Here is a 137,604-nt window from a genome sequence, read left to right on the forward strand (position 1 = left end):
GAGATAAACCCAAAACTAATTGGAAAATAAATAATCTCATTTTAAAGAATGAATGGATCAAACAACAAATTATAGAAAGAATTAGTGATTTCATCCAAAACAATGACAATGAAACGACATATCAAAACTAATGGGATACAGCCAAAGCAGTTATCTATTATATATCCCCAAATGCTTACATGAATAAAATAGAGAAAGAGGAAATCAATGAACAGATCATGCAAGTAAAAATGTTAAAGAAAGAACAAATTAAATACCAAATTAGAAATTCTAAAAATTAAAGGAGAAATTAATAAAATCAAAAACAAGAAAATTACTGAATTACTAAATAAAGGGTTGGCTTTGTGAAAAAAACCCAATAAAATAGATAAAATTTTGGTTAATGTGATTTAAAAAAAAGAAAAAACCAAATTATTAGCATCAAAAATGAGAAAGGTGAACTCACCACAATGAGGAGGAAATTAATAATATGGATAAGTGAAATGGATAAATATTTACAAAAACATAAATTGCCCAAGTTAAGTGAAGAGGAAATTAAATTCTCAAATAAATGGATTCACAAGTAAATTCTATTAAACATTCAAGGAACAATTGGTTCCAATTCTATATAAACTATTTGGAAAAATTGATGAAGATGGAATTTTGCCTAATTCCTTCTATGACACCAACATGGTGATGATACCTAAACCAGGAAGAATCAGAACAGAGAAAGAAAATTATAGACCAATTTCCCAATTGAATATAGATGCAAAAATTCAGGGATGCAGGGTTCATTCAATATTAGGAAAACTGTCAGGATAATTGACTATTAATAACAAATCTAATAGAAATCATATTATCTTCTCAATAGATGCTGGAAAAGCCTTTGACAAGTATCCATTCCTACTAAAAACACTAGAGAGCATAGGAATAAATGGATTGTTCCTTAAAATGATAAGCAATATCTATTTGAAACCCTCAACAAGCATTTTTATGCAATGGAGATAAGCTAAAAGTATTCCCAATAAGATCAGGGATGAAACAAGAATACCAGTTATTACCACTACTATTCAATATTGTATTAAAAATGTTAGTTTCAGCAATAAGAGAAGAGAAAGAAATTAAGGGAACTAGAATTGGGGAAAAAAGAAAAAAGAAAAAACTCTCACTTTTCAGATAACATGATAGGCTACCTAGAGAAGCCTAAAAAAGTCATCTAAAAAAACTACTACTGGAAATAATTAGCAAGTTTAGCAAACTCACAGGATATAAAATAAACCCACATAAATCCTCAGCATTTCTATATATTACCAACAAATATGCATACCCTTTGATCCAGTTAGAAAGAGAAATCTCATTTAAAATAAAATCAAACAACATAAAATACTTGGGAGTTTACCTGCCAAGGCAGACTCAGAAACTCTATGAAAACAATTATAAAACACTTCACACAAATAAAATCATATCTAAATCACTGGGCAAATATCAACTTCTTGTGGATAAGCTGAGCTAATATAATAAAAATTATAATTCTACCTAAATTAAACTACTTATTTAGTGCCTGCCAATTAAACTTCCAAAAAATTACTTTAGTGAACTAGAAAAAATTGTAACTAAATTCATATGGAGAAACAAAAAGTCAGGAATATCAAAGGATTTAATAAAAAAAATGCAAAAGAAGGTAATTAACCTTACCAAATCTAAAAATTATATTATAAAGCAAGAGTCATCAAAACTGTCAAGTACTGGCTAAGAAATAGAGTGGTGGATCAGTCAGCATCTGGGATAAGAACTCACTCTTCAATAAAAACTGCTGGGAAAACTGGAAGATAGTATGGCAGAAACTTGGTTTACACCAACATCTCACACCCTATACCAAGATAAGATCAAAATGGGTACAGGATTTACACATAAAAGACAATATTATAAGCAAATTTGGAGAACAAGGAATAAATAGTTTACTAGTCAGTTCTATGGAAAGGAGAGCAGTTTATGACCAAGGGAGAGATAAAGAGCATTATAAAAAACATACTAGATAATTTTGATTACATTAAAAAGCTTTTGCACAAACAAAATCATTCTAACCAAGATCAAAAAAAAAGGAAGTAAATTAGGAAACAATTTTTACAACTAGCTTCTCTGACAAAGGACTCATTTCTAAAATATATAGAGAACTGAGTCAAATTTATATTTTAAAAAACCATTCCCCAATTGACAAATGGACAGAGGATATGCAAAGGCAATTTTCAGATGAGGAAATCAAAGCTATCTGTGGTCATATGAAAAACTGTTCTAAATCATTACTTATTAGAGAAATGCAAATTAAAGCATCCCTGGGATACCACCTCAGGCCTTTCCAATTGGCCATGACCAAAAAGGATAATGATCAAGTGCTGCAAGGGATGTGAGAAATCTGGGTCATTAATGCATTGTTGGTGGAATTGTAAACTGATCCAACCTTGCTAGAGAGCAATTTGGAATTATGCCCAAAGGGCAATAAAAATGTGCATACCCTTCGATCCAGCAATACCACTACTGGGTCTGTATCCTGAAGAGAACATGAAAAGGGATAAAAACCCCACATGTTCAAAAATATTCATAGTAGCTCTCTTTGTGGAGGCAAAGAAATTGAAATCAAGGGGATGCCCATCAATTGGGGAATGACTGAACAAATTATGGTATATGTATATGATGGAACACTATTGTTCTATAAGAAATCAGGAGGGGGGGTGGCTAGGTGGCGTAGTGGATAAATCACCAGCTCTGGAGTCAGGAATACCTGGGTTCAAATCCAGTCTCAGACACTTAATAATTCCCTAGCTGTGTGGCCTTGGGCAAGCCACTTAACCCCATTTGCCTTACAAAAAAACCTAAAAAAAAATCAGGAGGGATGAGATTTCAGAGAAGCCTAGAAAAATTTTCATGAGTTGATGCTGAATGAGATGAACAGAACCAGAAAGTTGTATTCTTTAACAACAACATGGAGGACTTGCTCATTTATTGCAATAATCAGGGACAATTTTAGGGTACCTGTGATGGAGAATGTCATCTGTATCCAGAGAAAGAACTATGGAGTTAAAACAAAGACCAAAGACTACTACCTTCAATTTAAAAAAAAAAAAGTTATCTTATGTTCCTACATAATTTTGCTATCTCTAATATTTTATTTTTTTCCTCAAGGATATGATTTTTCTCCCAATAAAGGATGACAATCCTATGAAGTAGGTAATTCCATTCTACAATTGAGGAAATTGAGAATGACAGAAGGTAACTGACTTGACCAGGGTGAACAGGCTGATTTGAACTCAGGTCTTCCTGACTCCAGATGAAGGCATATTGCTATTGCATCCATCTAAAGGGAGAGATTAGTCAGGAAATAAATTCTTTGAAAAGAGAGTAGAAGACAAAGAAAAGAAAAAATATAAGAGAATGAGATGAAGAAAAATACACAATTAACAATCATAATTGTTACCCAATCATAAAATAGAAGATAAAAACAGAAAGGAATAGAAATGAGAATCCAATAAAAATGTTGATTACAAGAAACACATGTGAAACAAAAAACTAGATACAGAGTTAAAATAAGGTACTGGAAAGTTGCAGCTGAAGATAAAAAAAAGCAAGGATAGCAATCATGATTTCAATCAAAGTAAGAGCAAAAATAGACCTAATTTATAGAGATAAACAGAGAAATTATATTTTGCTGAAAGGAACCATAGGCATTGAATTTATCTCTCACACATAATAATCTCACATCATATAAATTACATATGGCAAAAGCATCTAAAATCTTAAAGGAAAAGTTAAATGACATAGAAGGAAATAGTAAAATTATTATAGGGAGGCACTTCAACTTCCTCACTCAGATAAATCTAGATAAATCTAACCAAAACACAAATTAAAAAAAAACATAAATAAAAAAGAATGAAGTACATTGAAGTGTAGAACAGCGGGAAAAAATAACTTCTGGAGAATGACAAATGAGAATAGAAAGGAGTATAATGTATAATCCATCTTTACAAAAATTGATAGTATATTAGAAAAGAAAAATCTCACAAGTGCAAAAAAAGTAGAGATGTTACATGCATATTTTACTGACTCTGATTCAATAAAAATACATTTAATATTCTCTGAAGAAAAGATTAAAAATTAAGTGCAAACTACATAATTTCATCATAAATTTTAAAAATATTTTAGACAAAAAAATTAAGGCCATTCACTAAGAACTCTCTTATCTTCTCCCTTCATCTCATATCATTCAGATGCCTTGTACCACTGAACTCCTCCACTTTTGTCTTAAATGAAGAAGAGATGCTACTCTTCACCAAGGTAAATGCTTCCATTTGCACAAATGATTTCATTCCTTGCTTTCTCCCCTAAAAGATTGTCCTTTCTGTCTCCCCACTCTGATTTGTCCTTGATATCTCTCTGTCTACTGGCTCTTTGCTACTGCCTACTTCTCCCCATATTCAAAAAATTTTGATTTGATCCTTATATTTCCATTAGTTACTTGATATTTCTTTTGCCTTTCAAGGCAAAACTTGAAAATACCACCCACAACAAACTTCTACTTTTCTCCTTATTCTCTCATTTTTAACCCTTGAAAATAAGATTTTTGGCTTCACTGTTTTTTGACTACAACTGCTCTCTCCAAAACGACCAAAGATCTCCTAATCATGTATCCCAATTTTTCTCAGTCCTCATTCTTTTTAGTTTCTCTCCAATCTTTCTCACTGCTAATCATCTTTCTCTACTTAATACTATCATCTCTTGAGGTTTTCAGGACATCATTCTTTCCTCATTCTCTTATTTAACCCTTTATATTCAGTCTCCTTCACTGGATCTTCATCCAGGTTGCTTCCACTAACTATATGTGTCCCAAAGGGCTCTGTTAATTACATCTGCATGCAGATGATTCTCAAAGTTACTGATCCAAGTCCAAACTTCTCTCCTGATATCCAATCTTAGATATCCAACTGCCTTTTAGACATCACCATCTGAATATCTAGTAGACATTTTTAAACCCAGCAAAAACAAACCTAAAGCCCCTAAGCCTTCCACCATTCCCAACTTTCCTGTTACTGATGAAGCTACCAGGACCCTCCTAATAACCCAGGCTTGCAACCTAGATGTCATCCTCAAAGCTTCACTATCTCTCACACATAACCTACCCTCATTTCCAATCGATTGCCAAAATCTGGCAATATGACCTTTGCAGTATCTCTCAAATACCCTCCCTTCTCTCCTCTGATACTGTCACAAGCCCAACACAGGCTCTCATCATTTCACACTTACACTATTGAAATAGTTTACTGATTGGTTTACCTGCCACAAGTCTATCCCCACTCCAATCCATCCTCAGCTGCCAAAGTGATTTTCTTAAAGCCTATGTACAATCATATCTCTCTATTTAAAAAAAAAAAATACCAATAGTTCCCTATCACCTATCTCCAGGACCAAATAAAACATCCTAAATTCACCACTTAAAGCCCTTTATAACCTAGACCCCTATTACCTTTCCAGTTTTCTTATACTTTATGCCCCCCATATGTCAATATATTAGTCAACGAAATGACACTGGCTTCTTGGCTACTCCACAAATAAGACACTCTGTCTCTTGGCTCCCATGTATTTTTCCTGACTGTCTCCCATGTCTGGAATATTCTCTCTCATCATCTCCACCTCCTACCTTTCCTGGTTTCCTTCAGGTTCCAAATAAAATTCCCTCTACTACAGGAAATCTTTCCCAATTTTAGTGCTTTCCCTCTGTAACTTCCTATTTATCCAATATACAGCTGATTTGTACACATCTGTTCACTTATTAAATTCCCCCATTAAGCTCCTTAAGGACAAAGACTATCTTTTACCTTTCTTTGTTTTCCTAGCATTTAAATCAGGGTCTTATACTTAGTAGGACTTTAAAAAATGCTTATTGACTGACAGGCTTATTTAATCCTAAGGAATGAGTAGGACAAAGAATAAATTATAGGAGCAATATCATTGGAGATAATGACAAAATAAGACAACAGATCAAATTTGGTAGATATGTTCATGTTTGTAAACTCTTTCAGGAATAAAATATAGACAATATATTGTGCATACAACTTAAAAAATAGAAAACCTACAAATGAAAAATCCTAAATTAAACAGCAAAATAAAAATTCTGCAAAGCAGAGATTAAGAAAAATTTGAAAGTGATAATCAAAATTAAGATAGGACATAAAACAAGGAGCTATTTAAATAATCTAATAAAATAGATAAGCCATTAGTTGATTTTTTAATAAAAATTAAAACTATTAGTATTAAAAATTAAAAAAGACAAATTCACAATCAGCTCATTCAGAGCTATTCACTCAATTATATGCCACGAAAATAACAATCTAAATGAAATGGGTGAATATTTGCTAAATAGGAGATGAAAAAGAAATAGAATACTTAAATAGCATGATCTTAGAAAAGAAACTGAACAAGTCATAAATGAACTCTCTAAGAATAAAATGACAAGACCAATTTAGATTCACAAGCAAGTTCTATCAAACTTTTAAAGTAATATGAAATTAAATGATTTAAGTGATATTAGTTCTGAAAAAGGAGCCTTAGCAAAATTCCTTCTACAATACAAGTTTTGTTTTGCTACCTAAACCAAAGAGAGAGAAAGGAAAGAAAAAGAAAACTATAAACAAACATCCTAAGAAACAGTGAATCAAAAATGCTAAATAAAATATCAGCAAAGATACAACAATGGTATATCACCAAGATTATACACTATGACCAGATTGAATTTTTACCAGGAACAGAAGCCTGGTTCATTATCAATAAAGCTAGAAACATAATTGACTATATTATGACAAAAATAAAGGAAATCATATGATTATATCAAGAGATACCAAAAAAAGGGCTTTTGACATGATACAAAAAACTATTCCTGTTAAATTGCTGTCCTTTGTGCTTAAAGAGGATCAAAATAATATAATAAAAGGTACAGGGTGTTCAACTGTGTTTGATCAGACCAGAAAATTCCTTCATAGGCCAAGCATAAATAGTCTATATTCACATTTGGAGTAGAGATGTCTCTAAATTTATATATCTCATGATTCTTTTAAACTACTGCAATTCTGTTTTGCTCATAGAGCCCAGTGCCTTCCTTCAAGTAGACACATCATGCTGAGTAGCCCCATGCCAGTATCTTTAATGTCTCACAATCAATTTCTGAAAATCTTCAGAGAGTCCTTGAGAGTATCCTTGCATTGCTTTTTCTGACTCCATGAGAGCATTTTCCTTGTATGACCTCTAGTAGAAAACACAAGAATAAATGGAGCTTTCCTCAAAATGATAAGTAGTATCTAACTAGAATTAACTAATGGGGACAAGATAGAGGTCTTTACAATAAAATTAAGGGTAAAGCAAAAATGTCCATTATCAGAATTACTACTTGGTAGTTGCTGACTAGTTACTGCTAACTAGTAATAAAACAAGAAAAAGAAATTGAAGAAATAATCAAGGGAAAAAAATATTATCACTCTTTATAGAGGACATGATAACTTACTTAGAAAACCTTAGAAACAAATAAAAACTTCAGATTCAGAATATAAAATTATACCATCAAATTATTGGCTCTTTTGTATACTTCAAAATCTATGAAAAAGTATGAAAGAGAAAATGAAATTGCATTTAAAATAACTAGAGTATGGCGGCTAGATGGCGCAGTGGATAGAGCAGCAGCCTTGGAGTCAGGATGAATCCAAGCTTCAGACATTTAATTACCTAGCTGTGTGACTTTGGGCAAGTCACTTAACCCCTTTGCCTTGAAAATAAAATAAAATAAAATAACTATTTTATATAAATAGTTTAGAAAAAATTCATATAAATATTAATACAGATAGTAGATAAACATGTTATATAATAGTATATAAAATACTTGGAAGAATATTTGCCAAGATATACACAAAAACTAGATGAACACAATCACAAAATGTTTTTTTGGATAAAAAAGACATAAGACGTTTGAAAAATATCTATTGCTCATGGATAAATATTAAGTCATCATAATAAAAGGAATATTATCCAATTATTCAATACCAATCAAACTAAAAACATTTTATGGAGATAGAAAATAAAAATTCATCTGGAGGAATAAAAGGTTAGGAATAAGAGAAGTAATGATAAAATTGAGAGGGAAGGAGATCTAGCAATACCAGTTCTAAAACTATTACAAAGCAATAATTATCAAAACTGGCACTGAGTAAGTAATATAAAGATTGATCAGTGAAACAAAAATGACAAACAATATATAAAGAAAAATGAACATAGTAACCAGGGTTTTATAAAATAAAAAATCTCAAGATCTCCTTATTTGACCAAAACTGCTGAGAAAACTGGAAGAGACTGATACAACTCTCACAACAATATCCCACAATAAATACCGACATAAACTCAAAAGACATAAAGATATAAGAGAAGCATGGAAAAAAGCACTTGTCACATCCACAGATACAAAAAGTTCTTGACTAAATGAGAAGTAAAGATGTTCACAGCAGATAAAATGAACAGTTTCAATTATAAATTAGAGGGGTTTTTTTCCCCTCTAACAAGAGTAATTCAAATAAAATTAGGGAAAGAACAGGAAATTGGGGGGGTGTCTTTAGAATAAGTTTCTCTAACAAATGTTTCATTTCTTTTTTGTTTATTTGTTGTTGGGTTTTTTGCAGACACTTGGGATCAATTCACTTGTCCAAGGTCATACAGCTAGTAAGTACCTGAGGTCACATTTGAACACTGGTCCCCTTGACTTGGAGTTATATTCACTGTGTCACCTAAGTGCCTCTAAAAGTCCTATTTCTAAGATACATAGGGAACTGAGTTAAAGAGTCATTCATAAATGATAAAGTCTTCATAGGAAGAAAAACAAGTTATAAAAGGCCATATGAAAAAATGTTTTAAATCAATAGTTAGAGAAATAAAAATTAAAACTATTGTGAAGTAATACTTCACACCCATCAGACTGGCAAAGTTGACAGAAAAAAATGACAAGAGCTAGATGATCTGTGAAAAATCAATACATTAATGCACTATTGATGGAACTGAGAACTTGTCCAATAATTCTGGAAAGCAATTTGAAACTATATGCCAAAACTTAATAACTGTACATATCCTTTGATCTAGCAATATCAATATCACTGGAGTTAAAGAAAAAATAAACTCATATATTAAAAAAATTAATAATATAATTTTTGTAGATTTGAATTGGTGTACATCAATTGGGAAAAGCTGAACAAAATTATGACATATGAATATGATAGGATATTACTTTTTTATAAGAAATAATGATGGAAGGAGATTCTAGGAAGATGGTAGAATAAGACAGGAAATTATCTGAGTCTCCAAAATTCCCCCACAAATAATTTAAAATAATGCCTCAAAATGAACTTCAGAATGGTAGAAATAAATAAATGAGTCATCCAGCCTAAGACAACTCTTAGATTGTGCAGATAAAGAAAAAGGAGGTTAAGTAGAGATGATAAGGGAAAAGATAGAAGGGAGGTAGATTAAGCAATAGGAGGTCAAGGACAAACAATAAGGAAGAGATTCTTAGAAGAGGTATCTATTAAGGAGGCAGTGGTTAGAAGGTGGAAATAGATAGCAAAACTGTAATTGTGAGGAATTTCAACCTCCCCCCCTCAAAACCTAATAAATCTAACCAAAATAAAAATATAAGAAAGAAGTCAAGGAAATGAATATAATCTTATATAAGCTAAGTATGATAGATATCTGGATAGCATTGAATGGAAATAGAATGGAATATGCCTTTTTTCTCAGTGGTACATGGTACCTTTACCAAAAAAAAAAAAGACCATATATATGAGGATATAAACTTAATAGTCAAATGCAGAAAAGCAGAAATATTAAATGCATCCTTTTCAGATCATAATGCAATAAAAGTGTATTTTAAAAGGGTTCATGGAAACACACATGAAAAATTAATTAGAAATTAAATAATCTAATCTTAAATGGGTGGGTTAAAGAACTAGTAATAGAAACAATAAACAATTTTATCAAAGAAAATGAAAACAATGAGACAACATACCCAAACCCATTGGTAAATGTCAATATCAATCAAATAAAAAGCAAATCAATGAATTAGGGATGCAATTTGAAAACCTAGAAAAATTAAAAATTAAAAATCTTCAATTAAGTCAGAAATCCTTAAAATTAAAAGTAAGATTAATAAAACTGAATGCAGGGGTGGCTAGGTGGCACAGTGGATAGAGCACCGGCCCTGGAGTCAGGAGTACCTGAGTCCAAATCCGAACTCAGACACTTAATTACCTAGCTGTGTGGTCTTGGGCAAGCCACTTAACCCCACTGCCTTGCAAAAACTATAAATAATAATAATAAAATTAAATTAAATGCAAAGAAACCATTGAATTAATAAATTAACTAGTTCTTTTATGAAAAAAAACAACAAAACTGATAAACCATGGGTTAATATGATTTTTAAAAGCAAAGAAGAAAACTGAATAACTTGTATCAAAAAAAAGAAAAGGGTGAATATGATAAAGATAAAATCAAAGGGCAACTGGGTGGTGCAGTGGATAAGAGCACCTGCCCTGGAGTCAGGAGTACCTGAGTTCAAATCTGGTCTCAGACTCTTAATAATTACCTAGTTGTGTGGCCTTGGGCAAGCCACTTGACCCCATTGTCTTGGAAAAAAAAAAAGATAAAATCAAAGTAATTTTAGAAGTTATTCTGCCCAATTATGTGACATCAAATTTAAAAATTTAAATGAAACAATATTCACAAAAATATAAACTGCCTAGATTAACAGAAAGGAGAATATAAAATCTAACTAAACCTATTTTAGAAGAAGAAATGAAACAGACCATAAATAAGCTTCCAAAGAAAAAGGCATTAGGACTAGAAGAATTCACAAATTAATTCCACCAAACATTTAAAGATCAACTGATTCTAATTAATTAATATTAAATAAAGTATCTGAAATAATAGGCAAAGGAGTCCCACCAAACTCCTTTCATGAAACAAATATAGTACTGAGAGCAAAGTGAGGAAAAGCAAAAGTGGAGAAAGAAAATTAAAAAACAATTTCACCAATGAATATGGATGCAAAAATCCTAAATAAAATACAATATATCACAAAACTTATACATTGTGGTTTTATACCAGGAATGCAGGGATGGCTGAATATAAGGAAAACTATTAATATAAATGGTTATTTAAAAAACAAAAGTAACAAAAAATAATATGATATCAATAGGTGCAGAAAAATATACTGACACTTAAAAGCACAAGTATAATAATCCTTAAAATAATAAGAATCATGTACCTAAAACCATCAGCAAGCATTATTTGTAATGTAAATGACCTAGAAACCTTCCCAGTAAGATCAGACTTGAAGCAAGGATGCCCATTAACACCAAAATTATAAAATATTGTGTTAGAAATGCTAAGAATGGAAATAAGAGAGGAAAAATAATTTGAAGAAACAGAATAAGCAATGAAGTTATAAAATAATTTCTCTTTACAAACAATATGAAGATAAACTTGGAAAATTCTAGAGACTGTACTAAAAAGTTAGTTAAAATAATTCATAATTTTAGTAAGTGGGAGGATACAAAATAAGCCCACATAAATCACCAATATTTTTATATATTATAACTAAAAAAACTTAAGAGAACATGAGATTCCCCATTTAAATAATCATAGTCAGAATAAACTACCTGGGGAGGGGGGTCTACCTGACAAAACAAATCCAGGAACTACATGAAAATAATTATAAAACATCTATTATAAAAATAATTTCAATTTAAATAATTAGAGAAATATTCATTGTTCATGGAAGGGCAGAGTCAATATATTTGAAATGACTATTCTACCTAAATTAAACCACTAATTAAATTATCAAAAAAAATTATTGAGCTAGAAAAAAAAATTCATTTGGAAGAACAAAAGGTCAAGAAAATAAAAGGAATTAATGAACAAAAGGTTAAGAAAGTCTAGCATTACCAGATTTTAAATAATATTATAAGGTAGTAACTATCAAATCTGTCTGGTACTAGTTAAGAAATAGAAAAGTTGATCAGAGGAACGGAGCAGACATACAGTATGTAGTAGCAAATCATTCTAGCAACCTTGTGTTTGACAAAAATAAATATTTAAGCTTTTAAGCAAAGAATATACTATCTGGTTAAAAAAAAGATGTTTTGGGGAAATGGGAAAGCAATCTGACAGAAACTGCGTATAGAAAAATATCTTGGGGGCATCTAGGTGGCACAGTGGATAGAGCACCGGCCTTGGAGTCAGGAGAGTTCAAATCTGCCCTCAGACATTTAATAATTACCTAGTTGTGTGGCCTTGGGCAAGCCACTTAACCCCATTGCCTTGAAAAATCTAATATATATATATATATATATATATATATATATATATATATGTATGTATGTATGTATATATATATATCGTACTATTTACCAAGATAAAGGCAAAATGAATTTATGACCTAAGTATAAAAAATACAAGAAAACTAGAAGAACAAAATTTATGAATAAACAAGAGAGAGCATTGCAAGATATAAAACAGATAATTTTACTTATATTAAATTATAATGGTTTTATACAAATAAAATCAATGTGGTCAAGATTAGAAGAAAAGGACAAGGCTGGTCAGGAGAGAAATTTTATACACAGTTTCTCAGAAAAAGGTTTCATATCCCAAAAAAAAAGGGGTACTTTGTCAAATTTATAAGAATATGAGTCATTCCCCAGGTGATAAATGGTCAAAGGCTATGAACAGGTAGTTTGGGGGAAAAGAAATAAAAATTTAATATCCTCATAAAAATGTTCTAAATTATTATTGACTAGAGAAAAATGCAAATTAAAACAACTTGGAGATATGATCTCATACCTATCAGATTAGCTAACATGATAGAAGGAGAATTCAACAAATGTTGGAAGGAAAAAGAAAAATTGGAATATTAACACAATATTGGTGGAATTGTGAACTTATACTACCATTTAGCATATCGATCTGGAATTATGCCCAAAGAGTTACAAAATTGTGTAGACCCTTTCACCCAGCAATCCCATTATTAGGTCTGTTTTCCAAGGTCATCAGGAAAAAGGGAAAAGAACCCATATATTCTAAAATATTTATAGCAGCTCTCTTTGTGATGGCAAAGAATTGGAAATTGAAGGGATGTCCATCAAAATAACTGGAATAACTGAAGAAGGAGTGGTATATGATTGTGATGGAATATTGGTGTACTATAAGAAATTGATTTTAAGTTGATTTTATACATATAAAGAAATATATACTTACATGAAATAATGAAAAGTGAAGTGAGCAGAACTAGGAGAATGTTATATATAATAATAATAATAAACTCATTAGAAGAATAACTGTAAAAGATGAAGTTATTCTGATGATAAATATCTCCAGAAAAAAGAACTGATAAACAGAACTACATGGTATATCTTTGTCAAATGATGGCCTTCTTTTCTGCCTGGGAGGAGGGAAGAGGAAAATGGTTCAGAGTTTAAAATGTAAGCAAAAAAAAAAAAAAATAGAAAAAATAAATTATTCAAGGGAAAAAGATCAATACAAATAATTATACATAAATGTGTGTTTTCATAATTTAATGCCCATAAGTCATATATTTTATTATATAATTGTGCTTATTATTTCTTCAGTTTGGTTTTTTATTAGTTTGCTTTGGGGTTTTTTTTTTATTAATACCATGAATAGGGTGTATGTGTGTTATATGTTGACCTTGCAGGCTATGTGTGTTTACATGTATCTTTCCAGATGTGTATCAAAGGAAGACATGACCAGTTATTTCTAGTTTCTCTTGTAGTTATTATTCTCCAATGTAGGCTGATTTCTGCTGGGAAGAGAAGCCGAAGGTTGTAGCCATGAAGTTGACCTCTCTACCCTCCTCAAAGAGAAAAAGTAAACAGAATGGATTTATGTATCTATTTTCCCTCCTAAAAATTATTAGTCTATGAGAAATAAATTTTGGTTCAAACCTATCTTCTGATCCCTAACCTTTAAGAAGGACGGTGTACCCCAAAACTATATATCCAGGGATTAACCAAATACCAGTTCTGTTAAGAACATAAAGAGCAAATAAATTCATTTATTCAAGTCAACAAATGGAAATTAGAAATATAATAAAGATGAGACTATATCAGACAACATAAGAGAGTGAATGAGCTTTCCCACTAGGAACATAACAACTTAGCTAAAGTAAGAGAGACAGCTTAGTATTTTTCCCAAAGAAGAATTTACTGTCTCAAATAGTGTAAGCTGGAGCTTGGAATATGATCAAAGTAACCCATTATCACATCATCTTTTCCTTAAGATTCTTTCAGAGAGGCAGAGCCAGGATGGTGGGGGAAAAAGTAGGGATTCAACTAAGTTCTCCCAAATTTCCCTGCAAACAACTTTAAATAGAACATCAAAACAAATTCTGGGGTAGCAGAAATCACAAAAAAAAGAAAATGGTACAATAATTTTCTGGTCCAAGACAGTTTAGAAGATAAGCAGGAAAGGTTTATCAGGGCAGGGTGCAGTCTGTGTCCCAGCAAACTAGCAGCAGCCTTGGAAGCTACTGAATCAAAAAAGGTAGTGGTTCCTTCCAGAACTTTCCAAATGGTAGAGGAAATCAGACAATTAGTCAGAAGGAGATTACAGGGTTTTGCCAGCACTGTTGCATAGACAGTATTTGCATCTGGGTAACAGTCCTGAGTCACAGTCCCTGGGTAAGAAGAAGCACTAGTACAAGTATACCAAAGATTGAAATTCCAGGGAAGTGGGGATCCTGATCACAGTTCCAGCATGAAAAAGATTACTTGTGGTCACTCATAAACCAGAGCACAGATGAGGAGAAAAACAAAAACATCTCTCCTTAGATCATATTACCCTGGAAGAATTGAGAGTTTATAGATTCCCAGAAATAGCTTCACAAAAAAACTTGATGCTCAGAACAGTGTCCCCTAACCCTGGGAACAGAGACCAAGTTTAATATCATTCCTGGAACAGTTAAAAAAATTTTTTTAATCAAATAAGAGAGGTGGGGGGGGAAACTGAAAAAAAAATATAGTAATGCAAGAAAATCAGGGAAAAAAGAGTCATAACTTGAGCACAAAAAATACTGAAGGAAAATAGCACCCTATAAAACAGAATAAGTCAAATGGTAAAAGAGGTACAAAAATCCAATGAAGAGATTAATTACTTAAAAGCAGAATTGATCAATTGTAAAAAGAGATACAAAAATTCACTGAAAAGAAGTACTCAAAATGGAACTGGTCAAATGGAAAAGCAGATACAAAAGCTCACTGAAGAAAATCTATAAAAATTAGAATTGAGTGAGTAGAAGCCTAATGACTCCATGAGATATCAAGAAGCAATAAACAAAATCAAAGAATGGAAAAATAAAAGAACATGTGAAATACCTCATAGGAAAAACAACTGAAATTAGATCCAAGAGAGAGAGGTGACTTAAGAATTATTATACTACTTGAAAGCCTCAATCAAAAAAAGAGCCTCCACATCATCTTTCAAGAAATTATCAAGGGAAACTGCCCTGATGCTCTAGAGGACAAAATAGTCATTGAAAAAAAAATCTACCAATCACCTCCTAAAAGAGACTCAAAAATGAAAACTCCTTAGAATATTATAGTCAAATTCCAAAGTTCCCAGGTCAAGGAGAAAATATTACAAAGAGTCAGGAAGAAACAAGTCATGGAACTACAAGTCAACACAAGATTTTTAAAAAAAAATTTATTTAGTATTTTATTTTTTGTCAATTACATGTAAAAACAGTTTTCAACATTTATTTTTAAAACGCAGTTTCAAATTCTTTCCCTTCCTCCAGGCCTACCTCCCCCCAATTAAGAAGGCAAGCAAGTTTATATAGTTTATATATGTACAGTCCTGAAAACATTTCCATATTAATCATGTTGTAAAAGAAAACGCAAGAAAAATAAAGTAAAAAGAAGTAAGGTTTCACTTTATATGCAGACACCATCAGTTTTTCTCTGGGGATAGATAGTATTTTTCCTAAGTCCTTCAGAGTTCTCTTTAATCCCTGTATTGCTAACTAATTCATAGAGGATCCGTTTATAATATTGCTGCTATTGTGTAAAATGTTCTCTTGGTTTTACTCATTTCACTTTGCATCAGGTCATGTAAGTCTTTCCAGATTTTTCTGAGAGCATCTAGTTCATCATTTCTTCCAAGTCATTCCCCAGCTGAAAGGCATTCCCTCAATTCCCAGTTCCTTGCCACTAGAAAAGAGTTGCTATAAATATCCTTATACATATAGGTTCTCTTCCTTCCTGTTTTTCATCTCTTCTATAATATAGACCTGGTAGTACTAAGTGTAGGTAATTCCTGACTGTAATCCTATTTCCTTTGCCCTTTCAAGTCCTCTGATCCTTTAATGTAGAGGATAACACAAAATTTAAAAGATTAGAGGGCAAAGGAATTAGGACTGCAACCAAGAATCACCTGTCTTGCAAAACTGAATATAATCCTTTGGGGATATTCAATAAAATGGAGGACTTTCAAGCAATTCTGATGAAAAAAAGCAGAGCTGAATAGAAAAATCTACTTTAAAAATTCAAGATTCATGAGAAACAAAAAAGGTATCCCTTTGCTCTTTGGAATATTTCATTGTAAATTTTTTTCTTTTGCTGATCAATTGCTCAAAGTCTATTTGTTACTCGATGCACCATGCCTGTAAGAGGAGTGAGTTGATGAAAGCTTGGAAGAAAACAAAGTGTTAGTCTTCTGGTTTCCAACCTCAAGAGGGAAAAAATGTAGCACTTTGTCCTATATTCTATATTTCCCCCTAAAACTCCTTGTAGTATTTTCTGTGCTTTAATTACCCTCTATTACATATTTTAAAAACTCATAACAAATATGCATCATTAGGCAAAACAAATTCTCATATTGGCCATGTACAAAAATGTATGTCTTATCCTACATTTTCAATTCATCACCACTGAACTCATGGTCTACATTTGATCACAGTTCTAAAGTCTTTCAAAGATTTTTTTAGGTTGTTATCATCATTGTATAAATTGTTCTCTTAGTTCTGCTCACATCTCTCTGCATTAGTTCATGATGGTCTTCCCCATATCTCCTGAAACTTATGGTATTTCTTATGACATAATATTCCATTACATTTAGATAGCATTATTTATTTGGTCATTCCTGAATAAGTGGATACCTCAGTTTCCAGTTTAAAGCTCCTCTAAAGAGAGCTACTATCAAATATCTTGTTTTTTAATACATAGATGCTTTTCCTCTCTATTTGTTCTCTCCCTGGTAAAGACCTAGATAGGATTTCAGGTTATATGCAGTTTTACTAACTTCGGAGGCACAATTCTATTGATCTCTTAGTTGTCAATATCTTTTCTCATACTAATCCATCTCAACCAATTTGCTGCCACTGACTCTTGTATATTCATTCTCCTCTCTGAGTTATCATGACACCACTCTCTGCTGGCTTCCTCTTATTTGAGCATTCCTTCTGTCTCCTCATCATGTCATATCACAATCTTTGACTAGCCCTATATACAAGAAAATTAACATTTCACATTACTAACTGAAAATATTTAACTTCCATTTTTGATGAGTCTGGGTATTGACTATCCCACTTAACTTCTGGATTCTTTTGAGGGAATGAATAGAACTTTTCCCTTTATCTGAGCATCACAAATGTTTTATTTATATAGTATTTAGGCTTAGTCACCTGAATCATTTTGCTCTTTGAAATATTTTATTGTAATTTTTTTCTTTCCCTTCATGTATTCAATGGAATAATCCTAAACTATTATAATTAGTTCTTCAAATTTGAAAAAAAAATTTATTTGCTGATTATAAAATTTGTTCTTTGAAGTTATAGTTCTGAAATTTGACTTAAGAATTTTTGATGAATTAAAGTCAAGATTCCTTTTTGGTGATTTTCTGTGGATTCTCTATATCGGTACAATAGTATCTACTTCCAATCTTTATAGATGATTTTTAAATTATTGTAATCATTGTCTTTATTAGGTATTTAGGCTGAGCCAACAGAACCCTTTTGTTCTTTGGAATGTTTTAATGCAGATTTTTTCCTTAGCTGATCCACTGCTCAAAGCCCATTTGCATACTTTTCATTATTTTTCCTGATAGTTTCATTATTGTTTTTTTCTGGCAGATCTATAATCTTTAGATTGTTTTTCACATTCTCTCAGTAAGTATTTTAACTTTGATGTGTTCTTCCAATCTTGTTATTTATTTTGTTTCCTTATTTTTCTTCCTGATTCTGTGACATTGCATTTGAATTCCATTTGTCTTTTATACTAAACTAACTCTCAATAGACGAGCTAATTTCTTAATTCAAAACTTAAATTTTACCTTATTTTTTGATAATTTTACTTAGCTTTTTTGTTGGTTCTTCTGAACCATTTGATAGGTTTCTGGCATGGCTCCATTGTCTCTTTGGGGAGAAATGCAGAATTTATGATATCTTTATATCCCTCATGGGATTCTAAGTCATTTTTTCCTTTTATTTCCTTGCAAAGGACTCATCTAGCTGCTTTTCTGAATTTTTTTAAAAAATATTCTTTTCTGGGGTAGCTAGGTGGCACAGTAGATAGAAGAGTACCTGAGTTCAAATCTGTCCTCAGATACTTAATAAGTACCTAGCTGTGTGGCCTTGGGCAAGCCACTTAACTCCACTGCCTTGCAAAAAAGCAAAAAACAAAAAACCTTAAAAAGATATTCTTTTTTGCTGGGTTTTGCCTATCTTTATGATTCTGTTGATTTTTCTATAGGATTCTTGATGAAAACATTCAATCATTTCCCTTCCAAAGGTCTAGAATCACTACATTCCTTTCCTAAGCCCTTGTTACTATCTCTTTTCTTAGACAACTAACTTTTTTTTGTTTTAGCTCTTTTTTGGTGAGTTTAGGCAATGGAATTAAGTGACTTGCTCAAGGTCACACAGCTAGTAAATATTCACTGTCTGAGGACAAATTTGAACTCAGGTCCTCCTGACTCTAGGGCTGATGTTCTATTCACTGTACCACCTAACTATCCCTCAGACATCTAGTGTTGACCAAGATCTGTTTTCCTCAAAGAATGAGGGTTTCAAATTGGGACTCAGCTGCAGGGAGATTCTGATTGCTACTGAAGTAGGGCATATTATCCATTTTAACCAATCCTACTCTTTTAAGCATAAAGTATTATTTATCTCACACCTCCAACTACCTTTCAAACATTCCAAACTGGATGTACAGCAGATATATTAAACTAAACATATCCAAAACAGAACTCTTTCTCCCTAAACTCCCCTGCCTCCTAACCTATTACTATAGAGGGTAACACCATCCTCCCAGTTTCTCAGGTTCCTAATTTAGGAGTCATCCTGTACTCCTTATTATCTTTCAACCCTTACAGCTTGGATGTAAGGCCTGTCAATCACACCTCTGCAATATCTCCACTGACACTGCCACAATTCTAGGACAGGCCCTCATCACCTCAGACCTGGATTAATGCAATAGCCCACTGGTGAGTTGGCCTGCCATTCTAATCATCTCTCTCACTCTCTCTCTTTCTCTCTCTCTCTCTCTCAGTCACACACACACACACACACACACACAAACACACCATTCAATAAAGCCAATGCTTCCTATTGCCTCTAAGAACAAATACAAAATGTTCAGTTTGACATTCCAAGACTTCAAAACTAGCCCCTTGCTTCCTTTCCATTTTCCTTATACCTAACTCTCAGTCTCTTGGCTATTCCACATTTTATCTCTCTGCTAAGCCATTTGTACAGCTGTCCCCAAGCTGTCCCTCAACCATGTCTCATGATTTCCTTGGCTTTCATTAAGTACTAACTAAAATTTCATTTTTTTACATTAATCCTTTCCCAGCAGTTCTTAATTCTAGTGCCTTCCTTTTATTTATTTCCTATTTATATTTTTCCTATTTATATTATATTTATACATATATGTTGTATTATACATATATTATGTATTTTCTATTTATATCATTTCCTAATTATATCCTGTATATAGTTTGCTTTATATTTATTCATATATCCCCTACTGATGAAGGCAGGAACTGTCTTTTGTATCCCTAGTATTGAGTATATGCCTGGCATATTGTAGGCACTTAATAAATGTTTGCTGATTGATTGATTGGTAAAATGCAAAAACCCTAACCTCAGACACTTAATACTTAGCTGGGTGACTCTGAGCAAGTCACCTAACCCCATTGCCTTGCAAAAAAACCCCAAAAATTGTAAAAACCATTCTTAGTTCAGGGGCATACAAAAATAGACAAAGGGTAGATTTGGTCAAAAGGTCACAAAGAAATCTAACAAGATAACAATCCAATGAACTAACACCAGAGCAGTCTAATCCATAATCCTTAAAGTACTCACTCAGCACTCCTATACCTACCCAGTCATAATGCTCTGGCAAGGATGTATGTTAATCCATAGAACTCATCAATTCCTGTTCCCTGTGCCTCCACCTCAGATAGACATTTTTGCTGATGTATTGGTTTCAAATTCACATCTCTCCATCTTGCTCCCAAGAATATCACTGGAGAGTTTTATTAAATGCTTTGCTAAAGTATGGAAAAACAAGATATATATGAAGTTGACAAAAATATATTAGATCAAGAACCATTTCTCAATAGATTCATGACCAAAGGATATGAAAAAATAGTTTTAAAAGCAAGAAATGCAAACTATGAATAACCATAAGAAAAAGTATGCAAAATCATTAATATTATGGAAAATGCAATTTAAAACAAATTTGAAGTTTCATCTCACACATAGCAAATTGTAAAAAAAAATCAACTAGGAGGAGGCAGAGTATTGGGAAACAATTTGCAATTATGATTAAAAAACTATTAAACTATTCATACTCTTTGACCTACCCACTATTACTACCTTTCCCAATATTGGGCATATTTCCTAAAAGAAATCAAAGACAGAAATAAAAGCCTGATGTATATCTAAATATTATTTTTATGATATCAAAGAACTGAAAACATAGTTGATATCTACTACTTGGAGAATGGCTGAATATTAGGAATGATGGACAATAAGGAATGCAGAAAAATATGTGAAGACTTATAGAACTGATAAAGAGTAAAGAAAACAGGACCAAGAAAGAAAGTAGACAAACTAAAAAAAAATAACAAAATAACAAAATAACAAAAAAGAAATCAAACTCTAGGTAATTGCAATGACCAACCTTGGTCTCAGAGAACAGGTAACAAAACCTCCCACTTCAGAAGAGAGGTAAAAGCCTACAGAAGCAGATATTACATATGTCATCACTATCACTTGTTTTAATTTGTTACAAAGGAGGGTTCAATACTGGGGAGAGGAGGTGGGAGGAATGGAAAAGTAGAAGAAGGAGGTAAAATCCAGAAATGATTATGATTTAAAATTAAAAATATCAATAAACCCTATTTTTAAAAAATAAAATGTAGATAAACTAACATCTACAGTATTCACCTATGTCTTCTTGTCAAGTAACCCTGAATAAAAGAGAAAGATTATTCTGGCATGATCAGTTCTTAATGAAGCTATGCTAAATCTGTAATAACCACTCCTTTGTATATATGCTTGTTTACTTTACTAACATGTTCTAGAAATTTGTCAAAAATCCAAGTAGAGTGTATTGACCTATCTTCTTACTTCAAATGCTTCCTATCTTCTCAATATTTTTTAAAAAGTAGGACAAGATTTGGCCTTTTCTGAACTCAAAATACCTTCACATGATCTCCTAAGAATTGCTAATAGTGGGTCAATACCGGCCAGTTTTTTAAGTATTTATGAATGAAAACCTTGAATTTACTGATAGGTGCATGTCAGAAATTTCCTTTTTTTTATATTCTGTATCAAGTTCCTTTCAAATTATTTTTAGTCTTTTTTCTTAAATTCAAAGATAATTCTCCTTGGCAGAGAAAAATAGAAATGACAGTTGAGCCATGGTGCTTTTTTCCATCATCTAGGTATCATTTACTCATCCACCTCAAGAAACAGTCTAACCCTTTTTTGATCCTTCCTTTGTTCCAAAAAATATCTTTTAAAAACAAACTTTTTGTTCCTTGGCCTGTCCATGTTGAGAATGAAGACCATTCTAGCAATCAGACTGTTGACATCCCAGAAAATGCTGACATCTCTCTCAAGGGCAGGACAGTTATTGTGAAGGGCCCCATATCAATGTTGAGCTCAGTTTCCTTGGAAAGAAGAAAACAAAAAATGAGTTGTTGTTGTTTTTTAATGGACACAGGCTGCCATTTAGGAGTTATGACTAAGATACAAACTGAGGAGGCAATAACCCCAAAACTTCTAAAATCAAAACTTCAAAGAAAAAACAGCTTTCCCCCAAGAACAATTAGAATTCTATGAAAGAAATGATGCAAGTATTTTTAAAAAGAAATTAAGGAGAGACATGGATTAACAGCTAAAGAAGAGTTTAAAGAAAACTTTAATAACAAACTGCATAAAAAATGATCATGGTAATCATGAAAATTAATGATTCCAGATGAAAACAAGAATCTACAAAACAATTCAGTCAAAGAACTGAGAAAATAGAGGAAAATGTAAGATACTTCATATTTAAAAAAAAAACTGACCTGAAAAATTGATCAAGGAAAAATATCTCAAGAATCATAAAATTATCTGAAATTCAGAATCATAAAGAGAACCTGAATATGATATTTCAAGAAATGATTACAGAAAATTGTTGAGAAATGAAAATAGAAAGAATCCACTATTCATCTCCTGAAACCTCAAAACAAAAATTTCCAAGAAAATCACTGCCAAAATATAGAGCTTCGATTTAAAAATAAAAAATATCGTCAGCAATCATAAAGAATTTAAATATCAAGAGAACACAATCAAGATGATACAACACTTAGTAACATCATTATAAAGAACAAGAAATATGATATTCCAGAAGGCAAAGGCTATAGGTTTAAAGCCAAGAAAAACTTACCCAATAAAATTGATTATAATACTAAAAGGGGAAGGAGGGACTGGAGGGGGAAGGGACCTTCAATGAAATAAAGGTCTTTCAAACATTTCTAATAAATATAGGAATCAAGAGAAAAATAAAAAGATAAATACAAGGACTTTATAAAGATGAACTGTTCACATTCTAATTAGGGGAAGGGAAATGTTAAAAGAATTCTCTTAGAACCAGAATGTCACCCAGAGTCAAAGAAACAATCAATTAAGACAGAAAACAATTTTGTTATGGTTTGAAAATTCTATAAGAAAAAAAGGAAAAGGTTAGGGAGAGAAAAGTTAGAAAAGGGGGAAATAAGAGAAAAGGTGGGGGAACTCTAGACAAACATGGAAGGAACTGGGAGAGCAGGCATCATTTGAACTTCACTTTTATCTAAACTGGTCAAAAGAGGGAAGAATTCATAACTCTTTGATACTCAAAGAAAAATATATTTTTGTACATTCTTAGAATTTTAGTTAACACTGATCCTTCTCTTAATCAACCCTCTCTCTGGTCCCTTTTCTTCTCTTCTTTCCCTACTATTTCCTTGCTTAGTATTTCTATACCAATTTTGTATGTATATGCTTCCTTCTTTTAACCAGTTCAGATGAGAGTGAGGTTTAAATGTCAATAATTCCCTTAACCATTTCCTTGTTTGTCTAGACGTGTAACTCTGTACCCTGATTATAATGAGATAATTTTCCCTAACTTTCATTCCCTTCTCCTCTTTCCCATTGTGGATTACTCTGCCCCTCTACTTACATTCTTTTCTTTAGTTCAAGACATAACAGAATCACAGCCAGATCTTGTGTAATTAGACACTCTCTATGATCACTGATGAGAGGATTCAGAGAGCATGCATGCATCATCTCTCCATATTTGAATGTAAATAGTTTATGCCTATTGTGTTCTTTCACATTTACTTTTTTTTGTTTCCCTTAATTACTATGTTTGAACTTGAAACTTGAAGTTTCTACACAGTTCTGTTCTTTTCATCAGGAATGTCAAGAAGTCTTCTATTTCATTAAAGAGCCATGTATTCTCCTGTACTATTGTACTCAGCTTTGTTGTGTAAAGTTAGTTTTGGCTATAGTCCTATACACTTTGCTTTCTATGGTTCCTCCACAGCTGAATTCTTTCTGGATTCTATTACTTTTTTTTTTAGCTGAAATTTTAGTAGACTAAAATATTCCTGGGCAGAATTCTGAAATACAAAAAAAATTAGTCAAATTTGTAAGAATACGAGTCATTCCCCAATTAATAAATAGTTAAAAGACAGGAACAGGTAGTTTTCAGGAGAAGAATTTATAATTATATAAAAATGCTCTAAAACACTATTGATTAGAGAAATGCAAATTTACAAAACTCTGAGGTATCACCCCTCCCCCACCCATCAGATTGTCTAATATAACAGAAAAGGAAAATGACAAATGCTGAAGGGAATGTGAGAAAATTGAGACATTAATGCATTGTCAGTGGAATTATCACCTGATTCAACCATTCTGGAGAGCAATTTGGATCTATGACTAACTAGGCATATATCCCAAAGAAATCAAAGAAAAAGGGAAAGATTATATAAATACAAAAACATTTATAACAGCTCTTTTTTGTGGTGGCAAAGAATTGAAAAATTGAAGGAATGTCCATCAATTGAGAAATGGCTGAACAAGTTATGGCATATGATTGTGAGGGAATACAATTGTATTAAAAAATTATGAGCAAGATAGTTTCAGAAAAACCTGGAAAGATTAATATGAACTGATGCAAAGTGAAGTGAACAGAGCCAAATCATTGTACACAGTAATAGCAATATTGTAGGATAATCAACTGTAGCTATTTTAGTTCTCAGCAATACAGTGAACTAAGATAATTCTGAAGGACTTGTGATGAAAAGTGATTTTTCAGAGAAAGAACTGGCAGATTTTGAATTAAGATTGAAGTATACTTTTTAAACTTTACTTTTTGCTTTTTTCTTGCATTTTATCTGTTTTTTTATTTTGCAACATGGTTAATATGGAAATATTTGTATGATTGACTATATATATATATATATATATAGCATATCTAATTGTTTTATCAATGAAGGGGGAGAGAAGGAAGGAAGGAAGGAAAGGTTGTAGAACTCAAAATTTTAAAAAATTGATATTAAAAATTGTTTTGCATGTCTTTGGGAAAAATAAAATATTAAACATATATGTAACAAAATAAATTAAATTTTCAAAAGAAATAATGAAAAACTTAAATAGCTGGAGAACATTCGATGCTCATAGGTTTTGCCAGTGCAATAAAAATGACAATGCTACCAATATTAATTAACAATTTTAATGCTAGACCAAATTATCAAAGTTATAATTCAAAGAATTCAAAACTAAAACTAATTCATAGGAAAATCTACATTCATCTTACTTCTATTCCTCAGAGGAAAAATGATTTCCCATGAGGGAGCAATGGGTTCAAGAGCCCTCTCTATATGAATCACTAGACTAATATCTCCTGAGGACATGGTCTAATGGATTCAATACTGAGATGCTCTCCACAGCTGAGTACCAAAGGCTTGGGGAACTATCTGAGGATTTATTGTTACGGAGTCAGCTAAAGCTATTAAGGGCTCCAGACAGGGAGGCAGTCATTCCCACTTAATCTCATAAAGATGAATTTGCATTGCAGCTAACTCCCCCTGGGGATCTGCTAGGGAAGGGATGAAGTTCCAAAGGAAATGGTTCTAACAGATTGAATTTACCCCTCCATTACTTCCCTCCCTCCCCTGCTCCCTCCTTCCCCCCCCCCCACATACACAGCCTGCCACTCCCCATAGCCAGCCTGTTCCAGGGACAATTAGATCCCTTCTAGAGGATGAACCCTAAACAGAATGACTTCAGACTTTGGCTATCTCCTCCTCCACACAAATATACAAGTGTGTGCTAATCAACTGCTGAAATCTGAGCAAGAGGTCAGGGACAGTTGTGGCTTCTGGGTCTTACACTGTCAGTGGAAATGGGTATTCTGAGAATAGGAGTATCAGAGCTAGCTGCATTGCTAGGTAGGAAGAGGCCAGTGATACCTCCTGGAGGCACCTATTTCTTTTCAAAATATCATCACTCCCTAGCAAAATAGGGGAGTGACATGCCTAAAGAGAATCATTTAGCAGCTATTTGGAGGAAAGTTTAGAAAAGTTAAAGTATGGATAAATGAAAATCAATTTGAAGACTATTGTAATAGTTCAGAGAGAGAGGATGAAAGCCTGAACTTAATAGGTAGCTTTAAGAACAGAACAAAGGGAACTGATATCAAGAATGTGGAGGTAGAAATCACACCATATGGCAACTGATTGAATATATAGGCTGTAGCAAGTGAAGAATCAAGATGAAACAGGTTGTCAAAACCTGGGTGAATGCAAGAATGGTCATACCTTTAAGAGTAATAGGGGCAGGGGCAGCTAAGTGGCTCTGTGGGGGGGATTAGAGCACTGGCCCTGGAGTCAGGAGGATCTGAGTTCAAATCCAGTCTCAGATACTAAATAATTACCTAGCTAAATAACAATGGATAGCCTTGCAAAAAAAAAAAAAAAGTATAATTCTTTCATGGCTGCTCATTCTATGTAACTCATGGTGTCCCAGATAAAATGAAAAAGGAAGAGGCAAAAATCTTAATCCAAGGTTACTACCTCTACAGAATTTTTCCAAAGCCACTTCTACAACAGTTTCTAGGGTAATCTTGCTGCCCTGAGAGGCCCACATGAGGCATGGAAGTATTGAGTTCTTGTTGAGAGAGGTTGAGTATTTCCAAAGTAAAGAAAGAAGTGAAATCAGGAAGGTTAGGGAATAAAAGCAGAAATGTATGTGTAGGAGATAAACTATGATATAGATAATCTATGATATAGATTTTCCCATCTTCTGATTGATTTATTACATTTCCCTTGGAGTTTGTTCATATCTCCTGAGGTAAGCAGTTCTAGACCCATTTTTGGAGACCACTGTTCTACTTAGTTTATAGAGCTTGCTTCTTTTGTTTCATCTTTCTCACTCTGGAAATTAATTGAATTTTCAGGAGATAGAAATAGGTGTTTTTCAATATTTGTAGTTAAGAATCACATACACAAAGCAAGCAGTTTGTTTAGCCAATGTCATCACTGACTGTTGAGCAGAGTTGCAATCTGAGATCATCAAGGCAATGGATATAAAAAGAAACAACCTCCTCTCAGCCCTGAAATCCTCTGAACTTGCAACCCCGTTTTATATTCACAGCACTCCTAACTTCTTTTGGAAGGCTGGTTTTAAGATGAAAACCAAAATTCTAAATTTCCTTTTAAACTAAAGGAAATGAAAAATTTTTACTAGGACTCTATAATTCAAGTCTTTCTGCAAGTACATTAAGCAAAATGATTACAACAGTGTTTTGATCTGAATTATTCAATTATCTGAAATTATGAAAACCGGGCATAAGATTTTTGTTCCTTGCTATGACATAGAAAGAATTATATGACACAATAGTGGCATATTTTCAATTTCTATAAACTATGAAGAAGAAATAATAACCAGGATTCATTGTCTGCTTCAAATATTTTTATAACAGGTGTGATTTAATTGCAATTTGAACATGTTTAATCTATGAAAAATCAATGACAGAAATATTACAGAAAAAAACAATAAGTTAATCACATTAAATACAGGAAATTCTTCATCAGCAAATCTATTCTCTACATTTCCTTTCATATAGTGTTACCTGAGAATATATACATCTCTCCACCAAGATTGAGCAAAATAAAACAGAAATAAGCTCAAAATAAAAAGCCCCAGAATCCCTTTTCCTTACATACCTCTGAGGCATGTGCCTAAAGCCTCTATCCAGTCTCTTCATACCCCCCACCTCTTAACTTCAAACTCCCTTCTGTGAGTAAAAAAATAAAAAATAAAAAATAAGAAAGTCTCATAAATGCCATCAAACACTCACCGCTATGGACCCAGAAGATGTGGCAACAAAAACTTTGATAACCATTTTGACAGTCGGAAAAGAAGAATCTCCCCCTAAACTACTCAGTGAAATAAAAGTAACTAAAAAAATTCTAAGTGAGTTGGTAGAAGCAGCAGCTGCTCCCTCCCGCTTCACCGTAAGAAAATCTTGTCTCTTACAAGTAGAGGCATTTAGAGCTTTTCTGTTCATTGGCTAATGAGTCTTTGGGGACTCCTTTGAGCAAATATATGATTGGTTGGTATATGTAGACATTGCAGTAGATCCCATGCAAATCATTGCAAACTGACCAAGAATACTCCCTAAAAGGCAAGGGAAAGTTATACACCAATCAGAAAAGTATGCAAATATGGGGGGAGGAGGAGTACTTGACAAGGAGGGTTATTTTAGTGTTGAAAAAGCCCAGGGAGCTCTGTCCTGAGGAAAGTTATGCTTACTGTTAGGATTTAGTTATTAGTATTACTACTAGATTTAAATGAAAGAATATGGATTATTATATTTATCTTAAGATAAATAACTACTATTTTTAAATATAATTTTAAATAATACAATTTTTAATTCCCTGGCATGTAAAAAAGTTTATTTCATTATCATATTAAAAAAATTCTTTTGAATGACTCCATTTTTTGCCAGTTTGCAGTCCTATAATTTTCCCCCTTTGCATGTTTCACCTAAAAGTTAAAAACTAACAAGCTTTAAATTCTATACCATTTCACTGTTTTCAAAAGTAAAATTTCTTTAAAAAGATCATTTCAAGAAAGACTATTATTGTTCTTATATGGTCACTTAAAAGTACATTCAATCTCTATAACTTTTCAAACTTTTGAGCATTTTATCTAAACACATTTAAAAGTTAATAGAAGTTCATAATATAGTCTCCTCTCTACCATTATTTTTATATAAATTTACCTTTAATCAAAAGGCAGACTGTCTGCTCTAGAAAGTCAAACTTTCAACTATTCACATTTTTAGTCAAGTCCCAGAAAATGCAATCATGGACATTAGAACACAGGCTCTTACTCTTTCAGAAACACTGCAGGAGGATCTTTAATATATATTGACAACATACAGGATCTCATTATTTAAGTCTCATGCTATTCCCCAAAATGATAAATACAATGCTTAGGAATGATGTTTTAACTGGTGGTATCTTGAAATTTCCCCACACCCAGGTCACCAGTGGTATAATACTAGAAGGCTTCCAAGAAAGAGTGGAGGCTGTGAGAGAGATAACAATAAAATAGTTCATAGTGTTGAGGAAGTTTTATACCCATTGGTATAGAAGCTATTGGTAAGAGGAAAAAAAAAGTCTTCATATATTCCAAAATATTTACAGCAGCACTTTTTATGATAGTTAAATTGGAAAGAAAGTAACTGCCCATTAATTGAAGAATGGTTAAACAAATTGTGATACATAAAAGGTACCAGGTACCATAAGCTGAAAAATGTTACACTTCAGCCATCCAGATGAAGAGCCTCTCTTGGCTGTACTTTGGAAAGTACAAACACCCAGTACATTATCAGGTAACTTCCAAGCCCTTCCAAGAGCTTATGCTCTAAAGATGGCAGAGTAGAGGCACAGTTGTCCTTTCCCTCAACTACTTCAAAAAGACTGAGCAAAACAATTTTCCAGCTCAAGACAACTTGTAAGATGAGCAAGAAGGTCTATCACACCAGGGCGAGAGGAATGGGGCTGCACCCCAGCATTCTAGAAACAAACATCAGGGCAACTGGGTCAGTGGCAAAGGAGAATGTTGATTTCCAGACTTCTTAGCCCAAAGATTGCCAAGGACAATTAGGAAGGTCAGCAGGAAAAGTCTGTCGCACTGGGGTGAAAACAGTATACAGTGCAATAAAGACCTCAGCAGCAGGGACTGGACCCCAGCTACATAGGAGCAGTCCCTGGAAGGCTCTGAATCAATAGGCAACTACTTCTGGAACTTTCAGTCACAGAGTATGGGGGTCAAAAGGAGATTACAGGAGTTCTTTGATATCACTGAGGCAGAACGCCATTGCTTTGCCCATACTCTGATATGGGTCTCAGTCCAAGGGAAAGAAGGAGCATTAGCACAACAGCTATTACTGCCACAAGGGAGTTGGGGACCCTCCTCATAGTTCCAGAGCAGAAAGGAGAGCTTGTGGTCACCCACAGACTAGAGCACAAGTCAAGAGAGTAGTAAAAAACCTCTTTTTAGACCAACTTGGAAGAACTGAGAACTTCTAATTCCATGAAATATTTCTGAAAACAGCTGCAAGAAAACTCAAAAACTTGGGACAGTGTGCCCTACATCATGAAAGCAGAGCCCTCCTTTAACAATCAAGTCTTAGGCTGGAGAAATGAGCAAACAACAGAAAAAAGAAAATCTGACCATAGAAAGTTATTCTGGTGACAAGGTTGATCAAAACACACACACACTCAGATGATAAGAGAGTCAAAATACCTACACCCAAAGACTCCAAGAAAACTATGAATTTATCTTAGGCTATGGAAGAACTCAAAAAGGATTTTGAAAACCAAGTGATGAAGTAGAGACAAAATTGGGAAGAAAAATGAGTGATGTGGGAAATCATGAAAACCAAGTCAGCAATTCAGTGGAGACACCAAAAAATACTGAAAAAAATTAACACTTTAAAAACCAGAATGGCCCAAATGGAAAAAGAGATCCAAAAAGTCAATGATCAGAAGAATGCCTTAAAAAAGCAGAACTGGCCAAATGGAAAAAGGAGATACAAAAGATCACTGAAGAAAAAAAAATTCTTGAATTGAGCTTTGGGAGACTGATGGCTGTGAGAACTCAAGAAACTAAAATAAAATTTAAAAAATAAAATAAAAAAACAAAAGAAAATGTGAAATATCAAATTTTAAAAACAACAGACCTGTAAAATAGATTCAGGAGAGATAATTTTAAAATTATTGAACCTGAAAGTCATGATTTAAAAAAAAAGAGTCTAGACACACATCATCTTTCAAGGAAATTATCAATGAAAACTGCCTTGATATTCTAGAACAGAAGGTAAAATAGAAACTGAAAGAATCCATCAATTACCTCCTGAAAGAAATCCCACGTGCTCACTTCGGCAGCACATATACTAAAATTGGAACGATACAGAGAAGATTAGCATGACCCCTGCACAAGGATGATACGCAAATTCGTGAAGCGTTCCATATTTTTTGAAACAAAGTAAAGACTGACAGAGTGCTCTCTGTGGGGGGGAGGGGGGAGGGAAGCAAGATTGGGGAAAAATGTAAAACTCAAACAATATCTTTAATAAAAATAAACTTAAATGATAAAAAAAAAGAAAGAAATCCCACAATGAAAATTTTCAGGAATATCACAACCAAACTTTACCTTTCCAGGTCAAGAAGAAAATATTGCAAGGAGCCAAAAAAGAAATAATTCAGTTATCATGGAACCATAATCAGGACAGTGCAAGATTTAGCAACTTCTACAATAAGGAATCATAGAGCTCTAGAAGGCAAAAGAGCTTGAATTTCAACCAAGAATCAACTACCCAGCAAAACTGAGCAGACTCCTTCAAGGAAAAAGGTAAGACATTCAATGAAAAAAAGGGACTTTTCAACTTCCCTGTTGAACAGACCAGAACTGAACAGAAAATTTGATCTTCAAATATGAGACTCAAGTGAAACATAAAAAGATAAACAGGAAAGTCAAATTATAAGGGGCTTAATGAAGTTGAACTGCTTATATTCCTGCATGGGAAAATGATACTGATAATTCATGTAAACTTTCTCATTAGGGCAGTCAAAAGCAGTATAGGAGTTAAGGGGTGAGAGAGAAATGTACTGGGAGAAAGGAAAAGGGGAAGGTAGAATGAGGTTATTTCACATAAAAGAGGCAATAAAATGCTTTTACAGTGGAGTGGGGGGGGAGTTGAAGGTGAGTGAGTCTTACTGTCATCAAAACTGGTTCAGAGAAGAAATAATGTACACAGTCAATTAGGTTTCAAAATCTAACTTACTCTAGAGGAAAATAGGAGAAGTGGAAGAGAAAATGGGGGGGAGGTGAAAGAAGGGAGGGAAGATTATAGAAGGGAGTAGTCAGATGCTAAACATATTTGAGGAAGAACTGGGTGAAAGGAGAGAGTGAATAGAATAAATGGGGGTAGGTGAATGGGATGGGAGAAATACAGATAATAGAAACTGTAGGAAAAAATATTGAAAGTTTATCTGATAAAGATCTCATTTCTCAAACATAAAGAACTGAGGCAAATTTATAAAAAAAATCATTCTCCAATTGATAAATGACCAAAAGATATAAACAATTTTCAGATGAGGTTATCAGTGCTATCTATGACCATATTAAAAAAAAATGTCCTAACATACTGGTGATTGAAGAAATGAAAATTAAAACAATTCTGATGTTTTGAATGACTACACATTTTAACCTTTATCAAATAGGTTTCTCAATGAGGGGGCATGGGGTGGAAAGGAGAAGATTCAAAACTCAAAGTTTTAAAAATCAATGTTAAAATTGTTTTTATATGTAACCGGGTAATGATAAAATAAAATTTTATTTAAAAAAAAAGAACTTATGCTCCACTAGTTTAATATTAAAAATACAGGGTTGGAGAAAAGACAGTGATCAATGTGGGAAGTGATGTGGGAAATCTGGGACACTAATGCATTGTTAGTGGAGCTGTGAACTCATCCAACCTCTCTGGAGAGCAATTTGGAATTATGCCCAAAGGGCAATAAAAATGTGCATACCCTTTTGACCCACTCCTGGGTCTATACCCTGAAGAGATCATGAAAAAGGGTAAAAATGTCACTTGTACAAAAATATTCATAGCAGCCCTGTTTGTGGTGGCAAAGTAAATGTCCTTCAATTGGGGAATGGCTTAACAAACTGTGGTATATGTATGTGATGGAACACTATTGTGCTATTAGAAACCAGGAGGGATGGGAATTCAGGGAAGCCTGGAGGAATTTGCATGAACTGATGGTGAGATGAGCAGAACCAGAAGAACATTGCACATCATAACAACAACATGGGGCTGATGATCACTCTTAATGGACTTGCTCATTTCATAAGTGCAACAATTAAGGACACTTGTGAGGTATCTGCCATGAAGAAAACCGTCTGCATCCAGAGAAAGAATTGTGGAGCTTGAATAAAGACCAAAGATTATTGCCTTTAATTTTTAAAAAATGTTACCTTATTATATAATTTTGCTATCTCTTATAATTTATTTTATTTTTCCTTAAGGATATGATTTCTCTCTCAACACATTCAATTTAGATCAGTGTGGAAACAACGTAAAGACTAATAGACTGCCTTCTGGGGGAGGAGTGAGATTAGGGGGGAAATTGTAAAATTCGAAAAATAAATTAATTTAAAAAAAAAGAATACAGGGTTGGGGGTAGCTAGGTGGCACAGTGAATAGAGCACAGAGCCTGGAGTCAGGAAGACCTGAATTTAAATCCAGCCTCAGACACTTAATAATTACCTAGTTGTGTGAACCTGGGCAAGTCACTTAACCACATTGCCTTGAAAAAACCAAAACAATAAAAATAATAATAAAAAAAGAATACAGGGTCACCTTCATACCTGTTGAGGAATAAAAGGAAGACTTTAGTGAAAGAAAATATTTAAATGAATCTTAAATTATGTCTAGGAACACTCATTCAGCTCAGTTACAGGAAATGGAGATGTTTTGTTTAATATTTATTCTCATTTTGTACAATTTTCTATACATTAATAAAATATTCTTTGTTTAAGAGTAAACAAAACACCCCCCAAAAAAAGATATAGACTCACTTGAGAGATAAAGTAAAGGGAAGAGAAAACAAATTTTAATTTAAATTTAAAAAAAAATAATAGTAATAATTGTAGGTATGGCCAGGTGGTGCAGTGGACGGAGCATCAGCCCTGGAGCCAGGAGGACCCAAGCCCATATCCAGCCCCGTACACCCAACAATCACCCAGCTGTGTGACATGCAAGCCACCCCAACCCCACTGCCCTGCATAAACCAAAAAAAAAGGGGGGAATAAAAGGCCTAAAATAAAATAAAATAGTAATAATAGTAGGGGCAGCTGGGTGGTGGACAGAACACTGGCCCTTGAGCCCGGAGCACCTGGGTCCAAATCCGGCCTCAGACACCCAAAAATCACCCTGATATGTGGCCCCAGGCAGGCCACCCAGCCCCATTTACCCTGCACACCCCCAAAAAATAATAATAATAAAAAATGTGCTCCAGTCTGTGTTCCAACACTACCAACTCTATCACGGGTGGATCATATTCTTTATGATAAGTCCATCACAAAAGTTACTTTCATATTTTTCCACAATTGCCATTGCTGATCGCAACTCCCTCCTTTCTTATTTCTCCACTACCATGTACTATATTTTCTCTCTCCTTTCACTGACTCTGCTGTAGGGTAGCTGAATGGCACAGCAGACAGATCCCTGGCTCTGGGGCCAAGAAGCCCTGAGTGGACCACCCCTTAAGCCTAGCATCCAGCTGGCCCTATGGTCCTAGCGAGGCCATCCAATCCCAGCCCCTTGCATGAAGTAAAAAGGCAAATGCGTTATATCTGACCATTCTATCCCCGTGGACCATCCTCAACTCCATCACTCACATCCCACCCCTTCCCCCTGTCCCCCCTCTTCTTACTCCAGATGTCCCCATTGAGTATATATGCTGTTTACTCTCCTAGCCACCTCTGATGAGAGCGAAGATTCCCTCACCCCCCCTTGCCTTCCCCCCTTCCATATCATTGCAATAGCTCATTGTAATAAAGAAAAATCTTATTATATGAAATATCTTGGCCTATTCCCCCCTCTCCTTTTTCTTTCTCCCATTACCTTTCCCTTTTTTCTATTGACTCCATTTTTACAATATATCTTCAAATTCAGCTTTTTCCTGTGCTTCACCTATAAAAGCTCCTTCTACCTGCCCTGTTAGTTGAGAAGGCTCATGAGTATTATCAGTGTCATTTTTCTATACAGTAATATATGCAGTTCATCATCATTAAGTCCCTCATATTTTCCCCTTCTCCTCCAATCTCTATGCTTCACCTGAGTCCTGTATTTGAAGATCAACCTTCTGTTCAGCTCTGGCCATTCCAACAAGAACATTTGAAATTCCCCTGGCTCATTGAAAGTCCATCTTCTTCCCCTGGAAGAAGACATTCAGTTTTGCTGGGTAGTTGATTCTCATTTGCATTCTAAGCTCTTTTGCCTTCCAGTATACTATATTCCAAGCCCTATGAGTTTCTAATGTAGTTGCTGCTAAGTCCTGTGAGATCCTGATTGCAGCTCCATGGTATTTGAATTGTGTCTTTCTGGCTGCTTATAATATTTTCTCTTTGACTTGGGAGTTCTGGAACTTGGCTATAATATTCCTGGGGGTTGGTTTTTGGTGATCTCTTTCTCAGGGGGGAATCTGTGGATATTCTCCATTTCTATTTTGCCCTCTGCTTCTAGGATATCAGGGCAATTTTCCTGTAGTAATTCTTTGAAAATGATGTCAAGGCTCTTTTCCTGATCATGACTTTCAGGTATTACAATAATCTTTAAATTATCTTCCCTAAATCTGTTTTCCATATCAGTTGTTTTTTCAATGAGATGTTTCACATTTTCTTCTAATTTTTCATTCTTTTGGTTTTGAAGTATTGAGTCCTGATTTCTCATAAAATCAGCAATCTCTCTGAGGTCTATTCTTTGTCTGAAGGATTTGTTTTCCTCAGAGAGCTTTCTTATCTCTTTTTCCATCTGGCCAATTCTGCTTTTTAAAGCATTCTTCTCCTCAATAACTTTTTGAACTGTTTTATCCACTTGAGCTAAGCTGGTTTTTAGCATGCTATTTTCTTCAGCATTTTTTTGGATTTCCTTGACTAGGCTGACTTCATTTTCATGTTTTTCCTGCACCTCTCTCATTTCTTTTCCCAGTTTTTCTTCTAACTCCCTCATTTGATTTTCAAAGTCTTTTTTGAGCTCTGTCATAGCCTGAGCTCAATTTCTGTTTTTCTTGGAGTCTTTAGATGCAGAAGCTTGTGCTTCCTCATCTTCAGACTGAGTGTTTTGATCCTTCTTGGGCTCACAGGAAAAGTATTTCTCAATGGTGTTCTTCTTGTTTCTCTGCTTGCTCATTTTACCAGCCTTAGCCTGTTTTGGGGGTGCTTCCTGAGCTTTTGGGACACTCCCACAAGGGTCTCAATGTGTGAGGCTCTGTCTTCCCTCCTGGTCTGTGAATGACCATATGCGCCCTCTTTGCCACGGGGCTGAGGTGAGAGGGGGCCCTGCTGTTCTATGGGGGTAGCCTAGACTGCTATCAAAATCTGAATGTGGTCAGAACCCCAGAGTCCTGTTCCAGGGGTAGAGGACAGAGCTGGGCAGTCTCTCTTCACTCCCCTCCCTAGGTTCAATGGGCTCATGCCCTGGGGGCTCCTGCTTACTGGCTCTGCCTGCTTGTTTCCTGGATCTGGACTGCCTTGGCCATGCTGCTAGCTGCGTGCCCTGAGGGCTGGGTTTCACATGCTTGCTCTAGCAGAGGTCCCCCCACTGTTCCCCCAATTTGTGCCCGGTGATCCCTGGGGCGTAGGTCAGGAAACTCCCCCACTGCTGTGAGCTGTGGCTCCCAGCACCCTGGGGCTGCCTCTGGGAGGCTGAAGTTCTTTTGCTTTGGCAGGCCACCCCTCTGGCAGGCCGCCCCTCCAACCCCGGGGAACAGAGCCTTTCTGCTCTTTTCCAGGTTACCTTGAGTAGGAGAACTGCCTCATTGGGTCCCTCTGTGGGTTCTGTCTCTCAAAAATTTAGTTGGAGTCCTTAGTTTAGAGGTTTTATGAGAGAGAGCCTAAGATGTTTTGGAGACGTTTTGAATACTGTGGATAAGTTCACTTACCTTGGCAGTATACTTTCCAGAGATGTAAGCATTAATAATGAGATTGACACATGTATTGCTAGAGCTAGCTCCGTGATTAAGAGGCTCTCAATGCAAAGTGTAGGAGAAAATCAATATTAGATTGCCTACCAAACTGAAGGTCTAGCGAGATCTCACTGCTGTATATGCCTGTGAAACCTGGACGATCTATAAGCATCATGCCGATCGCTTCCATTTAAATTGACTTAAGATTCTGAAGATCACCTGGCAGGAGAAGATACCAGACACTGAGGTCCTTTTTCAAGTTAAACCGCCAAGCATTCAAACTATGCCACACAGAGCTCAATTCCATTGGCCATAGCGTTCAAATGCCAAACATGTGCTTGCCAAAAACAATATTTTATGTATAACTCACAGAGCAAACACTCACAGAGGGGTCAGAAAAAGTACAGAGTGTACAAGTACACTCTCAAGGTCTCTCAAAGGAACTCTGGAATTGATTGGGCAGCATGGGAGACACTGGCACCTCTATGAGAAAAGCAGAATTGAAGTAGCTCAAGGGAAACATGAGATGCACAAGTTTAGAAAACCACCCCAGGTGCTCACATGGACTATTTGCACCTGACCTGTGGTAGAGCATTTTGAATTTTGATTGGTCATATCAACCACAGTCAGACACACAGTGTCTGACATTACAGTGATGTCACTTTGGTCCTCTTTAAGAAGGAAGGATAATCTTAATAATAATTAATATAATTAGTATACCACCACCATAAAAGAATTTTGTTGGACAAATCATCATTTGTGTGTGATAAATCTTCATTTGTGTCATGCTTGCTGTTAACATTCTCAATTTTGGATTTTTGGTTTAAAAATATATATATATATGTATATATACATATATATATATATTTCACTTATCCCATGATTATCTGTTGATATCAATTAGCCAGACTTAACTAGATTTTAGAAACAAATCTTCACTAGGGTTTTGTAGGAGAAACTGTTGTAACAAAACATCTCCTTGAAGTCCATGATATTATCCTGAATAAGAATATACAAAATCAGCCAGTCAACTACCATTTATTAAATAACTGCTGAAGACACAAAGAAAGGTAAAAAAAAAAAAAATTCCTATTCTCAAGGTGCTCACAATCTAACAAGAGTAATAACATACCAAATATATACAGGAGAAATTGGTAGTAGTCTCACAGGAGAGAAAATATTTAGGAACCCTTAAACTGACTTCTTACAGAATGTTGTACTTCAACAAAAAAAAATTGAGAGAAACCAGGGAAGCAAGAAAGCAGAGATAAGAGGGACAGTCAGTAAAAATCCCAGAAATCAGAAGATGGAGTGTTATTAGAAAAAGGGAGGAAGCCCAGATTGCAGAGTAAGTATGTGGGAGGTAAGTAAAGTCTAAGAAGACTGGAAAGGCAGAAGAGTCCAAATTATGAAGGGTTTTAAAATTCAATCAAAGGATGTTATATTTGATTTTGGAGGTATTTTTTTTTATCAAGAATCCAAAGCTGAGAATGTTAACAGTAAGCTGTTGCTATAAGTCATTTATTTCCCTTTTGTGTTGAACTCAAGAGGTTCCCCTTAAACATGTTATAGCTTTTTTTGCCAAGTTCCTTTGAGGCAGTCTTACATTAGTATATCTAGTTTGTCTTCAGCCTCTAAAGTAAACACTGCCGCCCTTTGTTGCTGTCTGGGACTTATGCTAGGATTACATAAATGTCCAAATTGAAGTTTATAATGCCCTTCTCTGAACAAAGAACAAGATCTGGACTAAGGCTGGGGCTCTTCTCCAATTTCTCTCCACCCCTCCTCCATCCTCATTTCCCTGAGACACACACACACACACACACACACACACACACACACACACACACACACCACTTGAATTAAAGCAGGATGTTCCAAAATTGTTTTATTTCATCCAGGATTTCTAAATCAATTAAGGATTTCTAAATCAAGTAAGGACTTTTCTCAGCTAGTCCAAAGTTTTTAATTCAGTTGAGGTATTGTCATCACATCAAGGTATTAGGGTATAATATTTTTGTTAGCTAGATTTGATTTGATTGAGTTACTCAAAGAAATTTTCCGTTTGAGAAAATTTTAGCTTTAAGAATTGATTCCATAGCTTTATAAAAACTAAGTACAGAAAGTTACAGATTTTATGGTTGATGTTTATATGATTTATAAGTACTTCCCAATAAGTATTTTTAAATCTATTCTTTGTGTCTACAGCTAATTGGAAAGTCTTTGAAAGTTGCTAAAAAATTCATGAGTAAATGCTTAACAAGTCACTGTTTAAAAAAAATTAAATCTGAGGGGTTAATTACTATCTCAATGTTAATGATTCTCTAATCTACACTGCCCTGATTTCCAATCCCACACCTCCAAAAGCCTTTCAGACATCTCGAACTGAATGTCCAGTAAATATCTTAAATTCAATTATTTTTATAACAAAACTCTTTCTCCCTAAACCCTCTTGGTTTCTTCACCATCTTCTATCTCCCGTATCCAAGCTGTTAACAATGCTTGCCTATTTCACCTTTGCAGAATTTCTTGTATAAACACTCTTCTCTAAGGGTCCAACATTGCCATCATTTTATTACACCCCTCATCATTTCAGATCTGGATTACTACAATGACTTGCTGGTGAGTTTGCCTGCCTCTTGTCTCACTCTAATTTATCTTCTATTAAGCCGTTGAAGTTATTTTCCTGATACACTAGTCACCCATCACCCCATTAATAAAGTCCATTATCTCTAGGAACAAGTTAAAAAAATGCCATATTTGACAATGAAAGTGCTTTATTTATTTTTTTTTTTTTGCAAGGCAATGGGGTTCAGTGGTTTGCTCAAAGCCACACGCTTGGGTAATTATTAAGTGGGCTGCATTCGAACCCACGTCCTCCTGACTCCAAGGCCGGTGCTCTATCCACTGCACCACCTAGCCACCCCTCAAGGTGCGTTATAACCTAATCCCCTTCGAGCGTCCCAGGCCCCCAGCACATACTCTTCAGTGTAGTGACTGGCAGCTCCATTAGCAAGACACCGCATTTCCCTAATCTGGTCCTTTTCTAGGGCCATCCCCCACACGTGGAACGACCTCCCTCCTTGGTTCCCTTTAAGTGTCAGCTAAAATCCCAGCTCCTACAAGAAACCGACCCCAAATTCTCTTAATTTCGGTGCCGTCCCCATTCTGTATTTTGTATGTAGTTTGCTCCATTAGCTATGGAATTCCTTGAGGGCAGGGGCTGTCTCACCATCCCCGGGGTCACAAAGTGTTTATGGACTGAGTCTGGGGGCTGGCCGGCCTTGGGGAGCCGTCGGGAGTGGGCGGATCCAGTCTCTGCTCTCTTGGGCTAGTTTCTGTTTGGGGGCTTCCACCCCACTGGCTTGCTGAAAGGAGGCCAGCTCCTCGCCTTCTACTCCGCCCTTACGCGATGGCGCCTGGTAGTGCCCCCGGGCGGGGCGGGCTGTGCCAGGAAGGGGGCCGGGCCGCCCTTGGCTCCCCGGCTGTGGGCCTGGTCGCGCGGGGGCGCCGTTCTGCCGGATTCCGAGCTCTAGGATTGCGGGGGCCGCCCGGCCCGGCCCGGGACCCCCCGGGGCCGCCCCTCCTTTGGGCCCCGAGCGGCCGGCGCGGCGCGCGCACGTGGGAGAAGGCGGAGGGCCGGTGCCGACGGCCCTCGGCGCCCGGGACGAGGCGGGGCGGCCGGTTAACGCGGGTTGTCGCGGGGCCTCCTTCTCTCTCTCGCCCGGAAGCCCCGGCGGGGGGGAGCCGCGAAGTGGCGCCCAAAGCGGGGACTCATTCCACAGCCTGGCAGGCGGGAGGGCGCCGGCCCGGCTGGGGCGGGGAAGGGAGAAGGGAGAAGAATGGGCCAAGCCCGCGTGCCCCGGAAGTCCTTCCTCGGCTTCCGGGAGGTCCCGCGCTTCGGCTCAATCTCCATGGTAACAGCAAACTGGAAACACTAGGGCTGCTGGAGCTGCGGGAACCGCAGGTAACGCCCCAAACTTGCCTCGGGGTTATGAAGGAGGGCGTCGCCTTCGGATGCGGGGGCCCGACCCCCCTCCCGCCCTGGGATCGTAAGACTGAGCCGGGAGGAGGGGGAGCCCATAATAATTTGTTTACTTTCACTTTATTTACAATAATCTTGTTGTGAAAGTAACTATAACCCGTCCTCCAAAAAAGATAAGCCTCGACCCCCTTCAAATTGATACGATTTAAGCACCGACGTGGCTTGGGCGCCTGAAACAGGAGCGGCCCGAGCCCGGAAAGCCCCGGCTCAGCCGCTTCTCGGGTGTCCCTGGGCAGAGCGTAGCATCTTGAAATCTGAGCCCCGAACATTACCCTTTTTAAATCCGATTCGGTTATTTCTTGCCTTATAATTTATTTCTGCTGAGAAATCATGAGTCGAATTTTCATCCCTTGAAACGGCCCGCCTTCTGCCCCCCCCAGCCTATCCTGATAACAGCGGTTTACAATTACATTTTTTTTAAGGTTTGCAAAACATTGCCTTCTTTGATCCTTATAAAAGAAAACAGAGGCTCAGAGAAAAGGACTTGCCCAAGATTCAAGCCCAAGTTATCCTTTCTATCTAACACCCACCCCAACTTTAGGAAAATTAGAATATACCCTTTTATGATACAACTACATGCATTTCTCTTGTAGTTTTCGCCATCAATGACTTGAGACCAGTTGCCATCTTACCGCTACAAAAAGTCATCATTTTTCTGAATTAATCTCGAAGCCTTGATCACTGTCAATTTTCACAGATGAAATGGCCAAAGTCTGACATGCAGTTTCCACAGCCGCAATGAGAGGTAGCCTTAAAAATAATGTGTCTCTTGAATAACTCATGAGCCTAATTTGGAACTTAATTTAGAATGGTAATTTATGAGGCTACTGATAATAGAACCACTTAGCACACTGCCTAATTAATAGGCTTAATAAATACTTGTGAGAGTGATTGACTTTTGTTCACTTTACATTCCTTCATCCAATAGTGACTTTTCATTTAACATGGTGTTACAGCTAAAAAAAAAATACAAGATTTGTACCAATATACCAGCAATCAACAGCATCAATGGAATAGCATCATTTTACTCACTATTATATGTAATTTGTTTTTTGCCTTTTCAGGCCAATTCAAAAGTATATTTTTCCTGAATCATATAGATTACCTGCCTTTACTGATAGATGTGTATATGTGTGTATTTATGGCTATACAAAATTAAACATACACAAACATATGCATCTATATGTGTATCTGTGTGTAGCAGTGCACCACTTTATAAAATAACAGCCAAGGGGAACAGCTAACACATGGTGTGACAGATTCAGAAATCCCCACTCACTAGAATGATGAGACAAATCTGTTGGGATGAAATTTAATAGGGATAAATGTCAAATAGCCAGCCAATAGAGAATGGGGGAGTTATGTCTAGAAGAATTTATATAAAGGATATCTTGGCATTTAAGTATACTATTAAGTTCAATTTAATTCAACAATGTGGCAAGACAGCCAAAAAACTCATTCAGTCTTAGTCTAAATTAAGAGACAAATAGTACCAAGAAAGAGGAAGTAGATAGTTCTGTTGTAGTCTTCCCCTAGTCAAACCATTTAGGTAGTGTTTTGTTCAGTTTTGGCCATCACATTTTTAAGGACCTTGTCAAATTTGATATCATGTTCTACAAAGATCAGTTGAAAGAATTAGGAAAATATAACTTTGAAAAGAGAAGGAAAGAGAGTGAACCTACTTGTAAGATTGGAATAAGGGCTCTCTTGAGTTCAAAGGATTAAAAAATTAAGAGGGAGTTAATTACCCATTTCACTTCCATCAGTCTACCTGCAGGTACCTTTCCAAACAAATGATTATTCCATAATCCTACATCCATATCCTGGAGGGAAAAAGAAATATACAAGGAGAAGGGAATAGCATTTTGCATAATATCTATATAGCAACACTTTACAAATATTATCTCATTTGCTCCTTACCACAACCATAAGATGTAGGTGCTTTCATTATTCTTCATTTTACAAATGAGGAAACTGAGGCAAGCAGGTGAAGTAATTTATAGCTATAGCTACTATGTTATATTTATAACTTAGAACTAGTAAGTATCTGAGGCTGGATCTGAGCTCATATCTTTCTAGGCATGAAGGTTTAGCCTTCAATCCACTGTATGCCACCCTTGTGACTTCTTTTGGCCCTAAAGTCAGAACCAAGAGCAATGGGTCAAATTGCAGAGAGACAGTACTAGTTACAATATAAGAAAAATCTTACATTGTTTAAATAAAGGAAAAAGAAAATTTTAAATTAATAGTGGGTTTTCTCTTGATTGAGATCTTCAAAAACATTGTATCAACATTTGTTGGGTCTATTATAAGTGAGATTGTTATGCAGGAATTTTTCTAAAGGGCCTCAGAAGTCTTTTCCAACTCTGAGATTCTGTGATTTAGAAATGGGATGAGAGAGTCAACAGACACTTCAAAATGAAGACTTATTTTCCCCAGTTAACATTTAAAGCTACTTTTCAATATTTCCTTTGGTAAGATTTTGAATTCCACATATTTTTATATCTTTATATAACTGAATAATCTAATATAGATTATGACTGTATATTCATGCTAAACATTTTCATCTTGATCATGTTGTGAAAAAAATTGGAACAAAAGGAAAATATAAGAAATAAAGAAATATAAAATTTTAAAAGTGAAGATAGTATGCTTTGGTCTTCATTCAAATTCCATAGTTTTTTCTCTGGATACGGATGGCATTTTCCATGTCAAGTCTTTTAGAATTGTCTTTGCTCATTGACCTGCTGAGAGAACTAACTCTATCACTGGTGATCATCACAGTGTTGCTGTTAATGTGTACAACATTCTCCTGGTTCTGCTCACTCAGCATCAATTCATGTAAGTCTTTCCAAGTTTTTCTGAAATCCACCTGCTCATGAGTTCCTATAGAACAGTAGTATTCCATCACATTCATTTACTACAATTAGTTTAGCTATTTCCCACTTGATAGGCATTCCCTCAATTTCCAGTTCTTCGCCACTATAAAAAGAGCTGCTATAAACATTTTTTGTACATGCGGATCTTTTCCCCTTTTTTTAATGATCTCATTGGGATAACAGACCTAGTAAATCAAAGGGTATGAACACTTTTATAAGCCTTTGGGCATAATTCCAAATCGTTCTCTAGAATGATTGGAACAGTTCACAGCTCCACCAACACTGTATTAGTGTTCAGTTTTCTCACATCCCCTCCTATATAAAATAATGATTTTTAAGTGACCTTTAATTTTAAAAGAGAATTTTAACTTATTCAATCCATTGTTGTTGATCCCAGAAATTTTCATTTTTGTGACTAATAAGTTCAAACTAAGATTCACAAATGGATCTACCTATATACATGCACAAGTATTGAATCTTAATATATTTATAAAATATCTGTACCTATACATATATATGTACAAATAGTATCTGACAGTATTTCATTACATATAGTATTTTTTTTCAGTTTTTTTGCAAGGCAAATGGAGTTAAGTGGCTTGCCCAAAGCCACACAGCTAGGTAATTATTAAGTGTCTGAGGTCCTATTTGAACTCAGGTACTCCTGACACCAGGGCAGGTGCTCTATCCACTGTGCCACCTAGCCACTCCTCATATAGTATTTCTTTTTAAGATTTTTTTTTTTTTGGCAAAGTGATGGGGTTAAGTGATTTGCCCAAGGCTACACAGCTAGGTAATTATTAAGTATCTGAGGCCAGATTTGAACTCAGGTCCTCCTGACTCCAGGGCCAGTGCTCTATTCACTGTACCACCTAGCCACCCCATTTCAAGATTCTTAATGGAAAAAGACTCACATTTTGATTCATGTTATAGTTATTCATATAATGTATGCCTTTGAAATTAGGAGATGGTGTTCCTATACAGGTTCATAGCCTATCATCTTTTGTAATGAAGATATCTCGATTTCAAAAGTATTTTGTTTGTTTTTTTTATTTGTAGAAAGCCAGCTTTGGAAAGAGAAAAACTGAGTTCAAGCACTGTCTTCCACACATGCTAGCTATATGAACACACTTAACTTCTCTATACTCTAGAGTATTTTCTAAGACTTCAAGTTGCAGATAAACTGCATTGGTTAGGAGGTTTTGCTGGAAGTTCCTTATCCCAATGAAAACTCAGTCTAGTCCCTGTCCCTATGAATTTTTAGGAACTAGGCAGGTTTTAAGCAAAGTCTACATAAGCAGACCCAGTGTGAAAAATTAATAACTTTTATTGTTAAATTTCTTAAATATAAATATCACTTCAGATACTCTGTAGTCAGTATCCACTGTAAATACCTCTAACCTAAAGGGCCTGAACTAAAATGCTGGCCATATGAATAAAGAGAATGAGATGAATCCAAGAGATGTTTTGGAGGTAAAAATGACTAGATTTGGGCTATTAACTATATATATATAGAAGAGGGTAGCAAGCAAGTCAAATTCTGCATCCTATCAAGAAGGATGAATATTGACAAAAGACTCATTTAGTTAATAGTAGTGACATCCTTGAAGAAAGCAGTTTCACTTTATTGATTTCTTAAATAGAAATATTACTTCAGACAACTTTGTGACTACTGACCCACAAAAAAGAAAAGGAAGTATCAACTGTGGATAGTTTTTTCCTAAGAATTTTGGCACTGAAAATAGGAAGATATGTAGTACTGTAGTTTGAATGGAATGATATAGCTTAATGAATTTGAAGGTTACAAAGGTGGAGAAAGGATAACTATGAGTCATTGTGCTAGAGAAGAATATGGGATCAAAAGGGTACATGTAAAGAAGTTGACCTTACTGAAAGAATCAATTTATCACCAGAGGTTAGAGTAAAGAAGGAAAAGATAGGGATGAAGTCAAACAGTTTTGAGATATAGAGAAGGTGGGGGTGAAGGGGAAGAAGGGACTTAAAGGGAAATGGTCTCAGCTAAGGGAATGGGAAGTAGAGTGATATGAGAAGGTGGGGAGAATGGAATAGGTTTGGAACAGCTTCTGTGGGGAGCAAGAGTAAAAGGAATACAAGTATCAGAAACAAAATTAAAATACAGGTCCTCTGACTCCAAAACCAGCTTTATTGCCAATGTACCAATGGCTCTGGAGCATCTAGAAAGAGGAAAATTATATTTAATATATTCTTCCTGTTAAGGCAAAGAAATTTGTAATATATGTTGGATAAATTTCCATTGAAATAGCTGTAATTTTCAAGTCCTTGCACTTAATGGTTTAAGTGTTAACTAATTGAGAAAAAATAATGTCATGTTTTATCAAAATAATTTTTTTTGTTGATTAAAGATATCTAAAACAAATGAGATTCTTTTAGGTAAATAAAACACATTAAACTTATTTTGTTTGGGAAACATCATTATGGTCATAATGGTCATGATAGTATGACAAAAGAATTTCTAAAGGATTAATCTGCTGAATTGGAGGTGTTTCACTTAACGATATTATAAGTATCTTCTACACTTAATTTGTAAAAGAAAATAGTAATCATATGGTTTCAATTATGGTTAATTTTTTTTTATCATCTTTTAAGTATCTAAACACTCTCCCAAGTTGGGTACTTTCACAATTTGGCATCTAAAGTTTGAAACCCTAGAGAATGGCAATTATCTCAGATTTGGTAATCCAGTGGGATTGTACTCTTACTTATGAACCTCTGTACTTTTCTTTGTCAGCCAGCTCCCAGCAAAAGTATTTGCAAAATAACCTTTCACCTCCCCCCCAAAAAAGAAACAAACAAAACTCGACTGTGGTTCACTGTCCAACAAATAAAGTATCTGTGGGAAAATAAATCTGTGGATAAAAGAAGTTTAAAATACAGTTGATAGGCAAAAATGTAAAGCAGTTCCCAAGGGAACTCAAATTTGTGTAACTGCAGCACCTGGAAGGCATTTTCTTCATCAAGGGGACCCAATATCTTAGGGACCCAATATCATGTCTAGCTCTCCAGGGTAAGCAGCTTACTCTGTTCCCTTCTGCCAGGGCTCATGCTCCTAGAAGCAGCTTTCTCCCTTTCTATCTGTGTCATTCTTCAATATATGACTCCTCTCTGCTAGATGCAAGTCGTACTGTGGAGGAGGGGAAAGGAAAACACTCCCTTCTCCCAGCCTAGAATAATTCCTTCTCAAAGGCCTTAGTCCATTCTTCACTCTTCTAAATCAAACTGAAAAAACCTCAACTCTAGGCCTACTCTTTTCACATAGACCAAAGGACAGGCTAATTCTCTCAATCATTAGTTGTTGTGTCTCTTTTATCCAATGTGCAGGACCCTATAATCATTTCAAATTAATTAAGGAATTTCTTCACACTTTATTATGGTAGTATAACAAATCTCCTTAATACCATCTTTATAAATTTATCTGTCTTCTAAAAATAAAACAATGAAGTTAATTAAGGTTCTATCAAAAATATAAAAATAAGGGGCAGCTAGGTGGTGCAGTGGATAGAGCACTGGTCCTGGAGTCAGGAGTACCTGAGTTCAAATTCAGACTCAGACACTTAATAATTACCTAGGTGTGTGGCCTTGGGCAAGCCACTTAACCCCATTGCCTTGCAAAAAAAAAAAAACTAAAAATATATATAAAAATAATATAATCAATTAAATATTCCTAACTAAAATAAAATGTTATATTAGCCAATTTAAATCAAATCTACTTTATGTAGGAACAATTTCTTTGTTTATACATGTTTAATTTTTGTCATTTAAATTCAAATCAATGAAAATCCAATACATTATCCCTGAATTCATTTATTCCCATTAGATATGTGGCATACTAATTTTAAAGGAAGAAATTTCTAAAATTTCTTTACATCATTAACTTATCTGAGTATCACAATAATTTTAAATGAACTTTTACATAAATCACAACTTTCAGAGATAGGATCTAATTCTAGTTCTTGCCTGACTCCAAATTCAGTGCTCTTTTGATTATACTAGAAATATTTAACATTTTCATTGTTTCTTTTGGCTTCCCATACATCACAGACTAGCAGTGGGTAATATAAACTTTTGTCTAATGCTTGAGTAAGGAAGGGAAAACTCAAGTCCTCTTAGACTTTGCCTTGTCAGAAATATTCTATTGATTACATTAACTGTTGAGAATTCATAGCTAATTTGAATTTTATTTTTAGAAAAGGCATTTTAAATTTGTAAAGAATGTATTAGAGAGTTTTCCTAAGCCAACCTTAATTGTGTTAAGAGATTCCTTTGAGAGAATTATAGGGTCTTGAATCGTTTTACATATATATATAAAATCAGATAAACCAATTAAACCAGTCTAACCAAATAAAGCTAGATTGCTTGTATTTCTTCCCTGAATTCCTGAATTTATCAAGTATTTATTAAGTACTTAACTTTGCCTGGTAATGGACTAAGACAAAAGCATACATTCTACTGAAGGAAACAATATGTATACACGTGGCATGTAATATATACATCTATAGCCACCCCTACTATTATTACTATTTTATTTTATTTTGGGTCTTTTTATTTTCCTTCTTTTTGGTTTTTGCAGGGCAGTGGGAATCGGGTGGCTTGCATGATTGTTGGGTCTACGGGGCTGGATGTGGGCTTGGGTGCTCAAGGCTCCAGGGCTGGTGCTTCATCCATTGCGCCACCTGGCCATACCTACAATTATTACTATTTTTGTATTTTAATTTTTTCTCTCCCCTTTACTTTATCGCTCAAGTAAGTCTATATTCATGAGGGGGAGGGGGTATTTTGCTTACTCTAAAACAAGAATATTTTATTAATGTATAAAAAAACATTTGTACAAAATGAGAATAAAAAAATAAAAATAAAGTTAAAATGAAACTGAAAAAAAAAAAGATGACTGGCAACTGACCCAGAAAGAATTGCCCATTCAGTAAACTTTGGAAAGGGGGGGGGATATATATATATATATATATGTATATATATATATATATATATATATATATATATACACACAGACCAAATAAAAGTAACTTTAGAGTAGGCATTTGTTCTTGGGAGAACCAGGAAAAAATGCCTTAACAAATCATGTTTGAGGGGCGGCTAGGTGGCGTAGTGGATAAAGCACCAGCCCTGAAGTCAGGAGTACCTGGATTCAAATCGGGTCTCAAACACTTAATAATTGGGCAAGCCACTTAACCCCGTTTGCCTTGCAAAAACCTAAAAAAAAAAAAAAAAAAAACAAATAAATAAATAAATCATGCTTGAGCTAAGTGCCAAAAGAAAACAGGGATTCAGGACACAAGTAAGTGGAGAGAGAGAATTTTAAGCATGAGGGAAAGTCAATGCAAAGGCATGGAAAAGGGAAGGGAAGCATCATGTATGAAGTTTGATTGACTGGACCATAGAATTCATGAAGAGAAAAGTGAGATTGAAAAGATAGGAAAGGGGTCGCTAGGTAGCCCAGTGAATAAAGCGCCGGCCATGGAGTCAGGAGTACCTGGGTTCAAATCTGGTCTCAAACACTTAATTTCCTAGCTGTGTGGCCTTGGGCAAGCCAATTAACCTCATTTGCCTTGCAAAAATCTAAAAAAAAAAAAAGGTAGGAAAGAGGCAGATTGTAAAGCACTTTAAATGCTAATTAAAGAAATTTATATTTGATCCTAGAGGTAATAGGGAGGCAGTGAAATTTATTGAGAAGGGGAATATAATGTTTAAACCTATGTTTTAGGAAAATCACTTTGACAGCTCTGTGGAAGATGAAGTGAGATGATGAAAGATGAGGGAAGGAAGACCAATGCAAGATTCCAAGCAATAAGTGATGAGGTCCTGAGCTAGGATAGTGGTTAAGGGAACAAATGATAAGAGAGATGTAGAAGTAGAAATATTAAGATTTGGTATTGGCATTGGATACATGAGTAAGATAATGGAATTGTAAAACTGGGTGTGAAGAAGAAAGGTAGTCCCTACAGAGTAATAGGGAAGTATACAAAAAAAAAAGTGGTGAATATTAGGTGTGGGAGGAATGAGTTCTTTTATACATATGTTGCTTTTTTTTAATGCATTTGAAATGGTACAGTTCATAGTTGATGTTTTGGTCGCAAGAGAGACTAGAGTTGAATCTGGGCAATATCTATGTAGACATGATAATTGAACCCAAAGGAGATGATGACCTCATCAAACATGAGTATAGATAAGGTAGAGGGAAAAAAGAGGACAGAGCCTGAAGATGCAGCCATAATTAGTAGTTAAATTGGGGGCAGCTAGGTGGCACAGTGAATAAAGCACTGGTCCTGGAGTCGGGAGTACCTGAGTTCAAATCCGGCCTCAGACACTTAATAATTATCTAGCTGTGTGGCCTTGGGCAAGCCACTTAACCCCATGGCCTTGCAAAAAAAAAAAAACCCCTAAAAAAAGTAGTTAAATTATAGATAATGATTCAAAGGAGCCATCACACTAGTAAGAAGAAAAGAGATGAGAGCACTTCATGAAAACAGAGAAGAGAGTATATAGAAAGAGTAGATGGTCAGCAGTGTCAAATCAAAAAAAAAGGATAAAGAAAAGGTTATTAGATTTTGGCAGTTAAGAGATCTTTGGTAACTTTGAAAAGAGCAGTTTCAACTGAATAATGAGGTTCAAAAACAGATTGTAAAGAAATTAAAAAGAGAATATGAGGGGAGAAAAAGTGAAGATAATTAATGTAGATGGCTTTCTCAAAGAGTTAGCCTGGGAAGGAGAATGGCATGATGGCCAGTGAAAATGGTAGTAATCAAGGTGTGTGTGTGTGTGTGTGTGTGTGTGTGTGTGTGTGTGTGTGTGTGTGTGAAGGGATTTTGGAACTGAGAATTAGAGAGCCCCAGAACTTTTAAAGTTTTTGGTCAAGTAGATCCTACTGTATTAAAATACTAATTCTACTATTGCTTAGCCTCTGGAGATTGAAATTGAAAGCCCAAATCCCTTCCATTCATTATAAGTTAGAATGATGTCCCCCAAGGAGACCCACTAAGATCTAAGAAAAGATGAAGACTTCAGCCCTTTATAAATTTCATTTATTTAAGGCCATGGGTTTAAGTGACTTGCCCACGTTCTCACAACTAGGTAACTATGAAGTGTCTGAGACTGGATTTGAACTCTAGTCCTCCTAAACTCCAGGACTGGTGCCACCACCATTGTGCCACCGAGCAAAGACTATCATACTAGGGAAGAGAAAGGCTTTCTAGGCAAGAAGCTGGAAAAAGAAAAGAAAGGCCATTTCATAAAAGAAAAAAGCTGAGAATATTTGTTGTTTTTTCCCCCAGAGAGGGTGATGCTGGTCCTATGACTATGACATGGGTGGCCACTTTTCTAAAATTGCTATTTAGAAAAATCCTTTAATTGACTTTAATTGGGTGGGCAAGAATTTTAGCTGAAGTCAGAAGCTGGAAGCTATTGCTATTGAGAGTTTAACAAAATGGCAAACTGAGACAGATCTCTGCACAAGATTACATTTATTAGCATGTTATCTGTCAATAAATGGATCCATTGTTTGCCTCCAGTAATACCAAAGACTCCAACCAAGGAGACAGTTTCCCTTATAAAGAATTTGGGGGGAGTACAGAACAAAGAACAGAATAGAAGTTTAATGTGATTAATTGTACAGAGCTGACATGTAGGAAACAACATGATTAGTTAGAAGTTTGGTAATAGGAGCTAGCAATGAACCTCCTTCTCTTGTGAGACTAAAAAATGCTCTTAGTTTGAGCCCAGACAAAAGATAGTGGCCCAGACTTTTGAATAGCAAACCAGACATCCTTGAAGGATACTTTATGGCATAAAATTTATAAGTCCCAAATTCTCTTTCTGTTCATGTACATTCTCCAAAGTAAGTTAAATTCCTTGAGGCAAAAAAGCTGAATTTTTAAACTTAACCCAATACAGACCATCTAAATTCCAAACCATTAGAAAGAAAGAAAGAAAAAGCTAGATTTAAGCAGTTAAAAAACAAAATCAATTACTTATAAATATAATAAAAAAAGAAAATTATACCGGATCAATTTTAATCTCCATGCAGAAATAAGTTCTTTAGCCATTTGCCAAATGAGACTGTGTCTTACAATGACGAGTAGAGACTGCTCATCTAATAAAACACAATTATGCATTCAGCATACTTCTGAACAAAATCAAGCAAAACAGAATTCAGGAAAGTCTTTCCCTCTGGTGGAGGCCAGTAAGAAGAAAGCCCAGGAAAAGCAGCATCACAGTATTTTAGAAAAGTAGTCCTTTAGCAGCAGAGAAGAGAGTTTTCCCCCACTCTACCAATCCACCCTGGCTACACATTCCCTACATGTTGGCTTCACCATGTATTCTCCATGTGTGTACTCTTCACATGTGCGTACTCTTCACCTGTGCTAATAACATGTCTTCTCTTACTCTTATGGTGTGTGTATTAGTAGAAAAGTTTATCCCAAGTTTATGGGAAAAGTTTAACTGCTACTTTTTTTATAATATCATTTTATTAAATATCTTTCCTTCTAATTGTGCTCTCCAGTAATTATTAAAGGTAAACATATTAGTGAGGGCTTGTGAGCTATAGTTTTAGTCAAAGTAACCTTGAACCTGGGATAGATTTATCAAGGAGATCTGCCCTGGAAGTGGGACTTAGGAGAGGGGTTAGTTGCTCCTAAACTTTTATACATGATGCAAATTATTCATTTTCCAAATTTTCTTGCCTAACTGCCTTTCTTGTTTTTTGTTATTATTGTTTTTCCCAGGTTGCTTTTCCTATATTTATTTGGTATGTAGAATTCATATTCATTGTAGTAAGCTTAAACAAAACAAAAAGGGAGACCAATTTTCTAAATATTTGGTGAAGCAAAAGTTATTCAATTGTAATACAAGATAATCATCTACAGGTGAAAGTCTACTTTTGACTATAGTTAAAAATAAATATATTGCTTAGTTTGGGGGCTAAACCAAATAGAAATGATATTTGAGTTCTTCTTTTGTGTCTTCTGTCATGATTTTTCCTTTTTATTAATATGTTAAATGTTCACTAAAAATAACCTCTAATTCTTTCTTTGAGGTCTTGCTGCACTCATTGTGATAAAGTTTCTCTGAAACTTAGCAATTAAACACATAAGTATAGTCCAAATGAATTTGTATCTTACCAGATTTCAGTTAATTGCATATTGATTGTAGTAAGGTTTCTGTGTATGGATCAAAAAGATTCAATGTGACCTGAAACCTTGGAAATCACATGTTGGAAATTGGCAATAATTACCATCAGGCTTGATTTATTGTTTTGTCAATTGTTTATCAAGAAAGTATTGATAATAGATTAAAAGTGTACTGTATGTAGATTTTTTTTTTGGAGAGCCAGTTAGTAAATATTTTCAAATTGGATTTAGAAATGATAGAGAACTTAAAATTCATCCTATCCAACCCCATCCTTTTACAGATGAGAAAATTTGAGAACTAGAGGGTCAAAATCAAACAAGTAGTCAATTGAAAATCCAAGTATTCAATCTTACGTTCCATGATTACAAATCCAGTGTACTCCACTCTATCACATTGCCTCATTTCATGGCTAAATATCAGTTACTGGCTATTTTCTGCAGGAAAAAAAATAATTAGTAAATTCATTCATTCATTTATTCTTTTATACTTTTGTTCTTAAAACATCCTAAGAAACTTATTTTACCTTACCAATCAAAATCCATATGTGCATATATATCTTACAACTCCAGAAGTATTTCTAAATTTTATATTGTTTTAGTTAAAACTCAATAAATAAACATTTTCATTTGATTTCTCTAAACCAGACAAAAAGACCTACTGTATTTATATGATTAGCCTTGAAAAGAGAGCAATGTTCACAAGATAGTTTCTTAAAAAGCTTAACATTTTATGAATGGTAGTAGAACAACAAAAGTAAATTTAAATCTTTTTTTTTCTAAGAAAGTATGATTAAAATGTGTTGTATGTTGCCCCTTTTCCTTCAAATTGTCTAATTATTATGGGGAAGGTAATGATATAGGAAAGCACAGATAAACTTTTATGATTAAAAAATGACCAAATATCTTTACTTCTACTAGGTTACTTACTATGGCTTTGATTGATGCAACAAAAACAAATGTAGATGATCATTTCCTTCATGCAATATTGGAAGACAGTAGTAAGCCTGCAGAATGCAATAGAAGTCTAGGCACTGGTGATTTTTCCAGGAACAGTAACAACAGCATTGGAAGCATTGATTATAGTAGAACCCAAAGTAGAAACTTTAGTTCTCATTGTGATTATTCTGAAGATTTTATCTCTGAATATTCTGAAATGCCTTGTAATGACAATTGTTTAGAGCTATTTGAGACAAAAGTAAAGAAGGAAGAAAAAAAAAAGAAAAATGTTTGTAAAGTATCCCAACATAAAGGTAAGAAGATTAGACTAATAGACTAGATTGAATAAAAATAGACAAAATTTCTGACCTTTGTAGGATATGTAATACTTTCATATTTGTTTTCATAGTAGTAATAATAACTATATTAGCTAACATTTATGTAGCACCTTTTATGTGCCACATAATGTACTTTTATTCATTTTTTCATGTTGTAGCATGGACATACTATATATATATATATAAAACACTATTATTGGACAGCATTGCCCCATCAACACACACACATACACACGTACACACGTACACACGTACACACACACACACAAACACACACACACAGTCACTCACTGCCTTTTTTTAAGAGCTAGGGAATAAAATGGTTATCTATAAGATAAAGCTGAGAGCAGAAATTCAAATTTAATGCTTTCATATTTTTGTGCTTTGTACAATATTTTTCTATATTTTAACAGTATTACAGAACAGTATTATGCATTCCCCTTAACCCTCCCCCTCAAATTTTTTAGGAGTTAGGGAATAAAGTAGTTGACCTCTGTTCAGTACTGAAGTGATAGCAGAAAGTGTCAGAATTAAAAAGTCAAATCCTTAGTTCCATTGGGTTATCCTTCTGAATCTATTGCTAAGAAAGGGCGGCTAGGTGGTGAAGTGGATAGAACACTGGCCCTGGAGTCAGGAGGACTTGAGTTCAAAACTGGCCTCAAACACTTAGTAATTACCTAGCTGTGTGACCTTGGGCAAGTCACTTAACCCCATTGCCTTGCAAAAATTTTTTTAAAAAAAGGTTTAAATCTATTGGTCCTTGTTGCCCTGACAACAACTTGACCTTGTTTCATACTTTTATAATGTTCAAAATTCAAGCTGAATAACTTATATGGTTCTCCCTTCCTATTTACGCCAATTGTAGAGTGACATACCAAAGAAAAAGGGGATCATCAGCAGCCTGATTATCAAAAACTTTTATTAGGATTAATTAGGGTAATTGAGGAAGTTTACTTACAAGAGGCCAGTTGTCCTGCGTGGCAACAGGAAAAAGTAATATCGTGGATCTCTGCACCAACTCTAGGTCAGGTAACCTAAATCTGTTTAGAGATGCTTTTTGGATGAAGAGGATTTAAGAAATAAATGCATTCAATCTTTTATTATCAATCCTTTTGCTATAGAAAGTTATTTTTGCTCACTGAGATGGTTATACCCTGATATCACCATAATTGTACCATTTCTAGTTCATGAGCTCTAAAATTCCCTTAACTGATCATAATCTGTTATTATTCTCTATGTTGCTCTGCCTTATATCCCCTAACCTTATTCTTAGTTCACACTGTGATTTCTGATCCTTCCACCCTTAATTTTCCCTCAGACCATTGTGGTAGGAACATATTCTGCTTCCTCCTCTTTCCTATTCCTAGGAATGTCTAGCACTTTTATATTGCTGTCTCTGAATCTCCAGAGCACTCTGCTGCCTGTACTTTCCTCTCTTCATCATCTCAACCCTTGCTGAACCAGTTCAATTCTTCACTGTCTTCTTTTGAGTTCTTAACTGCCTTATTATCAGTCTTGCCCTACAAAGTCTCATCCTTGAATTACTCTCATATTATCATTGTTTCTACATACCAGTGGCTAAGTAAAACTGAGGAAATCATAATGTTATGCTGAGTGATCACTGAAATTGATGCTAGATAATCTCAACTGGACCCTCACTGAAACAAAGCAGTTCTTTTTTACATTTCCCATATATATATATATATATTCACTATCACACTCATCATTATGGCTTTTCCAAACCTATTCATCCCTCATACCTCCAATGGATGACCCTCCTCCCAAATAGAAACATTCCTTCTGTCTCCTATTTGGCCCATCTCACATGCAAAGGATGCCCTTCTCTTTGCCAAGGTAAAACCATATAAGTGGTTTAAGTGGTCCCATTCCATCTTCTCCAGCAGATTGTCCCCTCTATCATTCTCAAGCTTTTATTTTATCATCAATCTTTCCGTTTACTCTCTGCTTTTCTTTTGCCTATAAACAAGTTCCCATCTTCCCCCATGCTCAAAAAATCCTCCCTAGGTCCTTCTGTCTAAATTGCCAAACATCTCAACGCCCTTCTATAACCAAATTCCTTGAGAAGACCTTCTACAATCTAAATCTCTTATTTCCTCTTACTCTCTAGAGTTGGCATTATTCAACTAAATCTACCATCTCCAAAGTTGCCAAAGATACCTTGATTAAACCAAATCTAGGCTTTTTCTCATTCCTCAGTCTTCTTGACCTCTCTGCAGCCTTTTACTTTGATAGTCTCCCTCCTCTTGATATTGCCTTCTCTTAGATTTTTATTTTACTACTCTCCCCTCTCCCCTAGTTCTACTACATGTGTAACTGTTCTTTCTGTCTCCTTTGCTGAATCTTCCTTTAAAGTTTCACTCCATAGGTTTCCCCCAAGATTCTGTCCTGAACCCTCATTTATTCTCCCTCTTCTATTTAACTTGGTCTCATCAGCTCCCATGATTTCAGTTATCTGCTTTCTCTGTGGAAATGATTCTGAGATCTATTTGTACAGCTCTAAACTCTCTCTTGATCTCAGTTGTCTATTATGTATTTCAAACTGAAGTTTAAGACAGGTCCTTTAGATATCTTAAACTCAGTATTTTCAAACTGAATTTATCTTTTTTTTCCCCAAAACCTTCCCCTCTAACTAACTTGACTATTACTGTTGAGGGTATCACCATCCTTTCAAATCATCCAGTCTCCCATCTAGGTATTATCCTTGACCCCTCATTCTCTCATTCCCATATACAATTAGTTACCAAGTCTTTACATCTGATCATTATATGTGCTCCTCTCTCCTCTTAACACTACCACCACCATGATGTGTAAGTTCTTATGTTCTCACACACACTAGCCTCCTGGCTAATCTCCCTTCCTTGTAACTATCCACCCCAATCCATCCTTCACTCAAGCTGTCAAATTGATCAAGTTAAGTGACACAGTGAATAGAGCACTGACCCTGAAGTCAATTCAACCTCAAATATTTGCTACTTCCTTAGTTGTGTGACTTTGGATAAATCACTTAAAGCCTTTGCCTCACCCAAAGAAAACAAAAAACATGCAAGTTTATCCATCTCACAAATAACCAACACCATCTAATAAACTCCAATGGCTCCCTAAGACCTCCCACCTGCAAATATAAAATCCTATGTGTTTGACTTCTTAACTTACTCCCCTCCATATATTTTTACAATGCAGTAACATTGTTCCTTGAACTATCCATTCCTTAAACAAGAAAGTACAATTCTTGCATTTTCTTGCATCCATGCATTTTCACTGGCTGTTTCCTGGCTTTTGAACTCTTATTTCTTTACTTTCTGGATTTTCTTTCAATAACCATCCTTGCCTGATCCTCTTTAATCTTAGTACCTTTCTTCTAGGGGATGACTCCAATTTATGCTGACTGTATCTTGTTTGTCCAAGTTATTTGTATGGCATCTCATCTATAATACTGTGAACTCCTTGAGAATAGAGATTATTGGGTTTTTGGGTTTTTTCCTTTTGTATATTCAGCATTTAGCACATGGCCTAGTACATCATAGATACTTCATAAATGTTGATATGGGATCAGGGAGAGGAAAGGAGAGGGAAGGAAAGGGAGATAAAGAAGGATCAAGGGAGGAAGGAAGAAATGGATGAAGAAAGGGAGGAAAAGAAGGAGGAAAAAAGATTATTTGGAATATATTTTCCCATAGATAATAATGGTAAACATATTTCTTCAACTTGCTAATAGTTTTCTTTATACTTTTGTTCCTATTGTTGTATATTCTGGAAATCTATAAGGGGTTGTTTGAGAAACCAATTTGATGTGTTTATAAGAAGATGAGCCTCTATTTTGGATTTTGAATGTGGAGATACCCCTTGACACGTGGTTAAAAAGAATGAAAATATTTCCTTAAATATCAGCAATTGAGAATAAATTGATCCTGACTGTTGTGGATTAGAACCACCCATTTGTTGTGGGTTAGGTATTTTTACTTTTTAAAAAATAGTTTTATCAGAGGGCATAGCAGGAGAAAGCAGGGAGCTCTCTCAAATTACCTCTTACAAATAACTTTAAAATAATGCTTCAAAATGAATTCTAGAGTGGCAGAATTCATAAAAGGATGGGGTAAAACAACTTTCCATCCCAAAAGCAAGGTAAAAGTTCAGTAGAAAAGATCTATAGCACCAGGATGAGAGTGGAGTGCACTCCAACACCCCAGCAGCACAGTAACAGGCTTCAGCAAGCTTTACACCAGATTGTGGGATAACTGAATTGGCAAGAGTGAATTCCAGAGCTCTTAGCCCAGATAGTAAGTCATCTAGTCAAGAAAGAATTTATAGGGGTCCTTTTGCTGGCACCGGGTGGAAAACTCTGTTGCATTGCCCTTACACAATCCAGAGTAATGAAGGATACCAGACATCAAAGCTTGTGACTGCAGGGGAAAAGGGATCCTGGTCACAGTTCCAGGGTAGGAAAAGCTATGTGATTGTTTATATATCAGAACACAATCCAAGAGAGTAGTAAATACACCTTTCCTTAGATTGAACCACCTTGGAAGCACTGAAAACTTACAGAGAAGCCTCAAAAAAAAAAAAATATGATTTAGTCTCAGGCATCCCCAAAAAATTCCTAGAAGAGCTCAAAAAGGAGTTTACAAATGAAATAAGATAGGTAAAGGAAAAAAATCAGAAGAAAATGACAGTGATACAAGAAAATCATGAAAAAAGTCAATGGCTTGATAAAGGGAGCACAAAAAAATACTAAAGAAAATGATACCTTAAAAAAACAGAATAGGTCAAATGATAAAAAGACACAAAAAAATTCACTGAGGTAAAGAACTCCTTAATAAGTAGAATTAGCCAAATGGAAAAGCCAGTACAAAAGCTCTTTGAAGAAAATAATTCCATAAAAATGAAAATTGGACAAGTAGAAATGAATAATTCTATTTGACCTCAAGAAGCAATAAATAATGAAATAATTAAAATAATTAAAAATAATGAAATAATGAAAAAATAGAAGAAAATGTGAAATATTTCATAGCAAAAACAACTGATCTGTAAAATTTATCTAGGAGAATTAATTTGAGAATTATTGAACTACCTGAAATTCATGATAAAAAAACAAAGTAGACTATCAATGAAATAAAAAAACCATTGTGTTCATCCTATCAAAGCAAAACAAACATTTAAAAATTGAAAAAGAATAAGCAAGAAGCTTCTTGTTGAAAGTAGCCATAAACAATAAAAAAATATTAACTAAACCACATGTAACACAATAGTAACAGGAGACTTCAATACCCCTCTCTATTTCTGGATAAGTCTAATAAAGACAATAAATACAAATTGCTGGAGAAAACAGAACTAAAAGACATATGACATCTTTTAAATGGACCTGTAAAAGAATATATTCTCAGTGCCATATGAAACTTTTACAAAAATTGACCACATATTAGGTCACAGAGATATTGCAAACAACAGTTTTAAAAAAAGTAGAAATAGTTAAATATCCTTTAAGGATTATAATGTACACAAGTTACTGGTTCAAGGAATGCAAATAAAAACAGACCCAAATGGAAACTTAACAATGAAATCTTAAAAGACGATTTTGCAAAAGAACTAATCATAGAAATAATTAATTATATGAAAGAATATGATAATGTTGGAATAACATATCAAATGTCTGAGATGCACTTAAAGCAGTTCTCATAGGAAAAAAATTTGCCTACAAATAAACTTTAATAAAAGAGACTGATGAACTGAAAATACATTTTTAAAGCTTAGGAAACCAACAAATACACAAATTTAGAATAAGCACCAAATAAGGAGGAGATACCAAAAATTAGAGCAAAAAAAAAAATAAACTGGAAACTAAAAAGCCCTAGAAATGATCAATAAAGCAAAGAACTAAAGAATAACAAAAGATTGTTATTCTGTTTTTTTAAAATAGGGCAGAAAATCAAAACAAAAAAAAGCAAATAAGTTAAAATCACAATTCAGAAGAAATATAATGAATAATAAGAATGTTATCCACAATTACATACCAGACAGATTTTAAGGAACCTAATCCCAAAAAAGGAAATGCTAAAGAAATAAACTCCTGGTCCTAACAGATAACATAGAACAATTCTATCAAACTTTTAAAGAACAATTAGTATCTGTACCTCACAAATTATTCATAAAAATTGAGATAGAAAGCACACAAAATATAGCCCTTAAATCTAAGCCAGGTAATGATAAAATGCAAAAGAAAAACTTTAGGGCAATATTATGAATACAAAAATTTTAAACAAAAGTACTATAGAACTCCAGCAATTTATCTAAGAGTTCATTATGAATAAGTTAGATTTATACCAAGGATTCAAAAATGGTTCAACTTCAGGAAAGCAGTTGACATCACATTAAAAGCCTAAGCTTCCAAAATCACATAATTATCTCAATAAGCTGCAGAAAAAGCCTTTGGCAAAGCCTGACACTCAGATTTTAAAAAAATATGAAATATAAACATAAGTCCTCTTTTAATATACTAAAAAGCATTTATTTAAAACCAAAAGCAAGTATCCCATACAATGATACATTAAAACATTTTCCAATAAATATAGAAAGCAAGGATACCCACTTTTCTCACTACTATTTAATACAATTCTAGAAATTTTAGCAGTAATACAAGAGAAAGAAATTAAAGACATCCAGGTTAAACTATCTGTTTGATGATGATAGAAACATATACTTGGAAAATCCTAGGTAACCAGCAAGAATACCAATCAAGATAATAGCTTCAGAAAAATTGCAGACTACAAAACGCTCAAATTAACTGCATTTCTATATAAAAATAACAAAATCTATGAATTAAAAATAGAAAAAGAATACCCATGCCAAATAACTACAAATTTCATAAAAATATCTGGGGATCTAACAAAGTACACAAAAGATTTATATAGATTTGGTTACAAAGTGCTTTTTTTGCCTTTTTTTTTGGCAAGACAACAGGGGTTTTAGTAACTTACCCAAGGTCAGAAAGCTAGGTAATTATTAAATGCCTGAGGTCTATTTTTGAACTGAAGTCCTCCTGACTCTAGCTGCTCCTGCCTCTACAAAGTGTTCTCTAAAAACTTAAATGACTGGAGGAATATTCCATGTTCATGGTTATAAATACCAATATAATAAAAACTGGCAATACTACTAAAGTTAATTAACACTTTTAATGTTATATCAATCAAATTATCTAGAGAATTTGATAAAATAACAAAATTCATTGGAAAAAATAATCAAGAGAAATGATGAAAAGAGGCAGGGGCAAAGTGGGAATAGAACTTCTGGACCTAAAACTATATATCAAGCAGCAGTCATCTTGTATTGATTAGAAAATTCAGGGGTAAATCAATGGAACAAACTAATCTTGGGAGAATCAGAAACAGCAGAACTTCATAAATATGTTTCAGGTCCTATGCTAAGTGCTGGGGATACAAAAAGAGATAAAAGATAGTCCATGCCCCCAAGGAAAGACAATAAAAATAAACATATAGGATTAAGAGGGAAGAATTAATAGAGGGAAAACAATGGAATTAAGAGGGTTTGGGGATAGGCAAGAAGATTGGAAAGATAGAAGGGAGTTATTATGTTGAATGCCCAATAAAGAATTTTGTATTTTTTCCAAGAAAAGATATGAAGCTTAGTGAGGAGTGACACTTAAATCAGACCTCTGCTTTAGGAAAATCATTTTCATGACTAAATAGAGGATGGATTGAAATGGGGAGGGACTTGAGGCAGACAGGCCCACCAACAGAAAACTGCCAAAATCAGGATATGGAGTGATGAGGGTCTGCACTTGGTGATGGCAAGTGTCAGAGCATAGAAGTCATATTTGAGAGAGGATGTAAGGTTGAAATCCTCAGTCCTTGACCATAGCTTGAACATGAGGGTGAGAAAGAGAGAAATCCAAAATAAACCCTAGGGTACAAGCCTGAAGGATAGGGAAGATAGTGTTGCCCTCTACAGTAAAAAAGGAAGTTAGGAGAAGGAAATTTTGAGGAAAGATAAATGAGTTCTATTTGGGGCGTGTTGAGTTTAATATGTGTACTGGACATCCAGTTGGAAATATCTGAAAGGCAGAGAGGCAAAATTAGAGGTCAGCAGTGAGATTGGGGCAGAATAAGTAGATTTGAGAATAATCGGCATAAGAGATAATAATGAAATCCATGAGAACTAATGAAATTTCCAAGAGAAGTAGTATTGAGAAAAGAGGGTCAACATGAAACCCTGAGGCACCTACAGATGGAGGTCATGATCTGAAGAGAATATTCCGCAAAAGAGGCAAAGGAGAGGTCAGATAGGTTAGAAGGAAAATCAGGAAAGATTGTTGTCTTGAAAACTTAGAAAGGAGAGTACCAGGGAGAAGTGATCAACAGAGTCAAGGAAAACAAGGACTGAGGAAAAAACCCTTGGACTTGGCAAGTAAAAATGATGCTGAAGCACAATCTTCTCTGGGGCAAGGCATTGTTAACAGTGACATATATACTAGCAGTAAAAACAGTGGTGCTGGCACCTTAGTGAGCTGCCAGGAACCTGTGCATGATCAATTTATTAGTTAGACTAGTAATAACCAATAAATTACATCAGTGATTTTTCCTTGATGTCAAAGACCTGGAGTGAGGACTGACAGAACCTTTTAAATTTGGTGTGCCTTTCATCTGATTGACCTGTCAGTACATTATTTGGATTTCCCAGGAAAAAAGACATTTCCTATTGGTAGATGGGAAGCATGATAGGATTAGTCTGCAAATGAGAGAAAGTTAGTTGGCCTTCAAGTATGGCCGATCACACCCCTTTCCTCAAAGGGCAAGAAGAGATAAAAAATGATAGTTGTCAAGGATGGAAGAAATCTGTCAGGATTTTTATTTTTAAAGGAGTGACATGCACTTTTTTATAGGCAGTAGGAGGAGATGTAAAGGAATGGGATTACTTGAAACCCCTAAATGGATTAAACTTGATAAAGAGGCTGATAAGGATAGTGTAGTAGGATTGCCTAGCAACAGTGAGGGCCCAATGGAGGTTATATAGCATCAATTTGTAATGGACTAAGTCAGAACGTTTGCCCAGTTTTCTCCACCTTCACTTAGCAGCACATGTGGGAGATAGGAGTTGGGGATGTAAGAAAAATTAGAGGCCAGATATTGAACTCTGAGGGTTAAAAGCAAGAGTGACTAGATGGAATGGGGTATATAGACAACAACTTAAAGGATTTTGATTGATTGGTAAATATGAATCATCTGAACCTCAAGGGAATATAGGTTAACTGAGTGTTACAGGGAGAGAACCTAGAAGTGGCAATGTGGGAAATAAGTATTTCAACTCCACCTTGAGCAGTAAGCTAGTGAGAGCAAGTTTAAGATATAGCCAGTACTGAAAAGGGTAACCAGGCAGATAGTATTGACCAGAAGAAAGTCAGATTTCAGTAACAGTGGGAGGTTTAAGAAAGAGGGGGATTTAAGATGTTACTTATAGAACGCGCATTTCAAGAGAAAACATTGGAAAGGCCGGGTAGAATTAAGATGAAACTTTGAGGCTGGAGGATTGAGGAGGATTTGATAAAATAGAAAACATAAATTGCAGAGGGGGAAAAAACCTCCCTATTTGATTAAAAACTTCTAGGGGTGGCTAGGTGGCACAGTGGATAAAGCACCAGCCCTGGAGTCAGAAGTACCTGGGTTCAAATCCGGTCTCAGGCACTTAATAATTACCTAGCCATGTGGCCTTGGGCAAGCCATTTAACCTCATTGCCTTGCAAAAACCTAAAAAAGAAAAAAAAATTCCAGAAAAACTGAAAAAGTTTGACAGAAATTGGCTTAGCCATATAAAGCAACCATATGGGTCTGGATGTGAATTTCCCTTAGCCACTGTTATAATTACTTGTTTATGACCCTCAAAATTAGCCTCAAATAAATCATGCCAGCTTTGTTCTATGCTCCTATAAATGCCCTGTCCTGTGGGCAGACTTTTCAAATTAGTTGATTGACTTCCAAACTTGTTGATTGAGGTGTGGGTGGATTTGTGTGTAGACTTGTGGTCCATTCCCCATTTGGGAGACCAGTGTCACTCGCCTGGAGCACATATTGAGGAATAAGAAAATGGAAAGTTGGTCAATGATATAAAGACAGAGCTTAAAATAAGAATCTCAGTGAATTAAAAACTACATGAATGAATGTTCTGGATTACAAAAGATGAGAGAAATTCAAGTCAAAAACAATCCCACATTTTTGCAAAGATGATTTTTAAAATGGCAATAGAAAGATATAATAAAGATGAGAAAAGACCTACATGTACAAAAATATTTATTGCTTTTCTTTTTCTGATGGCAAATAATTAGAAAATGACGAGATGCCCATCAAATGCAGAACAGCTGAACAAGTTGTAAATAAATGTAATGAAATACTCTTGTGCTATAAGAAATGATGAGTAGACAAATTTCAGAAAAATCTGGAAAGTGAAGTAAACAGTACCAAGAGAGCCATTGTAATAGCAACACTGAGCAATGATCAATATGATTGACTTAGCTTTTCTCAGCAATACAATGACTCCAATTCAAAATTTCAAAAGACCCATGATGGAAAATGATGTCTCTATCCAGAGAGAGAACTGATGGAGTCTAAATGTAGACTGAAGCATATTAACCTCACTTTATTTTCTCTTAGTGTTTTCTGTTTCTTCTTTCATATGATTTATATGGAAATATATAACCTATATCAAATTGCTTACCATCTTAGGGAGGAGAGAAAGAAAACAGGGAGGGGAAAATTTTATTAAGAAACAAATGTCGGGGTGGCTAGGTGGTACAGTGGATAGAGCACCAGCCCTGCAGTCAGGAATACCTGAGTTCAAATCCGACCTCAGACACTTAATAATTACCTAGCTGTGTGGCTTTGGGCAAGCCACTTAACCCCTCTGCCTTGCAAAAACCTTAAAAAAAAACTAGTGTCAAGGACAGTCTTGTTCACATACTCAGAAGAGAATGACTCCAAAATATCTTCAGTGTGAGAAAATACAACTTAAGCACAAATTCCAAATCAAATTTCTAGAAGAAAGGAAATAAGAATTTAAAAAGAAAAATGTTTTAAGTGAAATGAGGGTGCTTAAAGTAGAAACGGGAAAAGAAATTAGAAGTATGGAAGAAAATAAAGGAATTGACTGCTTTGGCAGTTACAAAGAGGTACAAAACCTTGCCAAAGCAACAAACTCCTTAAAACAGTGTGAAGCAAACAGGTTAATGGCACTATGAGACAAAAACAAATATTACATTTAAAACACTGAAAAATAGAAGAAATTATAAGGTATATCATAGAAAAAGCAGATTGAGAAAAAAGTTGATGATTATATTATTTGAACACCATCTCCTAAAAAAGAACCTAGACAGCTTCAAAAAACATACACAGAACAGTTGCTAGTTTTTTTTAAAACTAGAGAGTAAAGTAGAAACAGAAAGAATCCAAGTCACCTTTTGAAAGAAGCCCCAAGGGGCAGCTAGGTGGGGCGGCTAGGTGGCGCAGTGAATAGAGCACCAGCATTGGAGTCAGCAGTACCTGGGTTCAAATCCGACCTCAGACACTTAATAATTACCTAGCCGTGTGGCCTTGGGCAAGCCACTTAACCACATTGCCTTGAAAAATCTAAAAAAAAAAAAAAAGCCCCAAAATAATGTAAACTCTCAGAAATGTCATAGTCAAATGAAGTTAAAAAACATCAGTTAAAAGTTAAAAAAAAAATAAGGAATCAGAAAGAGTTCAAGGACTGAGAAAACACAGTTAGAATCACATATGATTTATTAGCCATAATAGAAAGGAGCAGAGAGCTTAGAATATAATATTTCTAAAGACAAATGATATAGATCAAAAATAACAACAGCAAAACTGAGTAAAATGGCACAGGGAGAGAAATGGACCTATAATGAAAGCATTCCTAATTAAAACACCAGAAGTATGTAGAAATTTTGAATTTTAAACATAAGAATAAAGAGAAACAAGTATGAGCATTGCTTACATTTAAATATGAGGAAATATATGTGTCTCCTCTGAGCCCTATCATCATTATCAGGAACCAAGAGGAAATTTAATTTGACAAAGCATGGGAGTGGTTCTATTATGTCTTTCTGAGAATGGAAAAAGAAGGGAAGAAGATTATAGTGGGGGCAGGGGGGGAGGAAAAAAGGTCACAGGAAATTCTCTTAGATAATGAGGATACAGACAAACTAGATGGAAGAAATAGGAGAAGCTGCTAACACTTGAATCCCTCATCAGAAGAGGTAAGCATACTCACACACATACATTTCACTCAACTTGAGAAAAGGAGTAAGGGACGGGTAAGAAGGGTGAACAGAGAATTAAAGGAGAAGTAGATTAAAGAAAAAATTGGTGGTCTTCAATAATGAAGGACAAGAACCAACCAGACCTAAGCGAAATAAACAATTAAGGATGTACAAAATAGGATGTATAAAAATAAAAACCTTTTGAGACAGCAAAGAATGGAATCTAAGGATGTACCTATGAAGTGGGTAATGACTGAAGAATTTATGGTATATAAATGTGATAAAATGTTAATTGTGCTATAAGAGATGAAAGGGATGCTTTCAGACAAACCAGGAAGATTTGTATAAACTGATGCAGAGTGAAGTGACTACCTTGGATGAATAATTAATACTACAGCAATATGGTAAAGTCAAACAGCTTTCAAAGACTTAGGAACTCTGATCAGCTTAATAGCCTATCACAATTCTAGAGGATCAGAGATGAAACCTACTAACCACCTCCTAATGGAGACCTCAAGAACTCAGTGCAGAATAAGCAAAAAAAAAAAAAAATTTTTTTAAAACAACCAATGAGCAAATTTATTTAACAAGACAACACAAGTTTATTTTATTGGGGGGGGGAAGGATATTTTGTTCTGCATTGCAGAGGCAGTTAGAATGAGGGAGTGAGAAGGCAGATTTTTGCTTACTAAAAAAAATAAAAATTTTTAAAGAGCAAAAAACTCTTAATAGAGCCCTGCAATTTCATGCATAATCTTCTTTTTCTACTATGTATATGGAAATGCTCGTTTTATTTGGTGCTAAGTTCATAATAAAAATAAAAAATTTTATATGTCTGTCCTAGCTGAAACTTATGCACCTAAGATTACTAATTGTGTAAAATACAAATAACAATGGTCTATCCAATCCTCAACTTTCACAGGAGTAAAATTCCTAGATAACCATTCAAAAGTCAACAATTTGCATGACAATGCATTGAACCTTTGGGAAAGAGGTTTCCAGAGCCACCAAAAAAATCCTTCTCTTTCACTAAAGATTGCTGAAAACACTTTTCTGCAAACAGCTCTTTGTAAAGAACATTAATTATGATAATATGCACTTAGCTCTTTGTAAAGAACATTAATTATGATAATATGCATTTTGCCTAACAGAGTAACCATGAAATAACCCATAAAGTGCATGCACAAAATAAAATTGGGAACATGCAGAACAATTTTTCTCATTAATAATTCCTTAGGATTCTGGACTTTTTTGGTTAACATTTCAATTAAAAATACTGATTTTAGAGAATTACTTTTCATAACATATGAAATCTACAATATTATAAATACTATACAGCAAATAAAATTCTTAAAACTAAAACATTTTTTGACCTGAATCTTACCTTCCACTATACAGCAAATAAAATTCTTAAAACTAAAACATTTTTTGACCTGAATCTTACCTTCCACTGTGTCAGATCACTAGTGACATAAGGGCATTTTAATATTTATTATACTGCTGCAAACCTATATCTACCTTGGCTGACATCTGAAAAACAAGCAGAAGTTTGTTGGGACTTTAATCACTGCTGTAGGAAGACTCTCAGATTGTCAGGGTGTTAACATCACCAACTTCATAGCTGGTGGATAGTGCTGGAGGTCATGAGAAACCCACTAGCCTGAAGTAATCCATAGCTACATCTGCTTTGTGAGCAGTTTGAGATCCTTAAGGGTCTCCCAGCTGACAATGGTTGCAGATATTCTGGCACCAAGTTTATCTAAAACTTTTATTTTCTCACTAAGTTGCATCACTTACTTTGTATACTTGTACTTAGAGCCCAAAGAACTTCCACTAAGCTTTAAGGGCATAATTGCAACAATTTTAAAAGCAAGAATTAAAATATGCATTGAATTTAAGGGAGCTTTTTATAATGGGGTGAACAAGACTTGAAAAGCACCTTGTAGTATACCAACCACTTCACAAAAATTTGTAGTCATCCTGCCTCTCATTTTTTTTTTCCTCTACTATATAACCCCAGTAAGGGAAAGCTTAAAGTTAAATGCATGAATGTTGAAGATTGACTGTATTTGTCATTTGGTAAATAATGTATATTGGTATATGTCTTAGAATGGTTAACTAGTTAATATATAGTTTTAACTTCCCACTGCATATAATTCTATATGAACCTCCTATAACAATGTACTATATATATATATATATATATATATATTTATGTATACACACAGCACTGTGCTATATATTTTGTTAGTCATAGGCTAATTTGTTTACATAGGTTTCAAGGAAATCTCACCTGAAAAACTGCAGAATTGGAACACTGCTTTAACTTCTCAAATAAATATCATTACCCAAAGAAGAGATGCTATGGCTCATCGAATTATGTCAGCAAGGCTTCATAAGATTAAGGAACTGAAAAATGAATTAGCTGATATTCATCGTAAATTAGAAGCAACTCTCTTAGAAAATCAACTTTTGAAACGACTTCAGTTCAGGCACTTGAAAGCAATAGGAAAATATGAAAACTCACAAAATAATTTACCCCAGCTTATGTCAAAACATCAAAGTGAAGTAAAAAACCTAAGGAACCTTCTTAGAAAATCACAGGAGAAAGAAAGAAATGTGTCCAGAAAACTTAGAGACACTGACAGTGAATTGTTGAAGACCAAAGATTCTTTGCTAACATTGCAGAAACTTTCTGAAGACAAAAATCTTGCAGAGAGAGAAGAACTTACACAAAAATTGTCTACCCTTACCACAAAAATGGAGATTAATGACAAAAAGATACAGGTTTGTTTTTAAAATTATGATTTAAAATTTTATAACAATAGTTATGATTTTTAATTTTTATAAAATGTCTTTTACATATTAATATTAGTAATACTTGACATTTTAAAATATATGAGACAATGTGATATAGTGGAAATAGTGTCTGTAGCTTTGCTGCTAAGTAAAGCCCATAAAATCTAAATTTCAAGTCCAAGTAGTTGCAAAAGGTAAAAGAAGAAAAACTATATTAAAGCTAGCACAGGGATACTCATGCTAACATTTAAATCATATTATGGGAAGGGACAGTAATATTTGTGTGAAACAATTGTTCTGAAGCAGTAAAGCACTTATTTTCCATCAAGGTCCTCTGACCAATCTAAAAAAAAAATCAAGTAATGGCTTTAAAAGAAAACAAAACATGTAGCTAAGAGTACCCTGGGTCAGGGGTGGTGGTGGTAGAAATATAATGAAAAGAGAAAGGAGCTTAGTTGGGAGAAGAAAAAAGACAAAGATAAAATATTTAGCATATGCTCCAGGCAGTAAGATACATATCCTTGTCATTGCTACTAATAAAATATTGCTTAAATTCCTTCCCCCTCCATAATGCCAGGTAATAATTCATTAAATTATATAATTTGGTGGCCACTAGGTGGTTCAGTAGATAGATTACTGGACCTGGATTCAGGGAAACCTGAGTTCAAATCTGATCTCAGACACTTACTTGTGATTGATGTTTGTCCCCTCATTCTGGAAGATGACCATATCATCAGATGAGATAATACCATGACAATCACATGAATTGGATTTGAGTTGTGTTAAGTCACCAACCTCACTTTCTCCTCCAGAGCCATCTGAGTCCAGGGGCCAGATATGAATCAGGATGACTGGAGATGATCCTAGATGGGAAGCAGTTAGATTTAAGTGACTTGCTCAAGGTCACATAACTAGTAAATGCCAAGTATCTGAGGCTGGATTCCAACTCCCATCCTCCTGACTCCAAACAAAGCCAGTGCTATATCCACTGCACCACCTGCCCCCTACCACTTACTAGTGATGTTATTATGGACCAGTCACTCAACCCTCTTTGCCTCAGTTTCTTCATTTGTAACATGAACTAGAGAAGGACATGCCAAACTACTCCAGTATCTTTTTCAAGAAAACCTGAAATGGGGTCACAAAATGTCAGACACAATTGAAACGATTGCAAAGAAAAAAAAAGTCATGCCTCTTAAAAATTGGAAATTGTTAAAATTTGTGGTTTTTTTAAATAACTACATCTAACTACAAATTAAATGAACCCAAAATATCTTAACTTCATAAAGTGAGTTAAGGTTTTTCTACTGACCAAAATATAAAAGCCAGAATAATGATTAGATATTCTTGTTTTTGTCTAGAACTTTTTGTTCTGGTTACATTTCTTTTGTCAGAAAAAAAAAAAAATCTTGAAAATACCTATCTTTCAGTTAGATGTTTATCTAAACTTTCTATGCTCAAAAAAAAAGGGGGGGAATCAGAAAGATAATCTTAGCCTGGAGGCATAATGTCTGCCTTTTATTTCTGGTGTGGTGATTAACTTGTCAGAGAACAATTCTAGCCTTAATTGTTCATGTTCAGTCTTTTTTTTTTTTTGAGTTTTATCTGCCTTGTGACTACATTTAGAGTTTCTTGACAAAGATACTGGAATGGTTTGCCATCTCCTTCTCCAGTTCATTTTATGAATAAGGAAACTGAGGCCAACAGGCTTAAAGTGCCTGAGACCAGATTTGAACTCGAACAGATAAGTCTTCCTAAATTCAGGCTTGGAACTCTCTACTTGACCACCTAACTGCCCCCCAGCCACAATACAAGCAGATTGGAACTGAGATAATTTGATAGCCCTGAAGGGACAAAGCCAGACCCCACTGGAAATTAATGACCAGCAGCCACCAGAGTCACACTCCATGATGACTTTATGTCCCCCCCACACCCAATCACATGGAAATTTTGGGGGGGTGAGTAATGAGGCTTAGCAGGGAAGGGAAAACATATCCAGCAGAGATAACACTACAAAATGCTCCACCTAAAATAGGACCAGTAAAAATAGAAGAGTAGCAGATCATATACCTTACACACTATTATTTAGGAGATGTGTCCTGAACCAAATATAAACCTATTTCTCATTAATGCATAGTATTTTTACAAAAACTGCTCTGTTTTAGAATATAACTTCAGAACAAGTATAAAAACTGAAAATACTATACCCATTCTTTACCAATCACATTGTAATACAAATTATAGTAAAGGAAAACTAGAAAAGGGTTAATAAACAACTAAAAATTAAATAACTTTTTATATTAAATTGTATTTTATTAATTAGCAAAACATCTTCTCTCCCTCCTTAGCCACTCTCCTCATTGAGAAGGAACAAAACAAGTTACAAGTTACAAGTATGTTACAAGTATGGTCAACAAAATAGCTGTCCACATATACTTCTACATACACACTTCTATATATACATAGACATATAGAAATATGTGTCTCATTCCATACTCTTGAATTTTTCAACTCCCTATCAGGGAGTTAGCATGTTTCTTCTTTATTCATCTGAAATCATGGTTAATCATCATACAGATGAGAATTCCTAAAGTCTTTCAAACTTATTTGTCTTTATAGTTCACTATATTATTATAGTATATAAATTTGTTCTCTGTTCATTTCATTCTATATCAGCTCATACAAGTCTTCCCATGCTATTACTCTAAAATCATCCCCTTCTCAACACAATGATATTCCATCACACTTATATACCACAATTTCTTCAATCATTCACCAATTCATGAGCATCCCTTCAGATTCCTATTCTTTGCCACTTGGAGAAAGATGTATGGAGATTAAATAACTTGATCTTAAATAATTGTTGGGTCATAGAACAAATAAAGAATGATAGAAAATTTGATTAGAGATGACAGTAGGGAGATAACAGTCCAAAATTTAGAGGATGCCTCCTCTAAACGATCTTCTAAATCATTTTTATTGTTAAAAAAAAAACAGAAAGAACAGATCAATGAATTGAAAATACAACTAAAATATTTTAAAAACCAATAAAATTTTTTAATCCACTTAAACACCAAAAAAATGCTGGAAATTAATAAAAATAGGGGCGGCTAGGTGGTGCAGTGGATAAAGCACCAGTCCTGGAGTCAGGAGTACCTGGGTTCAAATCTGCTCTCAGACACTTAATAATTACCTAGCTGTGTAGCCTTGGGCAAGCCACTTAACCCCATTTGCCTTGCAAAAACCTAAAAAAAAAAAATTAATAAAAATAAAAACCGAAAAACCTCACTGAATAAATAAAATTAACGTTTTAAGAAATCTATTAGCTAATTAAAAAGAAAGGAATACCAAATTACTAATATCAAAAAAGGGAGAATAATTAGCAATGAAGTTGAAATAAAAGATATTAGAAACCATTTTGTCCAAATTGCCTAAATTGGCATACATGACAATAAAACTGACAACTTATAAAGTAAATAAGTATTTATATAAATATATATGTACATATATATAATATTAATAAATATATGAACTATTCAAATTAGCAAAGCATTCAACAATTAGAAAATGTAAATAGTCTGATTCAGGAGAAGAAGTTGAACAATCCATAAATTAATTCCAGCCTGCCTCCTTCCCCCCACCCAAATGTAAATAAAATATTTTCTTGCTTATCTCTAGAATAATTTCAGTGTTATATAAATTGTTTGGGAAATAGCAAAAGAAGGGATCATAACAAATGCCCTTTATGCACACATGGTCTTGATAAGTAGTCTAGGGAGAATCAAATCAGAAAAAATGTTATAAATCATTGTATCTAATAATGAACATGGATACAAAAATTTTAAATAAAATAATAAGGGAACAAAATAACATTACAAATATTATACACTTATGACAGTTTGGATTTATACCAGGAATGCAGAGCTGATTTAAAATTAGGGAAATGATAAACTTAATCATATTAATTTTTAAAAATTATAAAAATCATGATTTATATCAAGAAAAGTAGAAAAAGACCTATGGATAGAGAAAGAATTCATGACCAAGAGATAGAAAGGATCACAAAAGATAGAGTGGATAGTATTAATTATACATGTACATGTGAACTACAGAAAAGTTTAGAGAGGAAGTAATGGGGAAAAGAGGAAAATTGGCAAATTTCTGTGATAAAACTCTTCTTTGCCAAGATATATTAAGGAAGTGATTTAAAATAATAAGAATGAGAGCTATTCCCCCCAATTGAAATATGGAAAAAAATGCTCCAAATCACTAATATTCAAAGAAATAGAAATTAAAACAGTTCCCATCTCACATACCATCAAAGTGGCAAAAGAACCCCCCCCCAAAAAAAGAAAATAATAAATGTTAGTAAGGCTGTAGCAAATTAGGAACATTGTTGGACGTATAAATGAGTTTAACCATTCTAGAAAGCATAGAATTATATGCAAAAAGTTAATTATGTGTTCTTTGACAGAGCTATACCTCTGTAAGACCTATACATAAAAAGATCTCAGAGGAAGAGGAAAAATTTATATATATATATATATATATATATAAATTTTATAGTAGTTCTTTTGATAGTGGTAAAAGGAAAAAACAAAACAAGAAACTAAGAGACTGGCCATCAACTGAAACATGGATAAATAAGTTGTGGTATATGAATGCAATGGAATAGTATTATGTTATTAAAAATGAGGATATAGATGACTTCAAAAAAGACATGTAAGATTTCTATAAGCTGATGTATATAAGATGTAAAAACAGAACCAGAAAAAGAATTTGTAAAATCTATATTATAAAAATTAAAAATTTTGAGGACTTTTATAAATTAAAGAATAAAACCAGCAGAACCAAAACACCTTAACAGCAACACTGTGAAAACAACTTTAAAAGATGTAAGAACTATGATCAGACCATTCATGACTTCAGAGGATCAATTTTGAATTATAGTTTCCATTACAAATTGATGATAGATTTGGGGTATAGAATGAGACATGTATTTTTGTATATAACAATTTAGGAAATTTGTTTTCTTGATAATGAATATTTATCACAAGAAATTTGGGGGGGTCCACCCCAGTAGGGTAAGAGAAGTGAGGAAAAGAGAAAATAGATTTCTATTAATTAAACAGAGAGATAAGAGTACTACCAATATGGGTTGTTACATACACTTCCAGATGAGGTCACTATTATTACTTTTGCTTAATTATTTTACTTTGGTACAAAAAAATGGAAGCAATTCATAAATGCTTGTAATATAAAAGCAAAATTTATCAATAAAACATTTTTTAAATGTAAAGGACTGACTTTTCCACCCATTGATAATGGATTCCCCAAGGACTCAGATATTCCCTTAATCTCCTATGCTGGGGAATCACTTTTCACCCTCCTTTGTTCTTGTCCCAAGAGACTTCTGGAGGGACAAAAGTGGTAGCAGATGAATAATAGTTCCCCTTCCTTCCAGCCTGTTGCAGGAAGAGTCAAAGAGTATAATAGCAGCACGGAATTCATTGTGCCACTGGACTGAGAATTTTGGGGGGTTAGCATGGAAGGGGGAGGAATTGAGTAAGAATGGAGATTAGAGATTAGCTTAATTGATTTTTGTCAGGGTTTTTGGTGTCAGCCTATGGATTCAATGACAATTACTTTTGAGTATTTCTTATTTTAGGGAGTTTTATAAGGTAATTAAAATAAAAAGATCAGGGGCAGCTAGGCGGCATAGTGGATAAAGCACTGGCCCTGGAGTCAGGAGTACCTGGGTTCAAATCCAGTCTCAGACACTTAATAATTACCTAGCTGTGTGGCCTTGGGCAAGCCACTTAACTCCATTTGCCTTGCAAAAACCTAAAAAATAAAATAAAAAGATGACCCTCTTTTCTTTGTTCAAAAGAGTTTGACACCTTTGTTTGATTTTTGAGGATAAGAAAGCAGATGATATGCCCCAAAGCAATAAGAAACAAAGGATGGGAAGCAGTTTACCTCCTTCAAATTGTTTATGGCCATAGCTGGAATCACTGCTTTTATTAAAAGAACTACTTTGAAAATTTTTAATAAAATTTTGTTGATAGCTTTTGTTTCTATATTGCTTATATTTCCCATTGTATTATTCTTTCCTCTATGTCCTCTCAGGGGAATATCCCTTATAATAAAACAGAAAAAAAAATGGGATTAAAAAATGTTCTGCAAAACCAGCTCAGTAAAACAAAAAATCTGGTATTTAAATGTAATTTCCCACACCTAACCCCAGATCAGCAAAGAAGTGGGAAGAGGTCCAGAATTCAATTTGATTTTTTTTTGTTTTTATTTCTATTTACCTTGGAGTAATTTTTTTCTAGTTTTGCTTATTTCAACTTGCATCAGTATGTACATCTTTCCATGCTTCTCTCTATCATATTTATCATTTTCTTATAGCACAGTAATTTTTCATGACATTTACATATGATGGTATTCCCATCAATGGGCATCCTTTTTTCCATTTTTTTTAATACTGCAAACTTTGACATTTTAATCACTGTATATGCGTAATTCCAAATTTCTTTTCAGAAGGGTTGGAATTCAAAATTCACCAATGAAGCATTAGTATGTCTAACTTCTACAACCCCTTCGACATCAACTAGTCCCATTTTTGTCATATTCACCAATTTGAAGGGTGTGAGGCAAAAACTTGGGATTGTTTTGGTTTTCATTTCTCTAATTATTAATGAGTTGATTAGATGGGAGATATTGGCACAAGACTGCCCTCATCAGAGAAGACACAAAGCAGAATTGAAGTTGTTCAAAGAAAAGTCAAGATGCAGAAATTTAGAGACTCCACCCTAGGTGTTCATATGGACTATTTGTGCCCAACCTGTGATAAAGGACATTCTGAGCTCATATTGATCTGATCAATCACAGTCAGACACACTAACTTGTCTCTAAAATATGGATGTCACTTCAAGAACAAAGGGCAATAACAAGTTAAAATGAGTTATTACTGTTTTATATGGTTGTTAATACAATTCTAATTTTATATATCTTCTGATGACTATTGAGTTTTAGTTTCTTAGACACCAGAACCTTATCAGTAAGTTTCCATACTTATCTTAGTTGAATTGATTTTGGTTATGCAAAAGCTTTTCCATTTTATGTCATCAAAATAATTTTTTTATAATCACTTCTGTCCCTTGTCTAGTTAAGAATTCATCCCTTATCCATCTCTGTGAAGGGTTCAATCTGTGAAGTTTAGTTTTCTTCTAATTTTTTTTGTTATGATCTTTAATAATCACATCAAATATCCATTTTGAATTTATTTATGGAATGTGCTATAAGATGTTGGTTTAAACTTAATTCCTTTCTTTTTCTGCTTTTACTCAGTACTTCATGTAAATTAGGAAGTTTTTCCTATGTATTTTATTTTTTGTATTTATTGAATAATGGGTTTGCTGAGTTCATTTATTTTTTATTCCTCTTTGTCTAGTCTGTTCCACATTGATCTGCATTTCACTTTTTAGCCACTGCCAAGTAATTTTGATGATAATGAAAATAAATACAAAACAGAACAAGAATTTGAGAGGCCTAGACTCAAGCATATTTGGCTTAGTCTCTTTACTTTATCCATGGAAGTAGTTAACATTGCTGCTAGGGCAGGAAGGAAAAGCAAAACCTTTTCCCTCAACCCTTCCAGGAAGGGACTCATAAAGATCGCAATATGGAAACCAAAATAGAGACAGAGAAAGAAAGCTAAAACAAGGATGTAGTATTCACTTTTAAAGGTCCATTCAGTCTGCGGATTTTTCTTCTCAACAATTGTTACATGGAGACTGTTTCATTGTCTCCAAGGCACCCGTGGCCTTCAGTGTAGAACCACAGGTGACTAATTGGAAGCCAAGAGGACCGTCCTGCATATGCTCTATGGCTACTACAACACTCCTTCCTCTTGAATATCTGCTGTCAACAAAACAATGGGTTTTACCTTTGACACATTTAGCCACATCCCATATCGCTAGAATTGTGGACCTCACACATTGTCCTCTCAAGTGCCTTGTATAACAGAGGGTCAAAAGGTCTACAGTTACCTAATGGTCTCCTAAGAATTAGGTAGATTATTCTGGCAATCCATCTAGTTCCCCCTGAAATAATCCCCAAAATTAAATCTTTAGGGAAGACTTCCTACCATAGCTGGTAGGTTATAGATTACAATGGGCACCAATTGCAAAGTTGTGCAAATTTTTTAAAGTCATATAGATTACTGATTGTTTAATATTTTAAGGGTCTGAGCAAACATAGAAAAAGAAATAAATTAATTGGAATTAATAATAATAATAATAATGGTTTCCTTAATAGTGTACAAAACAATTTTAAAAATTACTCCCTTTTATCACCACAACATCTTCAGAAGATTAGGTGAGATTATTTTTCTCATTTTACAAATGAGGAAACTGAGAAGACAGGGTAAAACTGAGACAGACCAACCCAAGGTCACACAACTAGTCAGTCTCTGAGGCTGAATTGGAACTTAGGTTATCCCAACCCCAGGTCCATTGTCCTTTCCACTGTGCAATTTATCTGAATTTTTTAAGAAATTGCAAAGGTAGAAAATAAAGAAAAGAATAACCAAACTTCTCAACTCAAAGGGAAACCCTAATCCCAGTGAGTTCCCAGAACTCTCTCTCTGAGGTTCTCCCTATAGGACTTCTCACAAAGAATTTGTGGCCTGTTATTTAGGCCTTTGGGGATGAACTTCCTAGCTACTACCTGTCATCAGGTGGGTGTTGATAGCACAGTACTGGGACAAAATGAAAGGACATTTTGATGCTATAGAATGATCATTCCCTCACCCTGTTAGTGAGCACTACATCTGACAAAAGAAGAGATTTTTCAATCTGGTGGACCTCTTTGACTAAACTTCTCAGATGATAAAATATGACTCTAGTGAGAGATTTAGATAGTGTCTCTTTATATCCCAAGATCATGGTACTCTAACCAAGTACTCTAGGACCATGGAACTTGTACTGGGGTCCCTGGCTGTTTTGACTTTGTTCTTTAGTAGGGCTTTAGTGGCAGTGGTGGCAGGTATAGACTGGCACCATGGGAAACAGCTATTGCAGTACCATCAGTGGGACTAGACTAGTGACAAAAGAAAGAATTTTCATCAGAAAAAATACAGTATAGGGGCGGCTAGGTGGCAGTAGATAAAGCGCCAGCCCTGGAGTCAGGAGTACCTGAGTTCAAATCTGGTCTCAGACAATAATTACCTAGCTATGTGGCCTTGGGCAAGCCACTTAACTCCATTTGCCTTGCAAAAACCTAAAAAAAAAAAAAAAAAAAAAAAAACAGTAGAAAAAAGATCCCAAAAGGCATTTGATGGAACTGTGCTCAGTGAAAGTGAAATGTAAACAGCTTACTTAACACCCTTACAAAAATTGCTTTTGTCCTAATGAGGCTTGAATATTAACTTACCAGCTCATTTCACTAGTACTAATCATTCTTTTCTGTGGGCAAATATAAGATTTGTTCCATACTCAATTTATTTTTATACAGGACTTTTTTTTTTTTTTACTATCCCTCTTCTTAGCAGAAATCCAAACTAGAAACCAAAGTAGAGTTTTCTTGGAGTAGTTCACACAAGTATATAACAAGCCAAGGAGTGTGAGCACTGAGGAGGCTACTTCCTCTTATTAATGATCAGGCTGCCTCAACATTAACCCCAGGCAAATTGTGCCTAAAGCTAAATATATAATCATCCATGACAAATGTTTCTTCATGCATACATATTTAGAAATAGCTATACCTTTAAAATAAAAAAGGAATCATTTCTGTAGACCAAACTCCCAATAGAATCAAAATCCCTAGGACATAGTGTCTACTACAGTACAGTATAAATGATCAAATAGTTTATGGATTAATCAGAATAAAATACCTGAAGCAGTTTCATGATCAAATAATGTGATACAGTCTATATAATAGTGGATATTCTTTTAACATTTTGAATATAGAGATAGTTATTTGGATGTTAGAGGATTTAAATCTGGACACAATTTTCTGTTTTACAGATGATGAACCAAATCCTGAGAAGTATAGTGACAAAACTCACAGAGAGAGACTAGATCTAGCTCCAAGTCCAGGGTTCGTTCTTCTAGGCTGTACTGGCAGTCTTCTTCTGGTTATCTTCACTAATAATGTTAAGAATCATTTGTTAGGGGTGGCTAGGTGGCACAATTGATAAAACACCGGCCCTGGAGTCAGGAGTACCTGGGTTCAAATCGGGTCTCAGACACTTAATAATTACCTAGCTGTGTGGCCTTAGGCAAGCCAGTTAACCCCATTTGCCTTACAGAAAAAAGAAAACCCTAAAAAAAAAAAATCATTTGTTACTAAATTCATTCTTTTAACTATACTGGTAATTAATTTACACTATTTGCAAATTTTTTCCTGTTTTTTTTTATTTTTATAATTACATTTTTAACTCTTTTTTTTTTGGCAAGGCAATGGGGTTAAGTGACTTGCCCAAGGTCACACAGCTAGGTAATTATTAAGTGTCTGAGACCGGATTTGAACCCAGGTACTCCTGACTCCAGGGCTGGTACTTTATCCACTGCACCACCTAGCCGCCTCGCCTTTTTTTTGTTTTGTTTTGTTTTTAGGTCCCTCTATTTTTTAAATTTTATTTATTTATTTTGAATTTTACAATTTTTTCCCCTAATCTCACTTCCCTTTCCCCACCCCCACCCCACAGAAGGCAGACTGTTAGTCTACATTTTTTCTACGGCATACATTGATCTATGTTCACTGTGATGAGAAAGAAATTATATCCTTAAGGAAGAAAAATAAAGTATAAGAGATAGCAAAAATTACATAATAAGATAACAGATTTTTTTTAATTAAAAATTGGTCTTTGTTTAAACTCCACAGTTCTTTCTCTGGATATAAATGGTATACCTCAAAATTGTGCCTGATGTTGCGCTGATGGAATGAGCAAGTCCATTAAAATTGATCATCACCTCTATGTTGCTGTTAGGGTAATAAAGTGTTTTTCTGGTTCTGCTCATCTCAGCATCAGTTCATGCAAATCCCTCCAGGCTTCCCTGAATTCCTATCCCTCCTGGTACATAATATAACAATAGTGTTCCATGACATACATACATACACCACAGTTTATTAAGCCATTCCCCAATTGATGGACATTCACTCAATTTCCCATTCTTTGCCACCACAAACAGGGCTACTATGAATATTTTTGAACAAGTGATTTTTTTAAACCTTTTTCATGATCTCTTCAGGTTATAGACCCAGTAGTGGTATTGCTGGATCAAAGGGTATGCACATTTTTGTTGCCCTTTGGGTGTAATGTTAGTCCCTCTATTAATTAAAACTTTAAGTGAAAATTATTCTGTCTTTAGAGCTTAGAAAGACAGCTGAAATTGAACAGCAATGCCTTTAATCGCCAATTAGCTGCTGAAAACAGAAAGACGGTAACAGCTACAACTGCTACAAAGAACCTTCAGCTGGAAGTAAAACGCCTTCAACAAAAACTTAAGGTATTCTTTTAAAAATACTGTCTATTATATGGACATTTGTTATTGAAACCTCTCCATAGAGCCATTTTAGTTGCTTGAAATGATTTATGAATCTAGATAATTGAACTGAATATACCTCTTATATTTTTTAAGTTTGTGTACTACAGATATCATCAAGCAGAGGATCTAACTTAAGCATTATCATTTATTAAACAAAAAGCCAACAGAAATGAACTATGAGTGTTCTAAAAGGTTCTATGATGAGTACAGAGCATTGGCTTTCATTTATAGGTTTTGTAACATTGAACTGGAATTTTTTTAAAGATTTGTTTTATTTTTGAGATTGGGTCTCCCTATAGCGCCCAAGAAAGAAGTCCATCTCCCACTCATGAACCCAGTCCCAATGTTGAATGGTATGGGAAGTTTAATATGCATCTGGGTCAATGTACCCCTCCTTAGGAAGTCTGGTGATTCCTTATTTTTCCAAGCTCACTAAACTGATATCAGATTTGATATGGATGGACACTTGATCAGCATTTGGCCCTCAAACAACTCAAAACTCCTAAACTCAGCCAACTCAAGGAAAAAAAATACATCAGCCTCTCAAGAAATAGGGACTAAAGGTGTGCACCATTATATTTGGAATTTAAATAAAAAACTGTAATGTACTAATAAATTAATTTACATTGGCACTAATTTAAAGAAAACAGATGAGATCTATATATTCTTCCAGAAAATTTGCTTCAAATTAGTATTTTTAATATTTGCATTTAGGAGCATTATATTCTCTCAATACTTGATGATAAAAGGAAGTCCTTCATTTGGCACAGTGGACAGAGTCCTGGACTTGGAATCAGGAAGACCTCAGATACGTACTAGCTATGTGACTCCAAGCCAATCATTTAACTCTGTTAGTCTTGGCTTCTTATTCTTCCTTCTATAAAATGAGAATAATAGTAGCATCTAGCTCCTGGGCTGCTTGTAAGGATCAAGGGAGATTAAAAATTGTAAAGTACTTAGAGAATAGTAACCTGGCAAGAGTTATATGAATGTTAACTATTATTGAAGAAAGTGTTATATTGCTTTTTTCTTAGGAAAAAGATCGAGAACTTGATATAAAAAATATATATACTCACAGGTTCCTTAAAAATGTATATGACAAAGATGAACAAACAAAAGGTAAATTTGAATGTGTTTCCTTTTTATTTTAAAAATAAAATCAATTGCAGTTTTCATTAATTTGAAAAATTTCACAATCCTTAAAACACAAAAGTTCTAGTTTGTCCCGTTTCCATGACATATTGTCAAACTCTTCTTTTGATTGTCAATTGAAGTCTCTTGCTTGATCATAAATTCTTCATTTATCCATAGATCTGACAGGTAAATTATTTCTTGCTCTCTTAATTGGCTTATGGTATCACTCCCCACCCCATTTCTAAATTACCCATTTTAACCTTATCTTGGAATAAGGTATAAAGATATTGGTCTATGCCTGGTTTCTGCCATACTATTTTCCAGTTTTCCCAAAAGTTTTTGTAAAATAGTAAGTTTTTATTGAAGAAGCTGGAATCTGGATTTATCAAACATATTATTATTATAGGAATTTACTTATGTATCCAATCTCTTCTACTGCTCCATCATTTTATTTCTCAGCCAGTACCAAATTATTTTGCTGATTACCATTTACAACACAATTTGAGATCTGTTATGGCTAGGCATTTCACACTTGTTTTCATTAAATTCCTTGATTTTCTTGAACTTTTGTTCTTCCAGGTAAGTTATGATGAATTTTTTCTAGCCCCATAAAATATTTTTTGGTACTTTGATTACTATGACATTGAATAAGTAAAATAATTTAGGTAGAATTATCATTTTTGTTCTATTGGCTCAACCTGTTTTCCCACTTGTTCAGATCAGACTTCATTTGTGTGAAAAGTCTTTTCTAATTGTATTCACATAATTCCTGCATTTGTCTTGGCAGTTAGACTCTCAGATATTTTCCATTATCTACAGTTGTTTTAAATAGAAATTCTCTTTCTTTCTCTTGCTGCTGGAATTTTTTGATAATATATATATAGAAATGTTGATTTATGTAGATTTATTTTATCTCCTGCAAGCTTACTAAAGTTGCTAATTGTTTCAAGTAGTTTTTTTTTTGGCTGACTCTTCAAGATTCTCTTAAGTATACCATCATACTATCTGTAAAGAGTGATAGTTTTGCTTCCTCATTGCCTGTCCTAATTCCTTTAATTTCCTTTTCTTTTCTTATTCTAAAATCTAACATTTCTACTACAATATTGAATAATAGAGATGTTAACAGGCATTCTTGTTTCATATGATCTTATTGGGAAGATCTTCTACCTTAAATCTATTATATATGATCCTTGCTTATGGTTTTAGTTAGATACTGCTTAGCATTTTAAGGAATACTCCCTTCATTCCTATGCTCTTTAGCTTTTATAATAGGAAAGCTTTTTCATCATCGTTTTGTTATTGATATGGTACTAATGTTATACTGATAGTTTTCCTAATGCTGAACCAGACCTGCATCCCAGCTGGTCATAGTGTATTACCTTCATGGTAAATTACTGAAATCTCTTTGCTAATATTTTACTTAAAATTTTTGCAACAATGTTTACTAAAGAAATTGGTATATAATTTTCTTTTTCGATTTTAACTTTCCCTGCTTTAGGTAGCAGCAATATTTTTGTGTCAAATAAAAGGAATATGACAGAATGTCTTTTTTGCCTCTTTTTTCCAAATAGTTTATATAGTATTGGTATTAATTGTTCTTTAAATGTTTGGTAGAATTTACTTACAAATTCATCTGGCTCTGGAGATTTTTTCTTAGGGATTTCATTGATGGCTTGCTTAATTTTTCTAAAATATTTATTTAGATATTTATTTCCTCTTCTGTTAATCTGGTCAATTTATATTTTTTGCAAATATTCTTCCATTTTACATAGATTGTTCATGGAGTAAAATACACCTGAATTAGGGATGGCTAGGTGGCTTAGTGGATAGAGCACCGGCCCTAGAGTCAGGAGTACCTGAATTCAAAACTGGCCTCAGACACTTAATAATCACCTAGCTGTGTGTCCTTGGGCAAGTCACTTAACTCCATTTGCCTTGCAAAAAACCTAAAAAAAACTCCTGTGTTAATTTCCTCTTTATTGGTGGTGATTTCTCCCTTTTCATTTTTGATTCTAGTAATTTGATTTTCTTCTTTCTTTTTATAATCAGATTAACCAAAGGTTTATCTATTTTATTGTTTTTTTATACCAATTCTTAGTTTTATTTATTGGTTCAATAGTTTTCTTACTTTCAATTTTATTAATCTCTCCTTTGATTTTCAGGATTTTTAATTTAATTGGAAATTTTAAATTTGTTCTCTTTTTTTTAGCTTTTTAGTTGACCAATTCATTAATCTCCTCTTTCTCCATTTTATTCCTGTAAGCAATTAGAGAGATAAAATTTCTTTAAAGAAATACTTCGATTGCATCCCATAAGTTTTGATATGTTGTGCTGTCTCATTATTGTCATTCTCTTTGATAAATTTATTCATTGTTTATATGATTTATTTGACCCACTCATTCTTTAGAATTAGAGATTATTTAATTTCCAATTTTTATCTTTCCATGACCTTTTATTATATATAATTTTTATGTCATCATGATCTGAAAAGGATGCTTTTAATATTTCTGCCTTTCTGCATTTGATTATGAGGTTTTTATGCGCTAATACATGGTCAATTTTTGTGTAGATATTGCTGAGCAAAAGGTAGATTTCTTTCTATCCCCTTTCAATATTCTACCGAGAACAATACTAAGTTTTCTAAAATTCCATTTACCTCTTTAACTTCATTCTTCTTTATTTTGTGGTTAGATTTATCTAATCCTGAAAGAGGGAGATTGAGGTCCCCTACTAGTATGGTTTTTCTGTCTATTTCTTCCTGTAACCCACTCAAATTTTCCTCTAAGAATCTAGATGCTATACCATTTGGTGAATAAATATCTTAGTATTGCTATTTCTTCAATGATAGTGGTATCTAGGGGGTGGCTAGGTGGCGGCTAGATGGCGTAGTAGATAAAGCACCAGCCTTGGAGTCAGGAGTACCTGGGTTCAAATCCGGTCTCAGACACTTAACAATTACCTAGCTGTGTGGCCTTGGGCAAGCTACTTAACCCCATTTGCCTTGCCAAAAACCTAAAAAAAAAATGATAGTGGTATCTTTTAAAAAGATGTAGTTTTCTTTCTTATCCTTTTAAATGAGATTTATCTTTGCTTTTACTTTGTTTGAGATCAGAATCATTACCCCTGCTTTTTTTTCCTTTCCACTGAAGCATACTGTATTCTGCTCCAGCCTTTTACCTTAACTCTGTATGTATCTCTCTGTTTCACATGTGTTTCTTGTAAACAACATATTATAGGATTCTACTTTTTAATTCATTCTATCTACTTCATTTTTATGGGAGAGTTCATCCCATTCACATTCAGAGTTCTGATTGTGTATTTCTCTCTGTCCTACTTTCTTCTATGTATACTTTTCTCTCTCCTTTTAGTTTACCCTAGTCATCAGTGCTTTCCTTCTGACCACCTCCTCTTTCAATTTGCCTGCCCTTCTTCCTTTTTTTTCCCTTCACTTCCATATAAAGTAAGATAAATTTAAACCAAGTGTGTATATTATTCTTTCTTTGAATCAAATCTGATGAGAATAAAATTCAAGCAATGCTTCCCCCTCTTTTCTTTTCCTCCACTATAAATCTTTTGTCCTTCTTCATTTACCCTGTTCTGCCTTCCCTTTTTCTATTCTCTCAGTATAATCCTTTTTTATCCCTTAATTTTTTTTGCATCACATCAAAACCAACTTATAGCCACACCCTCAGTCTATGTAATTTCCTTCTGTCTTAATAGAGATATAGTTCTCAAGAATTAAAAGTATTATCTTCTGACATAGGGATATAAGCAATTTAATCTTAATGAATAGCATGCTTTTCTTTATTTTTATGCTTCTCTTGAGTTTAATAATTTAAAGTTGAATTTTATGTTCAGCTCTTGTTTTTTCACAGGGAAAATTTTTTTTTAGATTTTTTTCAAGGCAATGGGGTTAAGTAGCTTGCCCAAGGCCACACAGCTAGGTAATTATTAAGTGTCTGAGGCTGGATTTGAACTCAGGTACTCCTGACTCCAAGGCCAGTGCTCTATCCACTGTACCACCTAGCCACCCCCTACAGGGAAAATTTGAAAGTCCTTAATTTTATTTAATATCAATCCTTTTACTTGAAAAATTATGCTCGGTTTTGCTGATAGTTGATTATTGAGTGTAGTTCAAGCCTCCTTTGCCTTTCAGAAAATCATATTCTAGTTCTTCCAATTCTTTAATGTTAAAGCTGCTATGTCCTGTGTAATACTTATTATGACTCCTTGGCATATAAATTGTTTCTTTCAGTCTGACTGCAGTATTTCCTTCTTGACCTAATAATTTTGAAATTTGGCTACAATATTGGAGTCTTCATTTGAGATCATTTTTAGGTTTTGTTTTTTTTTTTTTGCAAGGCAAATGAGATTAAGTGGCTTGCCCAAGGCCACAGCTAGGTAATTACTAAGTGTCTGAGACCGGATTTGAACCCAGGTACTCCTGACTCCAAGGCTGGTGCTTTATCCACTACGCCACCTAGCCACCCCATTTGAGATCTTTTTTAGGAGGTGATTGGTGGATTCTTTCAATGACTGTTTTGCATTCTGGTTCAAGGATATCTGAGAAGTTTTCTCTAATAATTTCTTGAAAGATGTTGTCCAGGCTCTTTTTTTTGATAACAGATTTCAGATATACCAAAAATTCTTAAATTATCTCTTCTGGATCTATTTTCCAAGTTAGTTGTTTTTCCAATGAACTATTTTACATTTTCTTCTATTTTTCACTCTTTTGACTTTGACTGCTTCTTTATCTCTCATAAAATCTTTAGCTTCCTCATGTCCAATTCTAATTTTCAAGGAATTATTTTCTTTTGTTAGTTTTTGCATCTCTTTTTCCATTTGACCAATTCTACTTTTAAAAGAGTGACTTTCATGCTAATTTTCATGCTTCCTTTTCCAAGGTTTCATAATTCTCCTACATAAATTTTATTTCTTTTCCCAATTTTTCTTTACCTCTCTTACTTTTAAAATCTTTTTTGAATTCTTTCAAGAAGACTTTTTTGGACTTGAGACAAATTGATAGTCCCCTTTGAGACAGTAGGCACTATGCCACTTCTTTCCTCTTCTAAGTTTCTATGGTCAGGACTCTTTTTGACATTTTGTTCATTTTAAAAAAAAAAATTAGCTCTGCTCATGTGGGACGCAGGACACTGTTCCAAGCTTCATGTGCTGTATACCAGCAATACTGACTTTCCACACTGATTTGCTCCCTACACTGACGTATTCCAGTCTAGTCACATCTATTGTGGGGTTTGGGGACTCATAATTTGCCTTCTGTGCTGGGACTAGAGGCTTCACAGCTGGCCTCAATTGTTGATCTGTCTTGAAATTATGATCTTCTGCTTGCTTCTCCACACCAGAAGTGAGACAGTCCTTTCTGGAGTTCTTCCAAATTATCTTAAGCTGGAAAATTATTTCACTCAATCTTTTTGAAACTGTTTAGAACTTGATTTAATATTGTTTGCTGAGGGAAACTAGGGAGAGCTCAAGAACTTCCTGGCTTCTCTCTGCCATCTTGGCTTCATCCCCCAGTATCCTTTTCTTATGATCACAGGGTCCATTTATCCCTTAAAGGCAGCAGGATGCTCCAAATTTACACATACTTTCTTATCCCCTCTATGTATGGTTATACAAATAAGGAATAGAGAGTAACCTACTTATCTAAGTAAGTAATAAACAGAAATAAGAATATCATTCAGATTAAAATATACTAAAAATAAACATAAGTAAATGAGCTCTTTGGATGAGAGTAAAATGAGATCTCAGCCCAACCAAGAGACTCTTGTTGAGTCTGTCACTTCCTAAGTCTTTTACTCTATGAGATTCTTCCCACAGATAGTCTAGAATCACAGGTTTCTTAAAGGAAAAAAAAATCCTTTCCAAAGTTCTTAACACAAGTTTCATTCCTCATTGTGGCATGTCATGTTGACAAGAGTCTGGTGCAAAATGTCCTAGACTTGACTAGAAACACAGATTGCAGTATGTGACTAATTTGTGATTAAGTTTTTTTGTTTCTAAAATGAATAGAACACAATATTTCCTCATTTTTAATTTTTCTTGTAGTTTCTCCACTAACCAAATCCATACAAACAGAAAAGAAAAATCATCTATTTCCACATCTACTTCCACATCAGTTGAATAAAACTGCAGAAGATACTATAATTCTGCCAACCAAGGTAAAAAATAATCTAAAATTTCAATTGTTTAAGTTGTTTTGTTCATCTCAAGTTCTGAATTCTAAGGCTAGGCTTATCTTTTATATAAACCATTTTAAATTACAACAACTAATTATAGTTACTATAATTACTATAATATAAATTATTTGTAGAGAAATTTATCTTTTCAATTAGTCTAAATCTAATGTGAATTGCAGGAAGAAAAACCTACAAGAAATTATGCTGAAAAAGAAAAATTAATTGATGTCAAGAGTGAAGTAGTGGTCCATGATATCAATAAATTACCAACTGAAGAAAATCCTGAAAAAATGTGTAAAGGTATATCTTAAAGTTTCCTTTTGTCTTATAAAAATTGGAGAAATAAATGCTTCTCATTACAGAAACTGATTCCATGCCCATAGCCTTAATGTTCATTAGAGAACTTTATAAACAAAATCTTTCAAAAATAGTTTTCCAATATAGTTGATAAAAAAACACAAATTGTTCATGATAATTTAAAAAATATTAAATTGTACTAGTAATCAAAATATAGAAACTTTAAAATTCTAAGATACCTTTATATAAAAAAAAGTAATTATATTGGCAAAAATAAAAGGAATGAAACTTAGTAGGCAATCTGGAAAAATAATATTGATGGAATTGCCAACTTGTATAAACTTTTTGGAAATCATTCTTTCCAGTGCAGGACATAATAAAATGTTTGTGATAACCTTTTTTGGTAAGGTTAAAAAATAATCATATCCTTTCATTCAGTAATCTTTGGTAATATGCCATAAGAAAGTTGTTCTCTAAAAAAAGGATCCATAACTGTCCAAAGATTTGTAAAACAGCATTTTTTTTTCATAATTAAAACACATAGGGCAGCTAGCTGGTGCAGTGAATAGAGCACCAGCCCTAGAGACAGGAGGGCTTCAGTTCAAATATGACTTCAGACACTTAATAATTACCTAGCTGTGTGGCCTTGGGCAAGCCACTAACACCATTGTCTTGCAAAAAAAAAAAAAAACTTAAAAAAAATGTAAGTAAGTAAAAATCTAAGTATCCAATAGTAAGTGAATGGTTAAATAAACCCTGGCTATTCAAATTGTTTAAAGTATGAAGAATATAAGAAAATCTAGAAGAATGGACCCTAATGAAATAATGTAATTTGATCTATTTTTGCTTTTGCTTTTTCTGAGATAAGGATTACTATCCCTGCTTTTCTGACTTCAGATGAGGCATAATTTGTTTTGCTCCAGTCTTTTACCTATACATATTGTAGGATTCTAGTCTTTAATCAAGTCTATCTGCTTCTGTTTTATGGGAGAGGTTATCCCTTTCACATTCATAATTATAATTACTAATTCTGTATTTACCTCCATCTTCTCTTTCCCCTCTTTGTACTTTACCCTTATACTACCTCACTAGGTGTTTTGCTTTTGACTGCCTCCTCCTTTATATGTACTCCCTTTTATGAACCCACTTCCTTTTTCTTTTACCCTTTTATTCCCATTTTTTAATCTTTAACTTTTCCCTACCCTTTTATAACTCTCTTTTCCCCTTGTTTCCCTCTGCTTCCTGGAGGATTGGATAAATTTATAAACCAAGTTAAGAATGTATGTTAATTCCCTCTTTTAGCCAAATCTGTTGAGAGTAAGATTTACTTAGTGCACACACCCTCCATTTTCCCCCCTCCACTATATTGGGTCCTTTGTGCCTCTTCATGTGAGTGTTATTTATCCTTTTTATACCTTCCCCTCTTCCCTTAGCATAATCCCTTTTATTTTATTTTATGATTTTTTTAGCTGTCTTGTACTATTCCCTCTATCAAAGTATACTTATTTCACTGTTCTGATAGAAATATAATTCTCAAGAGCCATAAGTTGCATCATAATCAATTTATACTCATACCTTTTTTCAATCCCCCAACTGTTGCAATAGAAATGCAACCCTTAAGAGTTAAAACTTTGATCACATCGCAGTGTCTATGCACACCCTTAGTCTAAGTATATTCTTTTCAACTGCCTTAAGAGAAATGCAGTTCTCAAAAGTTGGAAGGCATTTTATCACTTTCTCTTCTGAGATGACATTTTTATCATCCCTATTAGAATAGTAAGCTATCAATGGTTAGCATTTGGGGGGGGGAGCATATAATTAGATTTTTTTAAGGTTTTTTTGCAAGGCAAACGGGATTAAGTGGCTTGCCCAAGGCCACACAGCTAGGTAATTATTAAGTGTCTGAGACCAGATTTGAACCCAGGTACTCCTGACTCCAGGGCCGGTGCTTTATCCACTACACCACCTAGCCGCCCCGATATAATTAGATTTTGCTTAACAAAAACTCTTAAGAAAAATATGAAGAAGGAATATTTATCTTTTTCTGCTACATATTCCATCCTTTTCATAATAGCTATCTTCAAGGGACTGATAAATAAAAGAGATGTTAGATTTGTTCAGCTCAGCCCCAGAGAATAAAAACAGGTACAAAGTCTGGAATTTGTAGAGGCAGGTTTTTACAGTATAGCTAAGGATAAACTTCTGAGCAATTAAAGCTCTCTCAAAATGTAATGGACAAGAGTTAACAGATTCTGCCTCATTAGAGGTCTTTAAGCTCATCACATGTTCTAGAATTGAAAGGATATTCTAGTCATTTACAGGTTAAACTAATTGTTCTCTGAGTTACCTTCCAACACGATTCTCTGATTCCACATTTGGGGCACAGTAATTTTTCTTTCCAGATGGAATATGATCAAGTCATAATAAAAATTATCCTATTTACTCGTTTCCTCATTTTTTAGATTCCTTTATAAACAATAGACTCAGAATTATAGAGAGTAATTCATTTCTCTTATAAAGGAAAAATAAAGTCTTACAATAAGAGAACTAGATTATTTTCAAAGTATATCTAAAACCCACCTTACCATCAGATATATAATGATCTAAAATATAATTCTATTTAATCCTTACTATTATATTAATCTTCTATTGACTTCTAATGTCTTATCATTGATCCAGTTACTATGGTTGTCTATTGTTGTACTAAGGCTCATACCTCCAAAGAAAGAATCTTCTTCTAAAGCTAAATATTCAATTTTATACAATTGTTTTAAGGTTTTTATTTTTGGTGGAGAAAAGAAACATTTTTTCTATTGTTATGAAAAGCTTTACTCATTTTTTTTATTGAGGTCCATAATATATACAGTCCCAGTCACTCTCTTTTGTTCCAGTCCAATACCATGAACTGTCCAATAAGCATTTAAAAATGATGTCCTATAGGTACTTCAAACTCAGCATGTATGAAACAGAAGTTTTATCTTTGTCCCTGAGCTCACTCTTCTCCTGAATTTCCCTACTATGGTCATTCCAGTCACCCAAGTTCACAACTTTGGCATAATCTTTAACCCCTCATTTTTCATTCATTCTACATAGCCAATCAGCTGCCAAATCTTATCATTCGTAGCTCTGTAACATTTCTCCCATGTATATGTACCCCTGCTCTCCACTCATACCTTAGTTCAGGGTGTCATCATCTCAGTATGCAATATTACCCCACTTTTTGGTCTACCTGTACCTCTCAACTCCAGCCTGTCTTCCAATAGTTGTCAGAGAGGAACATGTTCCTAAAGTCCAAGTTGAACAAGTTTCCCCAAGTTCCCATGTAAATAAACATCCCTAGTTCCCATATTATCTCTGGGTTCAATATAAACTACTCAGTTTGGCATATAAAGTTTTACACAACCTGACCCCATACACATATACTCCATGTAATTCCAATCTTCTTCCACATGGCTTCTTCTAAGCACTCTACAATCCAGCCATTGTGGGATCCTTGCTATTCCTTATACTGCATTCCAATTCTCCTTACATTTTCACTGATTATATTTCAATGAATACTCTCCCTCCTTACCTCTGCCAACTGATATCCTTTCTTTCCTTCAAAATTCAACTAAAACATCCCCTTCTACATGAAGCTATAATGTATAATATACATAATTTCTGAGTAGTTAACAATCATGTTATTTTATTAATTATTAATTAAATTTAATTTAGCATTTATTTAATTTTTTATTTAAAAGATGGTCACTTGGCTTTCTCTCATAAACCAAATTCCCTTCTTAGAGAATACTGAATATTTAAAAAGTCTTTTTTTCTTTGGGAAAAAACTTTTGAAAAAGTTCCTGAGGATGAAAATTAACTCTTGAGGAAATGAACATATTAATGAAGAGGTAGGCAAAAAAGTCTTCAACTCCTTCTGCAGGTAGCATGATCTAATTATTAATTCTAGCAATCTGAGCAAAAAATATTCATCTTTACCCACACCTTGTGGGCTGGTTTTTCCCCTTCATAATCTGGATCACCCAAAATACAAGGATCCAAGGATAGATAGGGGCTTATTTCCTAAGGGAAAGACCTCACTTAGACTGAATTCTCTTTACAAAATCTCCTAGTTGGGTGGAGTTTCACCCAAGATTGAAAGGCAAGTATCCCAAACATGATGATTTAGGTTATCTCATCCATTAGGGATGTCTTTCAGAGATTTATTGGATAGACTACAAGGGTTTATTTCTTAATGAGGAAATAGAAAACCTTAATCACAGTGAATAATTGTTTAAAGCCTATTTTGATCATTGTAGATATTAGATACTACTTTCCTCAAACTCTAATGTATTCAGAATGTAGCATTTTGATAGCACTATTTTTTGTCTTTTTATGACAGGCACATAGGAGGCATTTGATCAATGTTTTTTAAATGATTGATGGAGTAGATACAACATTAATTTTAGCTTTCTTAAAGAATTTGTTTTATATTTGTACAGAAGATAAGATATGCAGCTGGAAAATGGAAGCAGGTGGCACCACTCAGAATCTTTCAGATATACAAGGTATCACAAGCAGTTTTTTAATTAATAAAATTATTAGCCAGGCTAAAATTACTGTAGTCTGTATTATGACTGGGCAAGTGACCAAACACAAGTAAATGAAAAGTAGAACTTTATTCACTAGGAATTTATGGGCAATGCCATGATGAAGATAGGATCAAAATCCAAGACTCTATTACTGTGATCTGGTCATTTTTTTAATTTGGATTATGTTTAATAATTTAGAATCACAAGCTGCTTAAGTAAAAATAAATGATTTTATAAAATGTTGCCAGTAAAACTATCATGTTTGAAAGGATTCAGTAGCATAAAATATATGAATCAAAAGTAGACAAATAACAAATTCCATATTTAGGGATGATGATTATTCTTCTCTTTATTTATAGAAAAAACATTGCATTTTGTTTCATGAAAATTATCATAAAATTATCACTTATTTTTTACTTCAAGAAGGCCAAGCTTGCTCTTTTAGGAATTGGTAGGTTATTGATATTTTTATTTAGCAAGGACTTTTATAACTTTTCTAAATCTCTTATGTTAAGGAAGTCACTTAGCAGACAATTTTATGTATAGCTAATCTATACATACCTATGCTAGGAAAGACCAAAGAATAATAGTAAGCCTCAGAAATGTGATATACTTAATAGGAAGAATACTAATTTAGTTTAAGAGACTGTGAAAGAAAAGTTCAAATTAAAAAATTTCTCTGTTTACTATAATTGTAGAGATTAAAAAATAAACATTCAAATATATAAGGATTTAAAATATTGTACATGAAACCATATACTTTCATAATTTATAATTTTTTGTAAACTATTTTTCAATGTATATGTTAAATTTAGCAAGTTAGTAATAAAACATCCATTTTTCCTTATCTCCTTCTAAATTTTTTCTTTGTATTTTCTGTATTTCTTTGCTGTCATTTTTATCATTATCATCATTATTTATTTAGTTGTTGTCCACATGTATACTATTATTTTTATTTTATTTATTCTATATCATATTATAAGTCTCCCCTTATTTATAGTCTTAATATTTGCAATTCTGATGATGGATCTGTTCAAGGAAGTACCTTGGTGTGAGGGTCCTTTTTAGGGCTGCTTTCTACCTTTTATGACTACCTGAGCCACCTGTCAACTATGATTCCAAGAAGCTGTAGCATGCAGCAGCCACACCCCAGTAAACTGTTTCAGCAAACGGGCCAAGCCAAGTTGAACCAAGGGAGTCTTGAACTTATCAGTGAGAAGTGGGGGGATGCTACCACAAGCATGTGAAGTCTTCCAGTGATGGAATGGGCAGAAGAGAACAATTCATTTCAACAACTATTAAGCTAACTGAAGTAGATGCAGTGGAATGCTTAGAACTTAGTTAGAAATCTAAGAAGCCAAGGTCAACCACTGCATCTATAGCCATCACCAATTGTCCTGACTCTGTCTTGCTAAGTTGGATCATAACTTTGGAAGAGAGAGCGAGGCAAATGACTTTGTGCAGTTCTAACTCACTTAAATCCAATTTAGGCACACACACAAAAAAAAGACATCACTCATAACCATTCCTCAAAGTCCTGTGGCGACAGGCAAGTGACAAGTAGCAGGTGCAGATACACTGAGAGCTATAGTCACAAGCCTGCACACAGGTAGCCCAGGCCATAAAAGTCACCTCCCCACTGAAAGCAGCAGTGAGATTTGGCAGCCTCCTGGTGACTGAGCAGCCCTTTAAGGATTGCACTGCTCACCTCCTGATGTGAGAAAGGGGTTAGAAAAGGTACCCTAAAAATTGTCTGCTTGCCCAACCCTGGCCTGATTACCATGGGGATCCCACAGTGTGATTGAGACACAAAAAATTTACAAAACCTTCTTTAAAGAAGATTCCACTCACCATGGGTGCATGGAATGAACACACAAACACTCATAGACCACACAAGATCCAATAGACCTGAAAGACGAATCACTCTTGTTGCGAGAGAACTCAGCAGATATCATATCCAAATAATAGTCCTGAGTGAAACAAGATTGACAAATGAAAACAATCTTACTTAAGTTTTTCTGGAGTAGACATAGTGAAAGGAAATGACATGAAGCTGGGGTAGGTTTTGCGATCAAAACTAATCCAGGGGTGGCTAGGTGGCGCAGTCGATAAAGCACCGGCCCTGGAGTCAGGAGTACCTGGGTTCAAATCCGGTCTCAGACACTCAATAATTACCTAGCTGTGTGGCCTTGGGAAAGCCACTTAACCCCATTTGCCTTGCAAAAACCTGAAAAAAAAAACTAATCCTGTCAACATTCTTCAATGTCTATCAAAAGGAGTGAATGACATGGTTCATGACAATGAGATTGTCACTTCCAGAAAAACACTATGCCACCATCACCAGTACATATGCTCCCACCATGATAAACCCTGATGAAGTCAAAGAAAAATTTTATGATGACCTGGAGACCCTTATCATCAATGTACCAAAAGAAGACAAGTTTATAATTCTAGGTGACTTAAATGCTAAAGTAGACTCCGTTTATCAGACATGGCAGGGAGTCTTTGGCAGGAATGGAGTTAGAAACAGCAATGATCACCTACTACTGAAGACTTGCTCATCTCATGACCTTCTCATCAAAAAACACTGTCTCCAGTTTACCTAAACTTCCTGGATACACTCTTGTAGCTCACCCTCATAGCACACCTCATAGAAAACATTGGCATCTAATAGACTATGTGATTGTAAGGAGAAGAGACAGACAGGATGTAAGACTGACAAAGGCAATGTGCGGTGCAGAGTGCTGGACTAATCACAGACTCATCCTCTCTAAGCTTAATATTCACATTCAACCAAAAGGGTGCCCCAAGGCAAAATGAAGACTAGAAGACTTAATGTTAAGAGATTAGAATGTCTCTCTGAGAGGAAACAGTTTGTTGCTAACTTGGAGGGAAAACTGAGCCAATACAGAATTGGCAACAGTGAAACAGAAAAAGAGTGGGCAGCTTTCAGAGATCTGGTGTACAACACTGTATTTGCTCATCTGCTCCAGAATACTTGCAAACATCAAGACTGGTTTGACGAAAATGATGAGGAAATACAGAAGCTGCTAAATGAAAAATGAGAACTCCACAGTTCATCCATTTTTAAGAGGTCAGCATTTAATTCTATTCAAAGTAAAGTACAGGGGGCGACTAGGTGGTGCAGTGGATAGAGCACCAGCCCTGGAGTCAGGAGTACCTGAGTTCAAATCCAGCCTCAGACACTTAATAATCACCTAGCTGTGTGACCTTGGGCCACTTAACCCCATTGCCTTGCAAAAAAAAAAAAAAAAAAAGAAAAGAAATACAAAGTACAAGTGAAGCTTAGATTGATGCAAGACTCAGTAAGAAAACAGATGAAGGGACAGCTAGGGGTGCAATGGATAGAGCACCAGCCCTGGAGTCAGGAGGACCTGAGTTCAAATCTAGCCTCAGACACTTAAAAAGTGTAACCTCATTTACCCCCATTGCCTTAAATAAATTAAAAACGTTTTCTATTTTTTAGGGGTTTTTTTTAAGAACACTTCCCTAGTGTTCTTAACAGACCATGATTACTCAATGCAGAAGACACTGACCAATTACTTCAAGTCAAAGTTACTCAGTCCCTAGGTGAAGTTCCACCTGAAAAAGGTTTTTAATTGTCATTAGGCTCCTTTTAAGTGACAAAGCACCTGGTGCTGATTCTATTCCAGCTGAGATCTGCAAGGTGGAGAGTCCATTGCTCATCCAAAAGCCCTCTGAAATTTTCCAGGTTATATGACATGAAGAAGTTTATCCCCCAAGAATTCAAGGATATCTCCATTGTCCATCTCTCTAAAAGTAAAGGGAATAGATTGTCCTATGACTATCACAGGGGTATTTCTCTTTTAGTCATTACTGTAAGATTCTTGCCAAAGTCCTTCTCAATAGACTGATCCTTCACCTGGAAGATGGTAACCTTCCTGAGAGACAGAAAGGGTCAAGGAACAGTCAATATGGTGTTTGCTGCCTGATAACTCCAGGAAAAATGTCAGGAACAGAACAGAGGTCTGTTCTACTACATTTGTAGATCTGACCTAGTCCTTTGATACCATCAGTTGTATGGAAAATTATGTCAAAATTTGGTTGTCCAGAGAAGTTCATCAGTATTGTACATCACTTCCCTAAGGGCATGCATGCCCAGGTTTTGGATAGTGAATGATGCTCTCAGGATTTCCAAGTCACCAATGGAGTAAAACATGAATTTGCTCCCATACTTTTTAGTATGATGTTTTCAGCCATGTTATCAAACACCTTCACAGAGGATGAACATGGCCTCAAGGTCAGCTACCGCATTGAATGCAAATTCAACTTGAAAAGGCTACAATCCAAGACCAAAGTGGAGAAGTGTTAATGCATGATCTTCTGTTTGCAAATGATTGTGCACTAAATGCAGTCTCTGAAACTGAGATACAATGAAGTATGGATTGATTCTCTGCTGCTTGTGTCCATTTTGATCTAACAACACCAAGAAATCACAGGTGTTCCATCAGCCAGCACCACACCATCCATATGTGGAACCATCAATTACCGCAAATGGAGAAATTTTAAGTTCTGTGGACAAGTTCATTTATCTTGGCAGTGTCTTTTCCAAGGAAGTACACATTGACAATTAGGTTGGCATACATATTGCCAGAGCTAACTCAGTATTTGGGAAGCTCTGATAGAAAATATGAGAGAGGAGAGGTATTAGACCGGCTACTAAACTGAAGAAAGCCATCAGAACAATGACTTATTGCTATACACCTGTGAAATCTGGACAGTCTACCAGCAATACATCAGGAAAACTGAATTGCTCATTTAAATTGTCTTGGGAAGATTTTGAAGATCACCTGGCAGGAGAGGATACGAGACACTGAAGTCTTTTCTCCAGCTAAACTGCCTAGCATTCCAACATTACTACAGAGAGTGCAACTACAATGGACTGGACACATTGTTAGGATGCCAGACCATATGCTTCTCACAAAAACTACTTTATAGAGAACTCACTCAGGGCAAGTGCTCATAAGGGGATCAGAAGAAGCAGTACTGAGACACCCTAGAGGCTTCATTGAAGAACTTTAGAATTGATTGTACAGCATGAGAGACACTGGCACAGGACTGCCCAGCATGGCATACCTTCATCAGTGAGGATGCTGTACTCTACGAGAAAGGCAGAATTGAAGCAGTTCAAAGGAAATATAACATTCGTAAGTTCAGGATACTAACTCCAGGTGTTCACATGGACTATTTGTGCCCAACCTGTGGTAGAGCATTCTGAGCTCACATTGGGCTGATCAAGCAAGCATAGTTGGATACACTGCAATTTGCCTCAAACATATTGATGTTATTTTAGTCTTCAATAATGAAGGACAGGAATAAATCAATTGTTATTTCTATTTTATTTTATTCATTCTATATCACTTCATATTATAAGTCTCCTCTTATTCATAGTCTTAATATTTTTAATTCTGATGATGGGTTATTTCATCACTTTCACATATCACAATTTATATTGCCATCCCTAATCTTTAGATATTTTGTCATTTTCATATTTTGTGATTAATGGTGCTACAGACTTATTTTTTTTAACAGAATGTAATTTCTTGTCATTTCAGTAGCTTCTTTTGAGTATTGTCCTAACAGTGGGATCACTGCAGAAAAAGGTATGAATAATTTTTGGAGCTATTGTAAAAGGTCACAGATTGTAAAATGACTTCTTATGAAATAAATGTAATCCTATATTCTCAATGTCAGTGCCAAAAGAATCCTCCTTCTAAGAAGTCTACCATGCTAGAAAAGCTTTAAGAATAGGCATACTCAAGCCCACATCTTTCTTCTAATAACCAGCCTTCCTAACTTTTGAGAGATGTATCAGCATGTTGGTGGTGAATTTTTCAGACAAATTTTCAAGGACTTTGTACTAGATGAATTATACTCTTTGTTGTGGAACACTCATACCAGTAAAATCATAGGTCACTGAAATAATGAAGCTTATATTGCTTTTCAAAAGCATACTAATTCAGAGTTCCAACAGTAGTATAAAAATGTGCCTGTTCTTACATAGCCCTGTCTGCATTGAATTTTATCATTTTAAACAATATTTAGTTTGGTGGCAGAAGAAGCATAGAATTGACAAAAAGAGAGGATGACAAGAGGATTGACAAGAGGATGAAATACACAATTAATGATCATAGTGCTGAAAGTGAATGGGATGAATCAAACCATAAAATAGAAGAATCAAATGGATTAGAAAGTATAATTTGTTTGAAACTATAAGATAAGCATGGAGGCAAAAAATCTTCAGCTCCTCCTGTACATAGCATGATCTATGAGACTTGGTTATTTTCAGCAATCTGAACAAAAAATTTCATTTCGACTCACATCTTCTTGTTTTGTTTTTCCCCATAAGCTGGATCACTCTAAAAACTATAAACAGATCCAAGGAAAGACAGGGGTTAATTTCTTAAGGGAAAGATCTCACTTAGATTGGATTCTGTTTATAAAGTCATCTAATTGGATGTAGTCTCACCCAAAATGGAAAGGCATATATCCCAAAAAAGATGATTTGGGCTATCTCATCTATTAGCAATGTCTTTCAGAGATTGACTGAATAGCTTGCAAGGATTAATTTCTTAATGAGAAAATAGAAAACCTTAATCACAGTGAATAATTGTTTAAAGCCTATTTTGATCACTGTAGACATTAGATACTACTTTCCTCAAACTATCATGTATTAAGAATGAAACATTCTGGGGGCGGCTAGGTGGCAGTGGATAGAGCACTGGCCCTGGAGTCAGGAGTACCTGAGTTCAAATCTGACCTCATAATTACCTAGCTGTGTGGCCTTGGGCAAGCCACTTAACTCCATTTGCCTTGCAAAATCCTTAAAAAAAAAAAAAAGAGAGAGAGAGAAATTCTGATAGAAAGCACTATTTTTCATCTGATGCCAGACACAAAGAAGGCATTTGATCACTGTTTTTGATGGATTGATAGAGTAGATACTATATTAATTTTAGCTCTCTTAAAGAATTTATTTATTTTATATTTGTACAGAAAATGAAATATGTAACTGGAAACTGGAAGCAGGTGGCACCACTCAGAATCTTCCAGATGTACAAGGTATCACAAGCAGTTTTGAATATGTAAAATTATTAGCAAGCTAAAATTACTGTAGTTTGCATTATGATTGGGCAAGAGGCTAGACACAAGGAAATGATAAATAGAAATTTGTGGTAATGTTAAATTACTTAAAATGCTAAATTTTTCATTAGGAATTTATGGACAATATCATGATGAAGTTATAATCAAATTCCAAGACTTTCTTAATGGGAATTTGGTCATGTCTTTTTTTATTTACATTATGTTTAAATAATTTAAAAATAGATTTCTATGTTAAAATCACAAACTGCTGAAGTAAAATTAAATGATTTTAGAAAATGTTACCAGTAAAACTATCATGTTTGAAAGGATTCAGTAGAATAAAATATAAATGAACCAAAAGTAGACTAAAACACAAATTTCATGTTTAGGGATAATGATTATTCTTCTCTTTATTTATAGAAAAAACATAACATTATAATTCATCAAAATTATGCAATTATTCTTTTTACTTCAAGATGAACTAAGCTTGTTCTTTTAGGAATTGGTAGATTATTAATATTTTTATTTAGCAAGAACTTTTTTTCTGTCAGGCTTTTTTTATTTAATATTCTCATTTCGTACAAATAATTTTTTCATACATTAATAAAATATTCTTGTTTAAGAGTAAACAAAATATCCCCTTCCCCCAAAAAATATAGACTCGCTTGAAGTGATAAAGTAAAGAGGAGATAAAAAAAAATTAAAATTAAAAAAATAGTAATAATAGCAGGGGCAGCCGGGTGGTGGACAGAGCACTGGCCCTTGAGCCAGGAGCATCCAGGTCCAAATCTGGCCTCAGACACCCAACAATCAGCCAGCTGTGTAACATGCAAGCCACCCCAACCCCACTCCCATGCAAAAACCAAAAAAAAGAAAAAAATAGACCCAAAATAAAATAAAATAGTAACAATAGTAGGGGCGGCCAGGTGGCAGACAGAGCACTGGCCCTTGAGCCAGGAGCACCAGGGTCCAAATCCGGCCTCAGACATGCAAATATCACCCTGCTATGCAGCCCCAAGCAGGCCACCCAGCCCCATTTGCCCTGCACCCTCCCCCAAATAATAATAATAAAAAATGTGCTTCAGTCTGTGTTCTAACACCACCAACTCTGATGTGGGTGGATCACATTCTTTATGGTAAGTCCATCACCAAAGTTACTTCAATATTTTTCCACCATTACCATTGCTGATCATAGTTCCCTCCTTTCTTATTTCTCCACTACCATGTACTCTATTTTCTCTCTCCTTTCACTCTGACTCTGCTGTAGGGTTGCTGAGTGGCGCAGCAGACAGATCCCTGGCCCTAGGGCCAAGAGGCCCCGAGCCCCCATACCACCCATTAGGCCCAGCATCCACCTGGACCTATGGTCCTGGACAGTCCATCCAATCTCAGCCCCTTGCAAGAAGTAAAAAAGAAAATGTCTTATATTTGACCACTCTCCCCCCATGGTCCATCCTCTCCTCCATAATTTACATCCCACTCCTTCCCCCGTCCCCCCCTTCTTACTCCAGATGTCTATACCCCATTGAGTATATATGCTGTTTCCTCTCCTAGCCACCTCGGATGAGAGCGAAGATTCCCTCATCCTTTGCCTTCCCCCCCTTCCATATCATTGCAATAGCTCATTGTAATAAAGAAAAATCTTATTATATGAAATATCTTGGCCTATTCCCCCCTCTCCTTTTTCTTTCTCCTATTACATTTCCCTTTTAGCCATTGACTCCATTTTTACACCATATTTTATCTTCGAATTCAGCTTTCTCCTGTGCTTCATCTATAAAAGCTCCTTCTACCTGTTCTGTTAGTTGAGAAGGCTCATATGAGTATTATCAGTGTCATTTTTCTATACAGGAATACATGCAGTTCATCATCATTAAGTCCCTCATATTTTCCCCTTCTCCTCTAATCTCTATGCTTCACCTGAGTCCTGTATTTGAAGATCGAGCCTTCTGTTCAGCTCTGGCCATTCCAACAGGAACATTTGAAATTCCCCTGGTTCATTGAAAGTCCCATCTTTTTCCCCTGGAAGAGTACGTTTAATTTTTCTGGGTAGTTGATTCTCAGTTGCATTATAAGCTCTTTTGCCTTCCGGTGTATTATATTCTAAGACCTATGAGCTTTTAATGTAGTTGCTGCTAAGTCCTGTGAGATCCTTATTGCAGCACCAAAGTATTTGAATTGTGTCTTTCCGGATGCTTGTAATATTTTCTCTTTGACTTGGGAGTTCTGGAACTTGGATATATTTCTGGGGGTTGGTTTTTTGGGGATCTCTTTCTCAGGGGGATCAGTGGATTCTCTCCATTTCTATTTTGCCCTCTGCTTCTAGACTATCAGGGCAATTTTCCTGTAGTAATTCTTTGAAAATGATGTCAAGGCTCTTTTCCTGATCATGACTTTCAGGTATTCCAATAATTTTTAAATTATCTTTCCTAAATCTGCTTTCCATATCAGTTGTTTTTTCAATGAAATGTTTCACATTTTCTTCTTATTTTTCATTCTTTTGGTTTTGAAGTATTGAGTCCTGATTTCTTGTAAAATCAGCAATCTCCCTGAGTTCTATTCTTTGTCTGAAGGATTTGTTTTCTCAGAGAGCTTTCTTATCTCTTTGTCCATCTGGCCAATTCTGCTTTTTAAAGCATTCTTCTCCTCAATAACTTTTTGAACTGTTTTATCCATTTGACCTAAGCTGGTTTTTAGCATGTTATTTTCTTTTCTTTTAGGCTTTTTTTTTGGCAAGGCAAACGGGGTTAAGTGGCTTGCCCAAGGCCACTCGGCTAGGTAATTATTAAGTGTCTGAGACCAGATTTGAACCCAGGTACTCCTGACTCCAGGGCTGGTGCTTTATCCACTATGCCACCTAGCCACCCTAGCATGCTATTTTCTTCAGCATTTTTTTGGATCTCCTTGACTAAGCTGCTGACTTCATTTTCATGTTTTTTCTGAATCACTCTCATTTCTTTTCCCAGTTTTTCCTTCTATCTTCCTCATTTGATTTTCAAAATCTTTTTTGAGCTCTTTCATAGCCTGAGCCCAATTTCTGTTTTTCTTGGAGTCTTTAGATGCAGGAGCTTGTGCTTCCTCATCTTTAGACTGAGTATTTTGATCCTTCTTGAGCTCACAGGCAAAGTATTTCTCAATGGTTTTCCTCTTTTTTCTCTGCTTACTCATTTTCCCAGCCTGAGCCTGGTTTGGGGGATGCTTCCTGAGCTTTTGGGACACTCCCACAAGGATCTCAGTGTGTGAGGCTCTGTCCTCCCTCCTGGTATGTGAATAACCATAAGCACCCCCCTCTGCCACAGGGCTGAGGTGGGGGGGGCTGCTGTTCTATTGGGGGGCCCTAGACTGTGATCAGGATCTGAATGTGGTCAGAATCCCAGAGTCCTCTTCCAGGGACAGAGGACAGAGCTCTGCAGTCTCTCTCCACTCCCTCCCTAGGCTCAGTGAGCTCATGCCCTGGGGGCTCTTCCTGTTCCTGGATCTGGGCTGCTGCTAGCTGTGTGCCCTGAGGTCTGGGCTTCATGTGCTCACTCTGGCAGAGGTCCCCACCCACTGTCCCCCCAAGTTGTGCTTGGTGCTTCCTGGGGTGTAGATCAGGAAACTCCCCCCTGCTGTGAGCTGTGGCTCCCAGCACCCTGGTGCTGCCTCCAGGAGGCTGAAGTTCTTTTGCTCTGGCGGACTGCCCCTCCAACCCCGGAGAGCAGAGCCTTTCTGCTCTTTTCCAGGTTACCTTGAGTAGGAGAACTGCCTCCCTGGGTCCCTCTGTGGGTTCTGTCTCTTGAAAATTTAGTTAGAGTCCTTAGTTTATAAGTTTTATGAGAGAGCACCTAAGAGAAGATCCTCTCTTGTCGCCATCTTGGCTCCACCCCCAGCAAGAATTTAGCTTTCCTAAATCTTTTATTTTTAAGTCACTTAGCAGAAAGTTTTATTTAGAGAGGGTTTACACATGCCTGAGCTAGGAGAGACCAAAGAATAACAGTAAGCCTCAGAAATGTGATATACTTAAGAGGAAGAATACTAATTTAGTTTAGGATATTGTGAAGAAGGGGAAACTAGGTGGCACAGTGGATAGAGCACTGGCCCTGGAGTCAGAAGTCCCTGAGTTCAAATCCAACCTCAGATACTTAGTAATTATCTAGCTGTGTGGCCTTGGGCAAGCCACTTAACCCCATTTGCCTTTCAAAAACCTAAAAATAAAGAAAAGGATATTGTGAAGGAAAGCTACTTTAAAATAAAATGAGATAAAAATTTCTTTTTGTTTAGTGTAAACCTAGAACTTCAAAAAATAAACACTCAAATACAAAAGAATTTTAAAATATTGTATATGAAGCCAGATACTTCTATAATTTATAATTTGTTATAAACTATTTTTCAATATATAAGCTAAATTTAGCAAGTTAGTAATAAAACATCCTACATTTTTCCATATCTCCTTCTAAATTTTCTTTGTATTTTTCTATATTTCTTTGCTATATTATCATTTACATAATTATTGTCCATATGTATACTGTTATTATTTTTTTCCATTCTATATCACTTCATATTATGTCTCCTCTTATTCATAGTCTTAATATTTTTAATTCCAATCATGGGTTATTTCATTACGTTCACATATCACAATTTATATTGCCAATCCCTAATCTTTAGATATCTTGTCATTTTCATATTTTGTGATTAATGGTACTATAGACATATTTTTTAACAAAATGTAATTTCTTCTCATTTCAGTGGTTTCTTTTGAGTATTGTCCTAATAGTGGGATCACTACAGCAAAAGGTATGAATAATTTTGGAGCTATCGCAAAATGTCACAGATTGTAAATGATTCATAGAACAGGAGTAAAACTATATTCTCAGTGTCAGTACCAATAGAATCCTCCTTCTAAGAGGTCTACCAAGCAAGAAAGGCTTTAAGGATGGGTTTAATCAAGCCTAGGTCTTTCATTTAAGAATATGCCTTCCCAACTTTTGAGAGATATATCAGCAGATATGATGGTGAATTTTTCAGACACAACTCTCAAAGACATTGAACCAAATGAGCTTCTACATTCTTGTTGTGGAAGGAGCACTCATACCAATGAAATCACAGGTCACTGAAATACTGAAGCTAGATTTCTTTTCAAAGTATACTAATTCAGAGTTCTACCAATAGTATAAAAATGTGCCTATTGCTACATAACCCTGTCTGCATTGAATTTTATCATTTTAAACAATATTTAGTTGTAAAGTTCATAATTATCTGTTTATTAAAAAGTTTAAACATTTATTATTATTATTATTGATCATTTATGCCCCATTTAAGATATACCTGTTCACATCATTTGACCATTTATCTATGTCAGGTCCTGATGCCAAATGTGTAACAGTCAAACTAGATGAGGGTGGTAACTGTAAGCAAAATAAATACCTCTGAAGAATTAAAAGAAGAGAGTGAATACCATTTTGGGGGAAAGGGAAAAGGAGAATAGAATCCCAGATTGAAGACAAATTGCTTCAATTAGCAGAACATAAATGTTAGGCAAACTCCTCTCACTACTTGCTACTTTTTTATAAATATAGGGACAGAATAAAGGGATAGAAATGAACAAGAGAGGATAAAAGGAAATAAACAATTACAGCCATAACCCTGAACATGAATGGGATGAATTCAATCATAAAACAAAAGAGCCAAATGGATTAGAAAGCATAATTTGTTTGAAGATAATAAGAAAAGCATGGAAGTTACACTGTGTTTAAAACAATATCAATACTTTATATACACATAAATATTTGTAATAAACAGAATAGCATCTAAAAGCATACAAGATAAATAGAAGCACACAAGATACTATTCTCCATCAAAATTCTTACATTCATTTGGGGGAAAGCAATATATAAGCAGAATTGTAAAGCAGCAAGAAGGACTAAAAGAAGATTTATGAAAGGGTACCATAGAAGTCCAGAGAGTGAATTGAGCCAGGAATGAAGTTAATATGTTAGGAATTATGCATGCAGTAATGGGCTGAGCTAAAGATTCACCAATCAGGAGAGGGGAGGACCAGTGGGTAAAGCTACCTCCAGGGCTGCTTGGCAGAAAAGAAATGAGCTTAATGGTCAGTCATGAAATGGTGGCTAATCAAACTCAGGGAGAAAAATAGAAAATAAAGGATCTTGATATAACCCCCTTCAGTTCTAGACGAATATAACAAAAAGATAAAAAAAAAGAAGTACTCAAATGTAACTTGAGGAAAAATAAAGAGGATTTAACACTCATTTCCTATATCAAAACAGAAAAGAGTTTAAATCTTTCTCAGGTATGCATGCCAGCTTTACATAAATTTCCCATGTATTAAGGAGGATCTTAACTTGGGATCCATGAACTTTATTTTTAAAATAGTTTGATGACTGCATTTTAAGATAGTTCATTTCTACTATAATCCCATGTGTTTTACTTTAAACAGAGAGAAGAAATCAATGAATTGTGCACACAGTTATAACAACTAAAAACTCAACACAGGAAGAAAACCTGTTTCTTAATAAAGGAAGGAATAACAAAATTAGTAGCCAAAAAAATTATACTGATAAATAAAAGTAGGAGATTTTTTAAGAAATTAATAAATAATCTATGTATTAAAAAAAGAATTCACAGGTATTGAATATGTAATAAAGAAAATTATCAGAATCTATTTTTCCCAGTAACATGGCAATAAAACTGATAACATAAGAGAAATAATTCTTCTTACAAATATGTAAAATGCCAAATAACTGAATAGATTACCTAAATAATACAATATCAGAAAAACACACTGATAAAATCTTTCATTTTTTTTATTTTTTTAGGTTTTTTGCAAGGCAATGGGGTTAAGTGGTTTGCCCAGGGCCACACAGCTAGGTAATCATTAAGTGTCTGAGGTAAAATTTGAACTCAGGTACTCTGACTCCAGGGTGGTGCTCTATCCACTGCAACCACCTAGCTGCCCCATCAAGTCTTAAAAAAAAAACTCCCAAAGGAATAAAACAAACAAGAAAAAAAAAACCCTCTAGTACCAATTAGATTTACATACAGTGAATAGAGCACAGGCCCTGGAATCAGGAGGACCTGACTTCAAATCTGGCCTAAGACAGATTGATACTTACTGTGTGATCTTGGACAAGTCACCATATCCCCACTGCCCACAAAATCCAAAAAGAAAGAATTTACAAGTGAATTCCATCATATATCGAAAGAACGATTAGCAAGCCACTTAACCTCATTTGCCTTGCAAAAAAAAAAAAAAGAATAATTAATTCTTTTTAAACTCATACAAATATAGCATTGCAACCTAATCCAGGGGGAGACAGAGCAGAGAAAGAAAACTAAAGTCCAACATCTCTAATGAACACTGACACAAAAATAGTGAATAAAATGAAAAGTTTTTGTAGGATGTTGTAGCCCAGAAAAACTAAAAGTTTGGACACTCATGTTCTATATTTTGAATACCTAAGAATTTTCCACCTCTTCACAATGGGTATGGTCCTACCTTACTTTGCCTGGTGAGTTCTATATCCCCAAGAGAGGCCTTTTCCAGACATTCTCTCTCTCCCTTTTATGTCTCCAGTGTAGTTACTCACCATCACAAATGTTAAGGATACCACACCCCATCACAAATGTTAAGGATACCACACCCCATCATAAATGTTAAAGATATTCTAATGAAGAAAGAACACACACAAAAGGATGGGAAATATTAAAATACCTGGCATGGTATTGAAGTCTAGAAACTTCAGAGGGGAATGAAGGGTGGCTAGCCTGGGGCTCTCCATAAAATGGAGGTTCAGGAGAACTGACCAATAGGAAAAAAAAAAGACTTGACTTGAAGGAGGGATGTTCCAAGGCAAGGACGCTCCAAGTGCTTAAGGAAGTTCCAGAATAAGACAATAGCTGAGGCATAGTTTTAAAGTACAAAAGGACTTCAAAACTATATTGACATTGTCCTCTTTTTATGATGAAAAACACTTTGATCATTAAACAACTTGAAATTTGTTGTCACATGATATGAAATGAGAATAAATCATATTTTGTCACACTTCTATGCAATTTTATGATATTACTATTGTTTGGGGGTTTGAATTTATCATAAATTAGTAATAGGATCATATAGCTATAGTGGAAGGTACCTGAGAAGTCATCTGCTTCAATTCCCTCATTTTACAGATGAAGAAACTAAGAACCAGGGTGGTTAAATGACTTTCCTAAAGCCATACAACTGGTAATTAATAGAAAGCAGAATTTTAACCTTGATGTTTTGACTCTAGAATCAGCACTCTTTTAAATTTATCCAGCCCCAAGCTCTCTCCTCGCCTCCAGTCTCATATCTCCAATTCTCAAACTGGAAGTCTTGTAAGCATCTTAAATTCAATGTGCCTCAAAACTAAGCTCATTATCTTTTTTTCTCTAATCCTTACCTCTCCCTAATTTTCCTATTTCTGGGGAGGACTCTACCATTCTCTTGTTCACTCAGGCTTACAACCTAGGTGGCTTCTCAACACCTCACTTTCTCTCACTGCCCCCATATCCAATCAGTTAAGTGCTGCCATTCTACCTTCACAATATTTCTCATATATATCTTCTCATACTTCTCTCCTCTGAAGCCATTCTCTACTCAACTATTAAATCAATCTTCTTAAAACTTAAATCTAACTGTGTTATTCCCCTCCTCAATAAACTCCAGAAGCTCTCTATTGTTGTCTCTAGTATCAAATATAAAACCTATTTGACTTTTAGTCCTTCATAGCCTGGCCCCTTCCTACTTTTCTACTCCTCCATATACTCTTTAATTTAGTGGCTCCGACCTCCTTGCTCTACTTTACAATCTTTCATCTCCCAACTCTATGCATTTTTACTGGCTGCCCTTCAAAAATATAATTTTTTTCCTCCTTATTCTACCTTAGTTTCTCTGGTTTCAAGTCTCAGGTAAAATCCCGCCTGTGTAATAAACCTTTCCTAACCCCTTAATGCTAGTGCCTCTCATCTCTGATAATTTTCATTTTATCAAGTTTTTTATCTAATATTTTATCTAATAATATGTTTGTCCATAATAACCACAAGTAATAATATATATATACATCTTTATGCATTTAAATTATTATTTAAAGTTTTGCAAAGTGCTTTATAAATATTATATCATTTTATCCTCAGAACAACCCTTGAAAATGTTTTATTATTTTGTTGTTATTTTCATCCCAATTTTACAAATGAGGAAACCAAGGCAGACAGAGGTTAAGTGAATTGCCCAGAGTCACTAATCTAATAAGTATCTAAGAATGAATTTGAACTCAGGTTTTTCTGTTCCCTTCACAACTTGGTGGTGAAGACCTAAATCTAAGTATGGCCAAAGATACTTAGTAGCTGTGTGATCTTGGGGAAGTCACTTGAGCTCTGTTTGCCTTAATCCACTGAAGGAGAAAATAGAAAATTGTTATAATATCTTTACCAAGAAAATTCATAGACAATGGTGATGTGCTATGGTTACATGGTCATAATTGAATAACAAAGCAAATGTCCACATAAAGCTTACAGAAATTTACTCTTAAGATTTTACAGTACCTAGAGATAATGTATTTAGATTTAACCGTTAATCCATAGTGAATATACTGTGGAATAAGAGAATTTAAATCTGAGTGAAATCTTTTAACTTTATCAAGTTTAATGAAGTTCTTTGCAGTACATAAATCCACTTCATATATAAGTTCTTAAAGTGGCCATTTAAAAATGAACAATGAGAAAGAGTATACTAACAAGGATCATCAGCTTTGAAATGAAATTTTGAATCACTTATTACATTCTATTAAAATTTCCATAGGAGAAATGCCATTATAGATGTTCCAAGAAAAATAAAGGAAGTTTTGCAATTTATAAATAATGCATCTTTAGGGGTAGTATATCATGACCTTTCCTTATTTTGGAACATATAATTGGATTTTTCTTAACAAAATATTGGGGTTTTTTTCTTAAAAAAGAAGGAATAGTTATCTTTTTCTTCCACATATTCCATACTCTTCACAATTGCCATCTTCAAGGGAATGATAAGTGAAAGAGTATTAGTTTTGTTTAACTTAGTCCCAGAGATGCAAAAACTGGTGCAGTTATGTTTTGTTTTGTTTTTTTTTTTTGTTTTTTTTGTTTTTTTATGTTTTTTGCAAGGCAAATGGAGTTAAGTGGTTTGCCCAAGGCCACACAGCTAGGTAATTAGTATCTTTGGCAGTATTTGAACTCAGGTACTCCTGACTCCAGGGCTGGTGCTCTATCCACTGGGGGGGGGGGGGGGGGGGAGGCCCAGGCACGTTTTTACTCTAGCAAAGGAGAAACTTCTGAACAATTAAAGCTCTCCCAAAGTGCAATGAATTTCCTCAGGAGTTAGCAGGTTCCGCCTCACCAGAGGTCTTTCAGACTAAGATCATCACATGTTCTAGAATTGAAAGGATATTCTAGTCCTTTACAAGTTGAACTAATTATTCTCAGAATTACCTTCCAATACATTTCTCTGATTCCACATTTAGGACAAAGTTATTTTTCTTTTCAGATGGAATATGTTCAAGCTTCCATACACGTTTAAGTCATAATAAAAATTATCCTGCTTACTCATTGTTTCCTCATTTTGTGGATTACTTTATAAAACAATAGGGTCAAAATTATAGATAGTAATTCATCTCTCTTATCAATAAGAAATAAATTCTCACAATAAGAGAACTGGATTATTGTCAAAATATATACAAAACCTACCCTACCATCAGAGCTATCATGATCTAAAAGATAATTCTATTTAATCATTACAGGAGGACCTGAGTTCAAATCTAGTCTCAGACACTTAATAAATGCCTAGCTGTGTGACCTTGGGCAAGTCACTTAACCCCCTTGCCTTAAATGAAAATAAAATTAATCATTACCATTGTATTAAACTTATATTGACCTCTACTATCCCTCCATGATTTTGTTGTCCATTGGCCTCTACTCTCTTACCATTGATCAAGTTACTGTGGTTGTCATTTTGTTGCTCTCAGGAGTAACCAAAGGAAGAATCTTCTTCTAAAGTTAAATATTCAATTTTATAGAATTATGATGAGCTTATTTTATTTTGGTGGAGAAAGGGAGCATTTTTTTCTATTTCAATGAAAAGATTTACTCAGTTTTTTATTGAGGTATGTAATAAATATGTACGAGTCCAGTCACTCTCTTTTGTACTAGTCCTGCATCATGAACTGCTTAATAAGCATTTAAAATTGATGTCCTATAGGCACTTCAAACTCAGCATTATGAAAAAGACTTCTTATCTTTGACCCCAAGCTTACTCTTCTCCTGAATTTCCCTGTTATGGTTATTCCAGTCACCCAAGTTCATAAATTTGGTTTCATCTTTAACTCTGCTCTTCATTTGCTCTACAAAGCCAATTAGATGCCAAATCTTTCATTCCTAGTTCTGTATGCACTCCTATTCCCTCACATCTTAGTTCTAGTCACCATCATCTCAGCATGAAATATTATGCTCCTATTTGGTCTCCCTATACCTCTTTCCCCTCCAGCCTATCTTCCAATAGTGTCAAAGAGAACATGTTCCTAAAGTTCAAGGTAACCAAGTCTCCCCAAGTTTCCACCCCAATAAACCTCCCTGGCTCCTTATTACCTCTAGGTTCATAAACTATTAATTTTGGCATATAAAGCTTTACACAACCTGACCCCATACATATGCAATCCACCCAATCTTCTTCCACATGGCTTCCTTCTAAGCACTCTATAATCCAGCCATTGTAGGATCCTTGCTATTCCTTCTTACTGCATTCCAACTATCCTTGCATCTTCACTGATGAAATTTTCATTCCATTTTCACTGGGCTGGTTTTTTCCCTTCATAAGCTGGATCACCTAGGGTCTTATTTCCTAAGGGAAAGATCTCACTTAGACTGGATTCTCTTCATAAAATCTCATAGTTGGGTGGAGTCTCACTCAAGATTGAAAGACTTTTACCCCAAACACGGTGATTTGAACTATCTCACCTACTAGCAATATCTTTCAGAGATTGACTGAATAGTCTACAAGGGTTTATTTCTTAATGAGGAAATAGAAAACCTTAATCACAATAATTGTTTAAGGCCTATTTTGATAATTTTGAATATTAGACATTTTCCCAAGCTATCATGTATTCAGTCTAAATATATTGTATTTAGAAGGTAATATTCTGATAGAAAGCACTATTTCATTTTTTTATATTCCAGGAACAAAGGAAGTATTTGTTCATTGTTTTTTGAATGATTAATGGAGTAGATACTACATTAATTTTATCTTTCTTAAATATTTCTTGGGGGCAGCTAGGTGGATAGAGCACCTGCCCTGGAGTCAGAAGTACCTGAGTTCCAATTTGACCTCAGACACTTAATAATTACCTAGCTGTGTGGCCTTGGGCAAGCCATTGCTTGCCCCATTGCCTTGCAAAAAACCTAAAACAAACAAAAATTTCTTTATTTTTTTCTGTACAGAGGATGAAATATGCAACTGGAAAATGGAGGCAGGTGGCACCACTCAGAATCTTCCAGATATACAAGGTATCACAAGCAGTTTTTTTTTTAATTTTAGAAAGGTTTTATTTATTTTGAGTTTTACAATTATTCCCCCAATCTTGCTTCCCTCCCCCCACCCCCCACAGAAAGCAGTTTGTTAGTCTTTACATAGTATGCATTGATCTAAGTTGAATGCGATGAGAGAGAAATCATATCCTTAAGGAAGAAACATATAGTATGAGATATAGCAGAATTAATAAGACAATTTTTTTTAAATTAAAGGTACATAGAAAGTCTTTGGTCTTTGTTCAAACTCCACAATTTCTCAGGATACAGATGGCATTCTCCATTGCAGATATCCCAAAATTGTGCCTGATTGTTGCCCTGTTGGTTTGAGCAAGTCCATTAAGGTTGATCATCACTCCCATATTGCTGTTAGGGTGTACACTGTTCTGGTTCTGTTCATCTCGCTCAGCATCCATTCATGCAAATCATTCCAGGCTTCCCTGAACAGTTTTTTTTAACAAGCAGTTTTTCAATGAATAAAGTTATTAGCCAAGCTAAAATTACAGTAGTCTGCATTATGATTGAGCAAGAGGCCAGACACAAGTAAATAAAAAGTAGAACCTGGTAGTAATGCTGAATTACTTAAAATGCTAAATTATTCATTATAAATTTAGGGACAATGTCATGATAAAGATATGATCAAAATTCAAGACTATTACTGTGGTTTTGATTATGTTTAAATATTTTAAAAGGTTTCTAAGTTACGATCATAAGCTACTTAAGTGATTTTTATAAAATATTACCAGTAAAATTATTGCATTTGAAAGGATTCAGTAGAATACAATATAAATAAACCAAAAATTGACTGAAACAAATTTTGTGTTTGGGGATGATGATTATTCTTTATTTATAGAAAAAAAATATATTGTTTCATCAAAATTATCATAAAATTATCACTTATTTTTACTTCAAGAAGGACTGAGTTATTTTAGGAATTTGTAGATTATTGTTATTTTTATTTAGCAAAAACTTTTATAGCTTTTCTAAATCTCTTCTGTTAAGTAAGTCACTTAGCAGAAAATTTTTACATATAGCTTGTCTATACCTGCCTATGCTAGGACAGACAAAGAATATTAAGTCTCAGAAATATAATAATCTTAACAGGAAGAATACTAATTTAGGTTTAAGATATTGTGAAGGAAAGGTTCTTTAAAATGAGATAAAAATGTCCCTTTTTGTTTACTATAAAACCAAAATATTATACATGAAACCATATACTTCCATAATTTATAATTTGTTGTAAACTATTTCTCAATGTATATGTTAAATTTAGTGAGTATAGTTAAAAAAAACCATCCTGCCTTTTTCCATATCTCCTTCTAAACTTTTTGTTTGTTTTTTTCTTTTATTTCTTTGTTGACATTTTTATTATTATCATTATGTATATAGTTGTTGTTCACATGTATACTGTTGTGATTTCATTTTATTCATTCTATATCACTTCATATTATAAGTCTCCTCTTGTTCGTAGACGCAATATTTTTAATTCTGATGAGTTATTTCATAACTTGCCATTTCCTAATCTTTTAAGATATCTTGTCATTTTCATATTTTATGATTAATGGTGCTATATACATATTTTTTTAACAGAATGTAATCTCTTATCATTTCAGTAGCTTCTTTGGGATATTGTCTTAATAGTGGCTTCACTACACCAAAAGGTATGAATAATTTTGGAGTTATTGTAAAATGTCACAGATTATAAAATGATTCAATGTGGAATAGCAGTAACCATGTATTCTCATTATCAGTGCTAAAAGAATCATCTTTCTAAGAGGTCTACCAAGCTAGAAAGGCTTTAAGGATTGGTTTAATCATTTGACCATTTATCTATGTCAGGTCCTGATGCCAAATGTGTAACAGTCAAACTAGATGAGTGTGGTATCTGTAAGCAAAATGAATATCTCTGAATAATTAAAAGAAGAGAGTAAATGCCATTTTGGGGGAAAGGGAAAAGGAGGAGAATAGAATCCCAGACTGAAGACAAATTGCTTCAATTAGCAGAACACAAATGTTAGGCAAACTCCTCTCTCACTACTTGCTACTTTTTTATAGATATGGGGACAGAATAAAGGGATAGAAATGAACAAGAGGAGAGGATAAAAGGAAATAAACAATTACAGCCATAACCCTGAACATGAATGGGATGAATTCAATCATAAAATTAGAAGAACTAAGTGGATTAGAAAGCATAATTTGTTTGAAAATAATAAGATAAGCTTGGAAACTAAATTATGTTTAAATCTTCATAGATAATATACCCAATATACCAAATTGTAATAAACAGCATAGCATCTAAAGGCATACAAGATACATAGAGCATTCTGCCATAACTACTTGGAAGGAATTATGCTAAGGACTAAACATTTAATATAAGCAAACAAGACAGTGCTCTCCCTCAAAATTCTTACATTCAAATGGGGAAAAAATATGTAAACAGAACTATAAAGCTGCAGGAGGGGTTGAAGGAAAATTTAGGAAAGAGTACCAGAGAAGTCCAGAGAGTGAATTGAGCAGGACTGAAATTAATATATTTGGAACTGTATATGAAGTGATGATCTGAGCTAAAGTTTCACCAATCAGGAGGGGGGACCTCTGGGCAAAACTTCCGGAGCTCTTTGCAGAGGTAGAAAATTCCAGAGAGTGAATTTTATTGGAAATGAAAAGAGCATGATGGAGGCCTGTCATGAAATAATTTCTAATCAAACTCATGGAGAAATAGAAAATAAAACAATAATAGTGAAGGATTTTGATATAATCCCTTTAAGTTCTAGATGACTATAGCAAAAAAATTTTAAAAAAAACAGAAGTACCCAAATAGAACTTAAGAAAAATTAGAGAGGACTTAGCACTGTCATTTCTTATATCAGAACAAAAAGGAATTTATGTCTGTCCCAAGTATGCATATCAGCTTTACATAAATTTGGCAGGACAGAGATTTTTAACCTAGGATCAATGAACTTTATTTTTAAAATAATTTTGTGACTGCATTTCAAAATAATGTCTTCTATTATTCTGTGTGATTTATTTTTATTTTATATACTGAAAAAAGATTATTCTGAGAAGAGGTTCATGGGTTTCACCAGACTGTATTAAGGCATAAATGCCTCATAATGCAGAATAGCATCCATTCAAAATATATTATTTTGACTAACCATGACACAATAAAAATTATTTTCAGTAAAAGACCTTTGAAAATTTAAAATTAATTGGAGACTAAATAATTTAATTATCAAGAACTGGTATGTTAAAGAACAATAAAAATACAAGATTTTATCAAATAAGATAAAAACAATGAAACACCATAGCAAAATTCATAATATGCAGTAATGTTTTATGTCTCTAAGTATTTTCAACCACAAAACAGAGAAAGAACAATCAATGAATTAGGTACACAATTAAAACAATTATGGATCAACATAGCAAAAAACTAACAAAGGAGAGATTAACAAAATTAGAAAACGAATAAAAGTAAGAGATTTAAAAAAAATAAAATTAAAAGTCTGATTTTTTTACAAAGAGAAAGTAAAACACATTTCTTTGTATAAAAAAGAATTCAGAAATATTGAAGATATAATAAATACTACCAAAACTATTTTCCCTTGTGACAGGGTAATAAAACTGATAATCTAAGTGAAACAGATTATTCTTACAAATAAGTAAAATGCTCAGATAACTAGTTTACCTAAACTTAGAGGGAAAAAAAAAACTAGTACCAGTTAGATTTATAAGTAATTCTATCAAATACTTAAAGAATAATTAACTCTTTTTAAACTCTTACCATGGGGGCAGCTAGGTGGCATAGTGGATAAAGCACTGGCCTTGGAGTCAGGAGTACCTGGGTTCAAATCTGGTCTCAGATACTTAATAATTGCCTAGCTGTGTGGCCTTGGGCAAGCCACTTAACCACATTTGCCTTGCAAAAACCTTAAAAAAAAAGGCTCTTACCATCACATAAATGTGGTATTGCAACCAATCCAGGAGGAGACAGAACAAAGAAAACTATAGACCAACATCTCTAATGAACACTAACACAAAAATATTGAATAAGATGACAAGTTTTTGTAGGATGGTATGGTCTAGAAGAAATAAAAGTTAGGACACCCATGTTTTATATTTTGAATACCTAAGAGTTTGTCACCTCTTTACAGTGGATACAGGAAGGAAGACAACAAGTAACTGTTAAGCTATTTACCACCACCATCATAAATGTTAATGATAAAATAAAAGGAAAAAGAAAGATAGCTCCTGCCCTTATGGAGCTTACATTTTAATGAAGGAAGAAAACTCACAAAAGGATAGGAAATAGTAAAGTCCTAACAAGGAGAACGGTTTTGAAGTCTAGAAAGTCAGGTGCAAACCCTAGAGGGGAATGAAGGGTGTTGACCCCGGGCTCTCCACAAGATGGAGGCTCAGGTGAAACTGATCTGTGGGGGGAAATAAGGTTGACCTGAGGGAAGGCTATTCCAGAGCGAGAAGGTCACAAAGATGATTGGATGTTCCAAGTGCTTAAGGAAGCTCCAGAATAAGACAATACTGAAGCATAGTTTTAAAGTATAAAGAGACTTCAAAATTATATTATTACATTGTCTTCCTTTTTATGATGAAAAACACTTCGATCATTGAACAATCATCTCCTCTGAAACCATCCTCTACTCAAAGCGATCTTCCTAAAACTTAGATCTGACTTTGTTACTCCCCACTTCGATAAATTCCAGAAGCTCTCTACTGTTATCTCTAGCATCAAATATAAAATCATCTGTTTAGCTTTTAGTCCTTCATAACATGGTCCTTTCCTGCTTTTCCAGTCTTGTTACACCTTACACTCTTTTTATTGAGTGACCCTGGCCTCCTTATCCTTCACAATCTTCCATCTCCCAATTTTTACTGGCTGCCCCATCAAAAATACAATTCTTTCCCTCCTCATCCTGCCTTAGTTTTTCTGGTTTCAATTCACCTGTGTATGAAGCCTTTCCCAACCCCTTAATGCTAGTGCCATTCATCTCTGATTAATAAAATCTTCATTTTATCAAGTATTTTTGTCCAATATTTTATCCAATAATATGTATGTCCATAATAACATCAGTAATAATAACTAGAATATATGTATATGTCTTTATGTGTTTATATATATATATATGTGTGTGTGTGTGTGTGTGTGTGTGTGTGTGTGTATTATTAAAGTTTTACTTTACAAATATTATCTATTTTATCCTCAGAACAACTCTGGGAAATGTTCTGTATTATCATTTTGTCATTATTATCATCCCAGTTTTACAAATGAGGAAACTAAGCCAAACAGAGATTAAGTGACTTGCCCAAGGTCCCACATTAGTAAATATTTGAAATTATTTTAAACTGAGATGCTCCTGACTCTTGTTTCAAGCAATGATGTATCCATAGCACCACCTAACTTACTCTTAGTTATTTGTATATTTCCCTCCATTAGATTGTGAAATCTTTGAAGGGAGAGACTATTTTTTTTTTCATTTCTTTTTATCTCTAGTATTTAGCACAGTATCTGACACTATTGTTGTTGTTATTGAGTTGTTCAGTTATGTCCAACTCTTCATGACCCTGTAGACCATAGCAGGCCTATCCTGACCATAAGGCTTCCTTGGATTGCTTTGCTATTTCTTTCTCCATGTAATTAAGGCAAAATAGCTAATATTTGTCAGAGGCCAAATCTGAATGCAGGTCTTCATGGTTGAAGGCCCAGCACTCTATCCACTGAATCAATCAGCTGACTCTGTATAGCATTTATTAAGTACTTAATGAATGTTCATCAACTTGTTGACTTTCCACAATATTATGCTGCCATCCCCTAGGCTATTGCATACTTCTAAGCAAATTTTTGTATTAATTGCTGTATGTTGTTAGAAGAGTCCATAGTTCTTTACCTCTCTTACATTATTTTCCTAAAAGGAAAAGTCTGTAAAGGAGTTGGACTAGAGAGAAAAAATATTTCCAATTTAACTTAAAAAAATTTTTTTTGTAATCTACTTTTACAAATTCCAAGAATATCAAAGAAACCAGTAAAGGTTTTATATATATATATATATATATATATATATATATATATATATATATATATATGACTAAAATATTCATAAAAACATTGGACATGGAGTGAGAGTCTTTTATTCAAATCTAGCACCAAATATTAGCTATGTGAACCATGGCAAGTTTCAATCTCTGTCTGCCTTAGGTTTCTTATCTGTAAAAAAAAATGGGTTTAATTATAAGGATCTCCTTCTCAGAGTTGTGAAGATAAAATGAGATATTTATAAAAAAAAAAAAAACCTTAGCATTCAGGTAATGTTTTAAGGTTTGCAATCTATTGTTAATGGAAGTAAAGTGGATGCCCATCTGAATAAATTGTTATATAAATATAATGGAATATTAGTGTTCCATAAGGAACAGCACAGAAGTCAAAATGGAAAAACAAACTGAAAAAACATGTGACAGAATGAAGTAGAAGCAAGAATAATAATATATACAATTATTATATATTATTATATTGTGGAAATTATTATATTATGAAATATATTGTGAAATTACTATATTGTGAAATGATAAAAATGTTCAATAAATTTTTTTAAAAGAAAGTTTAAAATAGTCTTTAAAAGATTTTGAGTTTTTTTAAAGAATGAAGGAAAAGATTTAAATCTTTCTTTAGGGTGGATATCATAAACCACCCACATTTGTCTATACTTACTTGATTTTCCCTATAGCAAAATATTTTAAGTATTGTGTGCTTGAAGAGATGTTCTGTATAAACCCAAGTAAGCAGTAACAGGGGTTGTATTATGAATCTTAGTTTATTATTTAATGGCAATAAAAGAATTAGGAAAAACAATAATAGTACTAGCAATAATTATAATTAGGAAAATTATAATTTAAGTGAACTTTCAATTAAGCTAATTTTTAAAACTTTAATTTTAAAGGACATTATTTCTTTTTCTATTATAGATGTGCTAACAGAAGACAGACACCAGGAAGTACAAACACCTTTGAAGAGTAATGGAAGGCAAAGAGAGAAAAAAGAAGATCTAGAAGATAAACCTAATCTTCTGAAAGAAGAACAAGTGACATCAGCAAAAATAGAATATATAATTCCTCCTTTAGGGGAGAGTAATCAACATCATAATGTAGAAAAAGAAAAGCTTAAAACCAATATATCAATGCATGATATAGATGACCTGCATAATAAATATGTCATTCAAAATAGCAGAATTCCACTTAGGCAAAGAAAACATTACTCTTTCTCAGAAGCCACTGTAAACTTGCATAATGGAATTCCTACTTCAGGTACATCTCATTTAAGCACCATCTGCAACACTCCAGTTAGAAACAAGCAACAAGGTAATACAATTGACCTGAAGACAGAAAATTCAATTAGTAGATATGAACCATCTTTTGGTAAATCATCCAAAACAAAGGTAAAAGAGTCATCAGGTGAAAAGAATGGAAACTGTGTAAATACAACTTTGAGGGACAAAAAAAGTAATCTGATGGAAGAACTCTTTGGATCAGGTTATGTCTTAAAAAACAATCCCCCAAATGCTGATCTTAAGTCATCTAATGCAGAAAAAGAGAGTTTGGAAAATGATAGTATGCATGATCCTCATAATTATCAATCTACAACGATTAATCCTTTTGGAGATCCTAAGGTAACTATGGTAAAGCCTATTAAATCATATTCATCCACAGAAGAAAAAGAAAAAGTTAATAATTTCAATACAATTAACATATAAATGTAGTACAGTTTGATGGTCTTTCATTCTTGCTTTATACAGACATTTTAATTTGTGTAATAGCAATTATTTCAAGTGCATATAACTTTAATATGTTAATGCTTGATTAGAATGAAGATTATTGTAATTGTGTTTTACTTACCAAGAAAATACAGAGTACTTTAGACAGATGCCTAAATTTAGGGAAATTCATTTCTCATATTATAGTTTACATAACGTTCTACACATGATAACTTTGACTCTCCATTGCCTGCTAAAAAAAAGGTGACATAGTCTAGGTGACAACAAATATTCCACAGGCAAGAATTTCATTAGAGCACACTGTTGCCAATAATATTTTTCTCTTTTTCCTAGTTATAGGACACTTAAGTAGTGAGATTATTATTATTATTCTATGTATATTATATAAATTTGAAGAATTTTAAATAAAAATCAAAACTTTGATTTAAAAAAGCTAGTTTTAATATTTGCATGTCAAATAGGGAAATTTTTCATCTCAATAAAATAGGAGGGAGCTATTCTGGTTTTTAAACATCTATTTTAGAATAATTCTTTTTTTGTCTTCAAAATTAAAAATATGTATTTGGAATGGAAATAAAGTCTTGATTCATTTCTATTTCATGGAATGGCTGAAAGAAAGGGATGAAAGAAGCCAAGTAAATTCCCAATTGCACCTGTCAATTTTGACATTGAAAACTATACCCATCATCTTCTCCTTCTTTCCCACTAGTATGCCACCATAACTTATAACAGCTTGTATCAGAACAACCGAAGGAAGAATTCCTCTGTAACAGAAACAGATGAGGGCAACTTGAAAAGGAGCAACAAAACCAGGAAATGATTCTGCAGTTAGTTGCTTTTGTCAAAGAAAATGTGCAGCAATTACTAAGTATTGGTCTTACTGACTTCTTATTCAGAAATTTCCCTAACCTGGCTAAAATAGACATCATATTTTATGAATGTGAAAACTCACTAATGAGCAATATTCATTATTTTTATGGGTGTACCTCTGGTTTTTAACCACACATTTGTAACCTTACATCTGGCCTGCTTTCAGTTATCTTTATTATAAAAAGATTAAAAGTAGAAACAATAAATTATGCATTAGTGTAATTATTACTTCCTTGGAATTATTAAGTTCCTTAATAGTCACAAATTTTAGAATTTTCCTTTTCATCAAAGATTCTCTAATAATTTCATTCATTCTTTTTAAAATGTTTTCCTATTGTCTTTGTTTTGTTTGTGTACATAGATTAATAGACAACTATTTGATAATGCAACACTTTTGTAATCTATGAAAAGGTTAGTGATTTATGGGTTTATTTTTTCCACTTTTTTTAACTGAAGCTACTTTCATCAATTAATTTCTTTGCATTAGGCAGAAATAGCTATATTTACTGTTTAAATTTTTATTTTTAATTGAAATCTTTGTTTTCATATCACTTTCACTTCTAAATATGTCCTCCTTCCACAACAAAAAGTCATTTCTTAAACCAGGAACAAAAAGAAAGGGGAAAAAGTAGTTCAGTAAAATCAACCATCAAACAAATCTAACTATAATCAATATTCTACCACCGTAATCCCCTACTTCTACAAAGGAAAGATAAGAGAGGTGCTTTATATTTTATGTTTTATAGTTATCTTTAGTTAATAGTTAAATTGTTGATAAATTTTATTACTATAAATGATATTTCTATCAATTTCTAATTTGTTAATGGTAAATAGAATGGCAGCAGATTTTTTGGATAAATATTAAGCACCTATTATCTGCTAAGGACTGTGCTAATAAATTAGCATGGATTTAAAAAAAAGGTAAATTGTCCACTTTCTGATCCCACTTCTGACACCACTTGTCAAGTATGAAAACAAATGACCAAAATGTCACAGAAGTTATGCAACCATTGTTAACTCTAAAAATACAAAAGATTGTGACTAGCACAGTTAACTCTAAGAAATAAAATGATCCAACATAGGACTAATAGCATTCATAAACAAAAAGCTTTCTTCATCCCCTTGGAGGAGGGAAACTGGACTGTGCCAGGCCACCTCTAAAAGGCAACCTCTTTTAGTGAGGTCAGGTCTTAAATACACATAGCAATGGCTACACAATGAGCTGTAGCCCGACCCTGGAGGTTAACAGCCACAAAGAGACAAGTTTGTTTCATAGCAGGGTTTCATGATTCCTGCAGGTGCTTGTCCAAGCTTAGGGGCCACCTGCGGCTGCTATGGAACAATTCTGGGATTTTGTGACTGAACGCATCCAGAGGGTAAAGCACAAAGCTCAGAGCACAGCTTACTTTCTGAGCCTTAAGTTTTATATCTTCAGTTAAATAGCTGGGCCTTAGCTCTGGGAGACAGAGTGTCTCCTAATAAAAAAGAGGAATAAAAAGAGAGAGGGGTGGTCTTGGCACGGGGATCCTGATACACTCATGCTTTCTCTGATCATAGAATTGCTAAAAATGAAGTGACTATTAGGAAGGAAAGTGTGACTTTAAAGCAGTGCTCCATTCTTAAACCCTGCTACATTAGTTATGGAGTTTCTTAATTTTTTCTGGTAAAGTCAGTGCAAATACTCAATACACTGGAGAACTTTTATCTGCCCCAAGACTTCCTCCTGCTTGGGCCATTAGAATGTAATCCACCCGCGACAGAGTTGTTAGTGTTGGAATAAAGACTCAAGCACATTTTTTATTATTTTTGGGGGGGTGCAGGGCAAATGGGGCTGGGTGGTCTGCCTGGGGCCACATGCCACATAGCAGGGTGATCGTTGGGTGTCTGAGGCCAGATTTGGACCCAGGTGCTCTTGGCCCAAGGGCCAATGCTCTGTCGGCCACCCAGCCACCCCTACTATTATTACTATTTTATTTTGGGTCTTTTTTTTTCTTTTTTTTGGTTTTTGCAGGGCAGTGGGGTTTGCATGTGGCTTGCATGTCACATGGCTGGGTGATTGTTGGGTGTACAGGGCTGGATGTGGGCTCAGGTGCTCATGGCTCCAGGGCTGGTGCTCCACCCATTGTGCCACCTGGCCATACCTACAATTATTACTATTATTTTTTTAATTTTAATTTTTTTCTCTCCCTTTATCGCTCAAGCGAGTCTATATTTATGGGGGTGGTATTTCATTTACTCTTAAACAAGAATATTTTATTAATGTATAAAAAACCATTATTTGTACAAAATGAGAATAAATATTAAAGAAAAAAGAAAAAAAGAAAAAGGGCAGGGGTAGTAAGTATCCCAGACAAAGCAAAATAAAAAAATACATCTAATTAAAAGGGATAAGCAAGAAAATTACATTTTGCTCAAAGTTAACAGACAAAAATACTAAATATGTGCCAAATAGTATAGCACCTAAATACCTAAAGTAAAGGTTTAAAATGAGTTACAGGAGGAAATAGATAGTAAAACTATACTAATAATTACCCCTCTCAGAACTAGGGAAATGTAATCATAAAATAAAAAAAAGATGAATAGCACTTTAGAAAAGTTAGATATAAAAAGACATCTGGAGAAAACTGAAGAGGCATTAAAAATATATGCTTTTCTTCAACTGTACCTGTAAGATTAATATAACAGTGTAAGAAAACTATTGAATTAATAAAAATAGTTGATTTATGAAAAAACAATAAAATAGATAAAACATTGACTAATATGATTTAAGAGAGGGCCAGAAAGAGACAGAGACAGAGACAGAGAAAGGAAAAGAGAAGAAGAGGGAGAGGGAAAAGAAAGATGGAAGGGAAGAGGGACAGAGAGAGAAACCAAATCACTAGTATAAAAAATGACTATCATTAATGAAGATGAAATCAAAATTATAAGGAGTAATTTTTTTCCAATTATATAAGCTAATAAATTTAACAATTTGAAATGGAAGAACATTTACAAAATTAAAAACTGTCTAGATTAACAGAAGAGGAAATTGGATAACTCAATCTATTCTAGGAAAAAGAAAACAAAAACCCCAAATAAAATACTAGCTAGGAAACCATAATAATATATTACAAAATTATACATTGGGACTAAGTGGAATTTACACAGGAGTGAAGGAATGGTTCAATATAAGGAAAACTATTAACATGAATATAACAATAATAAAAGTAACAAAAATTATATGATGATAGCAATAGATGGCAGAAAAAATCTTTGGATAAAATTTAATACTCATTCCTACTAAAAACACTTGAATGCATAGATATAAATGAATTTTCCCCTAAAATGTTTAGAAACATCTATGTAAAACCACCAGCAAACATTTGTAAAGAGAATAGTATCCTTGAATGAAATGAGTGAAATGAGTAGAAACAAAGGGACATTGTTTATATAAAAAAAAGTTAAACAGTTCTAAGAAAAACTTTAATCCATTTTGAGTATTATAAATACAAGTCAACTACAAAGGACTTACAAGGATGGATGTATGTATGTATTTGTATCTTACGGAAGCTTTTTCTCAAGTGAGGTGGGAAAAGGGGGGGGGCAGGAAATAAAAAGTACACAGCAGAAAACAGAAGAAAATTTGGAAGCCCATAAAAGCAGTGTAATTTTGCAACCTTGTAGTATTTATTACAGTTTTACAAAAAAGGGAAACAAATATTCATGGTTTTATGTTGAATCCCCTTTTTATATCTTGTGTACATGAAAATGTTCTTTTTGTCTTTTTGTATTTACATTTAAAATGAAAAAAAAATTTAAGTTCCCTTTTTTATATCTTGAGATCCGAGATGCACCAAGGAAATATCTTCCCAGATGGTTAAATTCCAGCATCTAGAATACCACAATATCCCAGAAGTTTGCTTTGTCATATTTTACTGAAGAAATCTCAAACTTTATCCCACTCATATATGTCCATCACACCTTAAAATCTCCTTTCTCCTATGTGTTTCTTTTTGTTTTGGGGTTTTTTTTTTAGGTTTTTGCAAGGCAAATTGGGTTAAGTGGCTTGCCCAAGGCCACACAGCTAGGTAATTATTAAGTGTCTGAGACCAGATTTGAACCCAAGTACTCCTGAGTCCAAGGCTGGTGCTTTATCCACTACGCCACCTAGCCGCCTCTCTCCTATGTGTTTTCCCACCTATTACCCTTAAGCAAAGAAATTCCCAAAGTCCATTAATGCATAGGTTAACAATAGCTTAACAGGAGGAAGGAAATGGGTGTAACCATGGGAACCTTTCCCTCATTGGCTTGCTTTAGATTATACCTCCTAGAGCAGGCTTAGATCTTCTGGTCACTCATTTGGCATCTTTTCATGTGAGTTCCATGCAAATAGATGTATATGTATATATGTGTATACATATATATATTATATATATATATATTATATCCATTTTAAAAAGCAAAAACTTGATGCTTTGAGATGATATATCCTGGGTGGTCTCTATATATACTATGGCATCAAGGAGATTATGACTGCTTCAGAGAAGATCTACAACTAAACCAGGAGAACTATCTGCTAAAAAGGGATTTAACCTGAATTCCAGACCTCTTATCTTTTCCCTATGAAGGAATGCTGTCCCCTACCTCAACAAAAACAGAGAACTGCTCACACATAGTAGCCAAGGTATTTGCTGGCCTAAATGAGCTTGAGACTGATTCTTAAATCTCTAGGTGAGTGATAGTAATCCTGAGATGAATATTTTCAGACTAGAATCTTTATTTCTCATCCAACTGACCTCTTCAATTTCATGATCTCCAAAAACTAATCAGGCTGCAAGAAGAAATAAATTCTAAAACTCATGTGTCTTCAGCTCAGGTCTCAACCTTCATTACCACCACTCTCCCCACCCTCCTTACTCCTCATGCTCTGCTTTTAGCTTCTTTATATGTGTTCTCTTCCCCCATTATTTTGTGAGCTCTTAAAGGGGAGGGGCTGTCATGCCTTTCTTATGCCTGGAATCAGGCAGACCTGAGTTCAAGTCTGTCCTCAAGACATTCAATAACTGTGGGATCCCAGGCAAGTGTATTGTGATTTTAAGTGTTCGTGGATCTGCTCCCACAAAATGACACTCTCATACAACAAATTTTAATAGGGATTTATTAAACTAAAAAGGAATAGGACAATAAGACGAACGACACTGACACAAACAATACAAAATTACACAGAGTATTAAAACTATTACAATAATTATTAAGATAGAGGAAAAAGAAAAAGAAAAAGTAAACATCACCACTTCAGGGGAACACCGTCTCTCAAAGTCAATGCTGGGGAAGCCCCGGATCAATCCAGCATGAGACCCAAAGGGGAGAATCCCAGGCAACTCGTCAGCTCCATGGGTGAGGCTTCGGTGTTTTTTAACCCGAAAGTGATTTTTATATATTAGAGGACAAAGAAGGCATAAAGCCAAGGCTTGGGCTAAGTTCCAGTATTCAGTAATAAATTTAAAAAAACCATCTGTAGATTGTGTGACCTGCTGAAGGCCATGTACTCGTAAAGGGCATATTCTTAATTAAATCGTTTATCCTGAAGGAGGTAGCCAACTTCTTTCAAGGATAAACAGCTCCTGGAATGGCTAGTTCCTGGAATTACAGCTGCCGATAATCAGTAGAGTTCATGGATCAGTCAATCAGGCCTTGGATGGTTAGTATTTGAAATGATCTTATAAAATGGGTAAACTGATTTTTTCCCTTCAGCAAGTCACTTAAACCTCTGTTTACCTTAATTCACTTAACTTTTATAGTTATGTGGAATGCATGGACCCACTCCCCCTCATCTCCATATGAAAACATAAGGTAGGACACGGTCTTCTGATAGCCACCAAGTTGGAAGAGAACCTATACCAAAGCAACAGAATCTTTTATGCTCTTAAGTGAACAGGAATTCAACCTCTTTAGTGCCCCTAAATCACCAAAAAACTACATCAATGCTACCAAGAAGCTGCATTACGGGAGGCAGAGCTTTATTGACTGAAAGACTTTGTATTATTTAAAAGCTCTTATGACCTTTACTAGACAATCCTGTATGGAACAGGCAGTACTAAGAAGAAAAAGAAAAATGTTTCCATTCCCCAAAACAGTCATCATAAAGAAAAAGAAGAAAGAAGAAAAACAATTTGAAGGACAATGAAAGTTCACAATCTTAGGTTCTTCCATTCCCCTACAGACAGACAAATTTTCAGAATTAAGTTAAATAGTACATGTGGGGGGCAGATAGGTGGCGCAGTGAATAAAGCACCAGCCCTGGAGTCAGGAGTACCTGGGTTCAAATCCGGTCTCAGACACTTAATAATTATCTAGCTGTGTGGCCTTGGGCAAGCCATTTAACCCCATTTGCCTTGCAAAAACCTAAAAAAAAAAATAGTACATGTGGTAGGTGATATTGAATCTTTGAAGTTCACAATGGATCTCCTAATGCAAGATGATGATGGTGAACCAGAACAGTGCCAGGAATACTGGCACCTCAACACAGTCATAGATTCTTCTTTTGATGTAAAACAGTAACAATGAGTGGGAATAACGCCAGTAACATTGGAACCATAGCACAAATTAAAACTTTTTTTTCCTTAGGTTTTTGCAAGGCAAATGGGGTTAAGTGGCTTGCCCAAGGCCACACAGCTAGGCAATTATTAAGTGTCTGAGACCGGATTTGAACCCAGGTACTCCTGACTCCAGGGCTGGTGCTTTATTTCATTTTCTAATTATAGTAAATGTATACTTAAAATAAATAGAGTTCCCTTGCTGATTTGGTGGTAATTCTGAGTCCCTGGATGGGGATGAAAGTCATTATTCAGCATATATATATATATATATGAGGAGGGGATAATTCCTCCACAGAGGTTTCTAAGGGGTCAAAGATTTTATGTAATTTCCCTGACATGGGTCTTAGGGATCTTTGATGCGTGAGGGATTCAGGGTGACAATTCAGGGATTACTGAATTGTGTGGCACTCTAGGGAGAGCCTAGGTATCAACTTAGATCTTATGACATTGCATACAAGAACTTAATAAGGTCTTACCAGCTTATTTTTATAGTATTATTTTTTCCCACTTACATATAAAGATGGTTTTCAACATTCATTTTTGTAAAATTTTCTCCCTCTCTTCCTTGACTCTCTCCTCCCCAAGCAATCTGATGTCATTGAAACATATATAATTATATTAAATATATTAATCTTGTGGTGGAAGAAAAATCAGAAAAAAAGGAAAAAACCATGAGAAAAAAAAAAACAAAAAAGCTCATTCCCAATAATATCACTCCTTGCTCTTTCATCCTTTCTTGAAATGAGTTATCTGAGTCATCTCAGAGAAAAGGAAGTCTACCAACTGAGGGAGACCTGAATTATTTCTCCAGGCTATAGATAAGTTTCTGAAGACAGTTTTTGTGAAGAAAATAAGGAAAGACTGAAGAGGGTCTGACAAAAATAGTTCATTCTTATTATGTAAGTATTCCTGGAGACTAGATGCCAGAAATCACTGGTCTAAAAAGCCCCATTTGTAGAGTGTAGAGTTTCACAAACTTGACTTTTGGGCATTTGGACACCTAACAAGAGCAGTCAGATACATGATGTTGCTATTACTGATTAGCAGAAGCAAAAATCTCTTATCATAAGTCAAGAGAGTACCACTTTGCCTGCTGCGTTAGGTGCCAGTTGGGTTAGGTGCCAGCTCTGACTGGCACAAGAAATCCAGTTCAGCAGAAATAGTTGCTGTGTCTCTGGTTAGGGGAATAATATCGCCTATGCCTAACACAATATGGTATCATCATCCCAATACTGGCAATGGACCCACTCCTCACTCTCCATTTATCACCTTATTTTCTTTTAGTGGTTCCAACCTGGTTGTTTATTATATGATGTCTCTGGTGGGTTCTGACAAACCCCCACAAACAATTGTATTCATTGAGAAGCATAGGTAAAACTTCTCCACTGGTCCTTTCTTCACAGGAAAGAGTCTTTGATTTTCAAGCCCTGGGCTCTCCAGGCTCCAACAACTTGGCCAGACTTATGGTCACTGCCCAGGAATTGTATGAATAAAGATAATCTTTTCCCTATCCCTCAAGGCTCTCTCATATGCCAGCACATCAGTCAACTAGAAGAACCTTCATTCTCATAGCAGATAGAGACACATATAGACCAAGTAAAATTACATTCTCCAGGAGCCAAGTTTTCATAGGCCGGGGCTCATTAAACTAGCAGAGGAGGCTAAGTTCTATGCCTTGGATTAAAGGCTTAAATGTCTGGCATAGTACTCAACTTATTTGTGAAGAGTTCTAACCCTGAAAGGACTCAGGTAAGTTTGATTTTGAATGTACTATGACCATTTAGCAATATAAGCTAATTATATTTATATATGGTTAGGGAACTCATAATAGACATCTCTAAGAAGAGTGAGTATATGATCCTGTGTCATCTATTTAAGATATCCAATTAAGGAACATGGAGTCTCAAAACCTAAAGAGTTCATTAAGGCTCTGGACTTCCTTCTTAGATAATTAGAAAAGAAGTAGCTTATTCTAGATTGTGACCATAATTGTCAAGATTTTTTTTTATTTAATATTTATTTATTCTCATTTTGTACAATGTTTTTTATACATTAATAAAATATTCTTGTTTAAGAGTAAACAAAATACCCCCTCCCCCCCCAAAAAATAGACTCACTTGAGTGATAAAGTAAAGGGGAGAGAAAAAAATTAAAATTAAAATTAAAAAAATAATAGTAATAATTATAGGTATGGCCAGGTGGCGCAGTGGACAGAGCACCAGCCCTGAAGCCAGGAGCACCCAAGTCCATATCCAGCCCCGTACACCCAACAATCACCCAGCTGTGTGACATGCAAGCCACCCCAACCCCACTGCCCTTCATAAACCAAAAAAAGAAAAAAAAAGAACTAAAATAAACTAAAATAGCAATAAGAGTAGGGGCAGCTGGGTGGCAGACAGAGCACTGGCCCTTAAGCCAGGAGAACCCAGGTCCAAATCCAGCCTCAGACACTCAACGATCACCCTGCTATGCAGCCCCAGGCAGGCCACCCAGCCCCATTTGCCCTGCACCCCTCCCCAAAATAATAATAATAAAAAATGTGCTTCAGTCTGTGTTCCAACACCAACAACTCTGTCACGGGTGGATCACATTCTTTATAAGTCCATAACAAAAGTTACTTCCATATTTTTCTACCATTGCCATTGCTAATTGCAACTCCCTCCTTTCGTATTTCTCTACTACCATGTACTATATTTTCTCTCTCCTTTTACTCTGACTCTGCTGTAGCGTAGCTGAGTGGTGCAGCAGACAGATCCCTGGCTCTGGGGCCAAGAGGCCCTGAGCCCCCATACCACCCCTTAGGCCCAGCATCCACCTGGCCCCATGGTCCCGGACAGGGCATCCAATCCCAGCCCCTTGCAAGAAGTAAAAAAGAAAATGCATTATATCTGACCACTCTCCCCCCCACCATGGTCCATCCTCTCCTCCATCACTCACATCCCCACCCCTTCCCCCTGTCCCCCCACTCCTTCTTACTCCAGATGTCTATACCCCATTGAGTATATATGCTGTTTCCTCTCCTAGCCACCTCTGATGAGTGAAGATTCCCTCATTCCCCCTTGCCTTCCCCCCTTCCATATCATTGCAATAGCTCATTATAATAAAGAAAAATCTTATTATATGAAATATCTTGGCCTATTCCCCCTCTCCTTTTTCTTTCTCCCATTACATTTCCCTTTTTTTCTATTGACTCCATTTTTACACTATATTTTATCTTCAAATTCAACTTTCTCCTGTGCTTCATCTATAAAAGCTCCTTCCACCTGCTCTGTTAATTGAGAAGGTTCATATGAGTATTATCAATGTCATTTTTCTATACAAGAATATATGCAGTTCATCATCATTAAGTCTCTCATATTTTCTTCTTCTCCTCCAATCTCTATGCTTCACCTGAGTCCTGTATTTGAAGATCAAACCTTCTGTTCAGCTCTGACCATTCTAACAGAAACATTTGAAAATCCCCTGGTTCATTGAAAGTCCATCTTTTTCCCTGGAAGAGGACATTCAGTTTTGCTGGGTAGTTGATTCTCGGTTGCATTCTAAGCATTTTTGCCTTCTGGTATATTATATTCCAAGCCCTATGAGATTTTAATGCAGTTGCTGCTAAGTCCTGTGAGATCCTGATTGCAGCACCACAGTATTTGAATTGTGTCTTTCTGGCTGCTTGTAATATTTTCTCTTTGACTTGGGAGTTCTGGAACTTGGCTATAATATTCCTGGGGGTTGGTTTTTGGGGATCTCTTTCTCAGGGGGAATCGGTGGATTCTCTTCATTTCTATTTTGCCCTCTGCTTCTAGGATATCAAGGTAATTTTCTTGTAGTAATTCTTTGAAAATGATGTCAAGGCTCTTTTCCTGATCATGACTTTCAGGTATTCCAATAATTTTTAAATTATCTTTCCTAAATCTGTTTTCCATATCAGTTGTTTTTTCAATGAGATGTTTCACATTTTCTTCTAATTTTTCATTCTTTTGGTTTTGAAGTATTGAATCCTGATTTCTCGTAAATTCATCAGTCTCTCTGAGTTTTATTCTTTGTCTGAAGGATTTGTTTTCCTCAGAGAGCTCTCTTATCTCTTTTTCCATCTGGCCAGTTCTGTTTTTTAAAGCATTCTTCTCCTCAATAACGTTTTGAACTGTTTTATCCATTTGACCTAAGCTGGTTTTTAGCATGCTATTTTGTTCAGCATTTTTTTGGATTTCCTTGACTAAGCTGCTGACTTCATTTTCATGTTTTTCCTGCACCTCTCTCATTTCTTTTCCCAGTTTTTCTTCTAACTCCCTCATTTGATTTTCAAAGTCTTTTTTGAGCTCTGTCATAGCCTGAGCCCAATTTCTGTTTTTCTTGGAGTCTTTAGATGCAGGAGCTTGTGCTTCCTCGTCTTCAGACTGAGTGTTTTGATCCTTCTTGGGCTCACAGGAAAAATATTTCTCAATGGTGTTTCTCTTGTTTCTCTGCTTGCTCATTTTCCCAGCCTCAGACTGGTTTTGGGGTGCTTCCTGAACCTTTAGGACACTCCCACAAGGATCTCAGTGTGTGAGGCTCTGTCCTCCCCTCTGGTCTGTGAATGACCATAAGCGTCCCCCTCTGCCACGGGGCTGAGGTGGGGGGGGGGGGCCCTGCTGTTCCATGGGGGGGGGGCCTATACTGCGATTAGGATCAGAATGTGGTCAGAACCCCAGAGTCCTGTTCCGGGGCAGAGGACAGAGCTGGGCAGTCTCTCTTCACTCCCCTCCCTAGGTTCAATGGGCTCATGCCCTGGGGATTCCTGCTTACTGGCTCTGCCTGCTTCTGTTTCCTGGATCTGGACTGCCTTGGCCATGCTGCTAGCTGTGTACCCTGAGGGCTGGGCTTCACATGCTCGCTCTGGCAGAGGTTCCCCCCCCCCCCCGCACTGTTCCCCCAATTTGTGCCTGGTGCTCCCCGGGGCGTAGATCAGGAAACTCCCCTGGTACTGTGAGCCTCGGCTCCCAGCACCCTGGGACTGCCTCCAGGACGGTGAAGTTCTTTTGCTCTGGCGGGCCACCCCTCCGACCCCGGGGAGAAGAGCCTTTCTGCTCTTTTCCAGGTTACCTTGAGTAGGAGAACTGCTTCACTGGGTCCCTCTGTGGGTTCTGTCTCTCAAAAATATAGAGTCCTTAGTTTATAAGTTTTATGAGAGAGCGCCTAAGATAAGATCCTCTCTTGTCTCCATCTTGGCTCCACCCCCAGTCATCAAGATTTTTGCCACCCATTTGATTTCCTGAAACTTGTATGGGGGGGGGGCAGATCCTAGATTTTCTTATTTACCACTGCATATCCTTCAAATGTGTGACCGCCTTACCTGACTCAGTGAGCATAAACATCATGGCGTACATCAAAACCCAGAGGAAGGAAGGTATCTTTTAGGTTTCTGCTCACCATAATGTGACTATAAGAGGGAGAGTTCAGGTAACCCTGGAGAAGAACAATGAAAGTAAATGGAGGGTCAGCTAGATGGCACAGAACCTGAGTTCAAATTTGAAAGAAGGAAGGAAAGAAGGAAGGAAAGAAGGAAAGAGGAATTTCTTCCCTGAAGAAAACAAACTACTCCTGATTAGCTTTAGTCACAGGTGGTTTCCCTTCTGTTCGTAATTTTCTTGGGATCCAGATCTCAAAGCATCTTAGCCTTTTCCAACACAGTACAATTCATGATTCACAAGCTTAAGTCTTTGCCCCAAGTTACTTTAAGGACTAGGTAGATGCTGAGCTCTTTCCCTCAGACTCAGGGGAGATTTATACAGGAACCTCAGTAAGCTTCTGCAGTCTGGAGCCTGAATTTTCATGGCAATGAAAAGAGGGAGAGAGTAACAGAATATAGGGTTCAGTTTTGTTGCAAACCCATGTGTTGGGTTCTTAGGTTGCCTTAGTGGAGGCATCAGTTCTTGGGTTTGTTTCTTTAATCTCCTTTTGCATTCTAGATGTTTTAACCATGGTGACAGCTGAAGTTTTATTTTTGGTGAATAATTTGTGTTTTGAAGAGATCTGAGAGATCAAGTGTATCAGAGAAAATGTTTAATCTTCCATTTTGTTGGCCATATTATTCAGGGATTATTAATTATTTATGTTCTACAACTTAGTCGAATTTGTTTTTTGGGGAGGTAGAGATAAAATGTTAGAGAAAAAGTAACAACTTACCTGAGTTCTCCCCAAAAGCCCTCTGAACACTTTTAATAATATCACAAAACAATTCCTGGAGCAGCAGAATCCACAAAAGGACAGTGTGAAATCATTTTCCAGCTAAAGACAATGTAAAGGTCTGTCACACCCAGGGGAGAGTGAAGTCCAGTCCAGCACAGGCCACACCAAGCACAGCTAGGGTCCCAGTAAACCAGGGGCTACTCATGAGCCTCTCAGTCATCAGTAGCAACAGCTGCTTAGAGCTCAGTCCACAGATGGTGAGGGGGTTAAAAAATTGTTCAGAAGGAGATTACAGGGGTCTCTTTGCTAGCACTAAGGCAGGAAGACTCTGTTGCTTTGCCCATACTTGGATCTGATTTGCAGTCCTGGGTGGCAGTTACAAGGGAAGGAGGAGCACTAGCCCATCAGAGCTTGCAGCCCCAGTGAAACAGGGACCCTCATCACAATTACAGGGCAGAAAAAAATGCCCATGGTCATTCCCAGACCAGAGCCAGGAGAATAGTAAGCACACCCTTCTTTAGAACACATCTCCTTGAGAGACCTGAAAACTTATAGATCCCTCAAAGTATCTCTGAAAATAGCTGCACAAAACCCCAGAACTTGGGATAGAGCATCTTCCACCCTGGAAGCACAGCCCCAGATTGGAAAAAAATGAGCAAACAACAGAAAATTCTGACCATAAAATGGTGACATATGATGACAAAAATCAAAGCATACAATCAAAAGAAGATAAAGTCAAAACTCCTACATTCAAAGCTGCCAAGAAAATTATGATTGATCTCAGGTGATGGAAGAACTCAAAAAGGATTTCGAAAAAAAATAATAGGGGGTAGAACAAAAATTATAAAGACTACAACCAATAATCACCTACCCAGCAAAACTGAGTATAATCTTTCAGAGGAAAAAAATGTATATTCAATAAAATAGAGAACTTCCAAGCATTTTTGATGAAAAGCCTAGAGCTGAAAAGAAAAATCTGCCTTTCAAAAATAAGACTCGAGAAGCATAAAAAGGTAAACCAAAAAGATAAATCATAATAAGGACTTAATAAAGTTAAAGAGTTTATATTACAACATAGGAAGGCAATACTTGAAACTCAAAAACTTTATCATGAAAAGGGCAATTAGGAGTATATATAGACAGAGGTTACAGGTGTCAGTTGAATATGAAGAGATGACATCTAAAAATAATATTAAAGGGTGAGAAAGAGGAATGCACCTAAGGACAGCTAAGTGGTGTAATGGATAGAGCACCAGACCTGGAGTCAGGAGGATCTAAGTTCAAATCTGGCCTCAGACACTTAATAAATACTTAGCTATGTGACCTCAGGCAAGACACTTAACCCTGTTACCTTGCAAAAAAAAAAAGAAAAAAGAGGAATGCACATGAGGAAAGGGACAAGTAGAATGGGGTAAATTATGTCACATTTTTTAAAAAAATAAGAAAAAATTTCTACAACAGAGGGAAAGATAGGCGAGGAGGCAGGGGGATGAGTGAACTTTAACTCTCATAAGAATTGGCTCAAAAAGGGAATAACACACATATTCGAGAAATCTATATTACCCTCCAGAAAATAGGAGAAGGGGGAAAAGAGAAGGGCAGAGGGAGTGATAGAAGGAAGGGCAGATTGGAAGAGACAGTACTCAGGAAAAAAAAACACTTTTGATGAGGGACAGGGTGAAAGCAGAGGAAGAATAGAATAAATGGAGGGAACTGGAAGAAGTAAAATACAATCAGTGAAAACAGTTTTGAAGCAAGTTTCTCTGATAAAGGTCTCATCTCTCAAACACACACACACACACACACACTCACACACACATATAAATGAATCAAATTTATAAAAATCAGAGGTATTCCCCAATTGATAAATGATCAAGATACGAAAAGGTTTACACACACACACACACACACACACACACACACACACAAACATAAATGAATCAAATTTATAAAAATCAGAGGCACTCCCCAATTGATAAATGATCAAGATAAAAAAAGTTTTAAGATAAAGTCATCAAATCCATCCTTAGCCATATTAAAAAATACTCTAACTCACTATTGATTGGAGAAATACAAATAAAAACAATTTGAGGTACTACCTTATACCTAATAGATTGTCTAATAGAATAGAAAAGGAAAATGATGTTCTGGAGAGGTGGTGGAAAAAAAATGAGACTGTAATAAACTGATTCAACCATTCCATAGAGCAATTTGGAACTATGAGCAAAGATCTATATCCAAAAAAATTAAAAAACAACAAGGAAAAAGACCTATATGTACAAAAATATTATAATTTCTTTTTCAAGTTGAAAAGAATTGGAAATTGAAGGATGCCTGTCAATTGGGGAATGGCTGAACAAATTAGGGTATGTGATTGTGAAAGAATACTATTGTGATATGATGAGCAGGAGGTTCTCAGAAAAATCTGGAAAGTTTTACATGAGTTGATGCAAAATGAAATTTACAGTATATAATGTAACAGCAATATTGGAAGATGATCAGCTGTGAATGACTTAGATATTCTCAGCAATACAATGATCCAAGACAACTCTGAAAGACAGGATGAAAAATGCTATCCAACCCTAGAAAAAGAACTGATGGTGTCTGAAAACAGATTGAAGCAAACTTTTTTTATTTTATGTTTCTTGAGGGGTTTGGGGGATTTTTTGGGGGGAGAGGGTGGGTTTGCAAGACAATGGGGTTAAGTGACTTGCCCAAAGTCACAGGTAATTATTATATGCCTGAGGTTGAATTTGAACTCTGGTCCTCTAGTGCACTATCCACTGAGCCACCTAGCTGCCCCATTAAGGGTTTTTGGGTTTTTTTGGTCTATGTTTTATTTCAAAACCTCAACCTCCTGCTCTCAGATTTAGATGAATTTAACCATAAAATACACAAGAAGGAAGTTAAGGAGGTAGATTGTTAGAAAACTTAGACATGATAGACTTATGGAGGAAACTGAATGGGGATAAAAAGGAATATACCTTTTTCTCTGCAGTACATGGCACTTATACAAAAATTGACCCTGTACTACGGCATAAAAACCTAATGATCAACAGCAGAAAGGCAGAAATATTGAATACATCTTTCTCAGATCATAATGCAATAAAAATCACATGCAATATTGGGCCAGGGAGATATAGTACCCAAACTAAGTGGAAACTAAATAACCTTATTTTAAAGAATGAGTGGATCAAACAACAAATTATAGTAAGAATTAATTATTTCATCCCAGATAATGACAGTAATGAAACAACATATCAAAGCCTATGGGATACACTCAAGGCAACTGTTAGGGGATATAATATATCTTTAAATGCTTTCATGAATAAATTAGAGAAAGAGGAAATCAATGAACTAAATATATAACTAAAAAAATTATAGAAAGAACAAATTAAAACCCCCAGTTATATATCAAATTAGAAATTC

At 34.9% G+C, this 137,604-nt stretch overlaps 2 protein-coding genes and 1 non-coding gene across 10 annotated transcripts in view; 2 read left to right on the top strand and 1 right to left on the bottom strand.

Annotated features, from left to right (window-relative positions):
- SH3BGR (SH3 domain binding glutamate rich protein) overlaps positions 1-28,160 on the bottom strand; it is a 102,921-nt gene extending 74,761 nt beyond the window's left edge. For all 3 annotated transcript variants that reach the window (XM_074213860.1, XM_074213858.1, XM_074213859.1), the window contains exon 1: positions 27,975-28,160. In XM_074213860.1, the coding sequence (XP_074069961.1) occupies positions 27,975-28,019 (45 nt within the window). In that variant the 5' untranslated portion in view covers positions 28,020-28,160. The remainder of the gene's footprint in view (positions 1-27,974) is intronic.
- Positions 28,161-31,058: 2,898 nt separating this feature from the next.
- Positions 31,059-31,165, top strand: LOC141510314 (U6 spliceosomal RNA). The gene has a single exon (XR_012474817.1). It is a non-coding gene; the product is annotated as a U6 spliceosomal RNA (small nuclear RNA).
- A 9,325-nt stretch (positions 31,166-40,490) lies between these two features.
- LCA5L (lebercilin LCA5 like) lies at positions 40,491-121,647 on the top strand. 6 transcript variants are annotated; one of them, XM_074213852.1, is made up of 17 exons: positions 40,504-40,849; positions 41,521-41,672; positions 52,584-52,724; positions 53,907-54,238; positions 68,821-69,332; positions 80,723-80,860; positions 81,934-82,018; positions 88,100-88,212; positions 88,410-88,530; positions 93,009-93,074; positions 98,696-98,743; positions 100,134-100,199; positions 104,946-104,993; positions 112,704-112,769; positions 114,404-114,451; positions 119,763-120,463; positions 121,278-121,647. In XM_074213852.1, the coding sequence occupies exons 4-17, from the start codon at positions 53,917-53,919 to the stop codon at positions 121,386-121,388; spliced, it is 2,445 nt and encodes an 814-aa protein (XP_074069953.1). In that variant the 5' UTR covers positions 40,504-40,849; positions 41,521-41,672; positions 52,584-52,724; positions 53,907-53,916; the 3' UTR covers positions 121,389-121,647. The 6 variants fall into 6 exon arrangements, with proteins under 6 accessions (XP_074069957.1, XP_074069953.1, XP_074069955.1 ...); XM_074213854.1 differs by lacking the exon at positions 52,584-52,724 and having other exon boundaries at positions 98,699-98,743; XM_074213851.1 differs by lacking the exon at positions 52,584-52,724 and having other exon boundaries at positions 40,505-40,849.
- Positions 121,648-137,604: the final 15,957 nt, after the last annotated feature.

Source organism: Macrotis lagotis, chromosome 1 (assembly GCF_037893015.1).
Source record: "Macrotis lagotis isolate mMagLag1 chromosome 1, bilby.v1.9.chrom.fasta, whole genome shotgun sequence".
Classification (NCBI taxonomy): Eukaryota; Metazoa; Chordata; class Mammalia; order Peramelemorphia; family Peramelidae; genus Macrotis; species Macrotis lagotis.

Coding starts and splice junctions, on each gene's coding strand:
- LCA5L (XM_074213852.1), top strand. CDS start 53,917: ATGGCTTTGATTGATGCAACAAAAACAAATGTAGATGATCATTTCCTT. Junction 100,200..104,945: donor GAATCTTCCAGATGTACAAG/GTATCACAAGCA, acceptor TTCTCATTTCAG/TGGTTTCTTTTGAGTATTGT. Junction 114,452..119,762: donor TGGCTTCACTACACCAAAAG/GTATGAATAATT, acceptor TTTCTATTATAG/ATGTGCTAACAGAAGACAGA.